The sequence below is a fragment of the Oncorhynchus masou genome, chromosome 3 (genome assembly GCF_036934945.1).
Source record: "Oncorhynchus masou masou isolate Uvic2021 chromosome 3, UVic_Omas_1.1, whole genome shotgun sequence".
In the NCBI taxonomy this organism is placed as follows: domain Eukaryota; kingdom Metazoa; phylum Chordata; class Actinopteri; order Salmoniformes; family Salmonidae; genus Oncorhynchus; species Oncorhynchus masou.
Window position 1 is genome coordinate 32,047,482 of NC_088214.1, and position 144,179 is coordinate 32,191,660.

Genomic DNA, 144,179 nt, shown 5'->3' on the forward strand with positions numbered 1-144,179 from the left:
CTCCAGAGGTATCATTTCAGTCTAGACTAAAGCAAAAATAAAGTCTACTGTACCTAAGGATGGTAACAAGCTTAGTGTTGGTTATGTGACCTTTAATACCATCATTATTATTAAATAATAATAGCATCATCGGGGCCCAGACCTACAGGCTCAGACACAGCTTTTACTCACAAGTGATCAGAGAACTGAAATCTTCAACCGGTCTCTTGCACTGACTCCCTGCACCCTAACACACATACAGTGGGGAGAACAAGTATTTGATACACTGCCGATGTTGCAGGTTTTCCTACTTACAAAGCATGTAGAGGTCTGTAATTTTTATCATAGGTACATTTCAACTGTGAGATCTAAAACAAAAATCCAGAAAATCACATTGTATGATTTTTAATTAATTCATTTGCATTTTATTGCATGACATAAGTATTTGATACATCAGAAAAGCAGAACTTAATATTTGGTACAGAAACCTTTGCTTGCAATTACAGAGATCATATGTTTCCTGTAGTTTTAGATTCCGTCTCTCACAGTTGAAGTATACCTATGATAAAAATGACAGACCTCTACATGCTTTGTAAGTAGGAAAACCTGCAAAATTGGCAGTGTATCAAATACTTGTTCTCCCCACTGTATACACACGCTCACACCTAGACTCTCTCACACACACAAACACACTCCCACTCTCTCACACACACACAGAACACACATACCCACGCTACACACACACTCCATGACTGCTGCTACTGGATACCTACGGTGCCTTCAGAAAGTATTCATACCCCTTGATTTATTTCACATTTTATTGTGCTATAGCCTGCATTTTATAATGGCCTCTGATCATCTTTGAGCTGTCACTACAACTTGATTGGAGTCCACATGTGGCCAATTCAGTAGTTTGGACATGATTTATAAAGAAACACGTCTGTCTACACAAGGTCCCACAGCTGACAGTGCACGTCAGAGCATAAACTATACCATGAAGTCCAACAAACTCCAAGATAAAATTGTGATGAGGCATATATCTGGGGATGGTTATACAACTCATTTTTATAGTGTTGAAAGTTTCCAAGAGCACAGTGGTCTCCATCATTGGGAAATTGAAAAAAAAAACATGGAACTACCCAGACTCTGTCTAGAACTGTCCGTCCGACCAAACTGAGCAACCGGGCAAGAATGACCTTAGTCAGGGTGGAGACCAAGACCACTCTGATATAACTACAGTGTTTCTTGGCTGAGATAGAAGAACCTGCCAGAAGGACAACCCTCTCTACAGCACTTTACTCAATTGCTTCCTGTTTAACTGTTCCTCGGTCGTGACGAGTTACCACAGCCTCAAAGGCATAAACCCCGCCTATTTATACAGTTTAAAAGTGATTTTAAACCTAAACATAACGTTTAACCTAACCTTAACCATACTGCGAACATTATGCCTAACCTTAACCTTAAATTAAGACCAAAAAGATCAAAGAAAAAATTCTATATTCAATTTTGACTTTGTGGCTTTGGTAAGTAGTGGACACCTTCCTAGTCCCAACCATCTTGTCGCTGTAGTAGTTTCTAAGGACCCTATTGGTCAGAAAAGTTTGAGGAATATATGTGATGCAGTAATCTAATGGATAACAGCACTGTCAATTAATTAATTACAGGAGGAAAGCTCCCTCATAGGCTCACTGCTGCCATCGGGAACAGTGGGGAGATGAGCGTGTCGAGAGCAGGAAAAGGGGGCGTAATCACTTGTTTTATTTCATAACAAAATACAACTACCGGTGTTCAGATATTATATTTGTGAAGGATAGACGAGGAGCCATGGCGAAGCAGCAGGACACAAAGAAATTATTTGAGGATCTCTCTGGCGCCGGGAAATCCATCGGCGTTCTGACTAGCGGAGGAGATGCTCAAGGTATCGATTATTGAAACAAGTGGATAAGAGTGATATATTGTATCAAATGGATTACAGTGTTATAACTACATGATACTAAAAGGGAAACAAACTGTTGAGTTAACATTTTTCGAAGTGTTGTCATTGGCATTGTTTAGCCTAAAGGATCAATTTATCTTACAGTAGGCCTATTTTTTATCGTATGGTCAACAAAATTATGCAACAGATGATATGGTTGAGTATTGACACTGACAGTCGTATAAGCTATTTAACAGAAACATTTTAAATGTAGGGGCCTAACCATTATTTTTGGAATTATTTGGAAGTTATGTTACAATATCTCGTCATTTAAAGAAATGTGATTATGCCCTCTTATAACCGATAAAACACATGTACCCTATAGGAGCATATAAATTAGGATACCATCTTTGAGGTTACTGAAGCCTGCATTGCAGACTTCCAATCGTTGGGTAGATTACGTGGCGCAGAAATGTCAGTCTACAGCTATCGCGCCCTGCAAATTAAAGTCTACATGTCAAGATTTTAGAGAGCAAAGATATAGACCTACACCTCAAATTCCATCATTTGTGCTTACCCAATATTGTAATGAATGTAACTTTATAGACTGTTGATGAATGGCTTTCATCGTCGACTTCCCCTTTTTTGCGTTAAAACAGGTCTTGTAGCGTGCATGACAGATGGGCAGACATCCACTTGAGTTGTGAGGAAGGGTGGGGGTCATGTACTGTAGACCAGGCCTACGTGAGAAGCGGGAAGTAGCGGGGTTTTCCCAATGATTTATATATAAACTAGATGTCCGATTGGGGGAGCTATGTTGAAGCCACCGGACCTTCATCTTGGCACGCCCCTACCTTGTAAAAAAACATTTTGGAATTGATAGAAAGGAATTTATTAATGTCTACATTCGTTGTTACCACACTTATTCTATTACAGACATCATAATTTTAAGTTATGTTATGTGAGCTAAGCATAAAAAAGGAAAATATATGAAAACATTTTCCTTAGAGTATACATTTTTGGAGATGACTAATGTTACTGGCCCCGCTACAACCAAAACATTCTTAAATACATGTAATTTTGTTCTTGAAACATTTAATTGAACAACTGTAGAATTCCATTCATTCCTGGGGAGGACTGCTCCTACTGGGAATGCCAATATGTTCAATCTTTTGGTTCAAAGCCTCTCAATTCCCAGTCCAGGGTTTATAAACAGTTGAAGTTGGAAGTTTACATACACTTTGGTTGGAGTTATTAAAACTCGTTTTTCAACCACACCACAAATTTCATATTAACACACTATAGTTTTGGCAAGTTGGTTAGGCATGACACAAGTAAATATTTCAACAATTGTTTACAGACAGATAGTTTCACTTATAATTCACTGTATCACAATTCCAGTGGGTCAGAAGTTTACATACACAAAGTTGACTGTGCCTTTAAACAGCTTGGAAAATGATGTTATGTTTGGAGGAAAAAGGGGGAGGTGTGCAAGCCGAAGAACACCATCCCAACCGTGAAGCAGGGGGTGGCAGCATCATGTTGTGGGTGTGCTTTGCTGCATGAGGGACTGGTGCACTTCACAAAATAGATGGCATCATGAAGATGGAAAATTATGTGGATATATTGAATGAACATCTCAAGACTGGGTCTTCCAAATGGACAATGACCCCAAGTATACTTCCAAAGTTGTGGCAAAATGGCTTAAGGACAACAAAGTCAAGGTATTGGATTGGCCATCACGAAGCCCTGACCTCAATCCCATAGACGATTTGTGGGCAGAACTGAAAGAGCGTGTGTTAGCAAGGAGGCCTACAAACCTGACTCAGTTACACCAGCTCTGTCAGGAGGAATGGGCCAAAATTCACCTGTGGGAAGCTTGTGGAAGACTACCCGAAACATTTGACCCAAGTTAAACAATTTAATAGCAATGCTACCAAATACTAATTGAGTGTATGTAAACTTCTGACCCACTGGGAATGTGATGAAAGAAATAAAAGCTGAAATAAATCATTCTCTCTACTATTATTCTGACATTTCACATTCTTAAAATAAAGTGGTGATCCTATCTGACCTAAGACATAGATTCTTACTATGATTAAATGTCAGGAATTATGAAAAACTGAGTTTAAACATATTTGGCTAAGGTGTATGCAAACTTCCGACTTCAACTGTATAATGGGACATTTTTTCACCAAATATTTTTAATATAAGGTACGATCCTCCCTGCGCTTTGATAGGTGGGGGCAATGTACTGGTGGGGTTCATTAGCATATTTGGGGACACAGTCAAATATATGTATATTTGTGCAAACCATCAGTGGAAGTGTTGTTGCAGATTAAGTTTGAGGGTTATGCCAGTGCAAGTTGAGCACCTCATTTGACACTGTCTGTTCTGCAAATGTTGTAAGAGCATGTGTCACCAACAAGCTGTTCTGTAGTTATTGTGCATTTTCCAGCAATTTAACAGCAACTTGTTGTTAGAAGTTGCTGTGAATTTGTATTTTCTTAATTAGCTGGAAAACATTTGTCAGTAAGTTATTGTAAAATTCACAATAATTTACAGGCAACTGGCTGCCACGAGCAATACATGCCAGTAATGTTATGTGCCTTCACTGACTCTTCTGTTGACAACATGCAACATTACTTGCTAATTGGCAGCATACTGTAGAAGTGGCAGCCTATCATAATATTGCAGGCGTGGCTTTCAGCTCCCATGAGAAGGAATATCATCCCAGTTAATGTGATCTGTTCTATTCAGCTCATAAACACGATTTTGTACACTGTCAGTTCTCCAGCCTTGTTAAAAGCTGACGTACACTGCATGACCTTCAACCTTCTGGGAAGAGAACTAGTGAGGTTAGGCACTGATGTTGAGCGATTATGTAAGGCTTGCAGTCGGCTTTCCAATTCATCCCAAAAGTGTTCGATGGGGTTGCCCCTGTGCAGGCCAGTCAAGTTCTTTCACACTGATCACGACAAACCATTTCTGTGTGGACCTCACTTTGTGCACAGGGGCATTGTCATGCTGAAACAGGAAAGGGCCTTCCCCAAACTGTTGCCACAAAGTTGGAAGCACAGAATCGTATAGAATCTCATTTTATGCTGTAGTGTTAACATTTCCCTTCACTGGAACTAAGAGGCTTAGTCCTAACCATGAAAAACCATTATTCCTCATCCACCAAACTACAGTTGGCACTATGCATTGGGGCAGGTAGCATTATCCTGGCATCCGCCAAAACCAGATTCATCCGTCGGACTGCCAGATGACATTGTGCATGGTGATTGCCCATGAAAACCCATTTTGTGAAGCTCCCAACGAACAGTTCTTGTGCTGACATTGCTTCCAGAGGCAGTTTGGAACTTGGTAGTGAGTGTTGCAACCGAGGACTTGAGTACTCGGTGGTCCCGCTCTGTGAGCTTGTGTGGCCTAAAACTTTGCGTCTGAGCCGATGTTTTTTCCTAGATGTTTCCACTTCACAATAACAACACTTACATTTGACCGGGGCAGCTGTAACAGGGCAGAAACTTGACGAACTGACTTGTTGGAAAGGTGGCATCCTATGACGGTGCCATGTTGAAAGTCACTGAGCTCTTCAGTAAGGCCATTCTTCTGCCAATGTTTGTCTGTGGAGATTGCATGGCTGTGTGTTCGATTTTATACACCTGTCAGCAATGGGTGTGGCTGAAATAGCCGAATACACTAATCTAAAGGGGTGTCCACATACTTGTGTATATATAGTGTATCACCCAACCCTACTCTACAGCTTTAAAGATTGTTACTGCGCATGGCCCTAATATTGTGGCCTTACTTATACCCTTCAAACACAGTGTTATGTCTCTGTGTTTCACTGGCCTGATGTTTTTTACTTTGCTTGCTTCTATCTCGATTGGTCAGTTGTGCTGAAAAGAAGAGGTTGCATGCATACATACGCCTGTGTTGTGAAATACACTGTATCCTGACTTCAACTGTACATCATTGGTTTTGCCTCTATGTGTCACTATTCCAAAGATTGTATATTATATTGAAAAGATAGTCAAGTGACTACTGTAACAAAGGAAATACATGTCCTCAAAGATGGAACACAGGTGGGAGGAGGCGAGATCTGGCGGGACCTTTCTAGCCAATGAGAGGTCACATACATGTGTGAACAACAGGCCATAGAGATAGAGGACTCATCTTTGTATCTGCCATTATAACGTCTATGACATTATGGGCAGCGCCATTTAGGCTATCTCCATTTAAAGTATTCAATTTTCTTCTTCATTGGCTGATTGCTCCCAACACATAATAATCCCCACCCTGTTGACTACTTTAAAATGGCAATGTCCATGCTTAAACAGGTTATATCCATAATGAATACTCTATCTATAGAACAGGTTCAACTTCACATGCATCCACTTATATCAGTCCATTCGTAACATTCATAACAACCTAACCATCTTCTATTTGATCAAGCAAATTAGCAATGACAAAATGTGTTGACCAAATTTACACTCTTGTTGATCTCCATACAAAAATTCCTCACTTCTTGGGCTTATTTTCGAGGACAGATTTTGGGCAGAGTAAAACCTCTCACTTTTCCTCTTCTTCGAACTGACTATCCTCCTGAGACCCAGCAAAAAAAAAGGTTTTGGATTTAAAAAAAAAATTTTTTTTACACCACATAAGTGTTTGGGGTGGGAAAAAACATCTTACAAAGAACATTAAAATAAATAAATATATATATGTTTTATTTTATTTAAAATGTTCCATAAAATTATCTCAGTGGATCTCAGTTGATAATATGAAAAATGTAACATTACAGTAAATGTTGACAGTAGGTAGAAAACATCCAGATGAAAACTCACCAAACTGTTACTGAGATATTTACCTATTAGAAACAATTTGAATATCAAACTCACAAAAATTATAATTACACAATTACACGCACTTACCATAAAATGTGCTAATTGTAATGGAATTTGTGATGGTTGCCATTTTGAAGAACCAGAAAGAAGAAATGATCAAGGTGACACTCATACACATATGGTATCATTGAAAAACCCAGAATGTCCTCTTAAAGGTACAACAGGACCTAACACAGTGGTTAGTATGGTCTTAGAGATACGGACCAAAAACGAATGTCCGTTAGAGCGAACAAAAAATGGTCTCAGGAGGCTACTATAATGTGGAAACCCAACTGACATCCCAGTTAAGGACTGTGGTAGTAATATAGTAATAGTGACTCAGTCCTTCATTGCTTCATGCCTGGCTGTCATCCAGTAACAATATTGCACTCTCTGAATATGGACGGTCTTATTGGCATACAGGCTACAGTAGGATGAGATTTCCACTGAACTTAGGATACTGTAGTAGGCTACATTTGCAATAATAGCCTATCTGTCATTGAAGTGTGACGTGGTGGGGAGTAGAGTAGTGGGCTACTCCCTTTCTCACCAGAGCACCAGTGACAGGAGCCAACAAGTTTCATTTATGATCATGTAATGACAATTCTAGCTCTCCACAATAGGGTTGGGCGATGTCAACCTTTGTCCTGTCGTGATTATGTACTCATTAAATATTGTGCTATACCTGGCCTGGGATCCTTGGGGGCCCGATTGGTGTGTCCCCCCCCCCCCATCCCTAGCAAACACAGCTGATTTAAACTACGTGCATTCTAAACTGAAGATCATGATTAGTTGATTATTGGAATCAGGTGTGTTAGCTAAATAAATCAAATGAACACCTCTGGTAAAACCCCCGTTGAGCTATAGCTCAAAATCGCATGCTACATCTGGACAAATCATGACCAAAGATATTGTTGTTGGAAGCCTGAGCAGAGGTTAAGTGCAGGCAAATATAATATTTATTTGAGGAACAGGCTGTTTTACCGTAGTGAGTTAGGTTATAAATAATGGGTGTTATAGAAATAAAGTCTACAGTCTTGAGAAGTGGATAATAATTGCGTTGCCTCATCAGCCTGTTTTAATAGGCTATTGTTTGTTATATCACTCATAAAGGTGTGATTGGGAATAGCCTATAGACTCCGATTTCCATTATTTTTGAAAGCTGCAACTTTAGGAGAACAGTAACTTCTTAGGCTATTTGGGAAATTGGCTAGTTGTTCATAACTTTAATAGGTCTTAAATGGTCATGCATAGGTGTAATAGGTGGCAGGGAAGTCAGGCGCAGGAGAGTCAAACTGAGTGTAAAATGGAGTCTTTTAATGAAGTTCCAAGAGTATGCTCCATAACACTAAATGTACAAACAAACCAAACATGGGTACGAAGACCCGACGCGCACCTATACAACAGTCACACTATACTGACAATAAAACAATCGCTGACAAAGACATGAGGTGAAACAGAGGGTTAAATACACAACAGGTAATGAATGGGATTGAAAACAGGTGTGTGGGAGGACAAGACAAAACCAATGGAAAATGAAAAAAGGATCAATGATGGCTAGAAGACTGGTGACGTCGAACGCCGAGCACCGCCCGAACAAGGAGAGGCAACAACTTCGGGAGAAGCCGTGACATAAATCCTTATGGAAAAAAACACCTTTTTTATTTGATTTATTTCACCTTTATTTAACCAGGTAGGCTAGTTGAGAACAAGTTCTCATTTACAACTGCGACCTGGCCAAGATAAAGCAAAGCAGTTCGACACATAGAACAACATAGTTACACATGGAATAAACAAACATACAGTCAATAATACAGTAGAAAAAGTCTATATACAGTGTGTGCAAATGAGGTAGGATAATGAGTGTGCAAGTAGAGATACTGAAGGTGCAAATATGGAAAGGTGCAAAGATAAATGCATAAATACAGTATGGGGATGAGGTAGTTGGATGGGCTATTTACAGATGGGCTATGTACAGGTGCAGTGATCTGTGAGCTGCTCTGACAGCTGGTGCTTAAAGCTAGTGAGGGAGATATGAGTCTCCAGCTTCAGTGATTTTTGCAGTTCATTCCAGTCATTGGCAGCAGAGAACTGGAAGGAAAGTGGGCCAAAGGAAGAATTGGCTTTGGGGGTGACCAGTGAGATATACCTGCTGGAGCGCGTGCTACGGGTGGGTGCTACTATGGTGACCAGTGAGCTGAGATAAGGCGGGGCTTTACCTAGCAGAGACTTGTAGATGACTTGGAGCCAGTGGGTTTGGCGACGAGTATGAAGCGAGGGCCGGCCAACAAGAGCATACAGGTGGCAGTGGTGGTTAGTATATGGGACTTTGGTGACAAAACGGATGGCACTGTGATAGACTGCATACAATTTGTTGAGTAGAGTGTTGGAGGCTATTTTGTAAATGACATCACCGAAGTCGAGGATTGGTAGGATGGTCAGTTTTACGATGGTATGTTTGGCAGCATGAGTGAATGATGCTTTGTTGCGATATAGGAAGCCAATTCTAGATTTAATTTTGGATTGGAAATGCTTAATGTGAGTCTGGAAGGAGAGTTTACAGTCTAACCAGACACCTAGGTATTTGCAGTTGTCCACATATTCTAAGTCAGAACCGTCCAGAGTAGTGATGCTGGACAGGCGGGCAGGTGCGGGCAGCAATCGGTTGAAGAGCGTGCATTTGGTTTTACTTGCGTTTAGAGCAGTTGGAGGCCACGGAAGGAGAGTTGTATGGCATTGGAGCTCGTTTGGAGGTTAGTTAACACAGTGTCCAAAGAAGGGCCAGAGGTATACAGAATGGTGTCGTCTGTGTAGAGGTGGATCAGAGAATCACCAGTAGCAAGAGCGACATCATTGATGTATACAGAGAAGAGAGTCGGCCCGAGAATTTAACCCTGTGGCACCCCCATAGAGACTGCCAGAGGTCCGGACAACAGGCCCTCCTATTTGACACACTGAACTCTATCAGAGAAGTAGTTGGTGGACCAGGCGAGGCAATCATTTGAGAAACCAAGGCTGCCGATTAGAATGTGGTGATTGACAGAGTCGAAAGCCTTGGCCAGGTCGATGAATACGGCTGCACAGTAATGTCTCTTTTCGGTGGCGGTTATGATATTGTTTAGGACCTTGAGCGTGGCTGAGGTGCACCCATGACCAGCTCTGAAAGCAGATTGCATAGTGGAGAACTGCGACCTGGCCAAGATAAAGCAAAGCAGTTCGACACATTCGAAATGGGATTCGAAATGGTCGGTCTGTTTGTTAACTTGGCTTTCGAAGACCTTAGAAAGGCAGGGTAGGATAGATATAAGTCTGTAGCAGTTAGGGTCTAGATTATCTCCCCCTTTGAAGAGGGGGATGACCGCGGCAACTTTCCAATCTTTGGGAAAAACATGTGATCACGTGATTTTATGTAAAGTTACTGTGATAACATGTAACAACGTGAAGAAAACATGATCTCCTTTGAAATAAAAGTGACAACATGGTGAGGCAAAATTTCAACATGTGATGCCATGCCAACTACACATGTGATGACATTTGAGCACGTGAAAACGCTGTGTCAAATGTTATTGAGAATATTTTATTTTCAAATGTATAATGGACATTAATTCAATCAGTCATCGTCCCCTGCAAGTGTTATCTAGTTCCCTGTTTGTGGACAAGAATGTTTTTAGAATGTTGTATCATGGTCCCCTGGATAACTTGGGCCTCAACCTCACAACCTCTTGGCCAAGTTTGTATCAGGCCAATGTCTCATCAGAATCCATCAGAATCCAGGTGCGGCCAATTTGCATAACCACTCCATCCTGTAGCCTACCTTGTAAACTAAAGAATGCGGTATGCATATTTCCTCACATGATGTTAGTAAAAACCACTTGCAAGTCTTACCTGCCGGAAAATATCAGTTTGTTCTGTATATAGGGGGATTTCTATAATGACTCACAGAACCATTGGCCATGCTTCAGGAAATCCTCCAGTGGATGAATAACTTTTGAAGTGTTTATTATTATTAGTCCACATTGAGAAATCTATGCCATTCTCCATGTGTAGACTAATCTCCTTCATCTTATATCGTTACCTGTACCCTAGCATGACTGCTTGGCACTAGCCAACCCACAGTACCAGTATCAGTGCTTACAGTTTCATTGCAACTAAGATGCCAGTTTTTATAATCATTATGATCAGTTTTCAGACTGTAAATGGAAAATGTATTAGATATTGAATTAATGCAATGACACATGGCCGATGGCTATGCAAGCAACTTTCTCTGCTGGACAAAGCACCCCACTGGGTAAAGATGTCAATTCAACGTCTATTCCATGTTGGTTCAACGTCATTTCATTGAAAACAACGTTGATTCAGTGGGACATCACTTTAATTTGGTTGATTTATCTCTGTGATTCATTCCATCTCCCTGATGAGTATTTTCAGTCTGGAGTCTACTGGATGGAACATGCAGTGCAATAGCCATTCATGTACTGCCATTTTTAATTCTCTCTCCAACCTCTCTCTCTCTCTCGTTGTGCAGGTATGAATGCTGCGGTCCGGGCTGTTGTCCGCATGGGTATTTATGTGGGAGCTAAAGTTTACTTCATCCATGAGGTGAGATCATGACAGACACTACTTGGGGGCTTGTACCATTCTACCACTGACACTGAGACAAATCCACTCTGGCAAGCTCTGTGTTCAGGGGGCAAAGCTATTCTTTCAAATGAGGGTCATGAAAATGAGAAGGTTATTTAACATTTTGCAATGTCATGGGTGTTAAGTTCATGTTTTAAGTATCCCTATAGTTCTGTTTTTACGGGGCATTCACTCTGTTATTAGTACTTCTGCGCAGTAGTCTCGTTGTGGATGAACCTGGCCTGAGTGCAATGGCAACCATGTAGTGTGCTAATATGGTTTAGTAAACGTTGTTGAACTGGAACCTTGTCGTTGTGTCATTTCGAGTTAACAATGGGGTCAGTCCTAAATGGCACTCTATTCCCTATATAGTGCACTACTTTTGACCGGGGCCCTTTATAGGAAATGGGGGCAGTTGATAGTGGGACTAGTTTCCCATAGATAAGTAGCTTCTTTAAGTGATAGTTCACCCAAATTACAAAATGACACATTGGTTTCCTTACCCTGTAAGCAGTCTATGGATAAGGTAGGACAGCAATTCATGCGTTGGTTTTGTTTCCCTGTTTCCACATGATAACACTGTTTCCACATGATAACATTTTAGCATTTGTGGCACAAATCCCATTCAAGCCATGGGACTGATATAAGCATTTTTCGCGCATTATGTCTAAATCATTCAAAAGTATCTACAATTTATGGTGAAGCTCAACAAAGTCACTTAGATGATTTGAACATGATGCGCGAAAAATGCTAATGGTCCCATGACTTGAATGGGATTTGCGCCACCAATGTTAAAATGATAGCATGTGGAAACAGTAGCAGGGAACTTTGCTTAAGTGTTTTCTATTGTTAGAGACTTTAATGAGTGATGAAAGGCATTCCGTTGAGGAGGCTCACATCACACTCACTGGCTTTGTCCCAAATGGCACCTTATTCTTTATATAGTGCACTATTTTTGTCCAGATTCCTATGGGTCCTGGTCAAAAGTAGTAAGAGGTGTTAGGTTCTATTATTAGAGTAAGAACTCAACAGACACTGTGAAAGCTCAAACCAAGTTTATTCTTCCCAGAGGGTCAATACAGCTGCATTAGACAAAGCTATGGTTCCACCTGTGGTAGTATACAGACCCCACTTTGGGTGGAGTCTCCTCGTTATCGCTACACATTGCATCATTATTGCTAGGCAGGGAGCTGAGTGATATTGGCCTTAAACGGCAGTAGTTAGCATGATTTAGCATCGTCATCTCAAAGTCAATGTCAATATCCCTGAGAGCAAAGCTGCATTGTAGAGTCAATGACTGATACTATGTAACAACATTATAAGTGGTGAAGATGTTCGGAAATGAGGAAATATAGGCCAATGTTAAGGTTTCTTTTCTCCTTGCAGGGTTACCAGGGTATGGTAGACGGTGGAGATAACATTGAAGAGGCATCATGGGAAAGTGTCTCCAGCATGTTACAAGTGGTAAGGAGGCAAAATACTAGGGATTTCTTTAGAATTCCCATAGGCCATGTACAGTATACAATGCTAGGAATATGAGTTGAAAGTTATTCCGCTAGCTAAGAATAGCAAAGCACCCTTAAGCCAATTAGCCTGTTACCAACCCTTTTGGAAAAAATAGTGTTTGACCAGATACAATGCTATTTCAAAGTAAACAAATTAGCAACAGACTTTCAGCACACCTATGGTGGAGGGAATTCAACATGTACGGCACTTACGCAAATGTCTGAGAATTTTTTTTATCAGAAAACTGTTGGCTGTTTTGTTAGACTTTCAGTGCAGCTGATGATTGACATTATCAATCATAATCTGCTGCTGGAAAAATGATGTGTTATGGCTTTACATCCCCTGCTATATTGTGAAGGAGAGTCACCTGTCTAACGGAACACAGAGGGTGTTCTTTAATGGAAGCCTCTTCAACACAACCCAAGTCGTCAGGCATTCCCGAGGGCATCGGTCTTGACCCCTTACTTTTTAAAACCACTGGCACTGAGTAAAGCCTGTGTGTCTATGTAACAAAGAGCTGCAGTCAGTTTCAGAATGGGCAGCAAGAAATAAGTTAGTCCTAAATATAAAAAAAACTAAAGGCATTTGGGACAAATCATTCACCATAAATCTCATCTAAATCTTGTAATGAATAATGTGGAAATTGAGCAAATTGAGGAGATTAAATTGCTCGGTGTAACCCTGGATTTGAACCGTAATGGTCAAAACATATTGATGCAACAGTAGCTAAGATGGAGAGAAGTCTGTCCATTATAAAGCGCTGCTCTGCCTTAATAACACTAACAACAAAACAAGTACTACAGGCCCTAGTTTTGTTGCCACAAAGAGGGACGTTGGCAAATTACAGTAGGATCAGAACAGAGCAGCTGGCCCTTAGATGTGTACGGAGAGCCAGCATTGATAATATCCATGTCAATCTCTCCTGGCTCATGGTGGATGCAGAATCCACATTACTGCTTGTCTTTGTGAGCAGTATTGACATGTTGAAATCACTGAGCTGTCTGTTTAAGTGACTAGCACACAGCCCAGACATGTTTTATTGTATGTAATTGTGATTGGAACCAAGGATGTGTAGCTGCTGCCTTGGCAGCTAATGGGGATCCAGAATAAAATCCAAATCCCAAATGGTATAAATATATTTGTGGTTCCAGACTTATAATTCACAAATTGCACGTGACAGATGAGCGCAGCTGCATTTCTGCCTGATGCTAACAGAGTGGAAGGTGCCTTGTCATTGTGGATTCTGCATGAACCTGTTAGTTAATGACAACAACACAACACACCACACAACACAAAAAAAACTAAATGAGAGGTTGAATTAATGAGGCATATCAATGGCTGCAGCAGTGCTCCATTGTGTCAGATTATGCCATCCATTGGTTTGGTCTAGAGCTTTGTGTTCCATCCATCCAACCGTCATCTGCCCATTCATCCAACATCCATCCATCCACATTTATCCATCCATCCCTCCAGCTATCCTTCACCCAAATACCCAATCTTCCTTCATCTATCTATCCAACCTCAACCTATCCATCAATGAAATTGTCATCCATCCAGCAATCCATCTTTCCAACTGTCATTTATCCATTCATTTGAATTCTTAGCTGTTGTGTTTTCCTGTCAGGGTGGCACAGTCATTGGCAGTGCCCGCTGCAAGGAGTTCCGCAGCCACGAGGGGCGTCTGAAGGCTGCCCACCAACTGGTTCTGCGTGGCATCACCAACCTGTGTGTGATCGGAGGGGACGGTAGCCTCACGGGGGCCAACCTCTTCAGAGAGGAGTGGAGCGGGCTACTGGAAGAACTTGTTCGACAGGGTAACTGAACGTTGTAGTCCATGTACCATGGACCAAATGTTCACAGTAATCTACTCGATCACTAAGTTAGATAACTAATTTCCCACGTAAATTGCAAAAAAAAAAATGTATTTTCCCAAATGATATGTAGTAAGACATGTATTACTAGGTATTACCAAAGTCTGTATACCATAGCCTGTATACAGCCATTCCACCTATGCGTGTACATTACTCAGTAGTAAAACCAGTGGGTTAAATTGTGGTCTTGTGTATCCTGTTTAAAGGTCTGATTGATGAGGAGGCTGCCCAGAACAACTCAGAGCTGCACATCGTGGGAATGGTGGGCTCCATCGACAACGACTTCTGTGGTACTGACATGACCATCGGGACAGACTCTGCCCTGCACAGAATCATAGAGGTGGTAGACGCCATCATGACTACTGCACAGAGGTACTGACAGACACAGTATAGCAAGTGTATCCCAAATGGCACCCTATTCCCTATATAGTGCACTATTTATTTGGGAAGCATCCAGTGAATTTAATAAAGGGTACATATTACAGCTCAGTGGTGTTGTTTGTACACACTCAACCTTTACACAAACTTCTCTCCTTTCTCTCAGCCACCAGAGGACGTTTGTGCTAGAGGTCATGGGAAGGCATTGTGGGTATGGAATTACATTTATTTGCTGCTCTGACTTCCTGCTTTATTCTTGTGTATTTCCTTGCTGTAATTTAGCTATGGGCTCTCAGCGGTCTTGCTTTGAAAATGTTTGTTCATAATACATACAAATGGGTTTGTGTTTGCATGTAGTTATTTATATATTTATTATATTCTAATGTGTGTGTGTTTGCGTGTGTGTGTGTGTATGCGTGTGTAGGTACCTGGCTCTAGTCAGTGCTCTGGCCTGTGGGGCCGACTGGGTCCTAATCCCTGAGATGCCCCCTGAGGATGGTTGGGAGGAACATATGTGTCAGAAACTATCTGAGGTAAAACACACACATGCACAGGTGACATCTGACATGTGCAGATGTAACAATAAACACATTTTAATCTATGCTTTACATTGAATGGGATGTTCTGCTTAGTGATCACAAGTGTTGTAGTGTATTGTATTCCCTTGTATTCCCTTCAAGCAAAATCAACAGTGTTCATTCATGCAGTGTGTTTCTTAATGCCCAGAGCCGATCCAGGGGTTCAAGGCTGAATATAATCATAGTTGCTGAAGGAGCCATTGACAGACAAGGAAAGGCTATTACTGTTGATAATGTCAAGGATGTGAGTACCTGAATATGCAACGAAGGGGGAACCAAAAGCAGGTCCGACAGATGCGTGAATAGCTCCATGCTTTACAGATGAAAGGAATCTGTACAGTGAAAGATAGAGAAAGAAAGAAGAGGTAGTAGACATATCTGTTCTTTCTCGTTCTAAGGGAGGCATGCAGCTGTTTCAGCATAAACCGGGTCCAGCTTTTGACAAGCCAAATGCAAAACTTTTCTGTCATGTACTGTATATCTGTGCTTTGTTTGTATTCCTATAGAACCGTGCAGATAAGAAACGGCTCAATATCATTATTGTAGCTGAGGGGGCGATAGATTGCCACAACAAGCCTATCACTACAAACCATATTAAGGAAGTAAGTGCTATGAGAAGACCAGCCCAGCCCAGCTGTCTTGTACTGGTACAGTACTCATCTGCAGACCTGAGTTCAAATCCGGTTTAAAATCTTTCAAATACTTTGAATGTTTGCTTGAGTAGCAGATGGGTGTGGTTTGAAGTTTGCGACTATTCTATTGTTACCAAGCGCCAGCCAAGCTCAATTGAGCCCAACTTAAGTATTTTAAATGATTTCAAATCGTTTTTGAACCCAGGTCTGGTACAGTACTCCTTTGTTTCCGTGGTTCCTTCTGGTTGGACATTGTCATCTCTCACTCTCTCTGTCCCATTAACAACATGCTGTACATGTTTTAACTCTGAAGTCTTTTCATGGACCTTTCTGAGTGATGTGAAGTTCTGTGAATTATTCTTCTTCCTGTTTGTGCATTGCCACCTTGTTCTTCGTCACTGTACCTAAGAAGCTAGTAAGCATAGAATTACATATGGATCTTATAGGATCTCTGTGCCAGTAAGAGTCCTATACAGTACATTTTACCTGGGAGAACAGAAGAACAAGAGTGAGTCCAAAGTGACACCCTATTCCCTATATAGTGCACTACTTTTGACCAGGACCCATTGGACTCTGGATAAAAGTAATGCACTATATACAGAATAGGGTGATATTTGGGGCACAAAAGGTATAAGTATTGGAGGTGTTACATCTGCTCCTGCCACACCCACTACTGCTCATCCTGTTTCTCCTTGACCTGCCACGTAACAGTACGATCTGGCCAAACAGATGAACCCAGCGGACTCAGATCCTCTCCACCAAACCCTCTCTGGCTAAGGCGCCCTGCTCGAGCAACATAACCAAGCCCTGAAAGCCCTTCTGGAGCACATCAAGGAGTTTTCACGGAGCCTGTCTGACTTACAGGGCCGAACCTTCACCCAGAGCTCACAACCAGTCCCAAGTCCTTCTTCTCCGCCTCGGGAGCCGTTTGTTCCAACTCCCGAGCACTATGATGGCAACCTCTGAGCTTGCAGAGCCTTTTTAGTACAATGTTCACTAGTATTTGAGCTACAGCCCTAATCTTATGCTAGCAAACATGCCAAGATTTCCTTCCTGATTAGTTGCCTCCATGGAGCATTGCTTTCCTGGGCCACAGTGGTGTGGGAGAGACAGTCCCCCATCTGCTTCTTCTACTCTAGATTCACCGAGAAGATGAAGAAAGTCTTTGACCACCTGGTCTGCGGTAAGGATGCCGCTAAACGACTCCTGTCCCTCCGTCAAAGCCCCCATAATGTTGCTGAGATGGCATGTGAGTTTCGCACCCTCGACGCTGAACGCGGCTGAAATGAGGAGGCCTTTCAAGGAGCATTCCAGAATGTGCTCACTGAGACCATCAAGGACGAGTTGGTGTCCAGGGATGAGCCTGATGGACTCGATGAATTCATCTTTCTCGCCATGCGCATCGACAACAGTCTCCGCGAGCGTCGGAGGGAGAGAGTAGGTAAGGTTGCATGCACCATAATATCTGCTTCAGCACCTTGTCCTCCTTCTCCGACTGCATCCCTTTCCAAGGCACTTCCTGATCCTGAACCCATGCAGCTTGGCCGGGCCCGCCTCTCTCCAGAAGTGAGGCAGTGGCGAATCAGTGCTAGGAGCTGCCTATACTGTCGCCAGGTTGGTCACTTTGTCTCCACTGGTTCCCTGCGTACAGCGAAAGTGGGTAGTGGGGGATATACTGTTGAGCCAAATCGCCTGCCCATCTTCCCCCAGACCCCTGCTTGAAGGCAAACTTGTGTGGCAGAGCCAGGCTTTTCCTCACTCTGCTCTCATCGATTCGGGCCCTGACGGGAGCTTCCTGGACCGAGGTGTCGTTACTCAGTTGGGCCAGGACACTGTCACACTCGTTTCAACCCCTCAATGCCAATGCTCTCAACGGACAGCTCCTCGCCCGTGTCTGTGAGAGAACCGTACCTGTCATCCTGTCTCTCTGGAAACCATCAGGAAATGATCCGTTTCCACATAATCAACTGTCCTTACTCCCCCTGGTTCTTGGCCATCCATGGTTAAAGCTACACAACCCACAGATTGACTGGACTTCCGGAAAGGTAACCACTTGGAGTTCATTTTGTCTACATTCTGCCATTCTCCCTGCCTTTTCTGTGCCTCAGTTCATTCTAGAACCTCCGGACCTGTCATCAGTTCCTCCAGAGTATCACAATCTACCTCCTGTGTTTAGAAAGCACCGTGCCCTGTCGATGCCGCCTCATTGGCCTTTCGACTGCGCCATTTACCTCCAGCCTGGAGGTCCTCTTCACAGTAGCCGGTTATTTAACCTCTCTCGCCCCGAGCAAGAGGTTATGGAGAGGTACATCCAGGATTCTCTGGCTGTAGGACTTATTAAGCCATCTTCCTCCTTGGTGGGTGCTGGGTTTTTCTTTGTGAAGAAGGATTAGTCACTGAGGCCGTGCATAGACTTCCGTGGGATGAATAATATCACAGTAAAGAACAAGTACCGCTTGCCACTCATCAGCTCTGCTTTTGCCCCCCTCCATGGTGCCACAGTGTTTACCAAACTCAACCTCCGGAATGTCTACCACCTTGTCCGCATAAGAGAGGGATCCACTGGATCACTTTGAGGAGTTGGTCATGCCTTTTGGTCTAGCTAACGCCCCTGCTGTTTTCCCGAACCTAGTCAATGATGTGCTGAGGGATGTGATTGGACACTTCATTTTTGTCTATTTAGATTTAGATTTTTTTCCAAGGACCCTGAGGCTCACCATCAACACATTTACCAAGTTCTTCAACGGCTGTTGGAGAATAAGCTTTTTGTTAAAGCTGAGAAATGTGAGTTCCATGCTGCTTCAGTGTCTTTCCTTGGTTATATTATTGCACAGGGACAGTTACGTATAGACCCTACCAAGGTCATGGCAGTCACAGAGTGGCCTGCGCCATCCAACCTGAAGCTGCTACAGCGTTTTCTGGGGTCAGCAAATTTTTACAGACGTTTCATCCGCAACTACAGCCGTCTGGCTGCACCACTCTCACCTCCACCTCCACTCCATCCCAATGGACTCCTGAGGCAGAGGCAGTATTCCTGGAACTCAAGTGTCGCTTCACCTCCGCCCAGGTCCTTACTTAGCCCAACCCAGGACTCCAGTTCATTGTGGAGTTGGACACCTCTGACACCATGGTAGGTGCTCTTCTGTCTCAATGTTCCCCCTCTGATCAGAAGGTCCACCCATGTGCATTCTTTTCCCTTAAGCTCTCACCTGCAGAGGAATTTTGACATCGGAAACGGTGAACTCCTGGCTCTTGAAGAATGGCGTCACTGGCTGGAGGGCTCTGTACCGCCTTCATTGTGTGGACTGACCATAAAAATCTGTCCTACATCCAGACTTCCAAACGTCTGAACTCCCAGCAAGCCAGGTGGGCCTTGTTCTTCGGTAGATTCAATTTCACACTCGCTTATCGCCCCGGTTCAAAGAATATCAAGCCTGATGCCATCTCCCGCCAGTTCACCACTGACAGCACGGGTACCGAGGCAGAAGCCATTGAACGATCCACCTGCATCATTGCCACCGCCACCTGGGAGATCTAGTCCCGTATCCGCCAGGCTCAGCAGAACCAGCCTGATCCTGGTAACGGTCCAAAGAATGCTTTGTTTGTTCCAGATTGTGTTCACTCTGTTCTTCAGTGGGGCCATTCTACTCACCTCACCTGTCACCCTGGTATGAACCGGACCCTCGCCTTCCTGCATCAGCGCTTTTGTTGGCCCACCATGGAGAGAAATGTCCAGGAGTTTGTCTTAGCCTGCTCGGTTTGTGCTCGGAATAAAACTTCCACTAAACCCACTTCCGGACTGCTGCGCCCTCTTCCCTTACCCAGTCGCCCCTGGTCACACATCACTCTGGACTTCGTCACTGGCCTTCCCCCATCTAACAGTAACTCCGTCATCCTCACCATTATTGATAGGTTTTCCAAAGTAGCTCACTTCATTCCCCTCTCCAAGCTCGCGTCCTCCAGGGAGATAGTGGACCTGCTAGTATCCCATGTGTTTTATCTGCATGCCATTCCCACTGACATCGTTTCCGACTGGGGACCCAAATCCCAGGTATGGAGATCCTTCTGTTCAGCTCTTGGTATCAATGTCAGTCTTTCTCCTGGATATCACCCCCAGACCAACGGCCAGACCGAACAAGCCAACCAAGAGTTGGAGACTGCCCTACGCTGCGTGACTTCTGCTAACCCTTCTTCCTGGAGCGCTCAGCTAACCTGGGTTGAATATGTCCACAACACCCTCACCAACGCCTCATCAGGTATGTCACCTTTCGAGTGTGCTCTGGGTTACTAACTCCCCTTGTTCCCCATCCAAGAGGTCGAGGTTGCGGTCCCCTCTGTCCAGGACCATCCGCGCTGTTGTCATCGTACCTGGAGGAAGGCTCGGGCTGCCCTTCTTCGTGCCTCCGACAGGACCCAGTCCTAAGCCAACCGTCGCCGGGTCTCAGCCCCAGTCTACACGTCAGGTCAAAAGGTATGGCTGTCATCAGAGGACCTGCCATTGAAGAAACTGTCCCCCCAATTCATTGGTCCCTTTGAAATTGACCGTGACATTAACCCCTCTGCTGTGCGCCTGAAACTCCCAGCCTCTCCCATCCTACCTTCCATGTATCCCTGAATAAACCTGTGTGCTCCAGTCCCGTCTCCTCCTGCAAGAGCTCCTCCACCCCTTCGACTCATCGATGACCATCCTGCCTATACCATCCTGCGGCTTTTGGATTGACGCGGTCGGGCTTGCGGCTGGCAGTACCTAGTGGACTGGGAGGGGTATGGGCCGGAGGAGCGCTGCTGAGTGCACCACCGTCACATTCTGGACCCCTCCCTCTTTCGTGATTTCTATACCTCACACCCAGATGAGCCTGGTCGGGGGGGGGGTACTGTAAAATCTGCTCCTGCCACGCCCTCTATTGCTCATCCTGTGTCTCCTTGACCTGCCGCAAAACAGGAGGCTCACTTACTGTGTACATGACAGGAAGTGTTTTGCATGTGTCTACAGTGCTTGTGCTTTCCCCTTCTGTCTTACTTCCTGAGAAATAGCATGCCATTTTCTTTCTCTTTCTGCCATACATAGTGTATTATGTAACATATCTCAAATACCACGTTTTCAAATAGTCAATAGTTACGTCCCAAATGACACACAATTCTTTATATAATGCACTACTTTAGATCAGAGCTGTCTGGTCAAACCAGTGCATTATATAGGGAAAAGAGTGCCATTTGGGATGTAACCAGTGTTATTTAAGTACACTCTGATCTTCCTCTCCTGCTATAGCTGGTTGTTAGCTGTCTGGGGTTTGACACCCGAGTCACCATCCTGGGTCACGTCCAGAGAGGAGGAACCCCCTCTGCATTCGACAGGATCCTAGTGAGTAATACATCCAGAATTAAAAGGCACTTACAGTTTCAGTATTGCTTCCCAAATGGCACCCTATTCCCTATATAGTGCACTACTTTTCAGTTGGAGTCACAGCCATTTGTGCTGCTGCTTGTCTAATAGCTGCATAATATCCCTGGTTTGTTTGTTTTGGTTAGTGACCATGAGGCAGCCAAAGTTTCAGAGTGGTCATCATAATTTAAAGAGCATATCATACTATTAAGCAATTTCTAACTTGAACTTGAAGTTACAGTATTTTCTCAGTGTCCCAAAATACAGTGTAACCTTTGACCTGTCTGTCCAGGCCAGTCGTATGGGAGTGGAGGCGGTCCTGGCCCTGCTAGAGGCGTCAGACAGTACCCCGGCCTGTGTGGTGTCTCTGTGTGGGAACCAGGCTGTCCGTCTGCCCCTCATGGAGTGTGTTCAGATGGTGAGTGCTGTTGGCCTGCCACTTACACTGTGTGTTCAAGATACTTTACTCAACTGTAAATGAAGCACACATATGGAGTGATAGCCTACCCCATTTTAGTGGTGTGTTTTTATGTTGTACACCCCCAAGTACTTCTACCTACAGTATACATTATAGAAATATTATGAATTAAGATAATTGGTAGGCTGTTGATTAGAGATAAATTACCATTCGTAATTATTTTCTCACTAGACACAAGATGTCCAGAAATCCATGGACGAGAAGAATTTTGAGGAAGCCGTGAGACTGCGTGGGAGGTACATTATCTGACTCTGTGTATATAGGACATTTATTTGGTAAAATAAACATAAATATCTGTATTTGGAAGTTTCATTGTATTGTGATTGATTTTCCACTGGCCTTTAAAAGCTTATGCAACTCAGTAATGGAGGCTTCTGGAGAATGGTAGAAGGATAAATAACAGTATGTTTCATTAATATTTTGCAGGAGTTTTGAAAACAACCTGAACACCTACAAACTCCTCTCTTACCACAAAGCAGACTCTGAACTCCCAAATGTAAGTAACCTCAGATAACCCAAGATAAAATTAATTATGTACATACACAAAGTAACTGTGATATTCATATTTACTTCCTCCTAACGTTTGTGTCATTCCAGCATTTCTCAGATTTGCGCGTTAGGAACAGGTACTTCCTGTTGAGGTGCATTGTGGGTCATGCGGAGGTCTTTTTGTGACAGTAACAGTGTTTGTTCAATTGCTTCTGTCTTAAGGGGATAGGAGGAAGATGAGCCCCCGTATAATGTATGTACTATACTGTAGCCTACTATACCATAAAAGTTCTAGCTCAGTGCTCCTAAGTGCTAACTATTAGTTGCAAAAATATCTATTTTTAATTATTATACTTTAAAAAATAACTTTTTCTCCCCAATTTTGTGGTATACAATTGGCAGTTACACTCTTGTCATATCACTGCAACTCCTGGACTTGGGAGAGGCGCAGGTCGAGAGCCGTGCGTCCTCCGAAACACAAACCAACCAAGCTTGCTTCTTGACACAATGCCCACTTAACCCGGAAGCCAGCCGCACCAATGTGTCGGAGGAAGACCTGGCGACCATGTCAGCGTGCAGTGCGCCTGGCCCGCCACAAGAGTCGCTAGTACGCGATGGTACAAGGACATCCCTGCCGGCCAAACCCTCCACTAACACGGACGACGCTGGGCCAATTGTGCACCGCCCCATGGGTCTCCAGGTCGCGGCCAGCTGAGACAGAGCCTGGACTTGAACCCAGAATCTCTAGTGGCACTACGATGCAGTGCCTTAGACCAAGCCAAGTTGCAACTATAGCTATACCTTGTCAGATATCAGCCTCAACGTCAACAGTGAAAAGGTGACTCCAGGCACCTTCTAGGCATAGTTCCTCTGTCCAGTGTCTGTGTTCTTTTGGCCATCTTAATATTTTATTTTTATTGTCCAGTCTGAGATATGGCTTTTTCTTTGCAACTCTGCCTAGAAAGTCAGCATCCCGGAGTCGCCTTTTCACTGTTGACGTTGAGACTGGTGTTTTGCGGGTACTATTTAATGAAGCTGCCAGTTGAGGACTTGTGAGGCGTCTGTTTCTCATTCTAGACACTCTAATGTACTTGTCCTCCTGCTCAGTATTATACCGGGGCCTCCCACTCCTCTTTATTCTGGTTAGAGCCAGTTTGCGCTGTTCTGTAAAGGGAGTAGGACACAGCGTTGTATGAGATCTTCAGTTTCTTGGCAATTTCTCGCATGGAACAGCCTTCATTTCTCAGAACAAGAATAGACTGACGAGTTTCAGAAGTAAGTTCTTTGTTTCTGGCCATTTTGAGCCTGTAATCGAACCCACAAATGCTCCTATATTGTATACAGAGGGATCTGCTGTTGATGTATGTCAACGGCTTGGAGTTGGGGCCAATTCTATTTCAAGAATTGGATAAGTGCCATTTTTCTTCTCAATGAGTGTTTTGACATGAACTGAACTGAAAAAGAATTGTCGCCATCCCCGCTGTCTAAAAGTGTGTGTGTCTGCACATATGCTCGTGTGTGTGACGGTTGTGCTGTGCTGTTGATCCTCAGAGCTCCTTCAACGTGGCTGTGCTGAACGTGGGCGCCCCCGCGGCGGGCATGAACGCAGCTGTCCGCTCGGCCGTCAGGGTGGGAATCAAAGAGGGGCACAAGATGTTTGCCGTTAATGACGGCTTCGAGGGATTCTACAAGGGACAGGTACTGGCGTTAAGACATAAATCTGTTTTGTTTACCTTGTTGTCATTTCATTCTTGCCCAATGAGGATTATTGTCCCTTATCACGCTCCTATGACGCCTACTTCCTGTTATTGTTAGTAGCGTCTCACTGCCACATGATCAACAGGTCAACGTGATAAGAAGACATTAAACACATTTTGACCGTATTTGTCCCCTAGAATTGTTTACACCATAGAAATGGTTCTGTTGTTTACACCATATCTTGAAATCACTAGCAAAACCAGAATACTTCTGCATATTTGATCAAAAGATATCAGACAGTGTTGGCTGTGATGAAAACAGTTAAGCTATAGGTTATAGTGACCTTGTTAGTGTAATACACTTTTCAAACCAAGATGTTTTGCCGCCAACTTTAGCATGCTGCCATCTTTTTTCCATCTTCTTTATATCTGAAAGGTGTTGCCCGGCAACAAAGCCTGTACTTTTATTTCCGCCGACCGACCTAGTGATGATTGCGGTATTATTTAAAAGTCCCGCCAACCCCTCTGTATAAATGTCCCCTTTCATCTTACTGGCTTTGTCATTATGAAACAGTATAAACACAAAAATGACTGTCTGCATGACATCGCAGCAGCCTGGTCCAAATAGCAACATTACCTGCTCAATTTTGTTTGCACCAACAAAAAAAACATCATTAACAACATTATTTAGGATATGTAGCTATTAAATCTAGCAAGCCAGGGAACTAAAAGCGAACTTTCAAGACAATGTTTTGGTGTGTTGCTAACGTTAGCTTGTTAGCTAGCTATCTAGCTGGCTAGCCAGCTCATATAATTAAGAGAACATATCTAACAATGTTTTGAGTTCAACTGTAGCAAACTTTTTATTCACCATAACAGAAAAATTAACACATTACAAAGTAATTATTTACAAATTATTTACAAGTATGGCATGCTGCTAACTTCTGTTGTGAATGTGAAGAAATAGAACAACTTGCAGCTGTCACTCATGTTACCAGGACTACTGTTGCAACAACAGGGTCTAGGAGCTAGGGTCAAAGTTAAATGTCTTTTGCTCCTTGCCGGCTAAAGCAATGGCGATATAAAAGGGGAATGCAGACAAGAAAGACTTAGAAATAGGGCTGTTTGAAATGGGATCATAGAAACATTGCCCGATTGTTTTTACAGGCAACATATCCTATGTGAAATCAGTATAAGTCACCTATACCCATGTGCCCATGACGCTGGCACAGACAGTGTTTTACAGATACAACTTGTGTAGGGAGATAAACAGCTTACAGTATGCTATTTACTCTCACCCTCACCCCTTCTCCCTTATGGAGGCCTCTCTCTCACCCCCACTCTCACCCCTTTTCCCTTATGCAGGCCTTTCTCTCATCCCTACTCTTACCCCGTCTTCCTAATGCAGGCCTCTATCTCGCCCACACTCTCACCCCCTCTCTCTTATGCAGGCCTCTCTCTCACCCCATTCTCATCCCAAGTTCCCAGGCCTCTAACCCAGTTCCCAGGCCCCTCACACCCACTCTCTTAGCCTCACCCCCACTGCCTCTCTCTGTCACTCTCTCACCCAAATCTCGTGCCCTCACCCAGGCCTCACAACACTGCCTGGGCCAGTCTATGTTCAACTGGAGGAAAGCATGAAGGCAGGGATAAGTGATTGAAAAGCATTGGCTGCTCATCCAGACATTGTCTAAAGCTACTGTACCTCAGCCAACATTGGGGGATGTGTAAGATGTGGGTAGAGGGCTGTTGGTAGATTATAGCCTGTGTGCTGCAGTACAGACAAGCTGTCAGCTCAGCGTTCAACACCATATTGCCCTCAAAGAACATCACTAAGCTAAGGACCCTGGGACTAAACACCTCCCTCTGCAACTGGATCCTGGACTTCCCGACGGGCCACCCCTAGATGGTAAGGGTAGGCAACAACACATCTGCCACGTTGATCCTCAACACGGGGGCTCCTCAGGGGTGCCTGCTCAGTCCCCTCATGTACTCCTTGTTCACCCATGACTGCGTGGCCATGCGCAACTCCAACACCATAATTAAGTTTGCCAACGACACAACAGTGGTAGGCCTGTTCACCTACAAAGATGAGACCGTCTATAGGCAGGAGGTCAGAGACCTGGCAGTGTGGTGACAGGACAACAACCTCTCCCTCAACGTGAGCAAGACAAAGGAGCTGATCGTGGACTACAGGAAAAGGAGAGCTGAACACGCCCCCATTCACATAAACGGGGCTTAGTGGAGCTGGTCGAGAGCTTCAAGTTCCTTGGTGTCCACATCAGTAGCAAACTATCATGTTCCAAACACACCAAGATAGTCGTGAAGAGGGCACGACAATGCCTATTCCCCCTCAAGTGACAGTAAAGATTTTGCACTTTTCAGTCATAATTTCTTGGTAGGGCAACTGCTCGGCATCCGACTGCAAGGGGGTAGTGTGTACGGCCCAGTACATCACTGGGGCAAAGCTTCCTGCCATCGAGGACCTCTATACCAGGCCGTGTCAGAGAAAGGCCCTAAAAATCAAAGACTCAAAGACTGTTCTCTCTGCTACCGCACGGCAAGCAGTACCGGAGCACCGAGTCTAGGTTTAAAAGGCTCCTTAACAGCTTCTACTCCCAAGACATTAGACTGCTAAACAGTTAATCAGATGGCCACCCGGACTATTTGCATTGACCCCCTTTTCTACGCTGCTGCTACTCACTGTTTATTAATCACTTTACCCCTACCTACATGTACATATTACCTCAATTATCTCTACTAACCTGTACCCCCGCATATTGGCTCGGTACCCGTACTCCCGGTATGTAGCCTCGTTATCGTTATTTTATTGGGAAACTTTTTTATTTTTTTATTTTTTAACTTATTATTTAAAAATATTATTTGTGAAAATATTTTCTTACTTACTTTAAAAACAACTCTGCATTGTTGGTTAAGGGCTTGTATGTAAGTAAGCATTTCACCTGTTCTATTCATCTCATGTGACAATTTGGGGGGGGGGGGTATTGTCATACAAAGCAAGATAAATGTTGATTGTAAATCTGATCTGCTTGATTGCTTTTTAGAATGGAATTCATTCATTTAGCTTAGATGCTAATGTTTTGTGTCCCCTTGAAATGAACATGAAGATGTTCACATTTAGCACAGCTTTTCGGAGACTACACAGAAGACATTTGAAACCTCATTCTCAAACACAGTTTTGTTGTTTTTGTCTCCACACAGATAAAGGAGATTACATGGGGAGATGTAGCAGGTTGGACCGGCCAAGGGGGGTCCATACTGGGAACAAAGAGGTAGGCTAATGTTTATGTCTGTGGGACCTAAATGGCAACCTATTCCCTATATAGTGCACTACTTTTGAACAGGGCCGATAGAGTGCCATTGAAAAAAATCAACACTGACTTACTGTAGTGTGTAGATGATTATTGGATTTTCATTTCTAATTTTAGAACCCTTCCAGCGAAGCATCTTGATAAGATTGCTGAACAAATCAGGATACATAACATCAATGCTTTGCTTGTTATCGGTGGATTTGAGGTATGTAGAGCACATAACAGCATCAAGTACATTTTACATTCACAGTTGAATATTTACATTTTATATGTAATATATTTACAATATTATTACAGAATTATACCACTATTTTGTAGTACCAAATTGTGTATTGTACTTTTTATAATTTTAAAAAGTTATTAACATTAAGCGTATGAGCAAAATTGGAATCTTTGAGTGATACTAAAACATATACTCTCTTCTCATGTGTCTTTGTATCTTTTTCTAAAGTGTTTCACGCAGTTATATTCATTCATTTCACAATCTAAAGTTACAAAATATTCTCCTTTATTTCCTCCTATAATAATCAAGAACATTTTTATGTATGTTCAAAGAACCCCTTTTAGGCTCTCTCCTCCCTGTGTGTCCCTCCCCATCTCTGTGTGAGTTACTGTGTGGTGCTTCCTGTCTGAGTCACACTGTCCGTTGTGATAGGCCTGGCTCCCTCACCCTGGCTCCGCCCTCAACCTGGCTCCGTCCCAAATGGCACCCTTTTCCATATACAGTGCACTACTTTTGACCAGGGCTCAGGGCCCTGGTCAAAAGCCCTCTGGGCCCTGGTCAAAAGTAGTGCACTACATAGGGAATAGAGTGTCAGTTTGTGCAAACACATTAACTCCTCGCTCTTAATCCCTGGCTCTGGCTCTGCCCTGTACTGCAGGCCATCCTGGGAGTCATAGAACTGTCCGCCGGCCAGGAGAAATATAATGACTTCTGTGTCACCATGGTTATGGTCCCTGCCACAGTCTCTAACAATATACTGGGCTCTGATCTCAGCATTGGCGCAGACAGAGCTTTAAATGCTATTACTTATGTAGTGCCTTGCGAAAGTATTCGGCCCCCTTGAACTTTGCGACCTTTTGCCACATTTCAGGTTTCAAACATAAAGGTATAAAACTGTATTTTTTTGTGAAGAATCAACAACAAGTGGGACACAATCATGAAGTGGAACGGCATTTAATGGATATTTCAAACTTTTTTAACAAATCAAAAACTGAAAAATTGGGCGTGCAAAATTATTCAGCCCCCTTAAGTTAATACTTTGTAGCGCCACCTTTTGCTGCGATTACAGCTGTAAGTCGCTTGGGGTATGTCTCTATCAGTTTTGCACATCGAGAGACTGAATTTTTTTCCCATTCCTCCTTGCAAAACAGCTCGAGCTCAGTGAGGTTGGATGGAGAGCATTTGTGAACAGCAGTTTTCAGTTCTTTCCACAGATTCTCGATTGGATTCAGGTCTAGACTTTGACTTGGCCATTCTAACACCTGGATATGTTTATTTTTGAACCATTCCATTGTAGATTTTGCTTTATGTTTTGGATCATTGTCTTGTTGGAAGACAAATCTCCGTCCCAGTCTCAGGTCTTTTGCAGACTCCATCAGGTTTTCTTCCAGAATGGTCCTGTATTTGGCTCCATCCATCTTCCCATCAATTTTAACCATCTTCCTTGTCCTTGCTGAAGAAAAGCAGGCCCAAACCATGATGCTGCCACCACCATGTTTGACAGTGGGGATGGTGTGTTCAGGGTTATGAGCTGTGTTGCTTTTACGCCAAACATAACGTTTTGCATTGTTGCCAAAAAGTTCAATTTTGGTTTCATCTGACCAGAGCACCTTCTTCCACATGTTTGGTGTGTCTCCCAGGTGGCTTGTGGCAAACTTTAAATGACAATTTTTATGGATATCTTTAAGAAATGGCTTTCTTCTTGCCACTCTTCCATAAAGGCCAGATTTGTGCAATATACGACTGATTGTTGTCCTATGGACAGAGTCTCCCACCTCAGCTGTAGATCTCTGCAGTTCATCCAGAGTGATCATGGGCCTCTTGGCTGCATCTCTGATCAGTCTTCTCCTTGTATGAGCTGAAAGTTTAGAGGGACGGCCAGGTCTTGGTAGATTTGCAGTGGTCTGATACTCCTTCCATTTCAATATTATCGCTTGCACAGTGCTCCTTGGGATGTTTAAAGCTTGGGAAATCTTTTTGTATCCAAATCCAGGCTTTAAACTTCTTCACAACAGTATCTCGGACCTGCCTGGTGTGTTCCTTGTTCTTCATGATGCTCTCTGCTCTTTTAACGGACCTCTGAGACTATCACAGTGCAGGTGTATTTATACGGAGACTTGATTACACACAGGTGGATTGTATTTATCATCATTAGTCATTTAGGTCAACATTGGATCATTCAGAGATCCTCACTGAACTTCTGGAGAGAGTTTGCTACACTGAAGGTAAAGGGGCTGAATAATTTTGCACGCACAATTTTTCAGTTTTTGATTTGTTAAAAAAGTTTGAAATATCCAATAAATGTCGTTCCACTTCATGATTGTGTCCCACTTGTTGATTCTTCACAAAAAAATACAGTTTTATATCTTTATGTTTGAAGCCTGAAATGTGGCAAAAGGTCGCAAAGTTCAAGGGGGTCGAATACTTTCGCAAGGCACTGTAAGTGTGGCTGGGGATCAGAGGTCGCGAGGTCAGATGTGTTTAGAACACCTACCACCCAATCAGAATAAAGGACTTCACTGATTGCAGCTTGGGGCGTTGCGTGTACCAGCATCACAACAGGCTGAACATAACTAGGTCTAACCCAAACACACCATACTGATTTGTGTTGAGCTAGGTGTGCATGTGCTCCTATATCATCTGAAGGAAAATAGTTAGGTAGAGTTTAAAAAGCCTTAGAAGGGAATAATAAACACAGCGAAATAGCAAGATAAGGTATGACAACTCATCGTCTGATCAGCTGCAAACAATGTATACATTAGAAACAGCAAGAAGTTACAAAACAGTGTTTTCATTCAAGCTCAACCCATGCAGAGGTAAAGTAGTATATGATTAGGGGCCAGTTTCCCGGACACACTTTAAGCCTTGTCGTAGACTAAAAAGCACTTTCAATGGAGATTCTCCTAATGTTTTTTTATTCCAGAACCAGGCTTAGTCTGTGTCTGGTAACTGTCCCTGTAAGTCTAGGTCTTTTAGTCTGAGGCTACTGTTGCTGGTAAATATCACAATGAAGATCCCAGGTAAGTGATAGATACTGGCATGAAGTGACGTCAGTGGCATGTTTTTGCAGCTAGCGTTGTTCTGCCTGCAGCTGCACCTTTCTATGCTTGTTTGCTAAACACAAGGAGTTGACTTGTCCCTGGTCTGGTTTAACACAACAGTACCTATCCTGCAGTACTCCTATCCTGCTATCTCAATAGCACTCCTATCCCACTATCTCTACAGCACTTACAATCCCACTATCTCTATAGCACTCCTGTCCCGCTATCTCTACAGCACTCCTGTCCCGCTATCTTTACAACTCTCCTATCCTGCTATACATTTGTCTACAAGCCAGTTGGATGAGGTGGAGGTTTTTAAGGGAACGGTATTAATGAAGGAGAACTAGTAGTAGTAACATTTAGATGTCTTCTCAAACCAATATTTTTACCTTCACCCATCTAGTTGATTTTAATTCCATCATCAACCAAAACTAGATTTTCACGGAGCATCTGAAAAGCATTTGAATAGTCACTATACTGTATTGGAAAAGGAAGTGAATTCACTTAAGTAACCTACTTGTTGTGAACAAACACAGCATCTTATTTTGTGTTTACTGAGAATCTATTGCTAATAGTGAAAAATGGAGATTGAATGTGTCATAGAACATAATTGTTGTCTTGAACCAGGCCAGACCTCCATCTTGTTTTGAACACTGTCTGCATCGGTAGTGTACCTCACGAATAACAGCCAGCATTTTTCCACTCGCGTTCAAACATTCCCTCACGTCGTGAGGCCAAGTGCAGTGTCGCCAGGCTGCATCGTGACAGTCTGAGTCTACTGTTATTTCCACGTCAACACTTCTGTCTGTCTGCCAGCCAGGGTGACCAACCAACCCCGCCCTTCTCTTCTTTACCAATGGGATGCCAAGCCAACCCCCCTATCACACGGAGATAGCCACCCTCAGGATACACAGACACATTTTCTAGATCAGGCCCTAGTAGGGTAACAGGAGGTTCTGCCTCCCAAATGAGAGCCTATTCCTTTTATAGTGCACTACTTTTGACCAGAGTCCCATGGTCCCAATAGTGCACTGCATAGAGAATAGGGTGCCATTTGAGACAACGCCCATAGTCGGGGTAAAATGAAGTAGGATTTCTCTTTAAGTCTGAAAGTGCCCCCCCCTAGTGGTCTAACATGTTTGTGCCGCACCACCTCCAGGCATTTGAGTGTCTGCTGCAGCTCTATGAGGCCCGGACCAGCCATGAGGACTTTTGCATCCCGATGTGTGTGCTGCCTGCCACCATTAGTAACAATGTGCCCGGTACTGATCTGAGTATCGGGGCAGACACTTCCCTCAATGCCATTGTGGAGGTAAGGTAGAACTCACATAGTCTGGTCCCAGATCTGTTTGTGCTCTTGCCAACTCTATTGCTGTCATTGTCAAGACAGGCATGACAGGGAGTTGGCATGAGTGCACAAACAGACTAGCACTCAGGCAAGAACTCACAGCTTTCAATAGGGGTGAAATTATACCGTACTATTGAAGTTATCAACCATCATTCAATTAGTATTATTATGTGGTATGCTTTCCTAGAGATCTACAAGTATACTTATAAAGCATTGTATTAGCTAAAATACAACAACAAAAATAGTTTAGTCAAGAATTCTCTTATTGGACAGACCCTAGTTGACATTGTGGAAAAGAAGAATGCACAAATGTACTTGGGAATATAGACTGACAATAGACACAGACATTTCCCACAATGTCTCTCCCACATTTACACAGACTTATACAAGCACACTGTACACAAACCCATTTCTGTGCACTTACAACATGCATACTTTAATAGTTAGAATTACTCTTCCCTTTACTGACTGCTTTCTGCTTTAGTGTTACGGAATAAATCTTTATCAGACTCTGCATCCTACGATCGTATTATATTGTGACATGGAGCATGTTTTGGGCAATTGTGTGAGCATTTGATACCTACTGTATAGACAGCATTTTTGTATGTACCTACTACCTAACAAAATAACATTGCCTGCAAGCTATTGATAACCTTACAGTGGGTGTGTCCCAAATGGCACCCTATTCCCTGTAGTGCACTACATAGAGAATAGTGTGCCATTTGGGATGCAGAGAATAGTGTGCCATTTTGGATGCAGAAGTGTGTCTAGAAGTGTGTCTATTTGATCTGACTATGAGCATCTATGTGTGTGTGTGTGTGTGTCAGACATGTGACCGCATCAAGCAGTCTGCCAGTGGGACCAAGCGGCGTGTGTTCATCATTGAGACCATGGGGGGTACTGTGGGTACCTGGCCAGTGTCGGGGGGTTGGCTGCGGGGGCTGACACTGTCTACATCTATGAGGAACCCTTCAACATCCGAGACCTCCAGGTGAGGACCATTGTTTTACAAAGGGTTGCAAAATTCCGCCAACTTTCCCAAAAATCGCAGTTTTTATAGAAATCCCGGTTGGAGGATTCTCGGAATCAGGAGGGAATAAACAGGAAATTCGGAAACCTCCAACCATGATTTATGGAAAACCAGGGGAATTTTGGAAACCTAGTTCTACACAGTATACAGTACATTGTTACAAATGTAAATGTTTACATCATAGTTCATTCCTCAGTGGATACATGTGCAGCTGTGACAACTTTCTAAATTGAAGCAGTTTTTTTAGTATGGAGAACAATCTCCATGTGGCTGTCAATGGTTACATTGTCCTATTTATACAGCGCTGTGCAGTACAATTACACTCCAAGGAAAGAGCCTCCATTCCCTTTATTGTGCTCTACTTTTGAGCCCTTTTGACCTTGGTCAAAAGTGGTGCACTGTAAAGGATAGGGCGGCAGGTAGCCTAGTGTTGGGCCAGTAACCGAAAGGTTGCTGGATCGAATCCCTGAGCTGACAAGGTCAAAATCTGTCGTTCTAACCCCTGAACAAGGCAGATAACCCACTGTTCCCCTGCCAATCACTCTCTCCTCCCTCAGCACAACGGGGCCTCTATTTTAGGACTTCTCAGGTGACCCAGATACAGTACGTAGATAAGGCAGTTATTAACAGGCGGAGAGCATCATAATTCCAGGAGTGTTAAAAGCTCTGATCAAGACACATCACATTATGGTTTGAGGAGGTCTACTCAACACCAGTAGAGAGTTGTTGATGTGCCCGTTTTTATTGTCCGAGAGACACATTGCTGTTTTCAGGTACATAAAAGTTATAGATCCCCTCAGATTATGGAGAAAATATGCAGTCCCCTTCTAAGAACAGACCAATGACATCAAAATGAAAGTATTATTTAATGTCATGAACGTTATGGATATGCTACCTTGTGAAACGAGGTGATGTTGATATTTACCCATGTGTTGCAAAGAGCACACACAGTATAATCAAACGATTGTGTTGATTTTGTGTAATGAGTGCTCATCAATACCCTAACCACAATGTTCAAGCTGTAGTCTACATTGGTCGGAGTGAATGGCGACAACTCCTCTAAGTGGACAGAAAATCAGTAAGACGTGAGCCACCTCCTGGTCACCAGAGCACACTGCAGTGCGCTGTCCCTGAGACACCAGCAGAGGAATGAGCGCTCATTCTGCAGCTCTGAAAGTTCGTGCAGGTTAGAGATAGAGGAGAAATACTCTAGGATACTTCAGACTTCTCACAGCTGACGTGAGGATTTTTCTCACTGCTTCAGTCCAACGTCGAGCACTTGACAGAGAAGATGAAGACGGGGATCCAGAGAGGCTTGGTGCTGAGGTAAGTGAGCAAAGGCGGAGCTCACGTCCAGCATGATAGCCTGTTAACAAGTAAACAGTATGTTAACAATGAAGGCATATGTGTACGTCGCCAGCTATGTATGATAGTCATACTACCTTTATGCCATACTGTATAGGCTATTAATACAAATTGTCTAATAAAACTCTTCATTTGTATGTTAAAATATAACCTTTTTGGAACTATTCATCACAATTATGGCCCATTTATATTGTGAACGGGCCCTAATTCTTCCTGTACTGTTGATACTCTATGGAGGCTCTGTCAAGGCCACTCATCATCGCTCTGTGTAACTGAACTTAGAGGGAAGAGTCCCCCTGTATTGCAGCAGCAGGACACCTGGAACCTTGACATTGTGTGTGCGCGTGCGTGCGTGTGTGTGTGACGTGATAGGAATGAGAACTCCAACGAGAACTTCACCACAGATTTCATCTACCAGCTGTACTCTGAGGAGGGGAAAGGGGTGTTTGACTGCAGGAAGAACGTGCTTGGACATATGCAGCAGGTGTGGTTAGCTCATTACCCACACACACGCACACACAGCTGTGTATTCCACATAATATTATTAGCCTACTCCAACCCTAACCCATGAACCTGACCTGAGTAAAACGGATCAATTGTTTTATTTATTTCCAAAGGGAGGGGCTCCTTCTCCATTTGACAGGAACTTTGGAACGAAGATTGCAGCAAAAGCAATTCAGTGGATTTCAAGAAAGCTAAAGGAGTCCTACAAAGACGGTACTGTACATGTACTGAATGTAGTTCATAAATCCTTTTTTAGTACTAACAGGATGTGGCCTCTTTAGTTTCCCTGTTGATTAAGGCTGCATTCCAAATGGCACCCTATCCCTATATGGTGCACTACTTTTGACAAGGGCCCATAGGGCTCTCTAGTCAAATGTAGAGCACTATATTTGGAATATGGTGTCATTTGGGACACACAGAAATGTGTGCTGACTGTATTCCCTTACCATGCAGGGAAAGTGTTCGCTAACACAGAGGACACGGCCTGTTTGCTGGGGATGCGTCGCAGAACCATGGCCTTCCAACCAGTAGTGCAGCTGAAAGATGAGACAGACTTTGCGTAAGACAACATTTACAGTACCTTCAGGCACAGCACTTACACCTACACAGACACCCATTTAGGATTTCAACCAATGACTGCTCTTCAAATGAGAGATAGTAATTTTTCTGTGTAGACCTCCATAGTAGCACACAATGAGAAGTACAATTATTTATTCAATATGACTAATCCTGACTTATCCTACTTCAAATCAAGTGTAGGTCTTACCGTGAAATGCTTCCTTACAAGCCCTTAATTAACGAACAGTGCAGTTCAAGAAAGAGTTAAGAAAATATTTATCAAATAAACTAAAGTAAAAAATTATAAAAAGTAACACAATAAAATAACAATAACGAGGCTTTATACAGGGGTACCGGTACTGAGTCAATGTGCAGGGTTACAGGTTAGTTGAGGTAATTTGTACATGTAGGTAGGGGTGAAGCGATTGTTCAGCAGTCTTATGGCTTGGGGGTAGAAGCTTTTGGTCGTAGACTTGGCGCTCTGGTACCGCTTGCCATGCAGTTGCAGAGAAAACAGTCTATGACTTGGGTGACCATTTTTGGGGCTTTCCTCGGACACCGCCTGGTATATAGATCCTGGATGGCAGGAAGCTTGGCCGTGTACTGGGCCGTACGCACTACCCTCTGTAGCGCCTTACGGTCAGATGCCGAGCAGTTGCCATACCAGGCGGTGATGCAACCGGTCAGGATTCTCTAGATGGTGCAGTTGTAGAACTTTTTGAGGATCTGGGGACCAAATCTTTTCAGTCTCCTGAGGGGTAAAAGGTGTTGTCATGCCCTCTTCACGACTGTCTTGGTGTGTTTGGACCATAATAGTTTGTCTGTGATGTGGACACCAAAGAACTTGAAATGCTCGACCCACTCAACTACAGCCCCGTTGATGTTAATGGGGGCCTGTTCGGCCCGCCTTTCCTGTAGTCCACGATCAGCCGCTTACAACTCCTTACAACGTCCACCCGTTCAAACGTATAGTGGCAAATTGAATTGCCTTTATGGTCTCTCATACACAGTATGTGTGTCTCTTATCTTCCTCTCTCTCTCTCTGTGTGTGTGTGTGTATATATAGCCACAGGATCCCTAAGGAACAGTGGTGGTTGAAGCTTCGCCCCCTGATGAAGATCCTGGCTAAGTACAAGACCAGCTACGATGTGTCTGACTCTGGCCAGCTGGAGCCAGTGACCCGGGTCAGGCCCAAGAAGGCAGACTGAACAGACCATCTAGCCTTGCTGACCAGCAGATAGCTAGACAGCTAGACTAGATAGGCTAGTCTGTAGAGGCCTAGGCTGCTCTGAGCTGATCTATTCAGTGTAACTTAGCCTTTATCATGATAACTCTTACCAGCACTTTTCAGTCCATCCCATTCTCATGTCTCCTCAGAAACTCCACCCTTCATCCGAAGTATGCACTTGCACACTTTCTCTTATGGGTTTTACAATGGTGAAAACTGCTTCCAGTCAACACTTGTGCTTTTAAATTCATGACTGGGCGTGTTATAGTGCACACTTGTGGAAAAGGGTGGAGAATCAGGATGTAGCTTGAGTCGACTCCCATAGGTTCTTCTTCCCTCTCCATGTTCTTCTAAAGGGAGAGCCGACTGTCTCCCATCACCTACTGTAGGTCTATTCCACTGTGTGTTGTTACTCTATACTTGCACTTTGTATCAAACCTGGGCTGTGTGTGGCACTTAAAGGGATAGTTCACCCAAATAAAATAAAAAGAACACAGAGGTTTTCTTACCCTGTAAGCAGTTTGTGGCACTTAAGAGTAGGGGCTGTATTCAATCCGTGTTGCAGAAATGCAGCGTTCCCGCGTTAGCTGAAGATGCCGGCTCAGTAGGAAATGACCTTTACATTGCTTTAGCGATACAGATTGAATAGAGCCCTGGGTCATGTTTGTTCTGCTGCTGTATTATGTTGCTTTGTTGAGGATGATGCATTTGTGAAAACCATTATTATGCAATATAACTTTGTTCTAATATGTTGACTCACTGTGTGTTTTCTCCAATTAAAGAATACTAGTGAAACCTCAAGCACAGCAACACTATTCAACATATCAGAGGAAGGGCATGTAAACCTCACAGAATAAAAATGCATGTAGAATTGTGTCTGGTATAGAGATGGAAGTTCAAAGCCTTGTGAAACCGACTGACCGCTGCATTTGTATTTATTATGGATCCCCATTAGCTGCTGCCAAGGCCGCAACTCTCCATGTGGTCCGGCAAAATTAAGGCAGTGATTCAATTGACATTCATTACAGAATTCACAACACACTAAGTGTGTGCCCTCAGGCCCGTATGCCACCACCACATATCTACAACACAAAATCCATGCGTACGTGTGTGTATGGTGCACATGTTACCATGTGTGTGTATGCATGTGTCTGTGCCTATGTTTGTGTTGCTTTACAGTCCCCACTGTACCATAAGGTGTAGCTTTGCCAAGAGTGTGCAGAGCTGTCATCAAGGCAAAGGGTGGCTGCTTTGAGGAATCTCATATATAAAATATATTTTGATTTGTCTTAACACTTTTTTGGTTATTACATGATTCCATGTGTTATTTAATAGTTTTAATGTCTTCATTATTATTCTACAATGCAGAAAATAGTAAACATAAAGAAAAACCATTGAATGAGTAGGTGTATCCAAACTTTTGATTGGTACAGTATATCATAAATGACACGTTATATTACAATGTGAGAATTTAATGGTCATATTTTATACAAACACTGAACAAAAATATCAAATAATAATAATATCAAAAATTTGACTTGAGTTACAGTTCGTAAGGAAAATCAAAATGAATAAATTAGGCCCTAATCTACAGATTTCACATGATTGGGAACACAGATATGCATCTGTTGGTCACAGATACCTTAAAATAAATTTTAAAAAGTAGGGGCGTGGATCAGAAAACCATTTGCCTCATGTAGCGCGACACGTCTCCTTCACATAGAGTTGATCAGGTTGTTGATTGTGGCCTGAGGAATGTTATCCCCCTCTTGAATGGCTGTGTGAAGTTGCTGGATATTGGCGGGAACTGTAACACACGCTGTCATTACACGTCATCCAGAGCACACCAAACAAGCTCAATAGGTGACATGTCTGGTGAGTATGCAGGCCATGGAAGAAGTTGGAAAATTTCAGCTTCCAGGAATTGTGTACAGATCCTTGCGACATGGGGCCATGCATTATCATGCTGAAAATAGCCCTTGAAGGCGAGCATCGCCGAACTGCAGTCAGGTCAAGACCCTGGTGAGGATGACAAGCATGCAGATGAGCTTCCCAGAGAGTTTCTTACAGTTTGTGCAGAAATACTTTGGTTTTGTAGTTTCATCAGCTGTCTGGGTGGCTGGTCTCAGACCATCCCGCAGGTGAAGAAGCCGGATGTGGAGGTCCTGGGCTGGTGTGGTTCCACGTGGTCGGCTCGGCTGTTGTGAGGCCGGTTGGACATACTGCCAAATTCTCTAAAATGACGTTGGAGGTGGCTTATGGAAGAGAAATTTACATTAAATTCTCTGGCAACAGCTCTGGTGGACATTCCTGCAGTCAGAATGTCAATTGCATGCTCCCTCAAAACTTGAGACATCTGTGGAATTGTGTTGTGTGAAAAAACTGCACATTTTAAAGTGGCCTTTTATTGTCTTCAGAACAAGGTGCACCTATGTCATTATCGGTTTAATCATGAATAATGCTGATTCTAGATATGCCACAGCTGTCAGGTGGATGGATTATCTTGGCAAAGGAGAAATGCTCTCTAAACGGGAAGTAAGCACATTTTTTGAGAGAAATGTCTTTTTTTTATGAGAATGGAAAATGTCTGATCTTTTATTTCTGCTCATGAAACCAACACTTTAAATGTTGTGTTGTATATTTTTGTTCAGTATTCATTATACGTACCCTATGGAAATACAGTATTTCAATAGACCATCCTTGTACAGACATTTAGAAACCAGAGGTGAGTCTATGTCTAGAAAGTACACCAATAAATTAAATGTATGTTGTCATAGTTGTATATTATGAATATGGTATCGAGGTGAGGTTAGGCATAATGTTATCTATCGGAGCACCTGTTTTCTGTTGTGCTCATTCCATTTTTGCCCAAAAACCAAATAGACTTTCTGGTTAATTTAATACAATTCAATATATATTATTACTGGACACAGTCCAGTTATTCAGGACAATCAAGTAACATTGATGTTCACCATGTTATGACACAGTGCCTCTGAAGTCGCTTAATTGTAAAATAGAAAAGTGGATAATTCTATGTCTGGTTATTTTACCACCCACGAGGGGTCTTTCTTGATGATGTCATTCTCAGGGCCCAGAATAGCAACTCCACATGTCCTTTGTCCAATGCCAAGGTACCTGTGTTAAACAGAAATCCAAAATATTAAAATGGCCATTCTCTGCATATAACATTTTATTCAGTCCAATAATATGGCTTACCTGTGGACAACTTCAAAAAATACAAATTCATGGTAAACTGTAGTTGGAGCACTCAAAAGACAGGTTCATATCTATATTACAAATTCAACACTTGAAATGATATTACCTGCCAGCAACATCGACAATGTTCTTGTCTGTGACAGCAAAGAGTCTCTCTCTGTGGGCCTGTTTCAGCTCGTCTGTGATTCCACTCAGGAAGCGGCCCATACCTGCAACACGGTGGTGTGATGTGTCAAGACATGGATTGACAGTCTGTCTATTTCATCTCTTTGTTTTGGTCCATTTATAACATGTCATTTAGAAGTCTCTAATGCAATGCATCTCTTTGTAGACACTGTAAATGTGTCCAGTGCTGTCCTCATGTACAGTAAAAGTTAACAGGACATAAACGAACAGCATGTTAAATGTCAGGTAAAGAGGTTGAGAGCTGGGACAACTCCAGGAGAGATAAGGAAGGGCCCATCTTTTGTCAGCTGTAGTATTTGTCATCCAGTGGGATTTCTATTCAGTATGGAAGCCTCTTTGTGAGTCCCAAATGGGACCTTATTCCCTACCTAGTGCACTACTTTAAACCATGGCATATAGGGCTACTCATAGGTCTCTGGTCAAAAGTAGTGCACTAAATAGGGAATATGGTGCTCTACCTTTATCGGAGGGGGCGACGGGGGAGTCCACGGCTGAGAACACGGACAGCTTGGCCTCATTGATGTCCTGCTGGGTAAACTGTCCTGATATGGCCCAGTCCACACCCTTACGGAACGCTGACAGAGTCTGCACCGTGTTGGGGTCTCTGAAATAAACACAGGGACATGCAAATTAAATAGGAGAAGTTATCGAATGCAAAAATGTACAATCATTTTTATTAAATAACTCTCCTTAATGTACATTTTGATAGGTTCAGATTTCTAAACGTGAAATATGAAATGCAGAACGTTTACGGTCTGTCAGAACATGTTATTGTTAGACATCAGGTATCCTAAGGTAAGGAGAAGGGCCACAGTCTGGTTTCAGTTGTTGGGTTGTAATTTGAAATACTTGCTAGATCAGAAGTGAATGGTTATCTGTAGGAGGAATGTATATGGTGGGTCAATAAAGGTTGAATGAGTCAGGGGCTTGGAATGTTACTGAGGAAGGGAAAGGCAATCACATGGTGGTGGTCACTGATAAGGGTGGATAGCTGTGGATTAGTGAGGAATGGGGGCTGACGTCAGGTCACATGAAGGGAGAAGGAACAGTTTATTACCCACGTCACTTAACTTCCTGCCTAGCAATGAAGATGTAATGTTCAAAGAAAAGGAGAAGACTCCACCTAAAGTGGGGTATATATACATGCACATGTGGGAACATGTCTTTGTCTGTTCAGCTCTCTGACCCATTGGGTGAATAAACTTGGTTTTTAGCTTTTCCTAGTTGTCCGTTAGGTACTAAATAAACAGAGTAAAAGCTAACAATTTCACGACTCTAAGATAAAACAAAATGCATTCAAAATAGTTCCAATGTTTTGTGATTACATGTATTATTTTCCATTTCCTGAAAAGTTCCAGTTTTGGAGATTTTCTTTCGACAGTGAGTCATGTTTTAATCTGGTTAACAACTGTTAAAACCGGTTTGAGTACAATATAATCCTGTCTTATTGCAGTACATTAATACACTACACACCTGTATGAATAGAAGGTGAATAGTCCTCCTCCCATCCTGGCCCCCCCACCGTAGGCCCCACCCTTTTCTCTGATCTCTCCATGCAGGTACTTAGATGTCATCATCCGGGCCAGGATATTCAGGCTGAGGGAGAGAGGGGGAAGAGCATGGGAAAGTTTTCCAGAAACCCCGGTTGAAGGATTCTGGATTTCGTGCATTTTCTAAAGTAGCCAGAGTTTGAAACCCTAGTAAAATGTAAACATGGATCTGAGAGGGTATGGAAAGACATGGAACATGAACTACTAGGGCGATAGCTTAACACAGTATTAAGACAGTCACCTGGCACAGTCCTCATGGGTGAAGGGCACGGTGCGGATACACTCGCTGACAAAGTTGATTGGGAAGGGCATTGGGAAAAATGTCTTCATCTGGCAGGGCTTGAAGTTCGGCTCCTGTGTGGGGATGATCAAACACACTCACATTAGCTCAATGGTAGAATATGGAGGTCAGGGACCAATGAAGACCATTGGTCAGAGACCAATGATAGTAAGATCAAACTAATGTTCAGGGGCTGTATGGGATCAAGCGTCTGAGAGTCGGAGTGCTGATCTAGGATCAGGTCCCCTGTCCACCATGTAATCTTATTCATTGTGATCTAAAAGGCAAAACTGATCCTAAATCAGTATGTATGCTCTATACAGTACATACGGCCCCGTGCCCTAGGTTAAAAGTGGAGGCGATACGCACAGAGACAAGTTTTCTGCTTGGGCCAGATCCAGGGGGTGCCAGTGGGTCAAGAGGTCTCTGTTAGGATCAAAAGAAAAGTGAATGAAAAATCCTGTCAACTCACAGTGAAATACAGGCTTCGTCCCAAATGCGACCCTATTCTCTACACAGCGCACTTCTTTTGACCAGATTCCTATGGACTCTGATCAAAATGTCACATGGAATGATGCTGAAGAGACGGAGCAGGTACGGGGAGTAAAACATTTAATAAATAACGGACATGGAACGAGACAGGAACAGCGTCAGTAAACAGGTAACACAAAGGAAAGACAATCAATGCAGAAGCGGGGAACAGAGCTGGGGAACTGACAAATATAGGGGAGGTAATAACAGGTGATGGAGTGAGTCCAATGTCGCTGCTGCTCGTGACGAGGGAAGGCTGGTGTGCGTAATGGATGATAGAAGTGCGTGATGCAGGGCAGCTTGGTGCCCTCAAGCACCAGGGGGGGGGGGGCAGACGTGACACAAAAATAGCATACTATGTAGGGAATAGGGTGCTACTTGGGACAAACCCACAGTACTCATTTCAATTGGTTATAGTGCAGTCTCAGTACAGTACCAAGATAGTGTAACAAACTCATACCTCAGTGATATTGGAATGGACTGGTTTGCGATCCTTCTTATTGGAAGAAACGTTACACATTAAGTTATCCAACTGTCCAGCGGCATTAGACATCTTCTGCGGTGTTGCGTTAACCGCACATCTGTCCAAAGAAGTTGTAAAACACTTTACGTAAAGTCAACATAGAGAAATCATAGTAATATCTTAACCTTTGATAAGTAACTGTCACGTGTAAAGACTTTACCCACCTCATGTTCAGTGGGTTGAGAATGTGTCTCTTGATTCTAGGAAGTGTCCGTAGAACTTGGGTGAGGTCTGGCATCTCTGCGACCCTCTTCATAAACTTGACCTGATATTCAAGATACACAAGATACCTGAGATTTCTTTCATTTGAGGGTACAGAAGTGCATTATATTCTCATTCAGAGGGTACAATACCAGTGTCCTTCGTCATTAGTGCTTTTTCTGTGCTTGTAGACCCTCAGGTTACATGGTCTGACTCCCCCCTCTCACCTGCTCCATCCCTCCGAAGGTCTCCTGTAGTTCTCCTGTTGGGGTAAGGTTGCGAGCTGCCCGTGTCATGGCATACATGTGACCAGAATTAGATATCCCATTGGCCAGTTCCTGAGCCGACATCATGACCAGAACACGCAGACGCTCCTCGTCATCAAAGTGCGGGCTGTGGGTCAAAGTGCAAGGGTCAGAGCAGAGCAGAGGGACAAGGGCTCAAATAATATCAAATGACTTATTAGAAAACAATGGACATGTGGATCATTAGTGATAGATGGATAATTTAAAGTTTGATAATTATCTGAGAAGAACATATAACCATGTATTACTGTTCCACTGTATTATTCTAATTGACATGTGAACCTACCTGTTGAATATGTCACTCCACAGGTGAAACATATCAGGAAGATTCCTCTCCAGGCAGGAAGATGAAAGGAGGACTCCCTGTGAATCAGAGGTGATTGAGAATGCTCTGTCTTGTAGCTTATTGCATTGCGTACTTGTGTAGGGTATAAACTAGGCTTTATGGTGACTGACTGGCTGGGGACTGACCTGTTCATACATATCCATGTTAGAGTAGTCAGGGTTGACTGATGTGGAGATGGACATGCCTCCTGTTTTCAGCTCCATCTGCTGGTCCTGCTGCCTGTAGTCCAGCCCTCCACAGCCCATCCTGAAATAACACACCGTCTAAATTATCATACGTTTCACATTACAGCCAAACGGGAACAACACACACTCCTTATCATATTCACCTTACATCCCATCAAAAAAGAACACACACTCCCATGACCTTTTCACAAATCCTACTGACCTAACAGCCAACACAGCACGCCATCTCACAATCACCTCAGTAACCCAGGCTGACACACATTCTCAAGACAAAAGCTCAATAGTATTACAATTGCAACTACCTCCATTACCTCCAACTAGATGTAGACCGATTAATTAGGGCCGATTTCAAGTTGTTTTCATAACAAATCAGTAATCAGCCTTTTTGGACGCCGATTACATTGCAATCCATGAGGAAACTGCCTGGCAGGCTGACCACCTGTTACGCGGGTGCAGCATCAAAAGGACCTTGTGGCTGCAAAGAGCCAAGGTAAGTTGCTAGCCAGCGTTAAACTCATCTTATAAAAAACAATCAATCTTCACATAATCACTAGTTAACAGCACATGGTTGATGATATTACTCGGTTAACTAGCTTGTCCTGCGTTGCACATAATCAATGCGGTGCATGTTAATGTATCTTCGAATCACAGCCTACTTCAACTTTGCCAAATGGGGGTGACTTAACAAAAGAGCTTTCGCGAAAAAGCACATACGTTGCACAAATGTACCCAACCATAAACATCAATGCCTTTCTTAAAATCAATACACAGAAGTATATTTTTTTAAACCTGCATATTTAATTCAAATAAATGCATGTTAACAGGCAATATTAACTAGGGAAATTGTCACTTCTCTTACATTCAGTGCAAGCAGAGTCAGGGGATATGCAACAAGTTTGGGCCGCCTGGCTGTGAAACTGTGTTTCTTCCTAACAAAGACCGGAATTAATTTGCCAGAATTTTACATAATTATGACATAACATTGAAGGTTGTGCAATGTAACAGCAATATTTATACTTATGGATGCCACCCGTTAGATAAAATACGGAACGGTTCCGTATTTCACTGAAAGAATAAACGTTTTGTTTTCAAATTGATAGTTTCTGGATTTGACCATATTGCTGCCCAAAGGCTCATATTTCGGTGTGTTTATTATAATTAAGTCTATGATTTGATATTTGATAGAGCAGTCTGCAGTCTGACTGAGCGGTGGTAGGCAGCAGCAAGCTCGTAAGCATTCATTCAAAAAGCACTTTACTGCGTTTGCGAGCAGCTCTTAGCAATGCTTGAAGCACAGCGCTGTTTATGACTTCAAGCCTATCAACTCCCGAGATTAGGCTGGCAATACTAAAGTACCTATAAGAACATCCAATAGTTAAAGGTATATGAAATACAATGGTAGTGAGAGAGATAGTCGACGCGTCATAATTCCTATAACTACAACCTAAAACTTCTTACCTGGGAATATTGGAGACTCATGTTAAAAGGAACCACCAGCTTTCATATGTTATCATGTTCTGAGCAAGGAACTTAAAAGTTAGCTTTTTTTACATGGCACATATTGCACTTTTATTTTCTTCTCCAACACTGCGTTTTTGCATTATTTAAACCAAATTGAACATGTTTCATTATTTATTTAAGACTAAATAGATTTTATTTGTTTATTTTGACTTAATATAATACAAGGGTTAATTGTTAATTCAGTATTGTTGTAATTGTCATTATTGCAAATATATATACAATTGATTGATTAATCGGTATTGGCTTGAAAAATCATAATCGGTCGACCTCTACCTTCAACACATGTATATGAAACCACACGAGCTAAAGCTTCTGGACAATACACACATGATCTTTCATATCATATTGGTTCTGGACTCACTTGGTGATGACACTGCAGAAGAGGGGCACGTATAGTTTGAGGTCCTCAGGGAGGCTGTTGAGACTACACATAGCTCTGAAGTAGACCATGCCATTGGTGGGCTGCTCACAGTACTGTACTGGCACTCCTCCTAGTGGGGTGAAGAGAGTAGAACAGGACAAATGTCAAAGGTAGGCAAAACCATGAGACAAATGACCTGAGTGTCCTAACGTTGAACTTCAAGGACTGATTCTCCAGGGAGCTACAGAGTTTATACATCAACACGTATCCATAGTACCGTGCATGTTGTTTTAAATGAGGGGTTTAGTCTATCAAAACAGACAGACTGGGTGGACTAGAGTGTAATCTCAGAACCCAGAGTAACTAGAGTGTAGCGTCAGCATGTATCCATTAATACAGTAAGTACTGTACCTGCAGTGCCCATCTCCACATGTGTGACTGCTATCGTTGGCTCAATATCAGATACGTTCAGGGCAGGGAGACATGAAGCATCCTGGGTCTGGCTCTGAATCGATAGCAGCTCAAGACCTGAATTGAAAACAACACAAAATAAAACATGTTTTCATAATCAAGTCAATGAGTCTCTCTATTCTCCTTTATAGACGTAGAACTGACCTTTCTCATAGATGTCTTTCTTGTCACTCTCAGACAGAGCCTGTATCTTCTTCTGGAGTTTCTCCTCCTCTGCTTTGACCTGTTTCTCCAGGTACGCCTCATCAGGACTCATAGACAGAGTCAGTCTGTGAGTATTATCCTACACAGGCACAAACATGACACTCATGACCACAACACTAAATAATGTGAATGACATTATTACACTGATGATGTCATGTTCTGCTTTCAACAACACCATGGTCTATGACCCCTGCACGATAACTTCTCAACTTCCTTGATTAGACTGCTGAATCTCCTTTATTGATTTGTTTTGTTGAATTTCCTGTTACATACGTAATTCAGATTTAGATGCTGTCTATACTGAAATTTAAAACTCAACTTATTTTCTCCTGTCTGGTTACTCACCTTGAAATAGTGCACGACTTTCTCCTGGAGGAAGCGAGGGTTGTCCTTCAAGGCCTGTCTGAACTGGGTCACACTGTCGCAGATCTTCAGCAGCTGAACCGGGTCTCCATCATGGTTCCAACAGGAAGCTATGTACTGTTAGCAGAGAGACAACATACAGGGTGAAACATGATTACACTGTACATAAGAGCTGCCCAGGTGTGTGTGTTTGTGTGTGTCCATCGTGGTTCCAGCAGGAAGTTATGTACGGCAGAGACAAGTAAGCATGAGTTGACCCACACAAAACACCAACATAGTTAGAGAGGTGCTGACTAACGGAATACTAAGCTTACCAGAGGTCATGCTGTATACAGGAGTACTCACAGGACAGTCACTATGGTTATGTGTACATTCTTGAGTCTGTCTATATATACAGTGAGCTACAAAAGCATTGAGACAGTGATACATTTTTGGTTGTTTTGTCTCTGTACTCCAGCACTTTGGATTTGAAATGATACAATTTGTGCATCTAACTTCCCAACTCATCATTATTCACAATTCATTCAGGATTATCCATAACATTGGTAGCATCCATATTAATGTAGAAGTGTTTAGAAACATATTTTAGAAGAAGTGTTTAGAAACATATATTTACAAATAAAGTGACTCCAAAATGACACATTGGGCACCAAATAATCTGAAAAACAACCAAAAGAAACAGCAAATGCATCCTAACAAATTTGTAGTCACAAGCTTGATGTAGTCATTGCGTGCTATGAATATGGGATCAAATACTTAACTTTTACTGCATCTCAGTGCTAGAGGCATCATTATATGCCATGGTTCAATTCCAGACTGTATCTCAACCGGCCGTGATTGGGAGTCCCATAGGGTGGCACACAATTGGCCCAGCGTTGTCCGGGTTAGGTCGTCGTCGTAAAAAAAAAAAAAAGTACATTTGACCTAATACTTTTTGTCTCCTAAAAAATTGGGGACTATGTACAAAAAGTCCTGTAATTTCGGAACAGTTGATGAAAATATCGATATTGATGAAAATACCCTAAAATTAAAAGGTGACAGTCTGCACTTTAACCTCATAGTCATTGTATTATTTCAAATCCAAAGTGCTGGAGAACAGAATCAAAACAACAAATAATGTGTCACTGTCCAAATACTTTAGGAGCTCAATGTACAATGTCATTCCCTGCACATTTAATCTCTGTTTAGGGTGAAAGGGGGGGGGGTTTAGGGACTTGACAAGGACTTGTTCATGGTTAAAGCACAGGGAAGGCACAAGTCATGCTGTGGCCTTGTACTGTACTCACCGAGGCCAGAGACAGGCCGAAGCTGGTAGACTGATGTTTCATCTGGATCTCAATCTTATGAAGCAGGGCCTCTATCCTCTCCTCCTCAAATCCATTACTGGACCGTTAGGAGGGAAATACAGTTAGATGAAACGGCATTATTGTGATGACAAAAGTTACAAGAAACATTAGCAGCAAGTGCACTTACGCAATGATTTCATCAAAGGTTTGGATGATGATTTGCTTGACTTTCTCGGTATCTTCTTCGGCCATTCCTTGTAAGCCAATACTGAACGATGCCTCTTTGGTGCTCCCATCATATCTGAAAAATATACACCGGTAAATTAAGTATATACTGTTCCACTTAAAAGGCAAACACTTTAAAACAACATTTCTTACATTGCACCCCAGCATTCTATGACAATGTTGTTCTCGTGTAACAAGTTCTAAACGCCTCCCACTTGAACCTACCCTACTACAGAAGAAAAGTCTGTTCCTATCTTGGGTTCTATAAGGGCCTTGTAGAAGGGAGCGTTAGGTCCAGAAATCATCAGAGAGGACATCAGACTCAGGGTGAAGCCCTCAAATGTATCTGTGATACTGCAGAGAGAAGAACACATGAGTGACACCACTACATTATCACTTACTGATTTCAAGTTAAATGACCAAAATGCATGTGGAAATCACAGTATGCACCAATAGAGGTTACAGTCGCTTTAAAACTGAACAATGTATACTATCCCAGACACAATTTTAGAGAAACAACTGTTAGTGTTGTAGTAGATCAGCATTACATACTCTCCAAGCAGGTAGCTCATACACAGTGTGTTCTGTTTGGCTGCATCAGGCGCCATAACATCGGGACTGCAGGTCACATGGTCCTCTCTCTGTGGACAAATCAAATAGAATTACAGGAATTATAAAAGATTTATTGTCCACACAATGTGGAAATTTACATTTGGCTTCACACATAAAAAAAGACATCAAAACATTATCAAACAGCACCTTATCATCAAGATCATTCAAATAAGAAATTACAGTGAAATGTATTCAAACTGATAATGAATTAACTAATATCTGATAGCTGGTACTGACTGAGCTACAATGATACTAAATGGGAAGACTCACAGGCCTGTCCCAGTGGACTTGGTTAGGGACAGCAGTGTCAGGCTCAGTGCGTTCAAACTTGGACAGAGCCTCCTCATGGATCTGTTTCAGGTGCTGCTCTAAGGGCAGGTCCCCGTAGGTAAAGAACCTGAGGAGCAGAAAAGGGAAACCCTGTTACTGCCAAGGCCCAACAGAGTTGTGTGACAAGACACAGTGCGACTGTACCGAGTATTTAATATTGGGGTGTGTGACAGTGTGTTGTGCCGTGCATTGCTAAGTGGTAATATGTGACAGTGTACTGTACAGGTCATGGTGTATCACAATGTACTTTACAATGTGTTGCTAGTATGGAGCAGTAGCTAGTGTGGCAGCATGTTAGACTGTACCTTGCGTTGCTGGGGTGGTAGTGTGTGGCGTGGAAGTGCTTGAGTTGCTCCCAGGAGAGGTCAGGGATGGCCAGAGGTTCCCCTCCAGACACCACACCATATGTGTGGTCAGGATACAGCTTGTTCTGGAGGTGCTGGGCATACACTTGCTCATTGTCTGACTGAAATCACATAGAGAGAGGAAATGTAAGACTCCAATATGACATCCATTTGTCCATCTCCTGAGCAAATGATTCTGTAATTAACATAGCCTAATTCTCTAGCTATTAATAATTTGGAAAGAAATAACTCACAAAAGCACCCTTCATTTCATTGAAGACAACTCCTTTGAAGACCAAAGGGGAACTAGGATCTGTAGGGTTTTCATTCTCCAATCTCCATCCCTCCTGCCTTTAATGAAACCCATTGAGGACAAGGGTGTTAATGGCAGACTTCTGATGTCACCGATTATGATTAAAGAGGCATCTATTTAAACATCACACTTACCGAAAATCTAGTTCCCCCAGACAAGGGAAAAACACTGCATCCAGATACACGGAGAGGAGATTCTGGAAGTCTTTCCCGTTTTGTGTGGAGAATGGATACATGGTGAAATCACTGGCTGTGAATGAAAAACAATGATTTTAGACACCATTCTCTCTCTCTCACACACACACACACACACCACACACATACACACCTGTGAATGCATTCATGAAGGTGGAGAGTGATCTGTTGAGCATCTTGAAGAAGGGGTCCCTGCAGGGGTACTTCTCTGAGCCACACAACACTGTGTGTTCCAGGATGTGTGGGACCCCTGTGTTGTCCATCGGGGTCGTCCTGAGCTGAACACTGCAAAGGTGTTAGGACAAGAGAAGGAAACACTGTCATTACAAAAAGCATTGTCTTAAAATAAGTATTTTGTTATTAAACTAAACATTTAATTTGATCTAATCTTTTCCACCAGCCCGCTCTCTCTCTCTGTCACGGTAGCAATTGAGCCTGGGGACAAGGCTACATTTGACCTAATCCAAATAAAGCACAATCCCACAAATGTGGGATTATTACCTAAAGAGATTGTTTTTGTCATCTCTAGCTGCGTGTAGATACTGGGCGCCTGTGTTGTCATGGGTCAGTTTGACAGCTGTAAGGAACAGGTCAGGAACAGTAACCACCTGCAGAAATAGAGGAAGATAATTCACATTAGGGTTATTACCTTGCGCTAACCCTTGACTAAAACTGTATGTGAAGATGATCAGAATCGGGGTAATCTTTTTGTTGTGGATTGGTGTTTTTCCATCCTAGGGTCCCAAAGGGATGCACATTTTTGTTTTTGTATTTGATTAGTGGAATCAGGTGTTTTAGTGCTAGGGCTAAACAGGACCATGACCGAGATACACAGTTGTGAATAATGTGATAACTTGGTCATTTCACCTCCTTGACTGTGAAGCCATGGATCTTCTGTCCTGCCTGGTACTGCAATGCCCTCTCTGTTGCTGGGGTGCTCCTGAACCTCCATGATGGATTATGCCCCTGGAAACTGGATTTGCCAAGAGAGAGACCATTGCTGGCTTGCATCAGCTGTTGCATCACGTTATACATTGTGTCTTTCTAGACAGCAGAACACAGAGCAAGAATACAGCTGTACAGGTTTACCTACGTGTAAGGAAAGCATCGATATACTTGACACCACTGAAGGAAAGGTGTTTGAATATAACGTTACAGTATTTAACTGGCTAGCTGACAGGCTAGCTAGCTAACGTTACATTACTCACCTTAAAGATCGAAGTTTCTGGAGAACGGTTTTACTCTGCCTAAACATTATTTCCTTAATTTAGCGACAATAAATATAATGGGTATTTATCCGTACACATGCATATCAAAATACTACGCTCAGAACAGCTGTACTATTAAAACATAATAATCACGTTTTGGTTAGTTACACATCCATGTCCTCTCATGCCGACAATACTGTTGTAGCTAGTTGACACACGGAAATTGAAGTGGACAATGTCAACGTTGCGTCAACTGCGCAATGACAAACGAATACATGTGTTGACCCAAGTCACCCATTGATATTAGTATGCGTGGGTTCAGGTTGTTGATAGATCTACATAAACTGCGGCTTGCTATTTAGAGTTGATGGACTAGACTTTCAGTGTTGTACAACTTAACTTTCTATTGGCTAAGGAGGTAAGAACATCCGATATGATTGGGTAAACGTGGTATGACGACAGTTACAACGCCATGACGTACGGAAATGTTCGGGCAACACCAAATATTTATAACTAACCCTGGCAACACGTGGTTCGGGACGTAGCTAGCGTGCAGCGAGTAGCGCGGACGAAGTGGAGAACATGTTTGGGTGTTAATTCTGATGATATGGAGCGGGAGGATGAGGGTCAAGGATCGGAATGGTCTGTAGTAGAAAGACATACAGCACCAGTCAAAGGTTAGGACACACCTACTCATTCCAGGGGTTTTCATTATTTTTACTATTTTCTACATTGTAGAATAATAGTGAAGACATCAAAACTATGAAATAACACACATGAAAACATGTTGTAACCAAGAAAGTGTAACCAAAATATATGTTATATTTGAGATTCTTCAAAGTAGCCACCCTTTGCCTTGATGACAGCTTTGCACACTCTTGGCATTCTCTCAACCACTTTAATGAGGGAGTCATCTGGAATGCATTTCAATTAACAGATGTGCCTTGTTAAAAGTTCATTTGTGGAATTTCTTTCCTTCTTAATGTGTTTGAGCTAATAAGTTGTGTTGTGACAAGGTAGGGGTGGTATACAGAAGATTTGGTAAAATACCAAGTCCGTATTATGGCAAGAACAGCTCAAATAAGGAAAGAGAAACGACAGTCCATCATTACTTTAAGACATGAAGGTCAGTCAAACTGGAAAATATCAAGAACTTTGAAAGTTTCTTCAAATGCAGTCGCAAAAACCTTCAAGTGATATGATGAAACTGGCTCTCATGAGGACCGCCACAGGAAAAGAAGACCCAGAGTTACCTCTGCTGCAGAGAATATGTTCATTAGAGTTTCCAGCCACAGAAATTGTTGCCCAAATAAATGCTTCACAGAGTTCAAGTAACAGAGACATCTCAACATCAACTGTTCAGAGGAGACTGCGTGAATCAGGCCTTCATGGTCGAATTGCTGCAATGAAACGACTACTAAAGGACACAAATAGGAAGAAGAGACTTGCTTGGGCCAAGAAACACAAGCAATGGACATTAGACCAGTGGAAATCTGTCCTTTGCTCTGACGAGTCCAAATGTATTTGTGAGATACAAAGTAGGTGAATGGATGATTTCCGCATGTGTGGTTCCCACTGTGAAGCATGGAGGATGAGGTGTGATGGTATGGGGGTGCTTTGGATGGTGACACTATTGGTGATTCTGCAGCAATTCACCATCCCATCTGGTTTGCGCTTAGTGGGACGATCATTTGTTTTTCAACAGGACAATGACCTCCAGGCTATTTGACCAAGAAGGAGAGTGATGGAGTGCTGCATCAGATGACCTGACCTCCACAATCACCTGACCTCAACCCTATCGAGATGGTTTGGGATGAGATAGACCGCAGAGTGAAGGAAAGGCAGCCAAGAAGTGCGATATAGAATCAGTCATATTGCATCGTATGCAGAGGCTGTAAAACAGATTAGTAGAACTACAGTGTGGACTGATTGAGCTTACATGGATGTTCCTGTAGTAAGTGGACACACTGTCGGAGCTGTGCTTCTGCTGGTCCTGGCGCGGTTTTGAGGCCTGTTCATAAATCTTGTGCTCATGAATGTGTGGTGTCAAAGGACACTTTAATAATGAATAAAGTTGACTTCATAGCTTCTATTGGGCAGGTTATCAATACGACTTGGGTTGTGGAAAGCAGAAATGCCAGTTTGAAGGTTATTTTGGAGACGGTAAAAGAGATATTGGGGGTAACCAATGTTAAAGCTGAAATGATTGTTGACATGCTGAACAATCCTATGGTTGGAGTGTTTCAGTATGAGATAGATAACGTTTAATGGGGTAGGGGGCTTGGGCAGGTGGAGGGTGTGGTAGAAGTTAGTCGGGATTTGTTTGGTTTTGAACATAGTTTTTTTAATGGTAGTACAGAATTGGGCAGATCATAATTGATTGTACATTCCAGCACAGTAGGTGGTGCCATGCACTTTAAATATTTGGACTGCCATGATATCAAAGAAGAAGAAGGGTAACATGTGGACCAAGATGGCATTGTTCAAAAGCGGGAGTGTTTGAATTCATGTTCCTTTAAATTGAGGAGTTTGTGATATTACTCGTGAATTTGATGACTGTTCTTCTTTCAACCGTTTTTGTTGCACCAAAAGGTGATTAAGACGAGATGTCATAGTTTTAATGGGCACAAAAGATAACATTTGTGCGACTCACAAACACCTTCCCGCGAGTACAGATATAAATGTAAAGTATTCAAAACATAACACGTCCATAGTCAATACTTAGACTGCATTTTTATTTTAAACTATTACATTTGTGCACACTTTCCAGTTATGTTCCCAGCAGAGAAAGTATCTAGCTAGAGATAAACAATCTCTTTCCATTTCAAAGTCTGGCTGTAAGTTGCTTGGTCTACCAGCAGATGGTGGTAGAGGGTCATGTCTTCCAATTATGGACGTTTGAGTCAAAATGTTGCAATTTTGGTCAGTTTCCATATGATTACTTTAGCAGAGATCTGTAGCCTAACGTTAAAGTGTGATTAAGCTTCAAGTACTTGTCTCAAACTAGGCTATTTGCCCACACACTACAAATATGGCTTGTACTGGTATACCCAGGCCAACTGTTTTGACGAGGGTCTGAATGTAATGTAATGCAATTTATATGATTGATGCACTCAGGGTCATCATGTGCATTTCCAATGACAACAAACTGAAGTTATTCCACCATATCAGCATGAGGAGACTTTGAGCTAGAGGTCAGCATGAGGAGACCTTGAGCTAGAGGTCAGCATGAGGAGACCTTGAGCTAGAGGTCAGCATGAGGAGACCTTGAGCTGGAGGTCAGCATGAGGAGACCTTGAGCTGGAGGCATGAAACCGCTTGCCTTGAGCAGAGAGGGACAAAGTTTTTTAGATGTATTTTTTTTTATTGTTGGACGTAAGACTAAGAACACCAGCAAATCAGCTCCAAGTTATTATCATATAGGAAATATGTACCAAAGTATTCCTATGAATAATAGAGAGATATATGCTATCGTATATATATACACACACAGTGCCTTGCGAAGGTATTCGGCCCCCTTGAACTTTGCGACCTTTTGCCACATTTCAGGCTTCAAACATAAAGATATAAAACTGTATTTTTTTGTGAAGAATCAACAACAAGTGGGACACTATAATGAAGTGGAACGACATTTATTGGATATTTCAAACTTTTTTAACATAACAAAAACTGAAACATTGGGCGTGCAAAATTATTCAGCCCCTTTACTTTCAGTGCAGCAAACTCTCTCCAGAAGTTCAGTGAGGATCTCTGAATGATCCAATATTGACCTAAATGACTAATGATGATAAATACAATCCACCTGTGTGTAATCAAGTCTCCGTATAAATGCACCTGCACTGTGATAGTCTCAGAGGTCCGTTAAAAGCGCAGAGAGCATCATGAAGAACAATGAACACACCAGGCAGGTCCGAGATACTGTTGTGAAGAAGTTTAAAGCCGGATTTGGATACAAAAAGATTTCCCAAGCTTTAAACATCCCAAGGAGCACTGTGCAAGCGATAATATTGAAATGGAAGGAGTATCAGACCACTGCAAATCTACCAAGACCTGGCCGTCCCTCTAAACTTTCCGCTCATACAAGGAGAAGACTGATCAGAGATGCAGCCAAGAGGCCCATGATCACTCTGGATGAACTGCAGAGATCTACAGCTGAGGTGGGAGACTCTGTCCATAGGACAACAATCAGTCGTATATTGCACAAATCTGGCCTTTATGGAAGAGTGGTAAGAAGAAAGCCATTTCTTAAAGATATCCATAAAAAGTGTTGTTTAAAGTTTGCCACAAGCCACCTGGGAGACACACCAGACATGTGGAAGAAGGTGCTCTGGTCAGATGAAACCAAAATTGAACTTTTTGTCAACAATGCAAAACGTTATGTTCGGCGTAAAAGCAACACAGCTCATCACCCTGAACACACCATACCCACTGTCAAACATGGTGGTGGCAGCATCATGGTTTGGGCCTGCTTTTCTTCAGCAGGGACAGGGAAGATGATTAAAATTGATGGGAAGATGGATGGAGCCAAATACAGGACCATTCTGGAAGAAAACCTGATGGAGTCTGCAAAAGACCTGAGACTGGGACGGAGATTTGTCTTCCAACAAGACAATGATCCAAAACATAAAGCAAAATCTACAATGGAATGGTTCAAAAATAAACATATCCAGGTGTTAGAATGGCCAAGTCAAAGTCCAGACCTGAATCCAATCGAGAATCTGTGGAAAGAACTGAAAACTGCTGTTCACAAATGCTCTCCATCCAACCTCACTGAGCTCGAGCTGTTTTGCAAGGAGGAATGTGAAAAATGTTCAGTCTCTCGATGTGCAAAACTGATAGAGACATACCCCAAGCGTCATACAGCTGTAATCGCAGCAAAAGGTGGCGCTACAAAGTATTAAGTTAAGGGGGCTGAATAATTTTGCACGCCCAATTTTTGTTTTTGATTTGTTAAAAAAGTTTGAAATATCCAATAAATGTCGTTCCACTTCATGATTGTGTCCCACTTGTTGTTGATTTTTCACAAAAAAATACAGTTTTATATCTTTATGTTTGAAGCCTGAAATGTGGCAAAAGGTCGCAAAGTTCAAGGGGGCCGAATACTTTTCGCAAGGCACTGTATATATATATATATATATATATATATATATATATATATATATATGCAGTAGGTAGCAATGCATCATATTCAGTGTTTGTAGTGCATCATATTCAAATATAGGCTTCTGGTGTGCTAAACAATGTGCTCTCTAGCACACACTGTTGTTTTGGCCAATGCTGCGCAGGACAAGGCTGTCTCCACCGGATCCAAGATCTTCATTCAGGCATCTGTGCAGGATAGTGTATTGATAAGGATTCTGATATTGTCTCCTGTGAGCTATTGCTGTTTTGATGTGCCATGTCCAGCCCTCAGGTACCATCAAGTAGCCAATGTAAATGGGCAGAATCAAACATTTTAGGTTGACCAAGTATGCACTCACTTTCACGCAAACACATCTCTCTCTCGCTCTCCTGATGTGTTTGGTGTGAAATATTAGAGTTGATCTCAGTGGGACAATTATCAGGACAGATATCCTCCCCCAGCCACTCAACACATATAGACCTCAGATGGATTCTCTCTCTGACGAATGGCCCCGGGTCCTGCTCTCTTTTTATTCAGACACAGTAAAAACCATGCTGTGGCACTATATAAAAAAATCAGCCATGTTGTAAGAGCACAATGAACAGCACTTGTGAGATTGAGGTTAATTGGAGAGAGCCAAGAGGTCGATAACATGCAAAGTCACTATATTCCGAGTCAGGTAGACTGCTAGAGTTTAATATCTTGCTTTTTCAAATCCCTCTGTGGCTCAGTTGGAATTGTTTCATTCAAATGTAAAACTGTCCTGTATATCTCAAGTAGGCTATTCACAGCAGCCTCAATTGTGAGCAAAAAATATAAATAAATGTATAACTAATCAGAGCCGAATTTTCAAATTCGATACCATTAGCTTCTGTATCACTCCAGTTTCCCCCATTGCTTTTATTAACTAAGCTGTGCTTCACTCTAGTGGACAATTCTCCTTAGATTGAACAGTTCCCCAAAGATGAATTCAGTGAGTGAGAAACTCCCACTCAGATCCAGTTTGCTTTGCATGGGCTGCTTTAGCCCAATAATGGACTAAAGGAGCCTAACATTACTCCTTATAGTCCAAGGACTTTACATGTCTAGTTCTGTTTAAAGGCGAATAGGCTCTGGAAGCAAAACATTTGCGGTATGGTTCTGGAAACATAAATCCCTCTACTTTCATATCATGTCAAAATAATGCCCAAATACAAAAATCACACTTACTATATGTACTCTGTTTTAACCGGTTTTAACACAGTTGCAGCCGATTGTATTTTTCAGTGACAACTTGTTTGTGGCGTCCATCTTCCGTTTAACACAATACCCCATAATAACAAAGAGAAAACAGGTTTTTAGAAATGTTTTCAAATGCATAAAATAAAAAACAGAAATACCTTATTTACATACAGTAGGGAGAACAAGTATTTGATACATGTAACGGCTTTCGTCTGGTGGAAGAGAAGCGGACCAAAATGCAGCGTGGTGGTTATTCATGTTCTTTAATAAAAGGAACTAGACATGAAATAACTAAACAAAACAATAAATGTGTGAAAACCTATACAGCCTATCTGGTGACAATAAACACAGAGACAGGAACAATCACCCACGAAACACTCAAAGAATATGGCTGCCTAAATCTGGTTCCCAATCAGAGACAACGATAAACACCTGCCTCTGATTGAGAACCACTCCAGACAGCCATAGACTATGCTAGACACCCCCAAGACAAAGCACACCATAATAAACCGATGTCACACCCCGGCCTGACCAAATAAATGCAGACAAACACAATATATTACGACCAGGGCGTGACAGAACCCCCCTAAGGTGCGGACTCCCGGACGCACATCAAAACAATAGGGGAGGGTCCGGGTGGGCGTCTGTCCATGGTGGCGGCTCCGGCGCGGGACGTGGACCCCACTCTATCAATGTCTTAGTCCCTCCTCCTCGTGTCCTAGGATAGTCCACCCTCGCCGCCGACCATGGCCTAGTAGTCCTCACCCAGAACCCCACTGGACTGAGGGGCAGCTCGGGACTGAGGGGCAGCTCGGGACTGAGGGGAAGCTCGGGACTGAGGGGAAGCTCGGCACTGAGGGGAAGCTCGGCACTGAGGGGAAGCTCGGCACTGAGGGGAAGCTCGGCACTGAGAGGAAGCTCAGCACTGAGATCCTTGCTGGCTGGTGGTTCTGGCAGATCCTGGCTGACTGGCGGATCTGGAAGAGTCTGGCTGACTGGCGGATCTGGAAGAGTCTGGCTGACTGGCAGATCTGGAAGAGTCTGGCTGACTGGCAGATCTGGAAGAGTCTGGCTGACTGGCAGATCTGGAAGAGTCTGGCTGACTGGCAGATCTGGAAGATCCTGGCTAACTGGCAGATCCTGGCTGGCTGGCGGTTCTGGCAGATCCTGGCTGACTGGCGGATCTGGAAGATCCTGGCTGACTGGCGGATCTGGAAGATCCTGGCTGACTGGCGGATCTGGAAGATCCTGGCTGACTGGCGGATCTGGAAGATCCTGGCTGACTGGCGGATCTGGAAGAGTCTGGCTGACTGGCGGATCTGGAAGAGTCTGGCTGACTGGCAGTTTTGGAAGAGTCTGGCTGACTGGCGGATCTGGAAGAGTCTGGCTGACTGGCGGATCTGGAAGAGTCTGGCTGACTGGCGGATCTGGAAGAGTCTGGCTGACTGGCGGATCCTGGCAGACTGACGGATCTGGCTGCTCCATGCTGACTGGCGGCTCTGGCTGCTCCATGCTGACTGACAGCTCTGGCGGCTTCTTGCAGACTGGCAGCTCCTTGCAGACTGGCAGCTCTGGATGCTCCATGCAGACTGGCAGCTCCTTGCAGACTGGAAGCTCCTTGCAGACTGGCAGCTCCTTGCAGACTGGCAGCTCTGGCTGCTCCATGCAGACTGACAGCTCTGGCTGCGCTAAACAGGCAGGAGACTCCGGCAGCGCTGTAGAGGCGGAAGGCTCTGGCAGCGCTAAACAGGCGGGAGACTCCAGCAGCGCAGGAGAGGAGGAAGGCTCTGGCTGCGCTGAACATGCGGGAGACTCCGGCAGCGCTGTAGAGGAGGAAGGCTCTGGCTTCGCTGAACAGGCGGGAGACTCCGGCAGCGCAGGAGAGGAGGAAGGCTCGGGCAGCACTGGAGTGGCGCACTGTAGGCCCGATGCGTGGTGCTGGCACTGGTGTTACTGGGCCGGGGACACGCACAGGAAGCCTGGTGCGGAGAGCTGCCACCGGAGGGCTGGTGTGTGGAGGTGGCACAGGATGGGCTAGACCGTGAAGGCGTACTGGAGATCTTGAGAGCAGTGCTGGCACAGGACATGCAAGGCTAGGAAGGTGCACAGGAGGCCTGGTGCGTGAGGCTGGCACCATCTTCACCAGCCGACTAACACGCACCTCAGAACGAGTATGGAGCGCTGACCCAGGTGGACACGCTCCGTCGGGCGAATTTCATGCTTAAAGCACCAACACAACAACTCCCTCATTTCTCTCTCCTCCAATCTCCCCATTAACTCCTTCACAGTCTCTGCCTCGCTCACCTCCAACACTGGCTCTGGTTCTGGTCTCCTCCTTGGCTCCTCACGATAAACAGGGAGAGTTGGCTCAGGTCTGACTCCTGACTCTGCCACACTCTCCCTGAGCCCCCCCCCTAATAAATTTTTGGGGCTGACTCTCTGGCTTCCTTCCGCGCCGCCGTGCTTGCTTCGCCAACCTCATTCTCTCGTAACCTTCCGCACACAGCTCCATCGAATCCCAGGCGGGCTCTGGCACTCTCCCTGGGTCGACCGCCCACCTGTCTATCTCCTCCCAAGTTGTGTATTCCAGATTTTGTTGCTCCTTCTGCCGCTGTTGCTTCTCCTGCGGCTCCTTTTGCTGTTGCACGTTACCACGCCGCTTGGTCCTGTTGTGGTGGGTGATTCTGTAACGGCTTTCGTCTGGTGGAAGAGAAGCGGACCAAAATGCAGCGTGGTGGTTATTCATGTTCTTTAATAAAAGGAACTAGACATGAAATAACTAAAAACCTATACAGCCTATCTGGTGACAATAAACACAGAGACAGGAACAATCACCCACGAAACACTCAAAGAATATGGCTGCCTAAATATGGTTCCCAATCAGAGACAACGATAAACACCTGCCTCTGATTGAGAACCACTCCAGACAGCCATAGACTATGCTAGACACCCCCAAGACAAAACACACCACAATAAACCCATGTCACACCCCGGCCTGACCAAATAAATGCAGACAAACACAATATATTACGACAGGGCGTGACAATACACTGCCAATTTTGCAGGTTTTCCTACTTACAAAGCATGTAGAGGTCTGTAATTTTTTATCATAGGTACACTTCAACTGTGAGAGACGGAATCTAAAACAACAATCCAGAAAATCACATTGCATGATTTTTCAGTAATTAATTTGCATTTTAGTGCATGACATAAGTATTTGATCACCTACCAACTAGTAAGAATTGTGGCTCTCACAGACCTGTTAGTTTTTCTTTAAGAAGCCCTCCTGTTCTCCACTCATTACCTGTAAGTGCATTGAAGATGGGTCGTGGCTGAGTCTTCCAGCATGACAACGACCCGAAACACACAGCCAGGGCAACTAAGGAGTGGCTCCATAAGAAGCATCTCATGGTCCTGGAGTGGCCTAGCCAGTCTCCAGACCTGAACCCAATAGAAATTCTTTGGAGGGAGCTGAAAGTCTGTATCGCCCAGCGACAGCCCCGAAACCTGAAGGATCTGGAGAAGGTCTGTATTGAGGAGTATGCCAAAGTCCCTGCTACAGTGTGTGCAAACCTGGTCAAAAACTACAGGAAACGTATGATCTCTGTAATTGCAAACAAAGGTTTCTGTACCAAATATTAGGTTCTGCTTTTCTGATGTATCAAATACTTATGTCATGCAATAAAATGCAAATTAATTACTTAAAAATCAATACAATGTGATTTTCTGGATTTTTACATTTTTAGATTCCATCTCTCACAGTTGAAGTGTACCTAAGATAAAAAATTACAGACATCTACATGCTTTGTAAGTAGGAAAACCTGCAAAATCGTCAGTGTATCAAATACTTGTTTTCCCCACTGTAAGTATACAGACCCTTTGCTATGAGACTTGAAATTGAGCTCAGCTGCATCCTGTTTCCATTGATCATGCTTGAGATGTTTCTACAACTTGATTGGAGTACACCTGTGGTAAATTAAATTAATTGGACATGATTTGGAAAGGCCTACACCTGTCTATATAAGGTCCCGCAGTTGACAGTGCATGTCAGAGCAAAGACCAAGCCATGAGGTTGAAGGAATTGTCAGTAGAGCTCCGAGACAGGATTGTGTCAAGGCACAAACCTGGGGAAGGGTACCAAAAAATGTTTACATACTGAACATATTGGCCACCATTATTCTAAAATGAAAGACGTTTGGAACCACCAAAACTGTTCCTAGAGCTGGCCGCCGGGGCCACCTGAGCAATTAGGGTAGAAGGGCATTGGTCAGGGAAGTGACAAACAACCTGATGGTGACTCCGACAGAGCGCCAGAGTTCCTCTGTGGAGATGGGAGAACCTTCCAGAAGGACAACAATCTCCGCCTCACTCCACCAATCAGGCCTTTGGGGTAGAGTGGCCAGACGGAAGCCACTCCTCAGTAAAAGGCACATGACATCCCGCTTGGAGTTTTCCTAAAGGAACCTAAAGAACTCTCAGACCATAAGAAACAAGATTCTCTGGTCTGATGAAACAAAGATATTGAACTCTTGGCCTGAATGCCAAGCGTCACACCTGGAGGAAACCTGGCACTATCCCTACGGTGAAGCATCATGCTGTGGGGATGTTTTTCAGCGACAGGCACTGGGAGACTAGTCAGGATCGAGGGAAAGATGAACAAAGCAAAGTACAGAGAGATCTGTACTTTGGTTCACCTTCCAACAATCCTAAGCACACAACCAAGACAACACAGGAGTGGCTTCGGGACAAGTCTCTCAATGTCCTTGAGTGGCCCAGCCAGAGCCCGGACTTGAACTCGATTGAACATCTCTGGAGGGACCTGAAAATAGCTGTGCAGCGATGCTTCCCATCCAACCTGACAGAGCTTGAGAGGATCTGCAAGGAATGGCAGACACTTCCCAAATACAGTTGTGCCAAGCTTGTAGTGTCATACCCAAGAAGACTCAAGGCTATAATCGCTGCCCAAGGTGCTTCAACAAAGTACTGAGGGAAGGGTCTCAATACTTATGTAAATATGATATTTCTGTGTTTTATTTGCTAAAATTTCTAAACCTGTTTTTGCTTTGCATTATGGGGTATTGTGTGTAGATTGACTATTTAATCAATTTTAGAATAAGGCTGTAATAAAATGTGGGGAAAGTAAAGAGGTCTGAATGCTTTCCTAATGCACTGTATACTTCCATCATTTTTTACAACTGGCACTGGGGGACCTTCAGACACGTCTTGTGAGGCCCGTGGGTGTCTTAGAGCAAAACAACGGACACTTACATGTTCATGAGTCTCACCTTTGCACAGAGGTGTATTAGTGTGTAGCCCAAACTGTTCGGACACTACAGACATAAGTTGTCAGATCGGCTGTACTGCTCCAGACACTTGTGGAGGTCGGAGAGCAAAACGGAGAACACCATCATGTTTGTAAGAGTCACATTTTTCATCTTTCATAATAGTTTGAAGGCCAAACCGTTCAGCAGCTACCGACTATTTTGTGAGAAAACCTTTCACTGCAGATGCTGAAGTGCGACATAGGGGCATGCGGTGGATTGAGATGCATCCAATGCAGAAATATATATCAGTTATCTCTAGCTTCAACTAACAGATTTTTGTATTATGCTTATTCAATTTTCGTGGGGGCGCAGACATCGACCGTAGTGGGCACACAGGTGTTCGGAGACGCAGATGGTTAATTAGCACAGGTAGTCCACTCTGTCTTCCGTCTGTCTTCCGTAAACAAGTGTAAAATGGAACTATAGACGTGTGGGAAGTTGGGAACGCTAACCATATTAAGGTGTGTAGTAGTGATGTGCGGGTTGACTCATAACACGCAGTCCCCGAGGTGGGCGCACGCCAAATAGCCTATATACCAAATGCGTTTGGGAACGGGCAGAAAAGTTCATGTTGATCCAAGGAGGCAACATGACAATGTCTGAGTTTAGTGCAATGAAATAAATGTTGCAAAATGGAAAGTTGAAAATAAAGAGAAGAGAGGGCCAGGAAAGTAGGCTAATGTTTGGTAAAGTGGTTAAATTGGATGATAGCAGTTGTGGCTATGTTACGTGTGATGGTTGTGACGCGTTAACATGCCAGTTACAAGACGGGGACTTCAACTAGGCCTATGGCATATCAAGGGAACTGTCGCCTACTGTTTAGATTGGCTAAATGGAAGCTGAAATCTAGACACTGACTGTAGGTATAACCTCAAAAAGCCTTTATATTAACTCTGCAGAATTAAGCATTTCTTGCAGTACAATGATACAGCAAATGTAGGCTACATTTTGACTCTGGAACAGGAGTGGAGAAAAATGATTTCTTTCAGCATCTTGAGAGAATGCGAATGCGCCGTTAGATACCATCTGTAAAGCTCCCCTCTTTATCAGCATCATAAAAGCGGATAGAATTTCAACCACATAAAATATGCGTTCTAGCCGAACTTAAATCTTATCAGAAACATTTTTTTTGTTATTGCATTTTCTCCCGGGTCGCTAAACGTCTTTTCTCCGAAATAAGCAGAGATGACAGCGAACACTTTACCAATGTAAACTAGATTGAAGCATGCATTCTTAATGACATTCTGGTAAGAATGGGTTTATTTAGTCTTCTAGGGAAAATGACAGAAGAGAAGCTGCATATCTAATTATAGACTAACAAATAGCCTACCATAATGCAGGAAATTATAAGCAGAAACATCTAAATCAAGCAAAAAGTCTTTAAAAAATAGTTGTAACCTACAGCGCATTTGCTATATTTGTGTGTTAGAGTTGGGTGGGGGCCTCAGATTTTCACTTTATCACATATAGTCTGGCGATTGCCGACGGGTTATTAGCAATTGCGGGCAGGTGGGGAAGAACAAACAGCTGACCATTGGTGTGTAGTAATTTAGCCTTTTGTTTTATTGAAAACGATTTCTCGCTGATATGAAATATTGTTCCTTATGTTTCCAAAACTGTACCGCAAGTGATGCGTGTTAATGTTTAGAGCAAGCATTGGTGCTCTTAAAACTCCCCCGGTCATTAGATACTATCATCAATGGGTTTAGCATCTGTGAATTGGGTAGGTCTGCCTCAGAGCCGCAAGGGTCGTTCCACCAATAGGTGCCTTTAAAGAAATGTAACTCGACCCCCAAAAATTATATTTCACAAAATTTGAACATTCTGCCATAAATAGCACGTTCAACAAAAAACATGTTTTCCCATCTCAAGGCTAAATTTAAAAAATGACATTAGTAAGTGCCTATTAAGTGCCTAATAAAGTAACACGGTTGACTATAACAGGGTTGACGATTTCATCTTAAATCAGCCATATCAGCCTCTTGACAGGGGGAAAGGAAGCTTGTTGTGTGGAACATGGACATAAGAGGATACCTAGTCAGTTGCACAACTGAATGCATTCAACAGGAGTGGAAATTGAATGCAAGCTTCACAAAACATCTCTAGCCTGTCTATTTATGAGTAACGAATTGACTCACTTTTCCACCACAAAACACCAGAAAATTACCAAAAAGAGTAGAACCAGCTCACCTGCTTTTACACTGTTAATTGTTTCTTGACTTTAAAATGAGGGACAGACATAAATGAATCACTAATCACATTACATAAATAAGTCTTCAGAAATTACTTTGTCAAAGCAACAAAATAACTAGGGCTCTACACTGATGGTGAAACTTGGAGATATTTTGGGATTAAGTCTGTAGAAATCGTCCTAGAAGTGACAAAGTCACCCTACTCCCTATGTGGTGCACTACTTTTGACCAGTGCACTATAAAGGGAATAGGGTGTCATTTGGGGTGTATGCTGTGGCTCTGGTGTAAACTTTCTCTATTGTGCGATTATGAGCACATGTACAGTAGTGTAGACTTCCTAACAGTAAGCCTTTACTCTACACTTTATTTCACCTTTAATTTAACTAGGTAGGCCAGTTGAGAACAAGTTCTCATTTACAACTTGTTGCCAATATTTGTTTTTGAAATGGCAATCACACAGAATAGTTAATGTGATGTGATCTGACATTGTAACCCTGAATGCCAGGTTTTTTTTGCGTCACATTTGAAGTGTGTTTCTAGCACATAGTTTTTTTTTTTTACGAATCGTTGACAGCGATATCAATTTAACAAGCCACGGTCATGAAAGGCAAACCTTGTTTGGCAGTTTCTAAAAAGCTTCCTTTAATGCAATGTTGTCATATGTTTAAATTATTCATTAGAGTTATTATAGACAGGAATATCATTATATACTTTGACATTGTTGTCGAAAAATCCCCAAATTCATTTTTATCTCTCAAACATTCATGCATATTTAATGGGGAATGCAAAGAACTTCACAGAGCAATATAATCCCAATATGCAGACACTCGTTATCACTGTCATATGCAATAATTCCTCATACCACTTTGTAAAAAATGAAAGCTTCCAAAGTCAAACCCCAGAGTTTGGATCCCCTGGGTCTTGTTCTTTGTTCTCCGCTGCCCAAGAGACAGGCGCTGTTAACTCAGTGACACTCCTTGATTGGCTCCTTGTTCTCCTCAGGGGCTCCGTTGCCTGGAGCCGTGTAAAGCCATCACAGCTCCAGCAGACCTGTTGACAAAGCAGCAAGAGATTTTTAAGGAAAGGGACTAGAAAATGGGGCTATAAACAAATAAGATAGGTATTCATTCTCTTGCTTTACTCTGTAAGTTTATCTCACTCTCAAGGTACATTTATTTCATCAAAGGTACACCTGACAAACAAGGCATGGAATTGTATTTGTCTTGTCGAAATGTTTAATTAAAGACTGTTTGTGTGTCCCCTGTGACTTTAAGATTGCATGAGTGAGCAGAAAATATCTACTACAAAAAAAGCCATTCAATAATGTAGCCTATTGCTGCCAGAAGAAACATAAAAATGGAAAATGAAAGACAACAGAAAGACGACATGCCACATAGAGATCAGCACACTCAATAAGAATCCCTCACAGGGGTACCTATACAGAGATAGAAAGCCAACGCCATCAAAGGGACCAACACTATTCACCATGACTTAAAGGCAAGGATTTTTTAATTACATTTAATGGGAGAAGAGGGGAGAGATGTTCTTTTCTATGAAGCACAAATTGAGTCGACGTGCCAGAGAACATCACATGGGCACAAGTGTCATCGCACCTTTTTGGGTTTCCAAACTGGGTCCTTGAGCCACCCCATGGGTGCACATTTTGGTTTTTGTAATAGTACTACACAGCTGATTCAAATAATCAACTAATCATCAAGCTTTGATTATTTTAATTGGCTGTGTAGTGCTAGGGCAAAAACCAAAACGTACACCCACATGTGTATGTTGAGAGGAGAGGGTCTGTGTCCCAAATGGCTCCCTATAGTGGACTACATTTGAGTAGAGCCCTGAGAGGTTCAGGCTGCAGCTTTACCTGTTGACCAGTAACCTAATCCGTAGGGTTTCCCAAACTCACTCCTGGAGCCCCCACATGGGTGTACATTTTAGTTTTTGCCCTAGCACTACACAGCCAATTAAAATAATCAAAGGAACATGTTTGGAAACCCAAACAAGTGCGTTGACACTTGTGCCCATGTGATGCTAGAGACGTGACCCCGTCGTTCTTTCAATTAGTTTGATATTTATGGATGAGACCCAGTCATTCGTTCTTTATGTTCCGTTGCCATGCTCAGTGGCAATATTTTTTTTTACCTCGCTAGCACACTAGCTAACGTTATGGCTACACAGTCACGACCTCTGCAGCCAGAATAACAGTTTTTTGCATTGCATTTGTTTAAGCTGTTTATGCCGCTTATACCACAGTTGCCAAAGGAAACAATACTAAGCACACATTTACCGGTAGAAATCAATATATATATGTATTTTTTAATTTACATGAACAAATTCATACTTTCTCATCTTTTGGTTAATAGAGACAATACCCAGTCATTCAATTATATGCTGACTACACCAGCCACGCGCATGTGTCCACATCGACACCAGACATGATCATGACATGCAGGTTTAAATATCAAAATGAACACTGAACCAACTATACTAATTTGGGGAGTGCTCAAAATACGTATGAAACATTCATGGGTATTGAGCTAGCTAGCTTGCTGATGCTTGCTAATTGTTCTTGGGATATAAACATTGGCTTGTTATTTTACCTGAAATGTACAAGGTCCTTTTTTGCTGGATCTTTGTAGATTATTGACCAATTTTGAGTCACACAAAATTGTGTGTTCTCTCCTCTGACAATTAATCCACAGATAAAAGGGGAAACATAGTTAGTTCCTTGTAATCTCTCCTCATTTAGTCTTCTTCTGTGGATTTTATATGGCAGCCAACTTTAAGGTGCATTACTGTGTGGACCTTGTTCATCTTTCAATCACCCACGTGGGTATATGCTCCTATAAACCAGTGAGGAGATGGGAGAGGAGGGACTTGCGGCGCGTTTTATTTTACACACACGAGCAGTTTGGATTAAATTATTGAATAACATGTATGCGTACATTTATTTTGCAACACTCGCGCACGCAACGTGGGCGGTGTGGTCAGCATGTTGGTTTAATATTTATGGATGCGACCCAGTCGTTTGTCCTTTATGTTCCATGGCAACATTCTTATCCCTTGCTTGCTCACTACATGGGTGTACACACGTACACAGAATATTGGCCACACAACCCTTGTTACTGTTCTGGACCCTTGTCTTATACCCATGTTGGTCACAGACCTGGTAATACCTGAATCCCTCAACTCTACTCTCATACAGAGATTAATGACCATGCTATTTACGACCCTTGCTTTATGCCCATGTCTGGCTGTGTTTTCTCCACAGCTCATTTCAGATGCACAGACCTGTTCACCAGAGTCATGGGCTGCTTACCAAATGGCACTATTCCCTATACACTGAGTCTACAAAACATTAAGAACACCTGCTCTTTCCATGACAGACTGACCAGTTGAATCCAGGTGAAAGCGATGATCCCTTATTGATGTCACTTGTTAAATCCACTTCAAACAGTGTAGATGAAGGGGAGGAGACATTAAAGAAGGATTTAACATTTTTGAGACAATTGAAACATGGATTGTGTATGTGTACCATTGAGAGGGTGAATGGGCAAGAAAAAACATTTAACTGTCTTTGAACGTAGTATGGTAGTAGGTGCCAGGTGCACCGGTTAGTGTCAAGAACTGCAACACTGCTGGGTTTTTCACGCTCAACAGTTTCCCATGTGTATCAGTACGGGTCCATTACCCAAAGGACATCCAGCCAATTTGACACAACTGTGTGATGCATTGGAGTCAACATGGGCCAGCATCCCTGTGGATCATGTCCATGCCCTGACGAATTGAGGTCGTTCTGAGGGCGGCGGCGGCGGGGGGGGGGGGGTGTAACTGGGTGTTTATATTAAAATTCATTCACTGCGACCTCAGGGGAACAAAACAATTATGCTCTCTACCTTTCGGTGACTTGTGAGTGCGCAACAGAGGTAGTAGACTAGAAGGTAGGGTGACTGGTTGCCAGGTAGGATGTTCTGTGACACAGGATGCATTTGATGTGCGCCTCACTTCCTTCCAGAGTCCTTGGCTCGTTATCATTGTGCATCAGTAGTTTCTCTGTGTGAGTCCCAAATGGCACCCAATTCTCTACATAGTGCACTATGTTTGACCTGGGCTCTATAGGGAATAGGGTTCCACTTGGGACACAACCCTGGTATTTAGATCTGCTCTGGGTTCATCTAGTGGACGGTGACAGTCTTATCTCCCTCGGGGCTCACTCACCTGGAAAGGCAGAAATTATGGAGCTCAGAGCTCAGTGGGGAAAAGGCTAAAAGAAGCTTCCCTTTGTTAGATGCCAACCTTTCATAGTTCTCCTTGTGTATCTGATATCTAATGAGCTGGACATGGTTTTGATGTTATATGATCATTTTATGGAAGATTAGATAAGACTACATTTAATCTTGGCAGGTTTGCTAGCAACAAACTATTTAGCTAGCTTCTAGCCTATTGTTTGAAATGCAATGTGATCTCCTAGAAATGAACAGTGTCAAGTGTTCTGACAAGAAGCCACACTTTTCTAGCTATGCTAGGCGAATAGGGCATTATGAGCTCATTGGTATGGATGTATCCAAATGAATGTCAATAGAAAACAGCTACTTTGCTGTTATTCTGTCTGCAGAGGTCATGACTGTGTTAGCCATAGCTAGCTAGCTAGTTAGCAAGCAAGGCATAAGAACGTTGCCATGGAACATAAAGGACAAACGACTGGGTCGCATCCATAAATATTAAACCAACATGCTGACCAAACCACCCACATTGCGTGCGCGAGCGTTGCAAAATAAATGTACCCATACATGTTGTTCAATAATTTCATCCAAACTGCTTGTGTGTGTAAAATAGAACGCGCCGCAAATCCCTCCTCTCCCATCTCTTCACTGGTTTTTAGGAGCATATACACACGTGGGTGATTGAAAGATGAACAAGGTCCACACGGTAATGCACCTTAAAGTTGGTTGCAATATAAAATCCACAGAAGAAGAAGACTAAATGAGGAGCGATTACAAGGAACTAACTATGTTTCCCCTTTTATCTGTGGATTAATTGTCAGAGGAGAGAACACACAATTTTGTGTGACTCAAAATTGGTCAATAATCTACAAAGATCCAGCAAAAAGGGACCTTGTACATTTCAGGTAAAATATCAAGCCAATGTTTATATCCCAGGAACAATTAGCAAGCATCAGCAAGCTAGCTAGCTCAATACCCATGAATGTTTCATACGTATTTCGACCTCTCCCCAAATTAGTATAGTTGGTTCAGCGTTAATTTAGATATTTAAACCTGCATGTCATGATCATGTCTGGTGTCGATGCGCGTGGCCGGTGTAGTCAGCATATAATTGAATGACTGGGTATTGTCTCTATTAACCAAAAGATGAGAAAGTATGAATTTGTTCATGTAAATTAAAAAATACATATATATATTGATTTCTACCGGTAAATGTGTGCTTAGTATTGTTTCCTTTGGCAACTGTGGTATAAGCGGCATAAACAGCTTAAACAAATGCAATGCAAAAAACTGTTATTCTGGCTGCAGAGGTCGTGACTGTGTAGCCATAACGTTAGCTAGTGTGCTAGCGAGGTAAAAAAAAATATTGCCACTGAGCATGGCAACGGAACATAAAGAACGAATGACTGGGTCGATTCCATAAATATCAAACTAATTGAAAGAACGACGGGGTCACGTCTCTAGCAACTAAAAGATGAAAAAGTATGAATTTGAAAACATAAACAAAAATGTTTTTTTTCTACTAGTAAATGTGTGCTTTTGTATTGATTTCTTTGGCAACTTTGGTAGAATTGAGATAAACGCCTCCGTTCTGTACGTTGCCTTGAAAAATTTACTCAGCTGCGTTTCGTCATCCATTATATCCATGGTAATGTACAGAATGTCGGTACGTGGATGCCTGAATACATCCCTTAGCCATGGTATATTGGCCATATACCACAAACACCTGAGGTGCCTTATTGGTATTATAAACTGCTACCAACGTAGTTAGAGCAGTAAAAATATATATATTTTTGTTATACCTATAGTATACTGGCTGATATATAGGGGCTGTCAGCCAATCAGCTTTCAGGGTTCCAACCACCCAGTTTATAATAAGTTTTATACAACGGGTGGGTCTAATCCTGGATGCTGATTCGTTAAAACCGCATTCCAGCCGGTGTCTATTCCACAAATTACCACCGGCTAACTCTGACATGCCTATTTACTCTGTTCCATCTGACTACGCAATCCACTGTCTCATCAGCTCAGCCTGGCAATTGATATACTAGATCTACACTGTAAAAAGCATATAGACATTATCTCCCATTTCTTTAGACTAGGATTTGGCTTTCAACAGCGGAGATTTGTAATAACCTTGCTGTCTGTCTCTCCGACATATGCAACATTGTTTCAGTGTTGAAATTCGATCTCCAAATGTCCTATGGTAATGATCGTGTCGGGAGTCAGGACCTGACAGATAGGCTGGCAGCTTTTCTCAGCCAGTCAAAATCATTAATCAGCATCATGTTCATGGATATATACAAAGAAATGTCAATAGAAAAACACAAAACTGTGTTAGCCAAAATTGGCTAGCTAGCAAGGGATAGGAACGTTGCCAGCCATCATGGCAATGGAACATTTAGAATGGACGTCCATAGATTTAAAACAAAAATACTTAAATGACTGGGTAGCATCTCTGGCAACCGAAACGATAGAACGAACAACCAGCCGGGTGGGTAGCAACCCTAGATTTATATCGGGATTATATCTTGTGGAAGGATGAAATAGTATGAATAAATTCATCAAAATATATTTTTTTAATGAAAATATGATCATCATTATTTTAATATGTTGGTAACGCGTTGTATAAGAGTGATAATGCCCTTGAAGCCCGTGTTTGAAGGATATATTGGAACGGTTTTCGTCTCGGGCCTAACAACACCCGGGCCAATAATATTATATCCTCCAAACACCGGCTTCTCGGGCATTATCACTTAAGTCAACTCTTGAGTGAACTATTGTACAGGTGAGGGTGACTGTTTTGTTTGAATTACATAATCAGAAGTCTTTCATTAACGCATTCTCCTTGGGTTTCCATGGAAACAGACTCTACAGTCACGTGTTTAAAAATGGATGGATAACACAGTGTAAGAGGGAATAGCTGTGTGTGTAATTGTGTGTGTGTGTGCGTGCACTTGTGTGTAAACGCCAGAATAAAGGAACATTTTTGGGAGAGGAGAGGACTCAGTTTTGAACAGACTTTGTTATCCTCTTTTCTTTGAACGCCACCCACCAAACACAAAGCAACTTCCCCATTGAGCATCCGCTATGGAGTTGACACAATTGAGCCTACTGTATCACCACAGGCAGGCAGAGGCAGCTTGCTGTCTGACATTTCAATGTTAAAAGGGAACTCATTTGACAGATTTGACTCTCCAAAAGGCTTTCTCGATCCCTTATTAATGCCAATTGAGTTTCTCGTTTGTACATCCGAGGTCTCTGTAAGAGTTCAGCTCATCAGGGAAGCTTTATACACAAGTCAATTTATGACATCTTTGATCTCAATAGCATCATTTATTAATAGGCTAGCTCCCTCCAAGTCTCCCTCCCGCCTGCTTTACAGTACAACGGCTTGACATACACACCAAAAAACTAGACTCCCCTAAGCTCGCTCCATTGAGTGCTATACCAGTTGATGGACTGCTTCTGAAACAGCTAGCAGAGCTGCATGTCCCTGGATCTTGCCTGTATGAAATCACCCCCCAGTGCACCTTGCACCAACACCGTGTCTGAATTAGCCCGGGTGCCTCCGGCTACTTTCATCTTAATAAGTATGTTGTTTATGGGCCTATAAGCAAAATATTGCCTGCACTGCTCATTACTGCTGAGTGGGAGGAAATCCCATGAGATCTGCCTGCCACGCAGTTAAAACAATTCATATCCACGGCTTATGGCAGGCTCAAGGAAACACAATATAAAAAATAGTAACAGTACAGTGGCGCTGCTGATGCTCCAGCTGCTGCTTCTCTCCAAATGGCACCCTGTTCCCTCTGTAGTGCACTACTTTTGACCAGACCCTATTAGAATAGGGCGCCATTTGGGACGATGGCTCTGAGTGTCTCTCAAATATTTTGACTGGGCACTTCAACATACATTACAGCCTACAATGAGGACTGTGAACACTTATTCGTGTCAGCAGTAGTTTAAATGGTTCAGTGATTCCGTGTTATCGCTACTGTACCAATCTAAACTGTACTGGGTGAGTCGTAACACTCCTATATAAAAAAGATGACTGTGTATGCATCCCAAAAGTAGTGCACTAAAGGGAATAGGGTGCCATTTTGGGAGCCTAGTTTTTTAAATATACTGAATGAAAATATGAACGCGACATGTAATAATTTCTATGATTTAACTGAGTTACAGTTCATTTAAGGAATCAAACATTTAAAATAAATTCACTGGACCCTAATCTATGAATGTCATATGACTGGGAATACAGATATGCATCTGTTGGTCACAGATACAGTTGAAGTCATACGTTTACATACACCTTAACCAAATACATTTCAACTCAGTTTTTTCACAATTCCTGAGATTTTAGTGGCCTTGTATTGTCCCCAGCACAAGGTGGACCTGTGTAATGAACATGCTGTTTAATCAGCTTCTTGATGTGCTACACTTGTCAGGTGGATGGATTATCTTAACAAAGGAGAAAAGCTCACTAATAGAGATGTAAGCAAATTTGTGAGAAATAAGAGAAATAAGATTTTTGCTTGTATGGAAACTTTCTGCATATGGAACAATTCTGGGAACTTTTATTTTTTTCAGCTCATGAAACATGGGACCAACTCTTGACATGTTGTGTTTATATTTTTGTTCAGTATAAACAAAAATAAATGTCCCTTTTTCAGGACCCTGTCTTTCAAAGATCATTCGTAAAAATCCAAATAACTTCACAGATCTTCATTGTAAAGGGTTTAAAAACTGTTTCTCGTGTTTTTTCAATGAACCATAAACAATTAATGAACATGCACCTGTGGAACGGTCATTAAGATACTAACAGCTTACAGACGGTAGGTAACTAAGGTCACAGTTATGAAAACTTAGGACACTAAAGAGGCCTTTCTACTGACTCTGAAAACACCAAAAGAAAGATGCCCAGGGTCCCTGCTCATCTGCGTGAACGTGCCTTGGCAGGCTGCACGGAGGCATGAGGACTGCAGGTTTGGCCAGGGCAATAAATTGCAATGTCCGTACTGTGAGACACCTAAGACAGCGCTAGAGGGAAACAGGACGGATAGCTGATCGTCTTCGCAGTGGCAGACCACGTGTAACAACACCTGCACAGGATCGGAATATCCGAACATCACACCTGTGGGACAGGTACAGGATGGCAACAACAACTGCCCGAGTTACACCAATAACACACAATCCCTCCATCAGTGCTCAGTGTCCGCAATAAGCTGAGAGAGTCTGGACTGACGGCTTGTAGGCTTGTTGTAAGGCAGGTCCCCACCAGACATCACCGGCAACAACGGCCACAAACCCACCGGCGCTGGACCAGACAGGACTGCAAAAAGTGCTCTTCACTGACGAGTCGCGGTTTTGTCACACCAGGGGGGATGGTCGGATTCGTGTTTATCGTCTAAGGAATGAGCGTTATACCAAGGCCTGTACAGGGATCGATTTGGAGGTGGAGGGTCCGTCATGGTCTGGGGCGGTGTGTCACAGCATCATCGGATTGAGCTTGTTGGGCAATCTCATCGCTGTGCATTACAGGGAAGACACCCTCCTCCCTCATGTGGTACCATTCCTGCAGGCTCATCCTGACATGACCCTCCAGCATGACAATGCCACCAACCATACTGCTCGTTCTGTGTGTGATATCCAGCAAGACAGGAATGTCAGTGTTCTGCCATGGCCAGTGAAGAGCCCGGATCTCAATCCCATTGAGCGTGTTTGGGACCTGTTGGATCGGAGGGTGAGGGCTAGGGCCAATCCCCCAGAAATGAGTGAGGTAACATCTCACTGCAAGAACTGGCAAATCTGGTGCAGTCCATGAGGAGGAGATGCACTAGAGTACTTAATGCAGCTGATGGCCACCAGATACTGACTGTTACTTTTGATTTTGAACCCCCCCCCCCTTTGTTCAGAGACACATTATTATTTTCTGTTAGTGAAATGTCTGTGGAACTTGTTCAGTTTATGTCTGTTGTTGAATCTTATGTTCATACAAATATTTACACATGTTAAGTTTGCTGAAAATAAATGCAGTTGATAGTGAGAGGACGTTTCTTTTTTTGCTGAGTTTATATCATGTCTTCACTCTGGCCATGTCTGTACTGCTATTGCTTCACTGGTTGTTTCGGACTCTCTGGGTTTGCCAGAACATATTTGTTGGGGTTGTGATCAGACCTTCTGGAGATTTATGGTCTTATCGAGGCATCTGACAGGCCGAAAACATGAACAAATGACGGTTCTTACAGTGACTTAGGCCTACAAACTTTCAACCATGTCTCGACCTAAACAGTGCAGTAAATTAGATAATGTAGCCTTATGTGCCGGAAAGTGTTTGTTGTGGTTCTGTCCAGAGTTGTTATGGTTTTATGGAGATGTCTGTGTCATGTGATAAGGTTGGGACCCAGGAGCAGAGACCAGACAAGGAATCAGTGGTTTGGATAAATGTAAATACTTTACTGAGAAACGGTAACAGAAGGGTCACAGTAACAATGAGAAAACAACAAACACTAGGGCTCAAAAACTCACTCTGGAGACAAACGCACATGGCAAACGAATCAAGCTTCTGCAAAATGAAACAGAAAACACACCTCTCTTAAAAGGGAAATCATAATTAGTGATAGAACACACCTGAGTGTCATTATTGTCTCAAGGACGGTCTCTGTCACACTCTGGTGACAGGTGGAACCATGACAGTCTGAACTTGAATGGGCCAAAAAAAAAAAAAATCTATTCCCACTTTGACTTTAATACAACAGACATTTAAGTTGAGCTATCAACATGCCTCCCTCCACCTACAGTAGATGATATCTTGACCTGTATACTGCATGTATTTGCAATATGTAATACAGCAGAGGCTAAAAATGGAGGTGTATTAGGTATGTATGCCAAGATGCTAAAAATACTAGGATATGTAGAATGAAAAATAATTCAATTTATTGAAACATTATTCTCACTTAATTTAGCAAATAATTTAATCAAATTCCTATAACACCTATTACACCACTTTCAATATCTTTAAGAGATACAAAAAAAACAGTAACAAAATTATAAAATGTATCCCTCTGCCATTTTATTATACTAATCTCAATGAGTGAACCATGAAAAGTCATTGATATGAATCTACTTAAATTCAGTCTTGATGATCTAAAATGGATTGACACCATCAAAATCCAAATAACTGCCTTAAAAATAACTAATTAATGTAGCTCAAACACACTAGTCTACAAAGTGTATAGGTGGCATTAATATTAGCTTGTTGAGCTTTCATCAGATTTGATATCACAGCGATGGAAGCTCTTATTGCATCCCGAATGGTACCCTTGACCCTAGAGCACTACTTTTGAGTAGTTCACTGTATAGGGAATAGGGTGCCACCTGGGACATATCCCTTGTCTAATAAAATAAACCAATTAAGGTTCAGACAATTATGTGTGAAAACATGTTCTTTTTTTTGTATTTTCCTGTTCTTTGGATGAAAGCCTTTTGACATACAGTACCAGTCAAAAATCAAATCAAATTGATTTCTAAAGCCCTTCTTACATCAGCTGATAACTGAAAAGGTTGGACACACCTACTCATTCAAGGGTTTTTCTTTATTTTTACAATTTTCTACATTGTAGAATAATTGTGAAGACATAAAAACTATGAAATAACACATATGGAATCATGTAGTAACCAAAAAAATTGTCACGCCCTGGTCGAAATATATTATGTTTATTCTTCATTTATTCGGTCAGGCCAGGGTGTGGCATGGGTTATTGTGGTGTGTTTTTGTCTTGGGGTTTTGTGGGATGTCTAGCGTTAGTCTATGGCTGCCTGAGGCAGTTCTCAATCAGAGTCAGGTGATTATCGTTGTCTCTGATTGGGAACCATATTTAGGCAGCCATATTCTTTGTGTGTTTCGTGGGTGATTATCCTTAGTGTCCTTGTTCCTGTATCTGTGTTAGTTTACACTAGTATAGGCTGTTTCGGTTTTCGTTATGTTCTTTGTTTTGTAGTATTTGTATTGATTCGTGTTTACGTTTGTTAATTAAACATGGATCGCAATCTACACGCTGCATTTTGGTCCGACTCTCCTTCACCGCATGAAAACCGTTACAAAAGTATTAAACAAATATTATATTTGAGATTCTTCAAAGTAGCCACACTTTGCCTTGATGGCAGCTTTGCACACTCTGGCATTCTCTCAACCAGCTTCATGAGGTAGTAACCTGGAATGCATTTAGATTAACAGGTGTGCCTTGTTAAAAGTTCACTTGTGGAATCTCTTTCCTTCTTAATGCATTTGAGCAAATCAGTTGTATTGTGACAAGGTAAGGGTGGTATTCAGAAGATATTTGGTAAAAGACCAAGTCCATATTATGGCAAGAACAGCTCAAATAAGTGACAGTCCATCATTACTTTAAGACATAAAGGTCAGTTAATCTGTAAAATTTCAAGAACTCAAAGTTTCTTCAAGTGTATTCGCAAAAAACATCAACCGCTATGATGAAACTGGCTCTCAATGAGGACCACCAAAGGAAAGGAAGACCCAGAGTTACCACTACTGCAGAGGATACATTCATTAGAGTTACCAGCCTCAGAAATGGCTTCCCAAATAAATGCTTCACAGAGATCAAGTAACAGACACATCTCAACATCACCTGTTCAGAGGAGACTGCGTGAATCAGGCCTTCATGGTCTAATTGCTGCAAAGAAACTACTACTAAAGGACAATAAGAAGAAGAGACTTGCTTGAGCCAAGAAACACAAGCACTGGCCATTAGACCGGTGGAAATCTGAGTCCAAATTTGAGATTTCTCGTTCCAACTGCAGTGTTTTTGTGAGATGCAGAGTAGGTGACCGGATGATCTCTGCATGTGTGGTTCCCACCGTAAAGCATGGAAGAGGTGTGATGGTGGTGGGGGGGGGGGCTGGCTCCCATCCTTTTCTTTGTGTCTTTACACCCTTAGTAGCCTCAGGGTTACTAAGAATTCAAGGCACACTTAACCAGCATGGCTACCACAGTATTCTGCAGCAATACGCCATCTCGTCTGGTTTGTGCTTAGTGGGACTATCATTTGTTTTTCAACAGGACAATGACCCAACAGACCTCCAGGCTGTGTAAGGGCTATTTGACCAAGAATGAGAGTGATGGAGAGCTGCATCAGATGACCTGGCCTCCACAATCACCCAACCACAACCCATTTGAGATGGTTTGGGATGAGTTAGACCGCAGAGTGAAGGCAGCCAATAAGTGCTCAGAATATATGTGGAAACTCCTTCAAGACTGTTGGAAAATCATTCCAGGTGAAGCTGGTTGAGAGAATGCCACGAGTGTACAAAGCTGTAATCAAGGCAAAGGGTAACTACTTTGAAGAATCTATAATATATTTTGATTTGTTTAACACTTTTGATTACTACATGATTCTATATGCTTTATTTCATAGTTTTGATGTCTTCACTATTATTCTACATTGTAGAAAATAGTACAAATAAAGAAAAACCCTCAAATGAGTAGGTGTGTCTAAACTTTTGACTGGTACTGTACAATTTTTAAAAAATTATTTAGGCACGTAAACTGGCTAACTAATTGATCCTGCTTTGTATAGTAGTCAAAATAAAGAAAAACCCTTGAATGAGTAGGTATGTCCAAACTTTTGACGGGTACTGTATATATATATAGATATTGTAGGCAATATCGCTGGGTTCAACCATATGTGAACAATCTGAAGTTGAGGGAAATATACAGTAAAATGTCAAATGTCATATTTGACATTTTACTGTATATTTCCCTCAACTTCCAGCGATATTGCCTACAATATCTATCTCTAAACCATTCACTAGTGAAAGTACTAAAGACCTTGCTCTCCACAATTCTGTGAGAATTTGTTACATTTCTAAAAAGACACAAAAAGTCCATAAAAAATTCACAGCCATATAGACCAACTGTAAGATTACGCACCTGTGCACTCCCATTGACCCTGTTGGCGCGCCAATCCCTGAGTCCCTTGGGTGCAGTGTTACATACAGTAGTGTCTGACTGCATTTAAATCCCAACCCTGAGGCTACTAAGGGTGTAAAGACACAAAGAAAAAGATGGGAGCCAGCACTCTCACACTGAGCAGAGTGCCACTGAACTACAGTATGCATTGTGTCGTTACATTTCCTGTGTTGGGAGTTAATAATTTATAGGAAATATAGGCTACCCTTTCATTCCAACAAGGGTTAGGTTTTAAGTCAATTCCACAGTACTGTTGCATGCAGCACTATGGCTTAATACCAAATGGCACCCTATTTCCTATATAGTGCACTACTTTTGACTAGAGCCCTATCATTCTACTTTTAAGTAGTGCTTTACATACGGAATAAGGTGCCATTTGGGAAGCAGATAAAGCTTGCCCAAGTGGCCTGAAAGGGGCATGATTAACCAATAAGACTGGATCAAACTGATTGTACTTATAATCAAGGCAATTGAACACCTCGTGAAGTTGAGTGATGATAGTAATAGCAAGCTGATTTACCCCCCTCAATTTTGCAGTTTTTAATGTGGGATGCTTCCAGGCAGTCTCGCTCAATACTGCATATTGTTGCTGATGTGTTGATTTGTTTTCTTGTGTTGGCCTAACTGTTCCCGTCACAAATGTTAACCTAGTCCCTATATAAAGCACTAGTTTTGATAGAGCCCTATGGGCCGTGTGTACTGTTTAGGGAATAGGGTGCCATTTGAAATGCTGCCACTGTTGTTCCTAGAATTCAAACAGTATTTCAAAAGCTTCTCAAGAAACCAGGATGTCCTTGGATTTCAAGACCTGCAGAATGTTATTGTCTCATGTGTCTGAAGAAAATCTGACACAGCCTCACAATATGCCCACTGAATAAGAAATGCTTGCTATCTCCAGTTACCTTGGTTTCGTCACCAAAATGTAGAATTTTAACACAGAATAAATATCTCACAGACAAGTTTGTTTCTTTGTGTTAATAGATAAAATACCACTTTAATTAGCATTGCATATGAAGTGGATTTGATACATGTGTGTTAGTAATTTGAAACACACACTTTTTAATATTCTACCTTTTGTATCTCACACAATGATTCAGTATCAGTGTAAGTCACCAAGTGCATTTGATGTTGGCAATGGTATGTGATCAAAGTCAAGTGTAGAGGCTGTCAGTAGTAAAGGAGGTGGTGAGAGAAGGTGGGGGGAGTGGATTGTGTCAGGGAAGGCAATCCCCTTGAGTCATGCAGTCACCCATGATGCCTTCTTCAGTTGTGATACCCTGATGAGCTCATTTATGATGAGCTCACTATCTCTCTTCTTCTCTTTATACTTTGAAAGCCAAGACACTTTTAAAGGGGCAATCTGGGATTAGACTTGAATGGATGATAGCCTTTGTTTCTTGAGGAATATACAGTGCCCTTGGAAAGTATTCAGACCCCTCAGGTTTTTGAAATTTTGGCAAATGTATTTTAAATAAAAAAACAGAAATACCTTATTTACAACATAAGTAAGTATTTACACCCTTTTTTCTATGAGACTCGAAATTGAGCTCAGCTGCATCCTGTTTCCATTGATCATCCCTGAGATGTTTCTACAACTCGATTGGAGTCCACCTATGGTAAATTCAATTGATTGGACAGTATTTGGAAAGGCACACATCTGTTTATATAAGGTCCCACAGTTGACAATGCATGTCAGAGCAAAAACCAAGCCATGAGGTCGAAGGAATTGTCCGTAGAGCTCTGAGACAGGATTGTGTTGAGGCACAGATCTGGGGAAGGGCACCAAAAAATGTCTGCAGCATTGAAGGTCCTCAAGAACACAGTGGCCTCCATCATTCTTAAATGGAAGAAGTTTGGAACCACCAAGACTCTTCCTAGAGCTGGCCACCCAGCCAACGTGAGCAATCGGGGGATAAGGGCATTGGTCAGGGAGGTGACCAAGAACCCGATGGTCACTCTGACGGAGCTCTAGAGTTCTTCTGTGGAGATGGCAGAACCTTCAAAAAGGACAAACATCTCTGCAGCACTCTACCAATCGGGCCTTTATGCTAGAGTGGCCAGACAGAAGCCACTCCTCAGTAAAAGGCACATGACATCCCGCTTGGAGTTTGCCAAAAGGCACCTAACGAACTCTCAGACCATGAGAAACAAGATTCTTTGTTCTGATGAAACCAAGATATTGAACTCATTGGCCTGAATGCCAAGCGTCACACCTGGAGGAGACCTGGCACCATCCCTACGGTGAAGCATGGTGGGGCAGCATCATGCTGTGGGGATGTTTTTCAGTGACAGGGACTGGGAGACTAGTCAGGATCGCGGGAAAGATGAACAGAGAAAAGTACAGAGAGATTCTTGATGACAACCTGTTCCAGACCTCCAGACTGGGGTGAAGGTTCACCTTCCAGCAGGACAATGACCCTAAGCACACAGCCAAGACAACGCAGGAGTGGCTTCGGGACAAGTTTCTGGATGTCCTTGACTGGCCCAGCCAGAGCCCGGACTTGAACCCGATCGAACATCTCTGGCCGTAACCTAACAAAATGTGGATAAAGTCAATGGGGTGAAGGGGTATACTTTCCATCATGTTAAATGTGCAACCAGAGGGGGGGGAACAACTCTAGACCACCTTTACTCCACATACAGAGACACGTACAAAGCTCTCCCTCGCCCTCCATTTGGAAAATCTGACCATACCTCTATCCTCCTGATTTCTGCTTAAAAGCAAAAAACTAAAGCAGGAAGTACCAGTAAGGTACTCAATAAGGAAGTGGTCAGATGACACAGATGCTAAGCTACAGGATTGTTTTGCTAGCACAGGTTGGAATATATTCCGGGATTCTTCTGATGGCATTGAGGAGAACACCACATAAGCCACTGGCTTCATTGATGATGTCGTCCCTGCAGTGACCGTGTGTACATACCCCAACCAGAAGCCATGGAGAACAGGCAACATCTGAGCTAAAGGGTAGAGCCGCTGCTTTCAAGGAGCGGGACTCTAACCCTGACGCTCATAAGAAATCCTGCTATGCCCTCTGACGAACCATCAAACAGGCAAAGTGTCAATACAGGACTAAGATTGATTCGTACAAAACCGCCTCCGACCCTCGTCGGATGTGGCAGGGCTTGCTAACTATAACAGACTATAAAGAGAAACACACCCGGGACGAGCTAAATAACTTCTATGCTTACTTCGAAGGCAAGCAACACGGAAGCATGCATTAGAGCATCAGCTGTTCCGGATGACTGTGTGATCACGCTCTCCATAGCCGATGTGAGTAAGACCTTTAAACGGGTCAACATTCACAAGGCCGTAGGGCCAGATGGATTACCAGGACGTGTACTCTGAGCATGCGCTGACCAACTAGCAAGTGTCTTTACTCACATTTTCAACCTGTCCCTGACGGAGTCCAGATGGATTTTCCTCAGGTTTTCATCTACCATATCAGTTCTGTTATGTTCTATCCAATGCTACCAATTACATGCATATACTAGCTTCTGGGCCTGAGTAACAGGCGGTTTACTTTGGGCACGTCAGTCATCCGGAAATTCAGGATGCCCCCCTAGCCCGAAGAGAGTATGAGAATTGGGTATATTTATCCATGCATGCCTGTTTTTTTTTTTAGATCACAGGCCTTTTCAATGCTAGCCTATGGGATATACAAAAAAAACGACCCAGATTGCAATTCCTTTGGCTTCCACTAGATGTAAACAGTCTTTAGAAATGGTTTCAGGCTTGTTTCTTGAAAAATGAAAAGGTAGTTGTAGTTTATCCAAGGTGTTCTCATTAGGACAGGTAGACTTTTGGCGCGCGTGAATGAGTGCGTGCTCTTCGTTATTTTCCTTTTCTATTGAACACCGTTCTTTCCGTCTGAAATATTATAATTTATTTACATATTAAGGTACCTGAGGATTGGTTAGAAACATTGTTTGACTTGTTTGGACAAAGTTTACCGGCAGATTTTTGTATGCCTTTGTATGCATGTTGAAGGAGTGGATTACTGAAATCAATGGCGCCAACTAAACAGACTTTTTTGGTTATAAAGAAGGACTTTATCGAACAAAACAAACATTCATTGTATAGCTGGGACCCTTGGGATTGCAAACAGAGGAAGATCTTCAAAGGTAAGTGATTTATTTTATCGCTATTTGTGATTTTTGTGAAGCCGGTGCTGGTTGAAAAAGTATTTTGATGTGGGGCACTGTCCTCAGATAATCGCATGGCATGCTTTCGCTGTAAAGCCTTTTTGAAATCTGTCAATGCGTAAGGATCTACAAGAAGTTAAGCTTTAAAATGATGTGAGACACTTCTATGTTCATGAATGTTTAATATTTCGATTTTCTTATTTTGAATTTGGTGCTCTGCAATATCATCAGAAGTTGTCGCAGATGGACCGCTAGCAGTCCTCGATCCCTAAGAGGTTTTAATAGAAAATTACTCAAGTAAAAGTGAAAGTCTCCCAGTAAAATAGTACTGAAGTAAAAGTGCAAAAGTATTTGGTTTTAAATATACTTAAGTATCAAAAGTACATGTAATTGCTAAAATATACTTAATAATCAATAGTAAAAGTATGAATCATTTAAAATTCCTTATATTAAGCAAACCAGACGGCATGATTTTCTTGTTTTTAAATTTTATGGATAGCCAGGGCACAGTCCAACACTCAGACATAATTTCACATCCAAGCATTTGTGTTTAGTGAGTCCGCCAGATCAGATGCAGTAGGGATGACCAGGGATTTTCTCTTTAAGTTTGTGAATTAGACCATTTTCCTGTCCCGCTAAGCATTCAAAATGTAACGAGTACATTTGGGTGTCAGGGAAAATGTATGGAATAAAAAGTACATTACTTTTACTTCACTACATTACTGAAGAAAATAATCAAAAATATAAAGAGAAAAGTACAGATACCCCCCAAAAATACTTAAGTTGTACTTTAAAGTATTTTTACTTAAGTACTTCACACCACTGCTGATGGGAGATAATATGATCACTTGATGAGAAAACAGCTGTGCAGCCTGAGGTAAGGAAGCTTTTTTGCGATTCTCAAATCAGCAATAGCCTATAGTTGCATCATGCCGCTCATGTATGTTTTATTTTCTAAGACATTCTAAGGTTTGTACCATTCACAACTAAAGTAGCTAAACAACTCTAAATCTAACATATAGGACCTGTTTCAAATAATAACGCTCAATATAGCCACTTCTTAACTTCATATCATATGTGTACTCACTCCGGAATGGTCCTTTCTATTTTATTCAGCTAAGTTCAATTATATTCTTCTTACTATAAAATCATATAATATAAAATAATGGCATGGGACTTAAACACATATCTTGTCAACTAAACCAAAAAGCCTACAGCCTATGGCATGGAGCATAGCCAGGTAACATACAGCAGCCAACTCATAAGCTATTCTGTTCTTCTGAAAAGTTCTTCATTTCATAGTGTTTCTTTAGACTTTACTAAAATTAAGAACAGATTTATTGTGATGGTGTGTATTCAGTTTATTTATTATACTTTTTAAAATGTAGATGTTGCAAAGGCACACATCAGCGGCTTGTGTCCAGCTTGCATGTGTGAAGGCCTGGAGATACTAAACGTGTTTATGCCAATTAATGGTCAATTACTGTGAGAACGGCAGGCTAACAAAATGTCATGAACGCCACAGCCCTAAATGGAAGAGTTTCTAACCTTGTGTTTGGAACCAGACCGGATGCATTCTGTCTTGCCTAAATGCAGAGACAGTTTGTTGTCGGATAAGGCTAGGGTCCATTTTTCCGAATTTCCGCCTGACTGACTTGCCCAAAGTAAACTGCCTGTTACTCAGGCCCAGAAGCCAGGATATGTACCATTGGTTAGAAAACACTTTGAAGTTTGTCAAAATGTTACAATAATATATGAGGCTATAACACAATCGAAAATCCAAAGAAAAGCTAACTGGAATTTTGTTTTTTTGAGCTCCCATGCTCTTTCAATGGAAAGCTATGGGTCCTATCTAATTCCAGCTCCCAGATTGCAATTCCTATGGCTTCCACTCGACGTCAACAGTCTTTGATCAAGGTTTCAGACTTGTTTCCTCCAAAACAAGGAAGAATTTCGAGTTTTGGTACAAGGAGTCACAGTTGGAACTCAATTTGTGGGCGTGCGACGAGGAGGATGCGCACTTGCTAATTTTACTTTTCTATTGAACATACTACTTTCCATATGAAATATTATAATTTAATTACATTTTATGGTACCTGAAATGTAATTAAACTGGACAGTCAGGAAGTCCAGGACCCAATTGCACAGGGCGGGTCGAGACCCAGTGTCTAAAGCTTGATGATGAGTTTGGAGGGTACTATGGTGTTGAATGCTGAGCTGTAGTCAATGAACAGCATTCTTACATAGGTATTCCTCTTGTCCAGATGGGATAGGACAGTGTGCAGTGTGATGGCAATTACATTGTCTGTGGACCTATTGGGGCAGTAAGCAACTTGAAGTGGGTCTTGGGTGACAGGTAAGGTGGAGGTGATATGTTCCTTAACTAGTATCTCAAAGCACTTCATAATGGCAGAAGTGAGTGCTACAGGGCGATTGTCATTTATTTCAGTTACCTTTGCTTTCTTGGGAACAGGAACAACGGTGGCCATCTTGAAGCATGTGGGGACAGCAGACTGGGATAGGGAGAGATTGAATACGTTCGTAAATACACCAGCCAGCTGTTCTGTGCATGCTCTGAGGACGCGGCTAGGGATGCCATCTGGGCCGGCAGCCTTGCGAGGGTTAACACGTTTAAATGTTTTACTTACGTCGGCCACAGTGAAGGAGAGCCCACAGTCTTGGTAGCGGGCCGCGTTGGTGGCACTGTATTATCCTCAAAGGGGGCAAAGAAGGTGTTTAGTTTGTCTGGAAGCAAGACGTTGATGTCCGCGATGGCGCTGGTTTTCTGTTTGTAATCCGTGATTGTTTGTAGACCCTGCCATATACGTCTTCTGTTTGAGCCGTTGAATTGCGACTCCACTTTGTCTCTATACTGACACTTTGCTTATTTGATTGCCTTACGGATGGAATAACAACACTTTGTATTCGGCCATATTCCAGGTCACCTTGCCATGATTAAACCTAGTGGAATGTGCTTTCAGTTTAGGGCGAATGCTGCCATCCATCCACGGTTTCTGGTTAGAGAAGGTTTTAATTACAGTGGGTACATCTCCTATACACTTCCTTATTAACTCTCTCACAGAGTCAGCGTATATGTCAATGTTATTCTCTGAGGCTACCCGGAACATATCCCAGTTCACATGATCGAAACAATCTTGAAGCGTGGAGTCCCAGCTAGATTCCTGAGTGATGATGCTGATCGTATTGGACCTTAGGTAACACACATCATCAACCTTTCCATTCAACATGGAAAGGTACCACGGGAGTTGAAACATACAAGAGTTGTTATTTTATATAAAAAAAGGAAGCCACTTTGAACAAGGGAACTACAGACCAGTGTCATTTGAGTATGTTTTCAAAGATTTTACATTGATGACCATACCATTTTATATGAACTTCAGTCTGGCTTTAGACCATGCTAACTTTACTTGACAGATTTTATCAAGCAAGAAATTGACAAAGGCAACTTCTGTGGTATGGTCATGCTTGACCTTCAAAAATAATTTGATACTGTGAAACATAATATTTTGTTGTAAAATGGAAAGCAATTGGTTTTGGCACTGACTCCTTATTATAGGTAAAGTCATACCTAACTGATAGGGTCCAAAGAGTGGATGTGGGCAAGACACTTGTTTGATGCTAAGGAGATAAACTGTGGTGTCCACCAGGGAAGCTTTTTCTTGCTTTTGCTTTTTTTCTCTACATAAATTACATGGACTCTGCCTGTTCGTGCCCTCTGTTCCTGTGTGCAGATGATTCTGCCCTCTTGGTTTCACAGTCACTGCTGTTGAAAAGAGCCTAAGCAGCAAGTGGTTATTATGAGCATCTGAGGAATTAATATAAGAACACTTATTTCACTCCATGCATCAACCATTGGTTGGGGAGCATGCTCTCACTGCGCAAATGTCAAACAATCTCCCCAAGGAGAAGTGGGCGTGGAGAAGGGTCCAAAGAAGGGTCCAAGGGTCCAAGTCCAAAGAACAGGAAACTGGAGTACAACAGTAGCCTCAAAACAACCGGACACCGTCCAGGAAAAAAACACCTGAACACAAGAAAACGCAACCCAAACTAAATGACAGCAACGTAACAATACCGCACAAAACCCAGAGGGTATGGTGAGATAAAATACTCCCCACTAATTACCCTAAATTGAACACAGTTGAAACACAAGACAGACATAACCAATTGAAAAGGAAAAAGGATCGGTGGCAGCTAGTAGACCTGCGACGATGATCGCCGAGCGCCGCCCGAACAGGGAGAGGAGCCAGCTTCGGTGGAAGTCGAGATAGCAACAGGTGACAGTCCGCCAAACTCTGTATGTCATTGCTCCCCAACCTTGTTCCTGCAGCTACCCTGTGCTTATTTTGGGGAAACCAAGTGAAATCTGTTTGGGAACATCAATAGCAACATGTTTTCGCAACATATTTCACTAAATTGTTAACAGCCCCTCAGCGCGCTCGAGAAAGGAATTATGGAGGAAGAGGAGAAGGTGGAAACGCATGGTGGTGAGATATTCTGTATAGTTAATTAAAGAGTAATTGATGACAATTCTCCCGGATCCGGGATGGATAGTTCCAAGAGTTAAAAGGTAATGTGCCAACTATTTAATTTGGAAAGTTTTTATTTTATTTGAACTATTACTAGGCTTTTCAAAATCGTCCTCCACAATCAATGAACCAACTGCATCACCTAGGGCTGTCACGACTTCTGCCGAAGTTGTTGCCTCTCCTTGTTCGGGCGGTGCTCGGCGTTCGATGTCACCGGTCTTCTAGCCATCATTGATCCTTTTTTCATTTTCCATTGGTTTTGTCTTGTCTTCCCACACACCTGTTTTCAATCCCATTCATTACTTGTTGTGTATATAACCCTCTGTTTCCCCTCATGTCTTTGTCAGAGATTGTTTTATTGTCAGTGTAGTGTGTTTGTTGTATAGGTGTGCGTCGGGTCCTTGTACCCATGTTTGTTATGTACTTTTAGTGTTATGGAGCATACTCCGTGGACTTTATTAAAAGACTCCATTTTACACTCCATTTGACTCTCCTGCGCCTGACTTCCCTGCCACCTATTACACCTATGCATGACAAGGGCTATACGTTCTCTCCCAGACTCGTGGATATACATTTTGGAGCGTAGCATAAGGTAACCAGTCCACCTATGCAGTCAACACTGGAATTAGTTTGATTTTGGAGTATAGGCTCGCTAGACCAATAATGTACCAAATACATCTTAAAAATCAGTTTTGTTTTATGTTTCTCTGCCATGCGTGATATTGTATAATCGCACTAAGATCATTTTGATTCCACTTTTTTTTCAGGCTTGGGTTCATAATTCATACATATGCATATGCATACATATGCATAAGGTCTAATATGCGTATGGGCGTTTTGAATTAATTATCACCTTAGAAAGAAAGCCCTGTCTATTTCTGTTTCAACCTGCTGTGAAACTTCCTTCAAATTGAGTTTTAAAAGCATGATACTGTTTTGATGATGTGTTTGTGATTTTTTTTATTGCATTTGCAATGCTGTCAGAGTGGTTAGAGGGACAATAGAGCCCTGAGTACTAGAGGTCGACCGATTAATCAAAATGGACGATTAATTAGGGCCATTAATTAATTGTTTTCAACAATCGGAAATCTGTTTTTGGACACCGATTTGGCCAATTATTTTATTTTTTGACACCTTTATTTATCCTTCATTTATCTAGGCATGTCAGTTAAGCACACATTCTTATTTTCAATGACGGCCTAGGAACGGTGGGTTAACTGCCTTGTTCAGGGGCAGAATGACAGATTTTTACCTTGTCAGCTCGGGGATTCAATCTTGCAACCTTACAGTTAACTAGTCCAACGCTCTTACCACCTGATTACATTGCACTCCACGAGGAGACTGCCTGTTACGCGAATGAAGTAAGAAGCCAAGATAAGTTGCTAGCTAGTCGTAAACTTATCTTATAAAAACAATCAATCATAATCACTAGTTAACGACACATGGTTGATGATATTACTAGTTTATCTAGCGTGTCCTGCGTTGTATATAATCGATGCGGTGCGTATTCGCGAAAAAGGACTGTCTTGCTTCAACGTGTACCTAACCATAAACATCAATGCCTTTCTTAAAATCAATACACAAGTATACATTTTTAAACCTGCATATTTAGTTAATATTGCCTGCTAACCTGGCTTGTTGCGAACTCTGTGAAGACTATTTCTTCCTAACAAAGACAGCCAACTTCGCCAAACAGGGGATGATTTAACAAAAGCCCATCGCATTTGCGAAAAAAGCACAATCGTTGCACGACTGTACCTAACCATAAACATCAATGCCTTTCTTAAGATCAATACACAGAAGTATATATTTTTTTTTAGCAGGCAATATTAACCAGGTGAAATTGTGTCACTTCTCTTGTGTTCATTGCACACAGTCAGTGCATATGCAACAGTTTGGGCCGCCTAATTTGCCAAAATTTTACGTAATTATGACATAACATTGAAGGTTGTGCAATGTAACAGGAATATTTAAACTTAGTGGTCAGAGCGTTGGACTAGTAACCAGAAGGTTGCAAGTTCAAATCCCCGAGCAAACAAGGTACAAATCTGTTGTTCTGCCCCTGAACAGGCAGTTAACTCGCTGTTCCTAGGTTGTCATTGAAAATAAGCATTTGTTGTTAACTGACTTGCCTAGTCAGACTGCTCTATCAAATCATAGACTTAATTATAACACACAGAAATACGAGCCTTAGGTTAATATGGTGGAATCCGGAAACTATCATCTCGAAAACAAGATGTTTATTCTTAAAATAAACATCTTGTTATTTTAAGGTTAAAAGGTAAAAAGAATAAACATCTTGTTTTCGAGATGATAGTTTCCGGATTCCACCATATTAACCTGACTCATGACTGCTGGTGTGGCGGTAATATAGTCACCATAACACCTCTATTTCCAAATTCCCTGTCAAGTATAATTGTGTAGCGGTAAAGGAGAAATTCTCTGTTACATACTTGAGATGTGAACTGGACCACACATGACAGGTGAACTTTCTGGAGGTCATCAGGTCCCTGGTAACATCTCGGATACAGTGCCACTGTGACTATGCCTGTATCTCATGGTTCAGTGGCATAACAAAAAATCTTTAGGACCAAGGCCCAAAACAAATTGATGAGAATTATACTCAAGCTCAGCCCTAGGATGCACATTGGTCCTAAGAATTGTAGGGAACTTAACTGGCTTCCAGTTGATCTCTGGGTGGTGCAGATTAACTATAGATGTTTTTTCAAGTTATACATGACCTTATCTGGTTATTTCAATTTCATTATAGACTCTCATAGCCATCACACCAGAGATAGTGTTGCCAGTATCCGACCGCTGTGCTATAGGAGCATTGCTGGAAAAAGCTCTTTCCTTACACCGGTACAGAGGAATGGAATGGTGTACCAAACCATATAAAATCCATCACTTATGCTAGGGAGTTTTAAGATAAACCTGAAGAAATGGGTTATGGGCAAAATGCTTTAAAACTGCATAAAGAAAGTATAATTGTATCAATGAACATTACTTGGCCATCTGCTTTATTCCTTCACCCGTTTCCTCCCTATTGATGACATGTATTTGAGATGTATTTTGTTTTCATGTCTTTTCAAGAGGACCACAATGGAAATATGTTATGAAACTTTGTCATCTTTGATTATTTGAACGGCATTATACAGTATCCACCCATGTGGTTGTATTGTGTTTAAAATTGTCAAATATATCAAATACCTTTTTGTTTATCAATCACTATATTTTGTAATTTTGATACAGTAAAGGTACAGATTACATAATTAAATACCATGTATCAAAAAGGCTATCCTGAACAAAGACCTTACTGTCTAAACATAAAAACAGAAGTGTGTGCCTAGGTTTTGATATTCAGCTTCAAATTGCAGCTTGTGAAATATAGTAAATTGGTTTCCTTCCCTCTGAATTCGATGTAGCACAAGGTACATGAGAGGGGTTTTGGTAGTAAATTACAGCACTTTCCTCCCCTGAAGGTAGTGGACTTGTGTTGGTAAATTATTGGTCCAGTAGCTGACATAAAACATTATTCAAATCATGCTTATCCCCAGACCGCTAAAATCTGTTATTTAGCTGCAACATGAGCCAGTTCAAAGAGTAATAACACGCAGGAACACTGAGAGGGTTTGGCCAATGTTTGTGTTGTCATATCAATACTCTCTGGTGGAAGTTCCCTCCAGACCCTTGCAAGGTGTTCTTATTGCTGTCCGCTTATTAATCAAATTTTGACATGGAGCTGGTCCAGATTTGAGACAATGAAAAATGACTTTCTCTAGCTAATAACACACACACACACACACACACAGATCATTGTCTCTACTCTTCCTGTGTACATTTTGGAGAAGAGTTGAGTTCGACATCAGCTGAGGGGTATCTTACGAAGCAGGTTTGAGGCGTTAGCGAGGTAACTCTGGTCAACTATGAGTTCAACTCGGGATAACAGTTCCCATGAAAATGGCTCACCTTTTAGCCAGGTACATTTCTATGGCAATGAATCCTTCAGAAGTAACTCCACTTACCCTGAATGAAATGATTGAGCCGTAAGTTGAGCACCAACGAAAATCAGATTCTCTCCCCTTCATTTGAGGAAGATGACTGATTAAAAATTGTATTAATCACAAGTTGTTTTTGTGTTAAATAGTAGTAATGTCCAAAATATATTGATAGATGTAGGAAAAATAGGCGCTCGTGCATTGATAAGCACACATTAACGATACGTAATCAAATAAAGACGGCAGTAACGATAATTCATCAAATAAAGACGGTACTTCTAAAAAGCCTCTTTCACACCATAGCCTGCTGAATTTGCAAGCAACATTTTCTTTCATTTTGATTTCGGCACAAAGGAAAATGTGGCATTGACTTAACCCATGGATTGATGGTTCAGCATTGTCGCAATTAATATTTTGGCGTCCCACTAGCCACGTGCGAAACATGCACACACAGTTACAAGCCTGCTCGAGTTAGCGGTAGGCGGACGAGCAATATCCACCGTTAGTAGTATGGATGAAGCCCGAGCTGGAATGTGAAGCTAAATGAAACTGGTTAGCTTTAGAAAACTCTTGAGTAGATATAGCTTGCTTCACAGGATGCCCCTCTGGTGTCTAAGCCTACGGATTTCCCAAGATGACAAAACATATGAATTACCATACTGCTTCTTCTACTTTCTCTTTAAATAATAAGGTCAACTGAAGTTAATGTCAACAAGAAAAAGGCTCATGTATAGAATGGGGTATGGTCCTCAACAATGCACATGGTACTGCACATGGTACTGAAGGGATCAGAGTCAAATCCCCAACAGATGACAATCTCTAAATGGTGATTCCCCAGCGGCCTGTAAAATGCTCTGGAATGTCTGAGTAGTGTGGCTCTGCCATAGCCTAATATGTCATCATCACAGGACATTCACATCCAACAGTCAGAACCAATGGTTTGTTTGCATTCAAAAGCACCGCTGTTATTCAAGTTACTCTTTCCAAATGTAATATGATTTTTTTTTTTTAATGGTTGAATGTAGGATTGTATTTTGGTTTATTAAGGACAGCAGCGCTACAACAGTAAGAAAAAACATGCATTTTATGTCAGAATAAAGAAAATGGGAGGCCAAGTGTAAAGACTTTCCACTGTTGCAAAAAAATTAAATCTGAAACAAAGCACGTACTCCACAACCTCTAGGTTTCCCAAAGTTCAATACCCCGCACACTGTACTACACTGTACTGCACTGCATTTCAGTACTCATAAAGAATGCTGCTATCTGTTCACACGTCTCTTCCTTTGTGGGCTGCTTCTATGAATAAGACAGTGGGGCTTTGGGTCAAGTTTGAAGGATTCCCCCCATGTGTCTTCCTCCCTTGCAGTTCGGGACAGAAGGTGAAAACAATAGCATTGTGACTGTAAACAGGTTGGCTGCATTCCAAACAGTACACTATTCCCTTTATAGTGCACTACAGGCCCGGGTCAAAAGTAGTACACTATATAGGGAATGGGGTGTCATTAGGGATGCAACCCTTGTCCACGAATCTGTCATCAGCCATCTGGGGGTAAAAAAGGCTTTGTTGCCATTGCAGTAAAGAACCAGTGTCTCAGTGCTGAGTGAATACTTATTGATAACTATTGGAATGTATGATCCTGCTGCATCCCAGCCATGCTTGTAAACATGGTCTCTAGAGGTACTCCCCTCTCTTTCTTTCGTTCTCTTTTATGAACATACTTTAGACAAACCCCCTTTATTGCCCTTTCGATCTCTTGCTCTTCTATTTTCTCTCTTTTTCTCACTCTCAGCCTCTACACCTCCACATCAACACTAGATTTTAAATGTGAAGAAGAAAGAAGCGGCCTCACATTGCCTCTCTGCTGTATACTCTTAGAAAAAATGTTTACAAAAAGGTTCTTCGGCTGCACCCATTGGAGAACCCTTCGAAGAACCCTTATTGGTTCCAGGTAGAAGCATTGTTGGTTCAGGTAGAACCCTTTTGGTTCCAAGTATAACCATTTTAGGTTCCATGTAGAACTCTCCGTGGAAAGGGTTCTACATGGAACCCAAAAGGGTTCTACCTGGAACCAACAAGGGTTCTTCAAAGGGTTATCCTATGGGGAAAGCCAAATAACCATTTTAGGTTCTAGACAGTGTAGATTATATCATTCATGGGGATGAATGGAAGTATTCAAAAACTACTAACCCCCTCGCCACACACACACACACACACACACACACACACACACACACACACACACACACACACACACACACACACACACACACACCTGATTAAGCTGGGCAAAGGGTGCAGCCAATGGATGTCTGCACTCTGCATGCTGGCTAGGGCCTAACCCCAGAGGGATGTTTCATGGATGAGATCACTGCCCTTTTTTTTTTTTAGAATGACCCCCTTTGTACTGGTGCTGTTAGGGGGCAATGAATAAATCAAATGTGGGAAATACAATCCAGTCAACAATAAACTGGAGCCAATTATTATCTTTGTCTCTCCCTGGGGCTGCTGACAGGGCAGGGATGGATGGGGGCAGGGCTTGCACAGTGCAATGACCGTCCTGGGAAAGCCCATTCACCTATACGTCCGTGGCTCACTTGCTCTACTATAAACAACATGCAACGGTTACTCCATACCAAATGTATTTCCATAACAGCAGCTTACTAATAACTATTAAGGGCGATCCACGTCTGCCATTGACCAAGCCTGCCGTTGTCATAGAAACGTCCAATAAAGGAGGCTGTGAGTGTGGATCTGTGGAGAATTCAGCCTGAACCTCATAGTTACAATATATTTATGTCTCTATTGGTTGTTTGTGTTGACCTTCACATTAATGAGACAGAAACAGAAAAGGCAACAGCACTTTCATACAACTGCCCTGATTCACGTGCCACGTCTGTAAACTGACTGTCTAGCTATACCGAGGCCTGATATATTTCTATGGAATTGCTCAAGGGCATTATCTGAAGTTTTCAATTTAGTTACCCGTTAGAATGTAACACATTTTGTTGTGTTACAGCCTGAATTCAAAATGGATCAAATAGATTTTTTCTCACCCATCTACACAGTACTCCATAATGACGAAGTGATGACATGTTTTTAGACAATTGTGCACATGTGTTGAACATAAAATACAGAAATATCTCATTTACGTAAGTATTCACAATCCTGAATCAATACTTTGTAGAAGCACCTTTGAGAGCGATTACAGCTGGGAGTCTTTATGGGTAAGTCTCTCAGAGCTTTCCACACCTGGATTGTGCAACATTTGCCCATTATTATTTTCAAAATTCTTCAAGCTCTGTAAAATTGGTTGTTGATCATTGCTAGACAACCATTTTTAGGTCTTGCCACAGATTTTCAAGTAGATTTAAGTCAAAACTAACTTGGCCACTCAGGAACATCCACTGTAGATTTGGCCTTGTGTTTTAGGTCACTGTCTTGCTGAAAGGTGAATTAATCTCCCAGTGTCTGGTGGAAAGCAGGCTGAATCAGGTTTCCTCTAGGATTTTGCCTGTGTTGAACTCCGCAGTCCCTAATGATTACAAGCATACCGATAACATGATGCAGCCACCACTATGCTTGAAAACATGAAGAGTGGTACTCAGTAATGTTTTGTATAGGATTTGCCCCAAACATAACACTTTGTAATCAGGACAAAAAGTTCATTGCTTAGCCACGTTTTGCAGTTTTGCTTTAGTGCCTTGTTGCAAACAGGATGCATGTTTTGGAATATTTGTATTCTGTACAGGCTTCCTTCTTTTCACTCTGTCAGTTAGGTTCGTATTGTGGAGTAACTACAATGTTGTTGATCCATCCTCAGGTTTCTCCTATCACAGCCATTAAACTCTGTAATTGTTTTATTGTCATCATTGGTCTCATGGTGAAATTCCTGAGCGGTTTCTTTTCTCTCCAGCAAGTAAGGAAGGACGCATGTATATTTGTAGTGACCGTCCAAAGTGTAATTCATAACTTCACCATACTCAAAGAGATATTCAATGTCTGCTTTTTATTTATTTTTACCCATCTACCAATAGGTGCACTCCTTTGCGAGGCATTGTAAACCCTCCCTCCTCTTTGTGGTTGAATCTGTGTTTGAAATTCACTACCCGACTCGAGGGAATTTACAGATGTTTGGGGCTAAGAGATGAGGTAGTCATTCAAAAATCATGTTAAGCACTATTATTACACAGTCCGTGCAACTTATTTATGCTCCTGAATTCATTTAGGCTTGCCATAACAAAGGGGTTGATTACCTATTGTTTCAAGACATTTCAGCATTTCATTTTTAATTAATCGGTAAACATTACGAAAACATAATTCCACTTTGACATTGTGGGGTATTGTGTGTAGGCCAGTGGCCATTATTTTTTTTTTACATTTAATAAAACATTTATTCAGACTGTAACACAACAAAATGTGGGAAAAGTTAAGGACTGAATACTTTCTGAAGGCAACTACATTTTACATGTTTTGTTTTTTATTGTATTATTTATTGTATTAGTTATTTTATTGTACTATTGTATATATTTTTGCTGGATACAGTATGTTTTTTGCAGTATGTTTGCTCCCATAATTCTCTGTTCTGTTTCATTTCAGTTAAACATCGAGTCTGTTATTTGTCAATACTTCCGAGTTAAGTTATTTGTCTCGGGCCTACAAACACCTGTGCAAATATTATATCCTCCAAACCACGGCTTCTCTGGCATTATCACTTAATTAATATACAGCTTAAACTGCATCTCTTCTGTGTTGTCTTTGCTCTTCAATCCTCCCTGCTAGCTATCTGGTTGTCTCACCAAGCTATCTTAAGATGAAGGCACTAATTGTAAGTTGCTCTGGATAAGAGCGTCTGCTGAAAGACTAAAATGTAGAATGTAATTACCCCTGAGGTTCTACACAGTAGGGTCTCAGCCGGGTGGAATCAAGCATGAGTGCATCCCATTGTTGCCATAGAAACCCTGTAAGCCACCAACAGCTATGGGACCGGGGAACTTAGGCTCGCTGTATATGGATACAGAGTTAAAACTCTAGCTCAAACGGCAGCATAACACGGTTGACAATAAATAAATTATTGAAATAGTGTTTTGCGTCTCCATGTATAAATGATTAATTAACTTAAGATTCTATTACTCAATATATGCCATTTAGCAGATGCTTTTATCCAACCCAAACTACAGGTGTGCATACATTTTTTAAGTATGGTTGGTCCCATCGGGAATTGATCCTACGACCCTTGGCGTTAAAGTTGTCTTTGATTAGTATGTCACCTGGGTTTTGACGATAGCTACATTTCATGGCCCAAGTAGGTTGGAGATGTGCTCGTCAAACATCTCATTCCATAATCATGGGCATCAATATGGAGTTGGTCCCCCCTTTGCTGCTATAACAGCCTCCACTCTTCTGGGAAGGCTTTCCACGAGATACTAGAACATTGCTGCAGGGACTTGCTTCCATTCCACCACAAGAGAATTAGTGAGGTCGGGTACTGATGTTGGGCGATTAGGCCAGGCTCGCAGTCGGTGTTCCAATTCATCCCAAAGGTGTTTGATGGGGTTGAGGTCAGGGCTCTGTGCAGGCCAGTCAAGTTCTTCCACACTGATCTTGACAAATCATTTCTGTATGGACCTCGCTTTGTGAACAGGGGTATTGTCATGCTGAAACAGGAAAGGGCCTTCCCCAAACTGTTGCCACAAAGTTGGAAGCACAGAATCGTCTAGAATGTCATTGTGTGCTGTAGTGTTAAGATTTCCCTTCACTGGAACTAAGGGGCCTAGCCCGAATCATTTAAAACAGTCCCAGGCCATAATATCTCCAACACCAACCTTCACAGTTGGCACTCTGCATTGGGGCAATTCAACGTCCTGGACTTTCTGACGGGCCGCCCCAGGTGGTGAACGTAGAAAACAACACCTCCCCTACACTGATCCTCAACACAGGAGCCCCACAAGGGTGGGTGCTCAGCCCCCTCCTGTACACCCTGTTCACCCATGACTGCGTGGCCACGTACACCTCCAACTGAATCATCAAGTTTGCAGACAACATAAGAGTCGTTGGCCTGATTACCAACATTGACAAGACAGCCTACAGGGAGGAGGTTAGGGCCCTGGCGGAGTGGTGCCAGGAAAATAACCTCTCCCTCAAGGTCGACCAAACGAAAGAGATTTTCATGGACTTCAGGAGACAGCAGAGGGAGCACGCCCCCATCCACATCAACGGGACTGCAGTGGAGCAGGTGAAAAGCCTCAAATTCCTTAGCGTACACATCACTGACAATCTTAAATGGTCCATCCACAGACAGTGTGGTAAAAAAGGTGAGACAGCGCCTCTTCAACCTCAGGAGGCTGAAGAAATTCGGCTTGTCACCAAAAACCCTCACAGACTTTTACAGATGCACAATCGAGAGCATCCTGTCGGGCTCTTGGCCGTAAGGCTCTCCAGAGGGTAGTGAGGTCTGCACAACATATCATCAGGGGCAAACTACCTGTCCTCCAGGACACCTACACCACCCGATGTCACAGGAAGATCATCAAGGACAACAACCACCCGAGCCACTGCCTGTTCACTCCGCTATAATCCAGAAGGCGAGGTCAGTACAGGCGCATCAAAGCTGGGACAGAGAGACTGAAAAACAGCTTCTATCTGAAGGCCATCTGACTGTTAAACAGCCATCACTAACATTGAGTGGCTGCTGCCAACACACAGACTCATCTCTAGCCACTTTAGTAATGAAAAATTGATGTAATAAATGTATCACTGGTCACTTTAAACAATGTCACTGTATATAATGTTTACATGCCCTACATTACCCATCTCATGTGTATATACTGTACTCTATACCGTCTACTGCATCTTGACTATGCCGTTCGGCCATCGCTCATTCATATATTTTTATGTACATATTCTTATTCATTCCTTTACATTTGTGTGTATAAGGTAGTTGTTGTGAAATTGTTAGGTTAGAAAAACCCTCACAGACTTTTACAGATGCACAATCGAGAGCATCCTGTCGGGCTCTTGACCGTAAGGCTCTCCAGAGGGTAGTGAGGTCTGCACAACATATCATCGGGGGCAAACTACCTGTCCTCCAGGACACTTACACCACTCGATGTCACAGGAAGGACAAAAAGATCATTAAGGAAATTAACCACCCGATCCACGGACTGTTCACTATCATCCAGAAGGCGAGGTCAGTACAGGTGCATCAAAGCTGGGACCGAGAGACTGAAAAACAGCTTCTATCTCATGGCCATCAGACTGTTTAATAGCCATCACTAGCCGGCCTCCACCCAGTACTCTGCCCTGAACTTAGTCACTCTCACTCGCCGGCTAACACCCAGTTACTCAACCCTGCACCTTAGTGGCTGCTGCCCTACGGTGCCTTCGGAAAGTATTCAGACCCCTTGACTTTTCCACATTTTGTTAGGTTAAAGCCTTATTCTAAAATTGATTAAATTGTTTTTTCCCCCTCATCGATCTACACACAATACCCCATAATGACAAAGCAAAATAGGTTTTTAGAATAAAAAAACTACAGAAATATGCCATTTACATAAGTATTCAGATCCTTTACTCAGTACTTTGTTGAAGCACCTTTGGCAGCGATTACAGCTATAAGTCTTCCTGGGTATAATGCTACAAGCTTGGCACACTTGTATTTGAGGAGTTTCTCCCATTCTTCTCTGCAGATCTTTTCAAGCTCTGTCAGGTTGGATGGGGAGTGTCACTGCACAGCTATTTTCAGGTCTCTCCAGAGATGTTCGATTGGGTTCAAGTCTGGGCTCTGGCTGCACCACTCAAGAACATTCGCACTTGTCCCGAAGCCACTCCTACGTTGTCCTGGCAGTGTGCTTAGGGTCGTTGCCCCGTTGGAAGGTGAATCTTCACCCCAGTCTGAGGTCCTGGGCGCTCTGGAGCAGGGTTTCATCAAGGCTCCCTCTGTACTTTGCTCAGTTCATCTTTCCCTCGATCCTTCAACCTCATGGCTTAGTTTTTGCTCTGACATGCATTGTCAACTGTGGGACCTTATATAGACAAGTGTGTGCCTTTCCAAATAATTTCAAATCAATTTAATTTTCCACAGGTGAACTCCAATCAAGTTCTAGAAACATCTCAAGGATGATCAATGGAAACAGGATGCATCTGAGCTCAATTTCGAGTCTCATAGCAAAGGGTCTGAATACTTAGGTGAATAAGGCATTTCTGTTTTTTCAAAGCATGTCACGTTCTGACCATAGTTCTGTTATTTTATTCTTTGTTTAAGTATGGTCAGGGCGTGAGTTGGGGTGGGCAGTCTATGTTTGTTTTTCTATGTTGGTTTTTGTGTTCGGCCTAGTATGGTTCTCAATCAGAGGCAGGTGTCGTTAGTTGTCTCTGATTGAGAACCATACTTAGGTAGCCTGGGTTTCACTGTTGGTTTGTGGGTGTTTGTTTCCGTGTGAGTGTTTGGGCCACACGGTACTGTTTCGGTTTTGTAAATTCACGTTGTTATTTTCTGTTTAGTGTTCTGAGTTTTAATTAAAAATCATCATGAGCACTTACCAGGCTACGCTTTGGTCCGATCCTTACTCCTCCTCAGACGAAGAGGAGGAAATCTGTTACAAAGCATTAATGAAACCTGGTTTCTCTTTGTCATTATGGGGTATTGTGTGTAGATTGCTGAGGAATTTGTTTTATTTAATGTATTTTAGAATAAGGCTGTAAAATAACAAAACGTGGAAAAAGTCACGGCGTCTGTATACTTTCCGAAGGCACTGTACATAGACATGGAATCACTGGTCACTGGAATAATGTTCACATACAATTTTACTCATTTTATATGTATATATTGCATATATATTTCTACTCAATGCGACTCCGACATGCATTTATTTGACCTTTATTTAACTAGGCAAGTCAGTTAAGAAGAAATTCTTATTTACAATGACGGCCTAGACCGGCCAAATCCGGATGACGCTGGGCCAATTGTGCGCTGCCCTATGGGACTCCCAATCACAGCTGGTTGTAATACAGCCTGGATTCGAACCAGGGTGTCTGTAGTGATGCCTCAAGCACTGAGATGCAGTGTCTTAGTCTGCTGCACCACTCGTGAGCCCCATACATTCCACCTCCTAATACTGATATATTTCTTAATTCCATTCCTGTATTTCTAGATTTGTGCGTATTGTTATGACTCGTTAGATACTACTGGAGGAACACAAGCATTTCGCTACAATAACATCTGCTAAATAAACTCAGCAAAAAAAGAAAAGTCCCTTTTTCAGGACCCTGTCTTTCAATGATAATTTGTAAAAATCAAAATAGCTTCACAGATCTTCATTGTAAATGGTTCAAACACTGTTTCCCCTGCTAGTTCAATGAACTATAAACAATTAATGAACATTAAGACACTAACAGTTTACAGACGGTAGGCAATTAAGGTCACATTTATGAAAACTTAGGACACTAAAGAGGCCTTTCTACTGACTCTGAAAAAAACAAAAGAAAGATGCCCAGGGTCCCTGCTCATCTGTGTGAACGTGCCTTAGGCGTGCTGCAAAGAGGACTGCAGATGTGGCCAGGGCAATCAATTGCAATGTCCGTACTGTGAGACGCCTAAGACAGTGCTAGAGGGAGACAGGACGGACAGCTGATCGTCCTCGCAGTGGCAGACCACGTGTAACAACACCTGCACAGGATCGGGACATCCGATCATCACACATGCGGGACAGGTACAGGATGGCAGCAACAACTGCCGAGTTACACCAGGAACGCGCAATCCCTCCATCAGTGCTCAGACTGTCCACAATAGGCTGAGAGAGTCTGGACAGAGGGCTTGTAGGACTGTTGTGAGGCAGATCCTCACCAGACATCACCGGCAACAACGTCGCCTATGGGAACAAACCCACTGTCGCTGGACCAGACATTACTGGCAAAAAGTGCTCTTCACTAACCAGTCGCGGTTTTGTCTCACCATGGGTGATGGTCGGATTCGTGTTTATCATTGAAGGAATGAGCGTTACAACGACGCCTGTAGTCTGGAGAGGGATCAATTTGGAGGTGGAGGGTCTGTCATGGTCTGGGGCTGTGTGTCACAGCATCATCGAACTGAGCTTGTTGTCATTGCAGGCAATCTCAACACTGTGCGTTACAAGGAAGACATCCTCCTCGCTCATGTGGTGCCCTTCCTGCAGGCTCATCCTGACATGACCCTCCAACATGACAATGCCACCAGCCATACTGCTCGTTCTGTGCGTGATTTCCTGCTGGACAGGAATGTCAGTGATCTGCCATGGCCAGCAAAGTGCCCGGATCTCAATCCCATTGAGCACGTCTGGGAGCTGTTGGATCGGAGGGTGGGGGCTAGGGCCATTCCTCCCAGAAATGTCCAGGAACTTGCAGGGGCCTTGGTGGAGGAGTGGGGTAACATCTCACAGCAAGAACTGGCAAATCTGGTGTAGTCCATGAGGAGGAGATGCACTGCAGTACTTAATGCAGCTGGTGGCCACACCATATACTGACTGTTACTTTTGATTTTGATCCCCCCCCACTTTGTTCAGGGACACATTATTCCATTTCTGTTAGTCACATGTCTGTGGAACTTGTTCAGTTTATATCTCAGTTGTTGAATGTTGTTATGTTCATACAAATGTTTACACATGTTAAGTTTGCTGGTGAAGCGTAATTCGTCACTCCAGAGAACGCATTTCTACTGCTTCAGAGTCTGATGGCGGCGAGCTTTATATCACTCTATCCCACACTTGGCATTGCATATGGATATCTTAGGCTTGTGAGTGGCTGCTCGGCTAAGGAAAACCATTTCATGAAGCTCCCAATGAACAGTTCTTGTGCTGAAGTTGCTTCCAGAAGCAGTTTGGAACTCAAGGGAGTGTTGCAACCGAGGACAGACGATTTTTATGTGGTGCGCACTTCAGCACTGGGCGGTGCGATTCTGTGAGCTTGTGTGGCCTACCATTTCATGGTTGAGCCGCTGTTGCTCCAGTTGACCGGGGTAGATTTAGCAGGGCAGGAATTTGACGAACTGAGTTGTTGGAAAGGTGGCATCCTATGACGGTGCCACATTGAAAGTCACTGAGCTCTTCAGTACAGACCATTCTCCTGTCAATGTTTGTCTATGGAGATCCAAATCCACTAATTTGAAAGGGCTGTCCACATAGGTTAATTGTACACTAAAAAGTGTCATATTGACACAGCATGTCACTTTTTCCTGGATTTACCTCCAATAATGTGAACTTTTCTGTCTATGGTCCAAATCTATGTAATCTCAGTCATAGCTGCTCCATGCACATGTTCCCTGAGTGCCAGCTGCTACCGACACTATCACAGTCAATCTTTCATTTAGCAACAGGGTTATAAATCTGTCAGGACGAATAAGACTGCTGGTATTTACAGGGGAATCACACAGATAAGCCTATCACATGGACACCCTATCAATTGGAGTCCCAAATGGCACCCTATTCCTTATATAGTGCAATACAGCAGACAACCTACAATGAACAGTTGATAATACTTTAGGATATGGAATGTCTAATGTCTTACTAATATTTTTTTACAAGCTAATTGACCATGGCTTCATGAATATGTATCTAATTCATTACCTGTTAATTGGTAGTTAATTTGCCTTGTATATTCATACAATTAGACTCAGGCACTTACAAAGCTATTAGGAGACTGACTAGTCATTAGTAAATCACCCAAACTAGGCCTAAATGTTGACCAAAAAGAGACCCATCTGTCAATGCAAAACACAAGATACTCTAGTGGATTTCTGACATGCTGTTATTGTTACTGCAATGGTTCTGTATCACAATCAGAAATTAATGTTTGTATTTCTGCAGAAAAAATAATGTACTAAAAAAATGATTTTGTATTAGCCCAGGTATTCAATGTGACCTGGAAATAAAATAGTATTCTGTCTGCCTTTCTAAAAAAAAAAGTTGGGTGGGGGGGTATTTTTTTCTACTAATGCAAATAAAAATCCCAAATAAATGTGTTCTTTCATCAAAGCAATATGTAAATGTTGACACTCCAAGGATATGGTTCCTTGAGGAATGCAAGCAAAGCGCAGTTGGTTTCATCAGTACTGTGCCTTTATGGAAGCAGCAAGCGTCGCTGCGGAGAACGAACTGTTTGTTGTTCTTGTGGAAGAGAAATGTATGCCTTTAATTAAGAACAGGGTGTGTGTGGCCTCACAGGAATGCTATTATTGCTATAGAGCTACTCACCCCAGAGCTGTATGCTAGAGGGCTTCATGCAGCAGGAGTTAAAGGGGCAATCTGGGATTCAAACAACAACAGAGCAGGCACCCCGCTACTTTTTTAGGTAAACAGCCGTGCTGGTGCTGGAGATATGTAACCACTCTCAAGATCATAAACAGAACTAGTTTTAACCATGTTTTAACGCTAGGCTATACAGTGTTTGTTTACAATTACATTGTTTACAAGAAATGGTGTCAAACAATCTTATATGTTTGGTTCTGATTAGGTAAAACAGTTGAGCTAAGCTCAAATCAAATTGAATCCAATTTTATTTGTCACATGCGCCGAATACAACAGGTGTAGGCAGACCTTACAGTGAAATGCTTACTTACAAGTCCTTAAATGGAACACTAGTCACTTTAATAACGCCACTTGAAGAATGTTTATATATCTCGCATTACTCATCTCATATGTATATACTGTATCCTACACTATCTATTCTTTACTATCTATTGCATCTTAGCCGCTCTGTCACTGCTCATCTATATATTTTTATATTTATGTATTCTTATCCCATTTCTTTACTAGATTATGTGTATTAGGTTTTGTTGTGGAATTGTTAGATATTACCTGTTAGACACTGCTGCTCTCACGGATCTAGAAGCAGAAGCATTTTGTTACACTTGCAATAACATCTGCTAACCATGTGCATGTGACCAATAAAATGTGATTTTATGTTACTCAGGCCTGTGGCTTTCTGTTTGTCAAGATCTTTAAGGATCTTTGCAACATCTGAAGACCGGTGACAATGCAAACTGTCCTTTGGAGATGGCCTTGGCAAAATACATGTTTTTAATGTGATGGTTTCCAAAGATGCCAGAACATTCTGTGAGTTGGCCAACAAGGTTGTTGGCAAAGGTGGTGAAAGGCTCATTAAAATGATCAGACACCTGTGCCCTGTCAAAGGTTACAGTATCATTGATGTTCTGTCCAATGCTGTTTGACTTTGTTTTCAGCTTGTTGCAGCTGCCAGAGCTCCCTAGGCTCGGTCTTATTGTCCTGGATCTCGTTCTTATAGAAAGACTGCTTCGATTCGTCAACCAGCCTTTGAATTGTATTCCTTAGGTGTTTTTTTATTGAGTGAAGTAATCTGGCAAGTCTTTTAGAGCATTGCTTTTCATGATGATTCAATGAAGGATTTCCCTAGTGATCCAGGGTTCTGTCCTTTGTCTGATCCTCATCAGCTTGTCCATGGTACTGAGAAGTTTACATTGGAAGAGATCCCATACTATATCAACATCCTCACAACATCCAACATCATCATCAGACCAGTCTACCTGTCCTAGCAATTCAGTAAACTGGTCTTCGTCATAGTTTTTGAGGGATTTGGTCCTGATGGTATTGTGACAATTTTTTGTATCACTTTCCTAGTGTTGTGTATTACGAAATGGTCTCTAATTCCATATGCAATTACACCACTTTGGGATATTTTGTGATTATCTGATACCATAATGAGATTAATGGCAGTCTGACTGGTGTCAGATTCTTGAAAGCTTATCAGCTGAGTCAAACAAAGTTTTGCAAAAGCGAGACAAGGCCTTATACAGGGGGCAGCTCAGGTTCAGTACTTACATCATCCAGTAGAATCACTTCAGAGTTTAGAAAGTCACAGTAGGCAGTACACATATTTTCAAGGATCTCATTAAAGTCACTCTGGTCTGGAGGTCTGTAGGCTACAGAGCACCTACCAAGATTGGCTCACTCTTAGGTAATAATATGTCCAGCCAACCTGCTTCCATGCTGTCATAGTTGAATCAGTTCATATTTTACCTCCTCTATGATTTCTGTCCTTTCAGGTAATTAGGAAGTGTTCCATTTATTTAAATGAAGGATCTAACCAAATCCCTGTGAAACATAAAACCCCCGCAGTACTCTTTCTAGTAAGCAAGCAAATCTCATCTATTTTTGGTAGTATACTGGATACATTAAGACGTAAACAATGCAAATCTCTCAAGGTGAGGGGCTTGATAGAGTCTACCTCGGGAAGATTTGTTTGGGTCACTTGGTTGAGTTCTCCCCCTGAGTTTTCCTCTTCAACAAGGAGACTGCCGACTCAATTGAATGGTCCATTGTCCACTCTCCCACAATGGGTTCAGCCCTGTCCATCTCCAAGCTGGGTTGGGCCTCCGCCTCGAATGGTGGAGCCACCCCCTCCACCTGACACCTGCCGGTGTTGGTAGGCTGCCCGACGCATTGATGGAATGTCGCAGCGAGTCTCTTGAATCTCTGCCTCACTCCCCCTCTTCTCCCTCACTTCCTGAGCTGTTCTGGTGTGGCTTGACTATTTCCAGCATCCCCGCCAGTCCTGATGGTAAGTAGTACTGTCTTAAAAGAAGCAGCCTCTCCAGTGTGTATCAGTGTCTAGTTGCATCTTTTGTTCCCATGGTTAGCACAGGTGAGATGCGCATCAAAAGCAGCAGAAATGCAGCTAAAATACCCCTGATCGAGAAAACCCACGTCTAGCAGCCGAAGCAACCATTCTAATGCAATTCACAGAAAACTGCAAGCATGAAAAACACCACGGTCCTTGGCCCCAGGAGATGAGATGACCCAGGAAGATGTAGGAACATCTAGGCTGATATTTAAAATCCAAACAATTAGCTAGTTGATTGGAGAAGTAGTTTGGAAAAGTAGTCAAATATCCAATGTCGTTGGTGAAAAACAAATGACATTTCTGTATTCTATGCTTGAATAGCTATCAGAAAAACAAAAGGTTGATAAAAACAATGAAAAAACAAAACACCTAAAACAAATAATTATAGAGACAATTGCAGGAGAAGATTACAAAGGTCCCACTAGGTGCCATGGCAACCATGGAATCAATCACAACATTTTTTAGGAAGTAACATTTTACATATAAATATCCTTAAAATATGAAGTATGTTACTTTTATTAGCATCAGTTCTTCTTGTAAATCTATGATATGCTATTAAAAATTAACAGATAACACATAATATTCACATACATACATTCACATACACCAACATGTGCAAAATGTACACTGACATGAAAACAAAGCATGTGATAGGGTTGAAAAGTGTTATAGTAAACTATGGCATAGAAAATAAATGGAGCTGCACGAGATGCTCTGGCACTGCTGTTACGTAATTTGGACGTCAAGCTCAGGACCCAGGGGACAAAAATAGTGCTGTCGCCTCGCTTAGGGGGGTAGAAGCCTAATAGAACACAGGGCTAACAGTGTCAGTCTTGCCTGGGTGAAATTTCTCAAGTCAGAAGGAGTTTAGAGACTTCAAATCCCTGCTAACGCAGCACTTTGCTGACACGACACAAAGCAGGAACAGAGCTGATCACTTAGTATGGAGACAACATTCACAGGTTAAGTTGTAACTGTAAGAAATGAAGATTATAGAACCATCTGTTAGGGGGTTGTTCCTTTATTTATTATAGGCCGCAATCTTCCGATGACCAAATTTGACATTTGGTAAACATTAGGCGACCTTAAAAAACTATTGAGATAGTATTGTAAAAACAATAGTCTTTCCTGCTTTTTATTTGAGTTGTGTTCACTCACAATTTCCCTCAACATTTCATCATTTACGAACAAATCGTATCAACAATGAATGAAGATACGAGGCCAGGAAAACCACGCCTTCTTTTATCCACTGACAGAGCAGACATTGATGGAGTTGTCTTTCCTCTTGATTAAGCATGACCCATTTTGTGTTACACACTTTCAATAGAGAAATCTGTCAAGCCGAGGCCTCAGATAAGACATGGATCGTCACAGCCTTCTAATCGTCCCTTTGTGATGCAATTCCCTGCTACTCACACAGTTCAAAATCGCTGTCAATCAAAAACCAAAGCAAAGCATTGTCAGAGGGAAGCACTGTCACCATGGAATTATCACGCAAAACAAATTATATCTCTCAAGTAGTCACTCAAAGAAATCCAAAACCGAGTCTCGTCTTCATCTGTTTGATATTCAGTCAGGGTATCTATCCTCTTGTGCGTTCAAAAAATATTTGAATAATTCTGGTATTAAAAGAACAGAGTTAATTAAAATGTCATCGTTTAGTGCTATGCACTTCCGTCCTTATATTCATACTTACAATCTGCATTTTACTATACCATGTGCCATGGTTACTTAGGATAAGATTAGGATGTTGCCCTGTACATACCCTGTGACATAATAGGGGTTTCCATTTTCAGGCCTCAATGAGACACACACACAGAAAGGCTGACTATACATGCATCCCAAATGGCACCCTATTCCCTATATAGTGCACTACTTTTGACCAAGGCCCACGCTAACCATACAGCCTACAGTAATACTTTACCTTGATGGTAACCATAGGTGTAAAGCTCATAAACTGCCGAGCACTGAGACCTCCATCGTACTGCACTTGTCAGATAGTTAACATTGCTGCTCTTTTGATTAAGTTCGCAACACTACGCTATAGACACTGAGTGTGCAAAACATTAGCAACAAGATTTAAGTGCCTTTGAACAGGGTATGGTAGTGGGTTCCAGGTGCACCGGTTTCAAGAACTGTAACGCTGCTGGGTTTTTCACCCTTTCCCGTGTGTATCAAGAATGGTCCACCACCCAAAGGACATCCAGCCAACTTGACACAGCTGTGGGAAGAATTTGAGTTCACATGGGCGGCCGGCAACCCTGTGGAACGCTTTTGACACCTTGTAGAGTCCATGCCCTGATGAATTGAGGCTGAGGGCAAAAGGGGGTGCAACTCACACTGCAAAAGGGGTTGCAACTCACACTGCAAAAGGGGGTGCAACTCACACTGCAAAAGGGGTTGCAACTCACACTGCAAAAGGGGGTGCTTCTCACACCGCATGCAGGGCAGCCTTTTTAAAAGCCTGTTCAAATAGCAGTATGTTTATATAGTAGGTTACGTTTTGTGTTCTGGTACCAACTGCCTGCTTTCTTGTTCCGCCTCCATTGTGAGTGTCAAATCCCCCCGCCAGATGACGAACGAGTGTGCAGAAACCCACATCTATAAAATAATCAAATGGGCGGGTAACATAACTCTCTCTATCTCAATAGACTTATATCGGCTGGCATCCAAAGCACACATTTGGCCAGTTACATAAAACACAGATAAGTCGGTATAATGTTAGACAGAGCCAAGGAACTGCATATTATTGATGCTTAAAAGTGACACCATCATCATATACATACTAAACATGGCTTGCGATCCAGACAATGTGATAGAGTAGGTTGCTATTTCAGGGTGGAGCCTCAATCGACGCCCAAAGTACACCCTATTCCCCATATAGTGCACAACTTTTGACGAGAGCCCTATGCACTATAAAGGGAATAGGGTGCCATTTGGCCTGGAACCTGGGAAATATAACGAAAAAAGGTGCATTCTTGATCTCCTTGCAAGCATAGACTGATTTGACACAGGTCATTAGCCTAAGAATGTTGAAAACAACCATAAAAACTCTACAGTTGAGCCTAGCGGGCCAAATCAAATACATTATTTTATGAGAAATTCATTTCTCAGCATGGTTTTCTTTCAACAGTTAAGTGGAGAGTTGAGTCCTGGTATGTTGATACTGTCTGAATGAATCTTTTAATGGCCTTGTATCGTGATTTATGGGGCCTTATTGGAATTCCTTTACAAGAGAGTACCTTAGATGAAAAGGGACGTATTTCTCAACAGAAGATTGTTTGCTGATAAGGCCTCTGTGAGAGAGAGATAGCGATCTGAAAGGAAAGAACTAGGAATCTTTGTTATGCCTAGGATTAAAAGAAACGCAGCCCTCAGTATTATGCAATACTAGATAGGTAAACGCTACCAAAGAGAAGAAGGTTTGTCTAGGAGGCCTGTACCCATGAGTTAAATGTAGTAAAGGACAAACATAATCACTATTCACAGAAATATCAAACGTTTATGTAGTTTTATGTTTATTAACCAGTGGTAATACTGTATGTCATGTACACTATGAAACCATGACGCGACTACATGTACATGTTATGGTTAGGGCTCAGATATTCTCCGGGTCAAGTCAGGAAAACCTTCTAGTGCTAGTTATGTTCTAGGACAGGGTTCTAGGACCAATGTTTTTAAATTGTTTTTATTGTTGGACATAAAAGAACAGCAAATCAGCTCCCATGTGATTTTAATTTTGGAAATCTGTTCCAAAGTATTCCCACACATAATAGAGAGATACAGTACCAGTCAAAAGTTTGGACACACCTACTCATTCAATGGTTTTTCTTTATTTGGACTATTTTCTACATTGTAGAATAATAGTGAAGACATCAAAACTATGAAATAACACATATGGACTCATGTAGTAACCAAAAAAGTGTTATGCTTTCTGCCAATATCAGATATCTCTGTGTCCTGGGAAATTTTCTTGTTACTTACAATCTCACGCTAATCGTATTAGCCTACGTTAGCTCAGCCTTCCCGTTGAAGGGACACCGATCCCGAAGAAGTTTTAAGAAAAACCCTTTGATGAGTTGGTGAGTCTAAACTTTTGACTGGTACTGTATATGTGATCGTATACAAATGCAAGCAAGATTTGAAAGGATTATGTTTTAGTCAAATATTTTATCTGTTTGGGCTACTTGTGGTCAATTTGCAGTCAACAAATTATTTTTCATTACGTTCTGGCCCACTGACCATCCGCTCAATTAAGAATCAGCCCGCTGCTGAATTTAGTTGATCTCTGATCTTGGATATTTCAGCTCTCTGTGAGGACTACACTTGACTCTGAGAATGGACATGGTGGTTGTATTAAATCACATTAATTGGAATGACAACAGTTCCATGAGAAGACTTGTGGATATTGTAATTCCACTAGTTTTCCATTATCCGATCTTCCCTTGTCCAATTACCCATTTCCTTTGTTTTTGTATTTTCTTTTATCTGTCTGACTCTTGCTTTTCAACTTTTCTAATTAACAGGCTTTTGTTCACATGCCTGTTCTTAGGCAAACCATGCTGTTCGCAGTTAGTAGCATTTCCACCAATCAATCACTTGGCTAACATTCACTGAAAACACCATGTACACACAGGTTACCTTCCAAATGAGTTTTGAATCTAATTTCCTGCAACTTTACAGATTTTACCATGATGTGGAAATAAAATTTGGCAGTTTTAAAGCTAATTTCCTGCAATTCTGCACAGTTTGACATGGGGCGGAAATAACATTTTGCAGTTTGAAAGCTAGTTTCCTGCCATTCTACCCATTTTGCTATGTGGTGGAGATAGAAATGTGCAGTTTTAAGGTTCATTTCCTGCAATTCTACACATTTTGAGTTGAGAGTGACTAACAAAATCAATGAGCCCCTCCTGGAGTGTCCTGCATTTTTCATACCCCCACGGTTATCAACATTATTTTTTCTATGAAACCAGAACTTTTTTGCTAGAAGGTGCATATTCAGTGACACAAGTTATAGGTTTGGTACATTGCTCTCAATAATATATAATATATGCCATTTAGCAGACGCTTTTATCCGAAGCAACTTACAATCATGTGCGCATACATTTTACAAATGGGTGGTCCTGGGAATTAAACTCACTACCCTGGCGTTACAAGCGCCATGCTCTACAAACTGAGCTACATAGGCCTCAATAATAGGAATGCTTTGCTACAGACATAACATACACACCACCCACTGTGACCCACTGTGACCCACTGTGATTGCCCTTTAGGCCTTTAAGCTCTTTTAACTCGCACAACTTGTTCACTTTTGTTGGCTTTTGTAGAAAGAGCAGCTACTCTTTCTGGGGTCCAAACCCCCACAAAACAAGACAACAAAACACTGATACACTGATAGACAAGGACAGTCACACACATTTTCAATACAGCGATATACAAACAACACAACAACAAATGATGTGTGTGTTTGTGTCCCCGCCTTTCCATTAGACGTTGCTTAATAAAACATTTGAAGGTCGTTTAGCTGTTTGCTTGAGTAATTGACAATGGAAGGAATTTCCATGCGATCATGGCTCTGTATAATACTGTGCGTTGCTGTGAATTTGTTTTGGACTTGGGGACTGTGAAGAGACCCCTGGTGGCATGTCTTGTGGGGTATGTATGGGTGTCTGAGCTGTATGATATTTGATTGTGCAGACAATCTGGAATTTTCATCGCAGTACTATTTCTCATAAACATTTCGACAGAAGCATTTAATCTCTCATCAACCCTCAACCAGGAAGGACTGGCATGTATGTTGTTTGTGTATGTGCAGTCTCTGTTTTGAGCCAACTGCAGCTTTGCTTGGTTTTACTTATGCCTGCACCTGACCATATTACCGTATAGTAATTAAGATGGGACAAGACCAGAGCCTGAACTAGTACAGTTGATTTGTGTAAAAAACACCAAACATCTTTTTATAACAGATATACTTGTACCCCTCTCCATCTTCATAACTTTGTGAGTATGACTTGACCATCCAATGTTATACCTAGGAGTTTAACTTCCTCAATGGTCACATCCTTCATACACATCTCCAGTTGAGGTTTAGGTCTGTAACGGTCGTCGTGTGAAGAAGGTGTGGACCAAAGCGCAGCGTGGTAAGTGTTCATGTTATTTTTATTTCAACTGAACACCAAACAAAATAACAAAGTGAATGAGCGAAAACAAACCAGTCCTGTCAGGTGCAGAAACACAAAACAGAAAACAACTACCCACAAAACACGGGTGGAAAAAGGCTACCTAAGTATGCTTCTCAATCAGAGACAACGAGAGACAGCTGCCTCTGATTGAGAACCACACCCGGCCAAACACACAGAAATAGAAAACATAGAACACAAAACATAGAATGCCCACCCCAACTCACGCCCTGACCAAACCAACATAGAGACATAAAATGGATCTAAGTGCAGGGCGTGACAAGGTCTTAGAGAATGTTTTGAACAAAATACAATGCTTTTAGTTTTAGATGTATTTAAGACCAGTTTATTATTAATCACCCATTCTGATAAAGACTGTAACTACCCAGGCTTACTCGCATTAGGGAAGCCTGGTTCTCAACGAGGTCAGACAGGCCTTTGCCTGGTGCCTCCAAATCACTAAGTCTGCCCCCGTATCTATAATCTCTATTCAGGTTTCCATTATTTATTAACCCATTATTCTTCTTCAAATTCAAAAATCCAAACAGATGTCAAGAAAATCAGACTGAATCAGAAGTCTTGTATGTAGGACTAGTGCATTGTTTACTTTGAGTACTGCTTAGAACTCACTTACACTCTCAGGCTGTATGAAGAGTAACTCACCTTAATGGACTGACATTGACATTTGCCCAACTATACATAGTGGAAAAGGAAACAATGTAAACAACAACAGCCTGTTCTTGAAATGGAGGCTTAAGGACAAGCTGTTTAAATGACTGTTTGGATGTTGATCCTGCATGTAACACTCTGATTATTTTTCTTGCGTCCCAAATGGCACCCTATTCCCTATGCACTGTTACCCACAGGGCTTTGGTCAAAGGTATGTAGGGAATAGGATGCCATTTGGAACACTGACTGTGTTTAGTCTTTGTTTATCTCTTGTCTTCAAGATACATTTGGACAGCCTGTTTTGTTGTGGGAGCATTTCATCTTGGAATTCCTCAAACTGTTAAACTGTATTATTATTAAGTGACAATGATCAATAATGACTGATGTTGTTATTGTGGGCTAATACTAGTTCTGGATGACATTGGCTGCATCCGAGATGGCACCCTGTTCCCTATGCAGTGAACTACTTTGACCAGAGCCCTGTGGGCCCTGCTCAAAAGTATTGCACTCTGTAGGGAGAAGGGTGCCATTTGTGACACAGCCGTTGAATGTTAAGTACCCTGGGAGCCCTCCACAAATAATGCAGAGAGCCTCTCAATCAACTACATGCGCATGGAAAGATCTCTCTATTGCGCCATTCATCTTCGTTCCAAGGAATACTCCTTCTCTGGCCTAATCACAAAATGTGCCTTTAGCTTTTCTCTACGTGTTTTGTATAGCTGTACTGTACACAACAAGGACGATAAGACATTGAAATACTGTGTCTAGCCCGTTATAAGAATATGACCAAGCTTATTATAGCACAGATACCTGATCAACATGCTTGCATGAACTGTTATCATTTCATTTAACAGCAATTCATATAAAAATGTGTTATTGTGATATTAGTACAAGACATTTCCTGGCATACTCAAAAACATATGTATATATTTTAATATCTAACTTTAATTTGGAGTGTACAAACCTGAAAATATGAAAATGGACTCTTCAGTTCTCTTCCACGCCCACACATCAGACAGAGTCAATCAATTCATTCAGCCTGTGATTAGTTAGGGCTGTGATCCATTGTTCTGCTGGACCTCTTTTCAATACACATGCAATCTCTTTTCCTTCCTGGTGCATGGCTCCCACCACACCTTACCAAGGGATTTGGGAAAGGGGGATGGCACCAACACTCTCAAAAATGTATGTAATCTTTATTTTAGCAGGGAAATCCCATTGAGCCTCTTCTTCTCGTGTGCCCTGTATGTACACAAATTATAGAAATGAACAAAATGTAGAAACACAACACAATAAAAACATACAATATTGACAAGCAATTTAGTGCATGTCAGTAGCCAAGAAAAACTGGGGAAGGAAAATAGAGTGCTGAAAAGCACTTGGATGGTTTTCTTGTTTTTGGAGCTAATTATTATGGTCAAGGCGTAATTGCTGTTTCCGTCTTTCTCTAATGACTCTCTCTATATCTCTCTCCAGAGCTCTTACACCAACTAGCTCAATATTGTAACTCCTGCTCTAAGATCAGAGAGAGAGAGATGCACTGCACCAGGGGCTGCTTGCACCAGTTGGATGTACGCCTAGTCGTAACTCTATGTCAAATTGAGCATTGAAAACTAACTTCTTTACACCAAGTTGGTGCAACCTCTGGTCCTTCAAGATACTGTAAGTGCTGTGCTGTCTGAGACAGACCATGCAGAAACAGGTGGCCTCCTTGTGGACCGTTTCCAACATTTTTGATTACGATGTTTCTATGTTTCCCTTGCAGCTTCATGTAGCTCGGTACAAAAATAATGACATAGTCTCTAGATACGTAATGTCTCAACTTCTCCCACCAGCTACTTTCTTCAGCTGACAAACAAGTTTGCCCATTTTGTTATGCATGTGCCCTCTCGTTATGAAAATATTGTCACATAAATAATTTGCTGAGGCTAAAACCCTTTTCCCCTTATCTCTCGAATTGTCCCTGATTCTATGCATGTACTTACAGGATGCGTCCCAAATGGCACCGCATGGGCTTTGGTCAAAAGTAGTGCACTATAAACGGAAGAGGCTGCCATTTGGGACTTACCCACAGCTGTCCTCCACTCTGCTGTGGGAAGGAAACCACAGTGGCCCTGCAGACAAGCTCATTATAAATAATACATGCATTAAACAGAGACGTGTCTAATTTAGAACGCCATCATTTAACAACAGCATTAAGACTTTTGGCCCTCTCATTAGTCAGCAAAGTGCTCATTGGAATTTCAGATCAGGCACAAGTTTTGAGGACATCCCTCTCTGCTCTGCTCCGCTCCTTTGCAATGAAAACGAGCTGCCTGCCTGCAGACATCAGGCTCAATCAGATCTCATTACTCCTCTGACTTCACCCGCTGGTGATATTTACAGTGTCTGCCTGGCTGGTAGTGATGGCTGTGTCCTCCACTGGGTGTCAATGCAAGGACTGCCTTATGTAGGGATTTAGTAGGTAAAATTCAGGTCTTCAAGAAGGAGCAAGAGCTGGTACGATAAATCAGGTTTAATATGATATGACTTTCAACTAGGGAACAACAATCCACATCAGAGCAGAAAGATTGTCCATCTTCCCATAGACAAGCTGCACACACTGAGTGCTCAGCACCATATAATTAGAATCACGGACTTCCCATTCTAGTAATCATAATTCAATACTCAGCACTCTCATACTGTCATGGTGACCTGATCTGCTTATTTGTCTTACCACTGGAGAAATGAGAAGGTATTCTCCACTGGGGTTCTCCTCCTCCACGGTTTGCTTGTTTGTTTACTTCAGGTTGATAGCAATCTTACATGAATCATACTTGTGAATCATAACAAAGACAGATGTTCCTATCAAATAATTAGTCCAAATATGCTAAATGAAAAGCATTATGCAACCTAGTTACAGTTTAACCTAATGTGTTATTATGGTTTGTGACCCTAATAATTTCGGTTTGGTAATTGTAGGCTCATTGATACCATCCTATCAAGACCCAACACACTGAGACTCATCCAATTGAGAAACATGCCAGTACTTTCAGCAGTCAATTATAGATGCAGATGTGAGTGTGTGTGTGTGTGTGTGTGTGTGTGTGTGTGTGTGTGTGTGTGTGTGTGTGTGTGTGTGTGTGTGTGTGTGTGTGTGTGTGTGTGTGTGTGTGTGTGTGTGTGTGTGTGTGTGTGTGTGTGTGTGTGTGTGTGTGTGTGTGTGTGTGTGTGTGTGTGTGTGTGTGTAAGTGTGTGTGTGTGTGTAAGTGTGTGTGTCTGTCGTCAGCTAGAGCCCACAGTGCACACACACTTTGTTTAGTGTCAATAGTGATTGGAAATTCAGAGTGCAGTGCACTGTGGTTCAAAGAGGAGAAGAAGCCTCTCTCTCCGTCATTCACAAGATCACTGGAGCATGGAATGCACCCACATATCTCATAGCTTTCATTAGGCCAGAGCTGTGGATTTCAGCACAGCATGCCAAATAGCTTTGCATGGCTCTTGGACATCTGCAACGGAAGACAGCAGACAACTGGATTATGGTCATGAGCCTGGGTAATCTCAAATGTAGTCATCCGTCAATCCTAGACCGCCATCATTCTGTGTTAATTGGCAAAGAACACTCGCTTCTCTGGCATACATACATCCCGACTTTCTATTTTGTAATGTTTTATAGCCTAAAAATACTAGCTAGTCCTGGGAGTATACTGTTGCAGGAGATGCCTTGAAACTCCCTCCCTCCCTCCCTCCCTCCCTCCCTCCCTCCCTCCCTCCCTCCCTCCCTCCCTCCCTCCCTCTCTGTCTGCTCTCTACAGTGCTACTGCTAACAATGCTGCTTTCTACATCTCCCATGTGGAATAACTTTGTAGTTTTTCCAGTACTTGCTACTTTTGCTAATTAGATGACAGTTGTTTCTTTTTCTTTTTCAGAAAATGATCCCCCGAAACCTAAGTCAAAAAGCTATGCTTATCAGCCTGGAGTGTATCACCCCAGTCACAAACCTCAGGAGCTCCATGAGAATAGGCTGAGATCAAACACTTTCCAATGAAACATTGTTTACATGTAGCTTTGATTTGCAATGTTTGGGTGGCCAAGTATTTGGATTATGGGGATGGGAATGTGTCAGATATAAGCATAATTTCATGAACAACACATTTTTGCCATGCTTTTCAATCAAGCATACATGCTATATCCCCAGCAAGTGTTTCTTATTTTTATTTTTGTTTCACCTTTATTTAACCAGGTAGGCCAGTTGAGAACAAGTTCTCATTTACAACTGCAACCTGGCCAAGATGAAGCAAAGCAGTGCGACAAAAACAACAACACAGAGTTACACATAAACAAATGTACAGTCAATAACACAAAATAAAATAAAAATAGAAGAATCTATGTACAGTGTGTGCAAATGTAGAAGAGTAGGTAGGTAGGCAATAAATAGGCCCTAGAGGTGAAAATAATTACAATTTAGCATTAATACTGGAGTGATAGATGTGCAGATGATGATGTGCAAGTAGAGATACTGGGGTGCAAAACAGCAAGAGGGTAAGTAATAATATGGGGATGAGGTAGTCGGGTGTGCTATTTACAGATTGGCTGTGTACAGGTACAGTGATTGATTAGCTGCTCAGACAGCTGTTTCTTAAAGTTAGTGAGGGAGATATAAGACTCCAGCTTCAGAGATTTTTGCAATTTGTTCCTGTCATTGGCAGCAGAGAACTGCAAGGAAAGGCGGCCAAAGGAAGTGTTGGCTTTGGGGATGGCCAGTGCAATATACCTGCTGGAGCGCGTGCTACGGGTGGGTGTTGCTAGGGTGACCAGTGAGCTGAGATAAGGCGGGGCTTTACCTTTACCTAGCAAAGTCTTATAGATGACCTGGAGCCAGATGTTTTGGTGACAGATATGTAGTGAGGGCCAGCCAACGAGAACATACAGGTCGCAGTGGTGGGTAGTATATGGGGCTTGGTGATAAAACGGATGGCACTGTGATAGACTACATCCAGTTTGCTAAGTAGAGTGTTGGGGGCTATTTTGTAAATGACTTCGCCGAAGTCAAGGTTCAGTAGGATAGTCAGTTTTACGAGGGTATGTTTGGCGGCATGAGCAAAGGAGGCTTTGTTGCAAAATAGGACGCCAATTCTAGATTTAATTTTGGATTGGCGATGCTTAATGTGAGTCTGGAAGGAGAGTTTACAGTCTAACCAGACACCTTGGTATTTGTAGTTGTCCACATATTCTAGTTCAGAACCGTCCATCGTAGTGATGCTAGTCGGGCGGGAGGGTGCGGGCAGCAATCGGTTGAAGAGCATGCACTTAGTTTTACTAGCATTTAAAAGCAATTCGAAGCCACGGAAGGAGTGTTTTATGGCATTGAAACTCGTTTGGAGGTTTGTTAGCACAGTGTGCAAAGAAGGGCCAGATGTATACAGAATGGTGTCGTCTGCGTAGAGGTGGATCAGAGAATCACCAGCAGCAAGAGCAACATCATTGATATATGCAGAGAAAACAGTCGGTCCAAGAATTGAATCCTGTGGCACTCCCATAGAGACTGCCAGATGTCTGGTCAACAGGCCCTCCGATTTGACACACTGAACTCTGAGAAGTAGTTGGTGAACCAGGCGAGGCAGTCATTTGAGAAACCAAGGCTATTGAGTCTGCCAATAAATGAAAAATGCTTATTGAAATGATCAATTATCGTAGATTTATCGGTGATAACAGTGTTTCTTATCCTGTGGGCAGTTGGGAGGAGGTGCTCTTATTCTCCATGGACTTTACTGTGTCCCAAAACCTTTGGGGATTAGTGCTACAGGAAGCAAATTTCTGTTTGAAAAAGCTAGTTTTTTCGTTCTTAATTGACTGAGTATATTGGTTCCTGACTTCCTTGAAAAGTTGCATATCGCGGGGGCTATCGATGCTAATGCAGAACGGATGTTTTTGTGCAGGTCAAGGGCAGTCAAGTCTGGGGTGAACCAAGGGCTATATCCGTTCTTAGTTCTACATTTTTTTGAATGGGGCATGTATATTTAAGATGGAGAGGAAAGCACTTTTGAAGAGCAGGAAGCTCTTTGCCACCTTCTCCTCCCTCCTGAATCCTCCTCCCCCTCCCCCCCCTCCTCCCTCTCTGCAGATGACTTCGTCAACCATTTTGAAAAGAAGGTCGACGACATCCGATCCTCGTTTGCTAAGTCAAACGACACCGCTGGTTCTGCTCACACTTCCCTACCCTGTGCTCTGACCTCTTTCTCCCCTCTCTCTCCAGATGAAATCTCGCTTCTTGTGACGGCCGGCCGCCCAACAACCTGCCCGCTTGACCCTATCCCCTCCTCTCTTCTCCAGACCATTTCCGGAGACCTTCTCCCTTACCTCACCTCGCTCATCAACTCATCCCTGACCGCTGGCTACGTCCCTTCCGTCTTCAAGAGAGCGAGAGTTGCACCCCTTCTGAAAAAACCTACACTCGATCCCTCCGATGTCAACAACTACAGACCAGTATCCCTTCTTTCTTTTCTCTCCAAAACTCTTGAACGTGCCGTCCTTGGCCAGCTCTCCCGCTATCTCTCTCAGAATGACCTTCTTGATCCAAATCAGTCAGGTTTCAAGACTAGTAATTCAACTGAGACTGCTCTTCTCTGTATCACGGAGGCGCTCCGCACTGCTAAAGCTAACTCTCTCTCCTCTGCTCTCATCCTTCTAGACCTATCGGCTGCCTTCGACACTGTGAACCATCAGATCCTCCTCTCCACCCTCTCCGAGTTGGGCATCTCCGGTGCGGCCCACGCTTGGATTGCGTCCTACCTGACAGGTCGCTCCTACCAGGTGGCGTGGCGAGAATCTGTCTCCTCGCCACGCGCTCTCACCACTGGTGTCCCCCAGGGCTCTGTTCTAGGCCCTCTCCTATTCTCGCTATACACCAAGTCACTTGGCTCTGTCATAACCTCACATGGTCTCTTCTATCATTGCTATGCAGACGACACACAATTAATCTTCTCCTTTCCCCCTTCTGATGACCAGGTGGCGAATCGCATCTCTGCATGTCTGGCAGACATATCAGTGTGGATGACGGATCACCACCTCAAGCTGAACCTCGGCAAGACGGAGCTGCTCTTCCTCCCGGGGAAGGACTGCCCGTTCCATGATCTCGCCATCACGGTTGACAACTCCATTGTTTCCTCCTCCCAGAACGCTAAGAACCTTGGCGTGATCCTGGACAACACCCTGTCGTTCTCAACTAACATCAAGGCGGTGGCCCGTTCCTGTAGGTTCATGCTCTACAACATCCGCAGAGTACGCCCCTGCCTCACACAGGAAGCGGCGCAGGTCCTAATCCAGGCACTTGTCATCTCCCGTCTGGATTACTGCAACTCGCTGTTGGCTGGGCTCCCTGCCTGTGCCATTAAACCCCTACAACTCATCCAGAACGCCGCAGCCCGTCTGGTGTTCAACCTTCCCAAGTTCTCTCACGTCACCCCGCTCCTCCGCTCTCTCCACTGGCTTCCAGTTGAAGCTCGCATCCGCTACAAGACCATGGTGCTTGCCTACGGAGCTGTGAGGGGAACGGCACCGCAGTACCTCCAGGCTCTGATCAGGCCCTACACCCAAACAAGGGCACTGCGTTCATCCACCTCTGGCCTGCTCGCCTCCCTACCACTGAGGAAGTACAGTTCCCGCTCAGCCCAGTCAAAACTGTTCGCTGCTCTGGCCCCCCAATGGTGGAACAAACTCCCTCACGACGCCAGGACAGCGGAGTCAATCACCACCTTCCAGAGACACCTGAAACCCCACCTCTTCAAGGAATACCTAGGATAGGATAAAGCAATCCTTCTCACCCCCCCTTAAATGATTTAAATGCACTATTGTAAAGTGGCTGTTCCACTGATGTCAGAAGGTGAATTCACCAATTTGTAAGTCGCTCTGGATAAGAGCGTCTGCTAAATGACTTAAATGTTAAATGTAAATGTAAAGAGCAACCAGGCATCCTCTATTGCTGGAATGAGGTCAATATCCTTCCAGGATACCCGGGCCAGGTCGATTAGAAAGGCCTGCTCACTGAAGTGTTTTAGGAAGCATTTGACAGTGATGAGGGGTGGTCGTTTGACCGCGGACCCAGTACGCACGCAGGCAATGATGGCAGTGATCACTGAGATCCTGGTTGAAGACAGCAGATATGTATTTAGAGGGCAGGATGGTCAGGACGATATCTAAGAGGGTGCCCATGGTTACGGATTTAGGGTTGTACCTGGTAGGTTCCTTAATGATTTGTTGAGATTGAGGGCATCTAGCTTAGATTGTTGGACAGCCGGGGTGTTAAGCATGTCCCAGTTTAGGTCACCTAACAGTACAAACTCTAAAGAAAGATGGGGGGCGATCAGTTCACATATGGTGTCCAAGGCACAACTGGGGGCCGAGGGGGGTCTATAACAAGTGGCAATGGTGAGCGACTTGTTTCTGGAAAGGGGGATTTTTAAAAGTAGAAGCTTGAATTGTTTGGGCACAGACCTGGATAGTATGACAGAACTCCGCCGGCTTTCTCTGCAGTAGATTGCAACTCCACCTCCTTTGGCAGTTCTATCTTGTTGGAAAATGTTATAGTTAGGGATGTAAATTTCAGGATTTTTGGTGGCCTTCCTAAGCCAGGATTTAGACACGACTAGGACATCCGGGTTGGCTCGTTTACAGAAGTCAACAAATGAGAGCGCCTGTGGAATGGGAGTGATGCTAGGGGCTGCAGGGCCTGGGTTAACCTCTACATCACCAGAGGAACAAAGGAGGAGTAGGACAAGAGTACAGGTAAAGGCTAAAAGAACTGCAGGTGGTTGATTTGTTGATCTAGATTGATACACACATACACACATTAGCATGAGGATTATACAATCATCCAAGCTTTGAATGTAGGCGATACGTAACTTTTCAGGGAAGTCAGGAACCAATATACTCAGTCAGTTAGGAAAGCTAAGGCTAGCTTTTTCAAACAGAAATTTGCTTCATGTAGCATTAATTCCAAAAAGTTGGAGTCCATGGAGAAAAGTCCATGGAGAATAAGAGCACCTCCTCCCAACTGCCCATTGCGCTGAGGACAGGGAAAACAATCATGTCGTAGTGCAAAAATAAAAAATAATAACAGGAAGGGGTTATGCTAATGAAGAAGAGGAGCAAGAAATGGTGAAATATGGCCAGGACACTTATGAACTACAAACCCAATGCAGGGCAATGTTCCAATGGGAAACGAGGGTGTTTATAAAGGTCATTGGAATATATTAATGCTCAGTATGCTACAGAAGTCGCGTATTGAAATTAAATGAAAGAATAAACATTGATGTAAGGGTTGTTTAAACATTTACAAGCACAGAAACTCATTGAATAAAGAAACTGTGTGTGTGCGCGTGTGCATGTGTGTGTGCGCGTGTGCATGTGTGTGTGTGGACAGAACTATTCTGAGCTTGCCTGGCATATAGCCTACAGTACTGCATGCTGCCCTTTCTGTGGGTGGTGTCAGTTCCTAAAAGGGTTTTCAGAACCACCACAAAGGAAATGCACTATTAGATCTACCACAAGATTTGTTCACTCCATTTCCCTTCCATTACACAAATGGAGGAACTGTGTGATCATTTTCAACTTTCACAAACTGCACAAATTGTACTCTATCTTAACACGATAAAGAAAAACATATATACTTTTTGTTAATGTGAGGGGAACGGCGTCAGAAGGCCATTCAAGTGAACCTCTTTAGGTTGTTAGGCAGCTATGGAGCAATGTAGCGATATATGATGTGATGAATGTGATGAAACTAGCCTGAAAACCTACATTCAAAACTTGGATGATTGTATAATCCTCATGCTAATGTGTGTATGTGTGGATCAACCTAGTACAACAAATCAGCCACCTACAGTACATATCAACTAATCATTCAAAGCCTTGGATCCATTGTCAGGTGTAGCCATCAACAATATATCATTGTCTAGCTCTGTTTTGCCTTGGCCACCAGGCTGAAGCTGAGGCCTCCACATTGCAGTATGGTAAACACTAGCTAAACTGGGCCATTGTTTACATTGAATAAACCAGTTTGTAGCCACGTGACCTCTAGAGCCCTGAGAAAAGTTCAATGGCTTTGTAAAAACAATCTAGTAAAAACAATCCATTTAATCAGGATCACATTTTAGAAAGAGGAAACATGTTTTCTATGTATCGGCAGGACAGAACGTCAGCATTGGGTAAGCTCAAGGGGGGAGGTGTGTGTCTCTTTGTTAACAACAGCTGGTCCGTGATCTCTAATATTAAGGAAGTCTCAAGGTTCTGCTCGCCTGAGTTAGAATACCTCATGATAAGCTGTAGACCATACTATTTACAAAGAGAGTTTTAATTTATCTTTTTTCAGAGCTGTCTATTTACCACCTCAAACCGATGCTGGCACAAAGACCGCACTCGACGAGCTGTACAGGGCCATAAGCAAACAAGAAAATGCTCACCCAGAGGTGGCGCTCCAAGTGGCCTGTGATTTTAATGCAGGAAAACTGTAATCCGTTTTACCTCATTTCTACCGGCATGTCACCTGTACAACTAGAGGTGAAAAAGCTCAGCTTTACTCCACGCATAGAAACTAATACAAAACTCTACCTCAACCTGCATTTGGCAAATCTGACCATAACTCTGTTCTCCTGATTCCTGCTTACAAGCAAAAACTCAAACAGGAAGTACCAGGGACTCGCTCAATACGGAAGTGGTCTGATAAAGCTACAGCAGATATAGCTACAGGACTGTTTTGATAGCACAGACTGGAAAATGTTCTAGGATTCATCTGATGTCATTGATAAGTATGTAATACCTACATGTTTCAAGCAGACCACCATAGTCCATGTGCCCAAGAACGCCAAGGTAACCTGTCTAAATGACCCTCGCCTTGTAGCACTCACATCTGCAGCCATGAAATGCTTTGAAAGGCTGGTCATGGCTCACATCAACATCCTCATCCCAGACACCCTGGACCCACTCCAATTTGCATAACGCTCCAACAGATCCACAGATGATGCAATCTTTATTGCACTCCACTCTATAATTTCCACCTAGACAAGAGGAACACTTATGTGAGAATGCTTTTCATTGACTAGTGCACTCCTAGCTCATCACTAAGCTAAGGACCCTGGGACTTAACACCTCTCTCTGCAACTGGATTTTGGACTTCCTGACGGGCTGCCCCCCAGGTGATGAAGGTAGGTGACCCTCAACATGGGGGCCCCTCAGGGGTGTGTACTTAGTCCCCTCCCGTGCTCCCTGTTCACCCACAACTGAGTGGCCATGCACAACTCCAACACCATCATTAAGTTTGCTGAAGACATGATGATGGTAGATCACCGACGATGAGACAGCCTATAGGGAGGAGTTCAGAGACCCTCAACATCAGCAAGACAAAGGAGCTGATCGTGGACTACAGGAAGCACATTCCCATTCACATCATTGGGGCTGTAGTTGAGCGGATCAAGAGCTTCAAGAGGCTGAAAAGATCTGGCATGGGCTCTCAGATCCTGAAAACGTTCTACATCTGCACCATTGAGAGCATCTTGACTGGCTGCATCACCGCTTGGTAAGGCAACTACCTTGGCATCCGACCGCAAGGAGCTACAGAAGATAATTCATATGGTCCAGCACATCACTTGCGCCAAGCTCCCTGCCATCCAGGACATCTATACCAGGTGTCAGATGAATGCCCTAAAAATTGTCCAGCCACTGAAGTCATAGACAGTTTTCTCTGCTACCTCACGGCAAGCAGTACTGATGCACCAAGTAAGGAACCAACAGGACCCTGAACAGCTTCTACCCCCAAATACTTAGTTAAATAGTTAACCAAATAGCTACACAGACTATCTGCATTGACCCTTCTTGCACTAACATTTTCGACTCATCACATACACTGCTGCATCTGTTTATTACCTGTCCTGTTGACTATTCACTTTATTCCTAGGTATATGTCGACTCGGCTGCACATCGACTCGGTACTGGTACCCTTTGTATATAGCCAAGTTATCATTGCTCATTGTGAATTCATTATCACTTTTATTATTACGTGTTATTACTTTTCTATCATTTCTCTATTTTCTTTCTCTCTGCGTTGTTGGGAATGGCCAGTAAGTAAGCATTTCACTGTTAGTCTACATCTGTTGTTTACAAAGCATGTGACAAATAACATTTGATTTGAACAGATTTGATGTGAATATCTAATCAACTGAATAAAAATAATAATAACAATATGTTTTTCATTGAAAAACTATTGCAATATGCTACAGTGAGTGCATGAGATAAAAACGAGGGGCATAGACAACAAGGAACACAACCTTACAAGGGCAGACACATCTTTTCTAGGTAAAGCTCCTCCTTATCTCAGCTCACTGGTCACGATAACAAGACCCACCCGTAGCACGTGCTCCAGCAGGTAAATCTCACTGGTCATCCCCAAAGCCAACACCCTCTTTGGCCGCCTTTCCTTCCAGTTCTCTGCTGCCAATGACTGGAACGAATTGCAAAAATCGCTGAAGCTGGAGACTTATATTCCCTCACTAACTTTAAGCATCAGCTAACCGATTGCTGCAGCTGTAAATAGCCCATCTGTAAATAGCCCATCCTACCTACCTCATCCGCATATTGTTTTTATTTACTTTTCTGCTCTTATGCACACCAGTATTTCTACTTGCACATCATCATCTGCACATCTATCACTCCAGTGTTAATTTGCTAAACTGTAATTACTTGCTACTATGGCCTATGTATTGCCTTACCTCCTCACTCCATTGGCACACACTGTATATAGACTTTCTTTTTTTCTTCTATTGTGTTATTGACTGTACGCTTGTTTATTCCATGTGTAACTATGTGTTGTTATTTGTGTCACACTGCTTTGCTTTATCTTGGCCAGGTCGCAGTTGTAAATGAGAACTTGTTCTCAACTAGCCTACCTGGTTAAATAAAGGTGAAATAAAAAGATTTAAAAAGATTTAAAACAGCAAGAACAGATAACTCTGATAATGTACTGAATAATCCTGCTGAGATTATTTTCATTCCTGGTGGCATTTAGTGCATTCTGAGCTGCATTATAGTACTTTATATTTACATTTTGGTATCTAATACCACCTTCTATACATACTGTATGTATATACTATATATGGATATGTCTATGTGATTGCTAACCGATAGTGTTCATTTTCAATTTACATTTTTTGAATCACTGGCACTGCAATCAGACTTGATATAATGTGACTTTTTGGTCGGCCAGTTTGGACAGCTTGGTAGAGGTGAAGAGAGTAGCCACAGCAGACCAGAGCCCAGAGACATGCAAATGTCTGCATGAATAATGCATTTTTTTTCTCTTTCATGTGTCTTCTCTGACCTGGAGTTTTCTGGAAAAACCAGTCACTAACCTCTAACTTATCACCAGACCATAGACAGTTGAGTAAAGATACAGGCAACTGGGGTGACATCACATGCCCGAGAACATTGGCAGCTTTTGAACTACTCAGTGGCATTTTGGGCCAACTGACAAACTGACATATCCTGGCTCTGTGTTACCAAGTCAAGTGTTACCACTTAAGACCTTTTTACCCTTTAAAGGAGCAAGGGAAGTGGTACTAGGCTACTTCCTATTCCTCTCCCTTGTTGTTTAGAGGTAGAGTTAAAAAAAAGATCTCAGCTCATCCTTCCAGATAATTGGATTTTGGGCCTTTTACTCAGGCTTTGTGTGTGTGTGTGTGTGTGTGTGTGTGTGTGTGTGTGTGTGTGTGTGTGTGTGTGTGTGTGTGTGTGTGTGTGTGTGTGTGTGTGTGTGTGTGTGTGTGTAAGAGAAACAGGGGGGGGGGGTGTTTGGACATTTTGAGCTTGTATATTTATCAACATTTTCTGGACATATAAAATTAGAATGGATGGGTTTCTAATTACTGAACGGAGAAATTCACATACTGTGAAATTAGAAAATGCTGTGTGAAACCTCCCACAGGCATGACAAGTCAAAAGCAAGTAGTTGTCATGGTGACATTCAAATTGAGTCAAATAGAGTTAGCTAGCTTACCAGAAAAAAAGTGGCAATGGATTTTCTATTTGATATAGAAAATACAGCCGTTCGATAATCTCTGCTCCCACAAGTTAAGGTCGAACTGCCTTTTTATGTAACACAATGAAGTTCTTAACTTGGCACAAGTTGTCAAATAATGGAGATATGTTATTCAATCTCATTATGACAGAACCCATCTTATTCTCTCTCTTTCTGTCACTGTACATATCAAACCATATGTTCAACAAAAATAATGCAGTGGCACTATGTGTGTGCACCTCAACACAACTGCTACTCCTTTACATCTATATACTGAACAAACATATAAATAGATAAAGTGCTGGTCCCATGTTTTATGAGCTGAAATAAAACATCCCAGAAATGTTCCACAGGCACAAAAATCATATTTCGCTCACATTTTGTGCACAAATTTGTTTACATTTCTGTTAGTGAGCATGTTCCTTTGCCAATATAATCCATCCACCTGACAGGTGTGGGATATCAAGAATCTGATTAAACACCTTAAACACCTTGCGCTGGAGACAATAAAAGGACACTCTAAAATATGCAGTTTTGTCAAACAACACTATGCCACAGGTGTCTCAAGTTTTGAGGGAGCATACATTTGGCATGCTGACTGCAGGCATTTCCACCAGAGCTGTTGCCAGAGAATTGAAGGTTCATTTCTCTACTAAAAGCCGCCTCCAACGTCATTTTAGAGAATTTGGCAGTACGTCCAACCGGCCTCACAATCGCAGATCACGTGTAACACATGCCAGCGCAGGACCTCCACATCCGGCTTCTTCATCTGTGGGATCGTCTGAGACCAGCCACCCGGACAGCTGATGAAACTGGGGGTTTGCACGACCAAAGAATTTCTGCACAAACTGTCAGAAACCGTCTCAGGGAAGCTCATCTGCATGCTTGTTGTCCTCACCAGGTCTTGACCTGAATGTAGTTTGGCGTCATAACTTTCTTCGGTGGGTTCTTCACGGAAGAACCCTGGTTTCAACTATACCGGGCAGATGGCAGACAGCGTATATGGCATTGTGTGGGCGAGCGGTTTGCTGATGTCAACGTTGTGAACAGAGTGCCCCATGGTGGCGGTGGGGTTATGGTATGGGCAGGCATAAGCTACAGACAACGAACACAAAGAGATACTGTGACGGGATAATCATATCAAATCCAAATCAAATAAATGTTTTTGTTCACATACACATATTTAGTTGAAAGATTTTGGCCTAATGCATTCATTTCAATTGACTGATTTCCTTATATATACTGTAATACTGTAAATTGTTTCACGGTGCCTTTATATTTTTGTACAGTGTATCTGTATAATAAGTCTGTAACGGCTGTTGAAATATTTTCATGTGGATGTTAAATCCACAAAAACTGTGCAGTGATCTGTTTTCATCCAACATTGCAGCCTACACTATAAATCACCAGGCTTGCTGACGACACCACCATTTATTCTTCCCTGCATCCCTAACATTCAACCACACTAATCAAACCTGTGTGGCATCATTGAGCGATCCAGTGCAGCCTATCACACTGTGCGAACTGGTAGAGACAAACACTGCCTGCTTGTTCTCCAATGCTGCTATGGGTTCAGTTAGGTAAGACAGTAGGATGCATCTGAAATGGCACCCTTTTCTCTATTTACTTCATTATTTTTGACCAGTGCCCATAGTGCTCTGTTCAAAAGTAGTGCACTATAAAGAGATGTAGGGAGATTCCTCAGGAGTTCAAAGTGCAATGTGTGTGTGAATGGATAATAGGCCCTTTTATCAGGCCGTTGTAATGAGCTGCTGTACATCAGAGGAGAGGAGGACTGGGGGGAACCAGAGGGCCCCGCCACAGCTGAGAAATGTCCATACATCAGACCAATCACAGGCCCTGAACCAGACCTGGGTTCAAATACTGTATTTATGTTTGATTGAGGTTGCCTGTGCAATGGAATCAATAGAAAATTGTAAAAAGTGTAAACACTGCCTACCTGTCACTCCAGGAAGACTAGAGCAAACTTTCCAAAGCATTTGAAAGATTTCAAATTGTATTTGAACCCGGGTCTGGCCTGAACCCAACCTCAACCCCCTTTGGCCCACTGCCTGTAGCCTGTACACAGAGTGGTGAATTAACCCTTGATGTTCAGCCCTCAGGGAAAGAGCAAAGAGCCACAAGACTGTGTTGTGAAGTGCAGAGGTACCAATTTAATGGATGACTTTAATGATGTTTGCAATAAACGTGATGTAAACATGTAATTTGCACCATGTGCTTTCAAACCGTGTAACGTCTCAGTCCAAACAAACAATTCAAGATAAATAAACAGTTGAAGTCGGAAGTTTGTATACACTTAGGTTGGAGTTATTAAAACTCGATTTCAACCACTCCACAAATTTCTTGTTCACAAACTATAGTTTTGGCAAGTCAGTTAGGACATCTACTTTGTGCATGACACAAGTAATTTTTCCAACAATTGTTTACAGACAGATTATTTCACTTACACTTCACTGTATCGCAATTCTAGTGGGTCAGAAGTTTACATACACTAAGTTGACAGTGCCTTTAAACAGCTTGGAAAACTCCAGCAAATCATTTGAGTCAATTGGAGCTGCACCTGTGGATGTATTTCAAGGCCTACCTTCAAATTGTAGACCTCCACAAGTCTGGTTCATCCTTGGGAGCAATTTCCAAACGCCTGAAGATACCACGTTCATCTGTACAAACAATAGTACGCAAGTATAAACACCATGGGACCATGCAGCTGTCATACCGCCCAGGAAGGAGATGCGTTCTGTCTCCTCGAGATTAACGTAGTTTGGTGCGAAAAGTGCAAATCAATCCCAGAACAACAGCAAAAGACCTTGTGAAGATGCTGGCGGAAACAGGTACAAAAGTATCTATATCCACAGTAAAAACGAGTCCTATATCGACATAACCTGAAAGGCCGCTCAGCAAGGAAGAAGCCACTGCTCCAAATCTGCCATAAAAAGGCCAGACTACGGTTTGCAATAGCACATGGGGACAAAGATGGTACTTTCTGGAGAAATGTCCTCTGGTCTGATGAAACAAAAATGGAACTGTAATAACCATTGCTAAGTTTGGAGGAAAAAGGGGCATGCTTGTAAGACGATGAACACCATCCCAATCATGAAGCACGGGGGTGGCAGCATCATGTTGTGGAGGTGCTTTGCTGCAGGAGGGACTGGTGCACTTCACAAAATAGATGGCATCATGAGGATGGAAAATTATGTGGATATATTGAAGCAACATCATTGAGGAAGTTAAAGCTTGGTCGCAAATGGGTCTTCCAAATGGACAATGACCCCAAGCATACTTCCAAAATTGTGGCAAAATGGCTTAAGGACAACAAAGTCAAGGTATTGAAATAGCCACCACAAAGCCCTGACCTCAATCCCATAGAACATTTGTGGGCAGAACTGAAAAAGCATGTGCAAGCAAGGAGGCCTACAAACCTGATTCAGTTTCACCAGCTCTGTCAGGAGGAATGGGCCAAAATTCACCCAACTTATTGTGGGAAGCTTGTGGAAGGCTACCCGAAACGTTTGACCCAAGTTAAACAATTTAACGGCAATGCTACCAAATACTAATTGAGTGTATGTAAACTTTTGACCCACTGGGAATATGATGAAAGAAATAAAAGCTTAAATAAATAATTCTCTCTACTATTATTCTGACATTTCACATTCTTAAAATAAAGTGGTGATCCTAACTGACCCATGACAGGGAAGGTATATGTAAACATCCTTCTTCAACTGTAGGTTGTGTCCTAAATGGCACCCTATCCCCTATATAGTACTTTTGACCCGAGCCCATGGGTCAAAAGTAGTGCACTTTGTTGGTAAAAGGGTGTCATTTGAGACGTAGGCAACCATTTGGAGGTAAATGTAGATTTCCATATAATCAGCTAGAGCAGCAGGTCTCGATGCCTATTCCCCCTGTTCCCCCATTCCGCTTTGTCTGTGTGTTTGAATGTGAACCGTCTGGAGGTCTCTACGATACCACTGAGTTGATGGTCTACCATCCTCATGCTGGGGTCAATGACCTTTCAGTTTACTCCGGTTTTAAAAGGCGCCCCCTAACCCCCTGGTCATATGAGATGAGCTGTGATGTGATGGGTGGGGGAGGCGTATCTGTTTGTCTGTTGAAACCAGGCAGGGGCCTGTGGTGGATGTTCTCGTTGTACTAGTAGACCTTGACTGGGAAGATCTGGTTTGATGTGCATAAGAATATGCTGTTTTGCTAGTGTTAGAGCACAATGATGTGTTGAAATGCTATGACATAGAAATATAATGTGTAGAAGGGGCTTGGAACCTCTGACCATTCTAATTCTATGTGCTATAAACTGCATGATAATGAAAGGAGAACATACTGAACCATCGCTATCCGCAATGCTGTATGGCGTACTGGTATTTGGTATTTGTTGTAACCTGTATATCTTCACATTAAAAGGATAACATTGATCATATTTATGATGGGCTGCAGGTAGCCTAACGGTTAAGAGGTTGGGCCAGTACCCGAGCTGACAAGGTGAAAAATCTGTTGATGTGCCCTTGAGCAAGGCACTTAACGCTAATTGCTCATGTAAATCACTCTGGATAAGAGCATCTGTTGCATGACAAAAATATCAAACGTAAATGTTACTGTATGCAGCTCAGTCTCAACTAAGGTCCGAATTCAATCCGAATGCTCCTTTTCAGCTATGCACCTTTTAAAGGCAATGTTCCCGGAGACATCTATGTTAATATGGCTATAATTAGGCTAGCTAACAAACAATTGTAACAATGCATTTGAGGGACAACAAGTGCTTATTGGGCAAATGTATTTATGTTTTCAATTGACATTTAAACAACCCTCCCGTCTGTAAAGTGAGGTGGATCCGATGAAAATGACAGGAACCTGAAGGAGTATGTTAATATCACTGTCCTATGTCAAGATCCCACTATGAGGATGCAAGAAGCAAAAACACAAAAATGTTTGATCACATTTTTTTAATCGTTATTCCAATAAAAATACATTCATACAGAGATAACTATTTTACAAAACAATAATAAAAAATAATGGAAAAAAAAAGTTATGCCATAAATTAAACAAAAATCAAACATAATATTTTTTTTTTCTTCTTTAATAAAGATACTCTTTAGTTAAAGATTGGGTGGGTTACATAACATATGTGGCTTGTCCAACACCTAACATTGGCTGAAGTAATATAGGCTGGCAAAACTGCTGTTTTGATTTTGATTACAAAAAGCTGTTCAGTGTGTAATCTCTTCAACAATCAGAGGTTTTTCATTTCTCTCTGATGAATCATTCCCAACTCAAGCAAAAAAAAATGCAATCTTTCTCCGACACTGTAGAAGTGAACAATATGTCATTTGTTTTCAGTTTATTGGGCCATTAATACTCACCCAAGTTAAATCGGTAGTCTTGTCTTTATTGTTTTTCTTAGAAATGTACACTGGGGTCCTGTACCCTGAAAAATATAAGCTTCTTTACAAAAACTTTTTAAACAACACTTATATCTTTTGCATGGTTTCGATATCCACAATGTATATTTTAAAAGGGGACCTTTCGACAGCGACGTTGACCAGATCGCCGGTACTGTACATTGGTATAGGGTTAAAACATGGCAGTCCATACAGGTTAGTAAGAAATAAGCATCCACATCCACTGTCAGTTTGAGAGCACTCATGTCAGGTAAGCATTTAACAGTTCAACAAACATGCCATGGCCTGACCAGAATGGGTTATTAGTTATAACTCTTAATTTATCATGGCCTTGGTGGCCGAGCAGATCACGTCACGAGAACTCAACCCCATGACCAACCAATAGAATCTGTACTTTCAAACGTAATTCACGTCACACATTCCATTTGAAGTGCATAACGTACCACATTACACTACTACTCAGTAGTAAAACCTTTTAAAATGGAATTGTTTGAACTGCTTCTGTCTCAGATCAAGGATCATTTTCAAAACAGGATTTTTGTCCGAATAGATAGATACAGTATGTATGTTGACAAATAAAACACAGAAATGTCAATAAGTATAAAGCTTAACTTTTATTCAAGAGTCTTCAGACCAACCATCATTTCTAGACAAAGGGAAAAAGGTGCAACCATATGAATCGGAGCCTTAATAAAGCTATTCAATCACACACTACCGCATTTAACCCCCCACCCCCCACCCCCCCTCCCGTGAGTGATCTATTTATCTGGACAAGGCCACTTACATAAGGCATCATTAAGGTCACAGTGTATTTACAGATATAGAAAAAGAGAAGAGCAAGAGGACAAAAATAAAGAAATTAGTTATTAAACTGAATATAAATAAAACTATCCCATGATCAACACAGTTGCCAAGCAATAGTGGTATCTCCAAACATAGAAAAGAAAAGAAGGAAACAAATACATCACTGCTTTATGTTTCTGTACAATACTGTGGTATCTACGGAGTAAAATGGATGCATAGCTGCTCATTATTGGGATTTGCCTGTGTTATAAGTAGGCCTAATCAAGTGACAAACAAACCCAAGATCATGCAACTTCTGGTATAATGATATATCAATGTTGTGTACAGCCTTTAGATACTGAGCTTACACAATGGACAACAAATTAGCTTTGTAGCATGTACTTTGAGACAAGCTACTTAATACATTGCACATTTAATAGCTGCACCAAACATCAACCCCCCTCCCCTCCCCAAACCTCGTTTAGGAGCATGTACCACCTCAGTTCGGATGGTGGTGATCTCTCTCAAACCTCAAAACTGACGGCTGAGACGCACACACACTGCCAAACCCAGCCTAGACTCAACCAGCGCTCCACACAAGAGCACAACAACTCCTTTGCTCGAATTCATTCATGACCACGAGACAATAAAACCTCAGTCAAAAACTCATCATCCCCTCAATGCCATTCAGGTCACAACACAAGCCATCTACTCAGGAGTTGTACATCCACAGGGCAGGCACCCAGTTACAGGCATTCTAAGACAGGCACCCAGTTACAGGCATTCTAAGACAGGCACCCAGTTACAGGCATTCTAAGACAGGCACCCAGTTACAGGCATTCTAAGACAGGCACCCAGTTACAGGCATTCTAAGACAGGCACCCAGTTACAGGCATTCTGAGACAGGCCCCAGTTACAGGCATTCTAAGACAGGCACCCAGTTACAGGCATTCTGAGACAGGCACCCAGTTACAGGCATTCTAAGACAGGCACCCAGTTACAGGCATTCTGAGACAGGCACCCAGTTACAGGCATTCTAAGACAGGCACCCAGTTACAGGCATTCTAAGACAGGCACCCAGTTACAGGCATTCTCAGACAGGCACCCAGTTACAGGCATTCTAAGACAGGCACCCAGTCACAGGCATTCTAAGACAGGCACCCAGTTACAGGCATTCTAAGACAGGCACCCAGTTACAGGCATTCTCAGACAGGCACCCAGTCACAGGCAGTCTGACAGCAGGCTCACAGTCAGTCAGTCCACATGCTCACAGAAAACAACACACGTTTATTGGAGTAGTACCACTGCATATTTTCAAACCAGGAACTAACTCCGCAAAGCATCAGACACCATACAGAGAAAAAAACGTTCTTCCTTGTCCTCTCAGATATTTTCTTTCTCCTCTCTCTAGTGAATTTCTTAATTCTCCTTCATCCATGGTGGTTTTCGTGATATTATTCAGAATGTGTCGACCTTTCAGAGCTCTTTCCTCTGAGAGGTCTTGGAGGCACTAAGTATGGTGCAAAAATGGCCTGCATGCTTTTCACTGGAGCACGCTCTCCTCGCTAGCCTTCCTCCCCTCTCAGGGCACTGCAGCCTCCCCACAGACAGGTTAGGAGACAGTCAGGACCATCGCTCAACACCGCTCTGCTCTCCTCTGCCCCAGGGCCCACCGCTTAGATGTGTCTCTTCATGTGAAGCGCCAAATGGTCCGAGCGAGAGAAACACCTGCGAGGAGAAAGAAAGCATATCAGGCACAGTGTTTTTAGAATAGGTAAAAGACGAATATAACAGCATTGATATTCAAGTCCCCTAAGTCAGTATTTCAGGTGCATGGATTTACCTTTAGTTGCCTAAACATTCAAAAGTGTTCATGACCTTCACAATCTTCCTCAATAAAAGAATGAAAACAAACAATAGATACATCCATCCCTAAACACTTCTCTTACCTGTCACAGTGACTGCATTTAAATGGCTTTGCCCCAGTGTGCTTCCTGAAGTGTCTGGTTAGCTCATCACTCCGTGCAAAACGCCACTCGCAGCCTTCCCATGAGCACCTGTAAGGCTTCTCACCTGCAAACAGAAGACAAATGATTTTATTGCAGTGCTCCATTGTTTCCAAATTAGAAATAGACATAACATACTATAAGTGCTACATATTAGAAGATAGAGTACTACAACTTGTAAATATGAGCTGTGGTATACTGCTTAAAAGTAGTTGAATAAGCAGACATAGTGCTTATGAAGTGGCTGGGTGAGAAGGGATAAATGTAGGGGATTTCTAATGGTGAAAATTCCATTAGCTCTGGTAACAGTTTGGTTGGAATGTGGAGCCTTGCTAATGTGCAAAACAGCTGTAAACAGCTTGGCAAGCCGAGGTCAGAGGTGACGAGGGAAACTGCTCGCATAACTCGGTAGCGAACAGCAAATGTAAAATTCCCACCACACTTTAAATGTAAATGATTCAGTCAAGTTTTCTTTTCCCATTGTGAAATGTGATCTGTTTTCAAGATCCAGTCCACATCCTCTGTGGCTGGCTTGGCCATGCCCACAAAAGGTTCTTATGTCGCCCCTCCCCCATTCAACGTGAAGTCACTGCTGCTACTGTGTGAATTAGGTCACAGTTTAGACACTACGGTACCTAGCGAACTATTCCAAGAATGCAGAGAGAAATTTCATGAAAACAACTTTTAAAAAACAAGACTTTCTTGTTAACATATTAAAATGTAATTGTTTGATGAGGTTTAAACTTAGTCCCCCCTGAAACAGAATCATCTTCTGAATGTTCTTTGTAAAGTAAATGCCTGCAGATTCAGAACACTGATGACATCATAACCAGCTGGTCTGGATGTCTTTCCCAAGGCCTCTGTGCTGTGACAGCAGCATTAGTATGTGGGTAACAACACCCACCTCCACTCTTTGGACTAGCTTGCTTTACCTGTATGATATTACTACTAAGACTCGGGTCTGGTCGGATAGCTCAGAGCTTCTGCTTTTTTCTATACATATACAGTATACACTTGTTTGGGAAGAGGTGCTGTGGGGTTATGCAGTTTACCTGTATACAATCAACTATTTACCTGTATGTGTACGCTGGTGTGCTTTCAAGTGGGAACTTTTCGTGTAAACCTTTCGGCATCCGTTGAAATGACACCTGTGGACCCGCCTCCTCCCGTCTGGAGAAGCCTCTCCATTGGCTAAGCTTCCCCTCTCCACCGTTCGTCCACCAATGCCCCCTGTCCGTATTTTCCCTGGCGAGTGCATCACTGTCTGTATACCGCTCCACACCTGGGAGGATATGGAGGGGGCCTCCTTGTTCACCTCAGGAGAAGATGGCGGAGTGCTGATAACCATGGAACTCAGGTCCTCTCCCTCTCCCATAATGTCACTTAGTGGGTTGGAGGTGAAGTCGAGGGGAGGTGAGAGCTCCTCGGAGCTGTCAGACGCTTCACTGCTGGCGTCGGAGTTAAAGCTGTTGGCCTCTTGATTGTCCTCCTCCTTAATGTGAGTGTGGATCTTTGGGTCGGACTCGGCCTTGTCCCCGCAGGCCAGGATCAGTTTGCTCCAGAGATCCTCTTGACTCGTCTCAAACTTGATGTCTGTAGCCGAGACGTAGGGCTCGCTCTGGAGGTACCGCTCCAACTCCAGACATGTCTGATGAAGGAGAAAATAATGAGTACAGCATGTAGGAGCTAGGAATAAAAACTACCCACAGTATACGGTACATATACACAATGTACTATTCTGAGGGCAGTGGAGTGGATGTAATGGGTGTCCTCCAAGACTCTAAGACTGCTGCTTCCCAAATGGCACCCTATTCCCTTTATAGTGCACTACTTTTGATTAGGTCCCATAGCCCATAGGGCTCTGGTCAAAAGTAGTGTACTATATAGGGAATAGGTTACCTTTTGAGAAGTAGATTAGATCAAGGAAGGTTACATGTAAACACACTTCCTCAGTTGGTGGCGTGCTCTTTCCACGACATAGCCATCGTCATGCGCAGTGATTACATTTACATATGCTACAGAGCCCCCCTGGTGGTTAGGGAAGTGGTTGTAGATATTTTAAATGTTTCAATTATTCAGCATAAGTTGGATTTAATAATGCATCCAGTGGCATAGCTGGAAATAACATAGCACACAAGGGAATGGAGGAGGTAGGCCTGGTTCAAGCAGGTCCACAAAAAGCTTTATGTATGAATACTGCAAGAGTTTCATACTGCAAGAGTTATTTTCAGCTTCTAAAAAGGAAGTAAAGGACACTTCCTGAAAGCTTGACAATCAGAAAGTGGACGCTAACTACAGTATATTAAAGTTATGACATGCATCTAGCATTCAAAATAATGAATTCCAAACTAGAATGGGTATAGAATACAAATTAAAACAAATATTCATTACAGTGTAAGTTGTTTTGTGATATATTTCTGGCGAACCTAAAAACGTTATTAGTAAGCCAATACTTTGTATTCATTGCAAACATTTATTTTCAAGAGGGCAGAATGCATCTCTGGCGAGCTTTGAATGCCTCAGGGCATGGAGAGGGAATTTGGCCCCAAGCCCGCATATCCAAGGGAAACTTTGTGTAGTGAAGCCTATTTATTTCAATCACCCTCAAAAAAACAAACCTAGTTTCCCGACTATTATGTAATTCTTATAAAATGACTGGGAGTTAGTGGGAATTTTGAACAAAATCTGTTGAAAAAGACGCACATAGGCTACTCTTCTCCGGTAATTCCGAATACGATCGTCTCTCTTGCTCTCTAACACACGCACGTACACACAACAACTCTCTTCACTAGAATGAACGACATAATCCGTCTACACAACTGAATATAAACAATGTTGAGTATTGGTTCATTCATTCGATTAGGCTATTACATTGTAACGACTGTATATAATTGCAACATGCGTTCAATAACAGTCTTACGTCAATTAAACTATGTGTCAAGAATGTGCTACAAGTTCAATCCAATAGCTCAACTTTTTTGTTGTTCTGCATCACTTAGTCACGTTCTGCATTCCTGACAGCTTGCAGGGACACTGACAGCAACCTGGGTTTGCGGACAAGTTTATGTCGATGTATATACATAAGCATTATTTTTCATTCATTTTAAAGTGTTTTCTATATCTAAATATGACTATTTATAAATGATCATATATAAATACCTGCTGCCAGTACTCCTCAAGAGATGGTAAAGCTGAAAAGTATCCGGTGTCATGTACTATCTGGAGCTCCTGAAAGATGCTGCACATAGGAATAACATCCATCTCACTCCTATAAATGCCGCTGCAATTACAACCAAAAATCAAGGTAGTTCAATTGTCTTGTTTTCTTTTTCAAGAAAACTTGCGACTTCGATGTATTTGCATGTATAATATGCTGTAGAAAAGCAGTTGGGATTAGTAGGTATGTTTATCACCTTACAGCAGTGATAGCGCAAGTGTTCTTCCTAGAGCGATCTTCCTTGCTTGCTCTAACAGCAAACAGTGAACTCGCTGAAAGTCCGTCGACGCTCTGTAAACTTCACTATGCAATGTCTTACAGACGGCCTTCCCCCCACGTGACTGCATTACGCTGTCGTGATGCCGACCAATGGGTGCGCCAAAGTGTAACACCCGCCTACCTTGACCATCTTCTGTGATTTGGTTGGTGAATTGACCTAAGTCTCCTTCATTTCCATTGGACCATGTGGGCTCTATTTTTAGAGCGCTATATAAAGTGTTCACCGTTTACTACAGCGAAGAACCACGTCTCTATCAGCCCAGTATGGTTTCAGTCTACCTTCTAAGCAGCAGTATGGCTTACAGTTTACTATTATTATGGAACGCACGAGTTGGGAAATAGAATAATATCTTAACATTTATGCTTGGGTTTGAATTTATATTTGAACCATTATTATGCATTAGTTTCCTAAATACAATAGGGGAGACATGGATGGTTGTCTCAAGGGTTGGTTCAGGCCCGGCTCCAGGGGGTAGGGGGTCGGGGGGGGGTTAAAAGGGGACTCACCCCCTCAGTTGAAACTTGTACCACCTCAGTTTTAATTTGATGTCCCTATAAAATAATAGCAACAATTTCAAGTGATTGAGTGACAGGTTGGGGCGAAATCTGTATCTCCGGTGCGCTGTATCAGCACCATGGACAGAGCGAGCCACATAATGTGTGTGTGTAAGTGTGTTAGGGGGCCATGGAAAGTCACTGGGCAGTAGGTATGACTCCTTTTCATTTCCATAAAAAGCGGGAAAAACGCTTCTCATCTGTGGTAGGCTATGTGAGTAACGTGGTAGGCTATGTGAGTAACGTGGTAGGCTATGTGAGTAACGTGGTAGGCTGCGTGAATAAGGAGATATGCCTCTGCCTGTAATATTGGATTTTGATTTATTAGGAAGATGCCAAGTTTACGGTTGAAACCGTTGCACTTTTAACTCTGCCTCACGCCCCACCACTACAGATTTTAGTTAGCTTCTTAGCTAGCGGTATTATTACATATATATATATATATACATAAAACATATATACATAAAACACCAATCTCAACGTCAACAGTGAAGAGGCGAATCCGGGATGCTGGCTACTAGGCAGAGTTGCAAAGAAAAAGACATATCTCAGACTGGCCAATAAAAATAAGATGGGCAAAAGAACACAGACACTGGACAGAGGAACTATGACTAGAAGGCCAGCATCCCGGAGTTGCCTCTTCACTGTTGACGTTGAGACTGGTGTTTTGCGGGTACTATTTAATGAAGCTGCCACCCTTTGCCTTGATGACAGCTTTGTACACTTATAGTATTCTCTCAACCAGCTTCGTGAGGAATGCTTTTCCAATAGTTTTGAAGGTCTTGAAGGAGTTCTCACATATGCTGAGCACCTGTTGGCTGCTTTTCCTTCACTCTGCGGTCCAACTAATCCCAAACCATCTCAATTGGGTTGAGGTCGGGTGATTGTGGAGGCCAGGTCATCTGATAAAGCACTCCATAACTCCCCTTCTTGGTCAAATAGCCCTTACACAGCCTGGAGGTGTCTTGGGTCATTGTTCTGTTCAAAAATAAATGCTAGTCCCACTAAGTGCAAACCAGATGGGATGGTGTATTGCTGCAGAATGCTGTGGTAGCCATGATGGTTAAGTGTGCCTTGAATTTTAAATAAATCACTGACAGTGTCACCAGCAAAGTGCCCCCACACCATCACACTTTCTCTTCCATGCTTCATGGTGGGAAACACACATGAGGATATCATCCGTTCACCTACTCTGCGTGTCTCAAAGACACAGCAGTTGGAACCAAAAATCTCAAATTTGGACTCATCAGACCAAAAGACATTCTAATGTCCATTGCTCATGTTCTTGGCCCAAACAAGTCTCTTCTTATTATTGGTGTACTTTAGTAGGGGTTTCTGTGCATCAATGTCCTCTGAACAGTTGATGTTGAGATGTGTCTGTTACTTGAACTGTGAATAATTTATTTGGGCTGCAATCTGAGGTGCAGTTAACTCTAATGAACCTATCCTCTGCAGCAGAGGTCTTCCTTTCTTCCTTTCCTGGTGGCGGTCCTCATAAGAGCTAGTTTCATCATAGCGCTTGATGGTTTTGCGACTGCACTTGAGGAAACTTTCGAAGTTCTTGACATTTTGCAGATTGACTCACTTTCATGTCTTAAAGTAATGATGAACTGTAATTTCTCTTTGCTTATTTGAGCTGTTCTTGCCATAGTATGGACTTGTTTTTTTTTTACCAATTAGGGCTATATTCTGTATACCACCCCTGCCTTGTCACAACACAACTACTTGTGCAAAATAGTGTGCAAAGCTGTTATCAAGTCAAATGTTGGCTACTTTGAAGAATCTCAAATATAACATATATTTTGATTTGTTTAACACGTTTTTGGTTACTACATAATTCCATTGTGTTATTTCATAGTTTTGAAGTCTTCACTATTATTCTACAATTTAGAAATAGCAAAAATAAATAAAAACCCTTGAATGAGTAGGTGTGTCCAAACTTTTGACTGGTACTGTATAGTTACAGTGCCTTGGGAAAGTATTCAGACCCCTTCACTTTCCCACATTTTGTTAAGTGACAGCCCTATTCTAAAATATATTAAATAGATTTTCTCCCTCATCAATCTCCACATACCCTATTTTGTCCTCTTAAGGATTAGCACCTTTTTTTCAATTTTAGCCTAAAATGACATATCCAAATCTAACTGCCTGTAGCTCAGGCCCCGAAGCAAGGATATACATATTCTTGGTACTATTTGAGTTTATGGAAATCTGAAAGGAATGTTGTAGAAAATAACGCAATTGATCTGGTGAAAGATAATACAAAGAATAAAACAACTGTTCTTTTGTACCTTTTTTGTACCATCATCTTTGAAATGCAAGAGAAAGGCCATAATGTATTAGTCCAGCTCACGTGCAATTTAGAGTTTGGCCACTAGATGGCATCAGTGTATGTGCAAAATTTTGGACTGATCCAGTGAACCATTGCATTTCTGTTAAGAATTTTGTATCAAGACTGCCCAAATGTCCCTTATTAGTTTATTAATAACTTTTCATGTTCAAAATTGTGCACTCTCCTCAAACAATAGCATGGTATTATTTTGTAATATTATTTTGTAATCTGTAATAGCTACTGTAAATTGGACAGTGCCGTTAGATTAACAACGATTTAAGCTTTCTGCCAATATCAGATATGTCTATGTCCTGGGAAATGTTCTAATTACTTACAACCTCATGCTAATCGCATTAGCCTACATTAGGAAGGGACACCAATCCCGAAGTTAACTAGACAAGTCAGTTAAGAACAAATTGTTATTTACAATGATGGCCTACCCTGGCCTTTCCTGATGACGCTGGACCAATTGACAAATGACAAAGCAAAACAGGTTTTTGAAATGTTACATTTACATTACTATTCCCAATTTACTCAGTACTTTGTTGAAGCACCTTTGGTAGCGATTGCAGGCTTTAGTCTTCTTGGGTATGACGCTGCAAGCTTGGCACACCTTTATTTGGGGACCTTCTCCCATTCTCTGCAGATCCTCTCAAGCTCTGTCAGGTTGGATGGGACGTTGCTGCACAGCGATTTTCATCTCTCTCCAGAGATGTTCGTTCAGGTTTAAGTCCAGGTTCTGGCTGGGCCACTCAAGGACATTCAGAGACTTGTCCCGAAACCACTCCCGCATTGTCTTGGCTGTTTGCTTAGGGTCATTGTCCAGTTGGAAGGTGAACCTTTATCCCAGTCTGAGGTCTTGAGGGCTCTGGAGCAGGTTTTCATCAAGGATCTCTCTGTACTTTGCACCGTTCATCTTTGCCTCGATCCTGACTTGTCTCCCAATCCCTGCCCACTGAAAGACATTCCCACAGCAGGATGCTGCCACCACCATGCCTCACTGTAGGGATGGTGCCATGTTTCCTTGAGACCTGACAGTTGGTATTCAGGCCAAAAAGTTCCATTTTGGTTTCATCAGACCAGAGAATCTTGTTTCTCATGGGCTGAGAGTCTTTAGGTGTCTTTTGGCAATCTTGACAATCTGGGCTGTCTTGTACCTTTTACTGAGGACTGGCTTCCGTCTGGCCACTCTACCATAAAGGCCTGATTGGTGGAGTGCTAGAGAGATGGTTGGAAGGTTCTCCCATCTCCACAGAGGAGCTCTGGAGTTCTGTCAGTCACCATCGGGTTCTTGGTTACTTCCCAGACCAATGCCCTCCGCCCCCGATTGCTCAGTTTGACCAGGCCAACATCTCAAGGAAGGTTCTTGGTGATTCCAAACTTCTTCCATTTAAGAACGATGGAGGCCACTGTGTTCTTAGGGAGTTCACTGCTGCAGACCTTTTTTGGTACCCTTCCCCAGCTCTGTGCCTCGACACAATCCTGTCT

At 42.5% G+C, this 144,179-nt stretch overlaps 2 protein-coding genes and 1 pseudogene across 5 annotated transcripts; 1 reads left to right on the plus strand and 2 right to left on the minus strand.

The window, feature by feature from the left end:
* Positions 1 to 1,670: 1,670 nt before the first annotated feature.
* Positions 1,671 to 37,793, plus strand: LOC135514770 (ATP-dependent 6-phosphofructokinase, platelet type-like; annotated as a pseudogene).
* A 702-nt stretch (positions 37,794 to 38,495) lies between these two features.
* Positions 38,496 to 52,121, minus strand: LOC135514759 (presequence protease, mitochondrial-like). Of its 2 annotated transcripts, none has more exons than XM_064938329.1 (27): positions 51,800 to 52,121; positions 51,459 to 51,635; positions 51,093 to 51,199; positions 50,725 to 50,876; positions 50,532 to 50,646; positions 50,339 to 50,435; positions 50,046 to 50,206; positions 49,681 to 49,807; positions 49,351 to 49,439; positions 49,024 to 49,152; positions 48,761 to 48,874; positions 48,574 to 48,670; positions 47,270 to 47,404; positions 46,865 to 47,003; positions 46,661 to 46,777; positions 46,250 to 46,379; positions 44,308 to 44,428; positions 44,123 to 44,199; positions 43,759 to 43,924; positions 43,495 to 43,595; positions 43,268 to 43,388; positions 42,646 to 42,702; positions 42,238 to 42,350; positions 41,920 to 42,042; positions 40,905 to 41,050; positions 40,367 to 40,469; positions 38,496 to 40,179 (listed from the first exon to the last, which is right to left on the minus strand). In XM_064938329.1, exons 2-27 carry the CDS (start codon positions 51,624 to 51,626, stop codon positions 40,086 to 40,088), a joined length of 3,099 nt encoding a protein of 1,032 aa, XP_064794401.1. In that variant the 5' UTR covers positions 51,627 to 51,635; positions 51,800 to 52,121; the 3' UTR covers positions 38,496 to 40,085. The 2 variants fall into 2 exon arrangements, with proteins under 2 accessions (XP_064794401.1, XP_064794409.1); XM_064938337.1 differs by having other exon boundaries at positions 51,459 to 51,564; positions 51,800 to 52,120.
* An 81,993-nt stretch (positions 52,122 to 134,114) lies between these two features.
* On the minus strand, positions 134,115 to 139,834 carry LOC135514773 (Krueppel-like factor 6). 3 transcript variants are annotated; one of them, XM_064938383.1, is made up of 5 exons: positions 139,727 to 139,830; positions 139,468 to 139,588; positions 137,383 to 137,956; positions 136,252 to 136,375; positions 134,115 to 136,030 (listed from the first exon to the last, which is right to left on the minus strand). In XM_064938383.1, exons 2-5 carry the CDS (start codon positions 139,567 to 139,569, stop codon positions 135,979 to 135,981), a joined length of 852 nt encoding a protein of 283 aa, XP_064794455.1. In that variant the 5' UTR covers positions 139,570 to 139,588; positions 139,727 to 139,830; the 3' UTR covers positions 134,115 to 135,978. The 3 variants fall into 3 exon arrangements, with proteins under 3 accessions (XP_064794455.1, XP_064794446.1, XP_064794438.1); XM_064938374.1 differs by having other exon boundaries at positions 139,722 to 139,830; XM_064938366.1 differs by having other exon boundaries at positions 139,468 to 139,834.
* Positions 139,835 to 144,179: the final 4,345 nt, after the last annotated feature.

Bases quoted from the DNA above. Each gene is read 5' to 3' on its own strand.
- LOC135514759 (XM_064938329.1), bottom strand. From the start codon at position 51,626: ATGTATAACGTGATGCAACAGCTGATGCAAGCCAGCAATGGTCTCTCT. The intron at 50,436-50,531 runs GTAAGTGTGATG...GTTTCATTAAAG, and splicing joins CTGGGGGAACTAGATTTTCG to GCAGGAGGGATGGAGATTGG. The intron at 49,808-50,045 runs GTACAGTCTAAC...TCTGCTCCTCAG, and splicing joins TACCACCCCAGCAACGCAAG to GTTCTTTACCTACGGGGACC.
- LOC135514773 (XM_064938366.1), bottom strand. From the start codon at position 139,569: ATGGATGTTATTCCTATGTGCAGCATCTTTCAGGAGCTCCAGATAGTA. The intron at 137,957-139,467 runs GTATTTATATAT...CTCCTTCATCAG, and splicing joins TTGAGGAGTACTGGCAGCAG to ACATGTCTGGAGTTGGAGCG. The intron at 136,376-137,382 runs GTAAATAGTTGA...TTCTGTTTGCAG, and splicing joins ACACCAGCGTACACATACAG to GTGAGAAGCCTTACAGGTGC.